We start from the raw sequence: 142,723 nt of genomic DNA, 5'->3' as shown, positions 1-142,723 counted from the left end.
GGGACCAGCGCGATAGGTAAGACTGCGGGGCAGGGGGTTAACATAGGCGATGGGGCGGCCGGGGGGGTTGCTCGACGGGGCGGGGGTGGGTATGGGCGCCCCCCCCCCCAACAGCGGGGGGGCGCCCAAAACGTAGCTACGCCACTGTGTGCAGTTGCTGATTCTTATATATTCATATCTGCAGAAATATACAGTTACCATCTCTACTGGCAGCAATGCCATGTGCAACTGTGCCCGCCATCATACAGTTAGATGTACGGGTCTGCAGTAAGGGGTTTTCGGTACTTTCATGCATGCGGAATAGCAAAACTAAATATCAGTATATGGTCACCTCTGAATCAGGCCCATTGGTAGATCTCCGCTAAATATGTGAACTAAAAGTAGATCCCGGGACACAAAATTCTGGCCACCCCTGCCCCTCAGAGCCAGATTAATGTCTAAATGGGCCTGGAGCTGAAAATGATCAAGGGCCTATTATGCGCAATAATAGGGGTTGTGGCCAGCAAATAATAATGTGGGGGGCGTGACCAGTGTTCTGGTTGGGTGGTCTGCTCATGGGTGTGTCTCTATTTTTGTAAATACTTTAAACTAATTATATATGCCTGGAAAAAGCAGGGGTCTGACATAGGAAAAATGCAGGGAGATATCCAAAGGTGCACCCGCAGGATGCCGATGTCCTAAGATACTTGCGGGGTGAGGCGGCACTCCAGTCAGAATAAAATAGTGTGCCGAGCGTAGCAAGGCACCATGCCCTCTGCTTGGTGAGTGCAGCGAACCCGAAAGGGGGAGCGATCCACAGCCCCCCTTGTCAGGATTGCGGCGGTTGGGAGTCCGGCGTCGGTATTTCGACCGCCAGCATATCATACCGGACCCCATATATCCCTTAGACAAATCATGCAACACAATAATAACCCCTTTATACTGTACACACCCCTTTATACTCTTACACATTATGCCACATGGAATGAGAAAAAAATTCACACTGACTGAGCTAAAATTCACACTATGGTTCACGGATTGAGTCAAAATTCACATTATGCCACACAGATTAAGGCAAAATTCACATTCTGCCACATGGATTGAGCCAAAATACACACTATACCAAACAGATTGAGCAATAATGCACAATATGATTCATAAATGGGCATTGCGCGCCAAAGGTGTGCATTAAAAATTACACCATAATATCCATTACATGTTAAGCCACACACCATAATGTCCATTACGTATTAAGCCAAACACCATAATGCCTATTAAAAATTATGCTACATAAGTGCTGCTTACCTATATGCTCATTGCCAGGGGTTCCATGCTCATTGCCAGAGTTTCCATGCTCATTGCCATATGGGATTACATGCTCATTGCCAAGGGGGAATACATGCTTGTGGTAACTGAGGGACAGCCGCCGCCAGGCAGAAATGACAGCCATTGACAGGCGGACAGAGAGCAGGGGGCTGCCCGGCTGTATTCAGAGCAATGTAGGTCCCAGCTATTTGATATGATACCCCTTTCACACCAGAAAATGCAGGGATTTACCCAGGAATATTGACCCAGGATCATGCAGGGACATTCCCGGATTGGCCCCTTTTACACCAGCCTAGTTCCTGCATTTTCTGGCGTGAGGAAGAGAGAAAACTACCCTCCCCCCTTTAAACAACCAGCTATATCTTCGGAACCAACTGACCCATTTACATGAGGGATTTTAATTATTTTCAAATGAATTTGGTCCTGTGAAACTGGGCCATTTGGTTCCAGAGAAATCTGTCCTCAAACAACATGAACAACCATGAAATTACATTTCAAAAATGAAAAAAAAAAAAAAAAATCGGTTTACACGAAATATCTCTAGAACCAATGAACCCATATGGACCAGCCTGGTATCAGATTGAAGGCCCAATTTGGGTTAGACTGAGATCAACCTTGAGCTTCTGTGATGCCGTTGGAACCAGGTGGGAGTCGGAATTTGTGGGTCTCATGTTATCCTATGGGGAAAACGTTCCAGCTTTGCCTGGCAGTATCTCCGGTTCCCGGGTGGCTAGAGACTCGGGGCTGGTCTCGTTGGAAAGCCCTGACCCTCAGTTACAAAATGGGCCTATTTAGAGAGTGGGCCTGGAGCTGTAGCTCCATCAGGCCCATTGTTAATCCGGCTCTGCTGCAAGGCGTAAGACTTAAGGCCCCTATACATTAGGCCGACTTGTCCTAGGGACAAGTCTGACCCAATTTACCTGCAAGCCGCCCGGCAGCTCCCCGGGAGGCTCACATACAATTTGGCACTTGATGTGCCATTTTTTACATGGGATAAATCGCATGCGATTAATCCCATGTAAAAAAAAACCCGGGGAGCTGCAGGGCGGTGAGTAGTAGTGGGGGCGGGCAGCGGCAGTAGTGGGGGCGGGCAGCGGCGGCGGTGGTGGGGGCAGGCAGCGGCGGCGGTGGTGGGGGCGGGCAGCGGTGGTGGGGGCGGGCGGCGCCACTACGCGTCCCGTCCCCGCTGCTGCTATGTGTAAGTACACTGCCCGGCCAGGTCAGTCAGCAGCACTCGCCGGCGCTCAGGGACCCGCTGCCCGCCCCACTGCTCCCCCGGTGTCTGCATGCATATGCCTGTCAGGTGGCAAGCATATGCATACAGGGAGGTTGGACGTGATCGTATGTACAGACCGTCCGACCTCCCTGATCCGGTCCGATGCGCACGGGACCGCGGATCGGATCAGATATCACACACCTACGATTTTGGGCCGATTTCACCCGATTATCGGCACAAAGTGCCGAAATCGGATGAAATCGGCCCAAAATCGCATAGTGTATGGGGGCCTTTACTTTTACCGAGCGAATGATTTTAAGCTCAATCAGTCCGAGCGCTCTCACAGTGGAGCGAAGCCACCGCCCAGCACATGTAGTCACCACCCCAGTATACGCCCCGATTACCGCCCAGTTGTGCCCTCGCCAATCCATACGCCCACATTACGACTACTCTGCATGAGTTTGTTCGCTAGCGTATTTCTACTCGTAAGGTCGCGAGTGTGCACGGTTGCCCAAACCTACACATGCGCCTTGCGAATGGTACGCATGCGCAGAGGGCTAAGATACACTATGCAAATGAATTGGTGTCCGAGCGAGGCAAGCAGAATGTGGCCCTATGTGTGTAAGAGCGGTCAGCAAAACAAAATCTATTGTGGGAAGCATAGGGCCTGTGAGCCTGGTTCAGAGGTGGATGCTATGTATGTATGTATGTATGTATATATATACATATATGTATGTATGTATGCATGTGTGTATGTATATGTATGTGTGTGTGTGTGTATGTATGCAGGGCCGGCCACTGGAGGGCGGCAGTTCGCCCCTCGCCCCCCGTGCAAAGGGGGTCCATGCCGGCTTCTGACAGGAGCCTGCAGTGGTGTCCTTGCTGCGCGGGTACCTGCGGCGCTAAGTATAAAGCTGGCGGCGGTGGGGGTCCCTTCAGTGAATAAGAAATAACTAGCGATATGCGGCGGCGCGGGAAGCGCTTCTGTTTTGAAAACATTGGCTGCACGGCGCACGCTGATTGGCTGAGATTCACGCTGATTGTGCAGTTCTTGATTCTTATGTATTTATATCTACAGAAATATACAGTTACCATCTCTACTGGCAGCAATGCCGTGTGCAACTGTGCCCGCCATCGTACAGTTAGATTTACGGGTCTGCAGTAAGGTTTTCCGGTACTTTCATGCATGCGGAATAGCAAAACTAAATATCAGTATATGGGCCACCTCCGAATCAGGCCCATTGACAATGGTAGATCTCTGCTAAATATGTGAACTAAAAGTAGATCCCGCATACCTCCCAACATGACCCATTCCAGGAGGGACAAAATGCTCTGCTCCTGGACTTGCTGCCAGTGGTAGTTGTAGAGGTGGGACTGCACCAATGTCACAAATTCAATAAGGGGAGCCACACCTGCCAGTGAGTCCAGACTGTGGTGTTTAAGGTGGCAGTTGGTGGGGCTCCCCTATCTGAATTGTGGACTGTGCTGCAGCCCTGCAACTGCCACTGATATGAATGTCCAGAAAGAGAGCATCTTGTCTCTCCTGGAATGGGTTATGATGGGAGGTCACCCCTGCTAGAATACAATGTAATTACAGTGAAAATTGTGTTCATATAAAACCTCACATTACCAAAGATTTATAGGGAAATCCTGCCATCAAATAATACATTAGATTCTGATGTGAATGTAATATTTAAAGTGAGAAGTTAAATCACATTTCCCTCAGATCAGCCATGCAAAAGATAAAGGAGCTGTGATGTCATAATGGGCCTCAAACCACAAACTGGCCAATCAGGTGGGGTCTGTGAGGTCATAGTGATGTCATAATCAGGGCTATACTGAGGCTGTCTCACTCATTCACCTCACAGAACTCCGGGCAGTGCGCATCTCACCAGCAGGAGGACATACTCACATAAGGTTAGTGACTGGACAGAGATAAGGGCAGTTTAGCACGATGCGGCGGTAGACTCGGAGCGTGACTACTGTAATATATGACTGATCACCTGACCGACAGGACAGTATTGGATAATAACAAATCTCCCACCTAGGGGGGCAGTACTAAGCAGCCACTAGGGCTGTGCCTGGGACACCTAAGGGCGGTGTCTGGATGGCGCTGGATAAACCCTGTATGGAGCGGTTAGGACGTGTCGCAAGGCACAAATGTGTCCTACTATGCTGCATCAAGTCCCCGTACGGATCCCTACTTATTAATGTGCAGAGGTGGGAGAGATGTATACGGTGCTGTACCCATTACTTTGTTATTATCTGATACTGTTGTTATAGCTTTATCATAGTTTGGGCTCCATGTAAGAGTGATACTAAATCCTGGCAGCATATTGTGTTAGTGTCCATGTGATACACAGGATATGCCGCTGGTATTTACCATCACACACAGTATCTTTCCAGCGAGGACCAGTGGTGTCCCCTCCTCCGCTGTATCCTCCGCTGTGTTGCCAGCAGCCTGTTGGCAATGGGTTACTGACTAATGCACATACATGACGGCCGTCTGTGTATGTGTATAGAGATCAGACCCGGTGGGGACATAGGAAACAGAGTTAGAGCTGTCCTATATATATCATTGCAGCCCTAACCCCTTATAGCACCAGAGACGAGTCCTAAAGGGGTTCTGGCTGATTCTTACATGGAGTCCTAATACTAATGGGTAGCTAGCTACCTTGTCTCTTTCCCCCTACCTTGTCTCTCTCACCCCCTACCTTGTCTGTCTCGCCCCTTTTACCTTGTCTGTCTCTCCCCCCTACCTTGTCTCTCCCCCCATTACTTTGGACATGCGCGTGCCCCCCGGTGCCATCGGGTGCGTTCTTCATCATCTGGGAAAAAAGTTAAAATACAGATTTGGGGTGACAGAAGGGATGACGGGTTATATAAGGTTAGTGGGTGGGTGGTTTGGGCAAACTCTGCAAAGTCTCTTAATGCCTAGAGGGACGGGCAGTCCGTCAGCCATGGGTCCCCAGAGGTTTCCCCCACAGGGGGTTTTTCCTCTCCTGAGTGCTGATGGATGACTCTTCATGAGTCATGTGGCTTCCACCATCTTGTTCCTCTTATAGGACAAGTGTGTAAGAGTTCTGGAACAATCCTGTTCCAGTATTCTCTATTTTATAATGCAGAGCAAAAATAATATATACATTTTACTTAAAATAAAAGTTTGAATTTATTTATTAAATATATTTTGTATGAATTTGTCTTTATTTATATTAATAAATGCTCCAAAAGGTCAGGAGGTCGCAGTGAGGGCTGGTGGGTAAATGAGATTAGAGGTGGTAATGGAAAGTAAATGGAGTAGGCTTACACCCTGATCACTGAGGTGACCATACAAATGGGAGGGGCGTATGGAGTAGGCTTACACCCTAATCACTGAGGTGACCATACAAATGGGAGGGGCGTATGGAGTAGGCTTACACCCTGATCACTGAGGTGACCATACAAATGGGAGGGGCGTATGGAGTAGGCTTACACCCTGATCACTGAGGTGACCATACAAATGGGAGGGGCGTATGGAGTAGGTTTACACCCTGATCACTGATGTGACCATACAAATGGGAGGGGCTTATGGAGTAGGCTTACACCCTGATCACTGAGGTGACCATACAAATGGGAGGGGCGTATGGAGTAAGTTTTCACCCCGATCACTGAGCTGACCATACAAATGGGCGGGGCTTATGGAGTAGGTTTATACCCCGAACACTGAGGTAATCATACAAATGGGCGGGGCTTATGGAGTAAGTTTACACCCCGATCACTGAGCTGACTATACAAATGGGCGGGGCTTATGGAGTAATAAATCAATGCCTCCGACTAATATGTGCTCAAGGTTTGGTAGGGAAACATTATATTTGTATGTGTTGTATGTGAATAATGCAAGTCGGTTATATGATATATGGGTTATTAACTCCTGATAAATAATAATAATAATAATATATACAAATAAAAACAAGATTTAACAAAGGAAGAAGAAGAAGAAGAAGAAGAAGAAGAAGAAGAAGAAGAATTATATTTCTACAGTATTTTTCTCCAGTTCGGCACAGGACACGTTACAGATAACATGAACATATTACAGAAGTTTAGGTTTTCAGAGAATTCAGAAACAATGAATAAAATACAAAGGTGTGACAGACATTTTGTGTTATCGATGCCAAGGATTATTCCTCTTACGCACATTGGGATTAGGAGAGATCATTGCATAATTAACAGAACCAGTCACGGCTCTTTCTACACAGGAGAGTCCCAGGCGAGGCGGCCATCTTGGACGCACTACGTAGGTTAAAATGTGCAATTAGCAATACATGACAATAGAACATACAAGGGTAAAATAAAAAGCAACCTATACCCCTTTCCCATCGCACCTACTGTGATTACCAGGTTCATGCCGGTTTCTTGCCGGTTCGACCCGGTAATTGGTGCGATGTGAAAGGGGTTACTGGGTCCTGCAAAGCAACACTGCAATATGAACCAGTAAAAAAGAAGGGTTCTTACTGGTTCGTTGCCGTGTTGCTTTGCGGTGTGAACAGGTTAATAAGGTCGAGTGACTTGTTTCCCGTTCACACCAATGGAGGAGGCAGTGCTTGGAGCAGCGCCAGCACTAAGCGTTGCCTCCTCCACCTCCCCCGATGATGCTCTGCCACGCCCCTGGGTGAGGTCAGCGAACCGGCAATATTGGCAGTTCGCTGAGGGTATGTGAACAGAGTAAAATGCAGGGATTCAGTATTGAATCCCGGCGGTCGGGATCCCGGCGTTCAGAAGGCCGAAATCCTGACAAGGGGGGGACGGGGATCACCCCCCTTTACAGGCTCGCTACGCTCGGCACACTAATTTATTCTCCCTCCAGGGGTGTCGTGGACACCCACGGAGGGAGAATGTGTCGGGATTTCGGCGGTCGGGATTCCGAACGCCGGGATCCCGACTGCCGGGATCTTAACTGCATCCCAAATGCAGGGTTGTCTAGGGACTGAACCATTTCAAAGTCCCAGTGCGACCCTGCATTTTGTGATGTGAAAGGGGTAGGACAGGATTCACACTGCAGAGGTTCCAATTACAGACAATAATTACATAACTGACCGAAAGTAAAAAAAATAAATAAGAAAAACGATATTAATTCCGTGTTACATTTGGAAGATGTTAAACTCTGAATTGCATATAATATAGGCATGATCCCACGTGGATTGCTGACAGCTCAGGAGTGATAACTGTGGGCTGTGGTAATGGTTCCAGTGATACAGACTGTTCAGTAGGTTGTGTATGTTAGCAGCCTAGCGAATATATGTATGTATGTATGTATGTTTGTGTATGTATGTGCAGTCAGGGGCGTAACTATAGCACAGCAGCCTCCACCACCGCGGGGGGGCGCTGTGCATGTGGGGGCGCCGGGGGCTGCGGTGCTATAGTTACCCCCCCCCCCCCAATCCCCCGCAGACTTACGTATCTTGCTGGTCCCGGCGGCTCCGTTCTTCTGATGAGGACCACAACAAAATGGCCGCCCCCATATAGCAAACAGTTCTCTGAAACTGTCTGCTGTACGGGGGCGGCCATTTTGTGGTGGTCCTCAGCAGATGAACGGACGGAGCCGCCGGGACCAGCGCGATAGGTAAGACTGCGGGGCAGGGGGTTAACATAGGCGATGGGGCGGCCGGGGGGGTTGCTCGACGGGGCGGGGGTGGGTATGGGCGCCCCCCCCCCCAACAGCGGGGGGGCGCCCAAAACGTAGCTACGCCACTGTGTGCAGTTGCTGATTCTTATATATTCATATCTGCAGAAATATACAGTTACCATCTCTACTGGCAGCAATGCCATGTGCAACTGTGCCCGCCATCATACAGTTAGATGTACGGGTCTGCAGTAAGGGGTTTTCGGTACTTTCATGCATGCGGAATAGCAAAACTAAATATCAGTATATGGTCACCTCCGAATCAGGCCCATTGGTAGATCTCCGCTAAATATGTGAACTAAAAGTAGATCCCGGGACACAAAATTCTGGCCACCCCTGCCCCTCAGAGCCAGATTAATGTCTAAATGGGCCTGGAGCTGAAAATGATCAAGGGCCTATTATGCGCAATAATAGGGGTTGTGGCCAGCAAATAATAATGTGGGGGGCGTGACCAGTGTTCTGGTTGGGTGGTCTGCTCATGGGTGTGTCTCTATTTTTGTAAATACTTTAAACTAATTATATATGCCTGGAAAAAGCAGGGGTCTGACATAGGAAAAATGCAGGGAGATATCCAAAGGTGCACCCGCAGGATGCCGATGTCCTAAGATACTTGCGGGGTGAGGCGGCACTCCAGTCAGAATAAAATAGTGTGCCGAGCGTAGCAAGGCACCATGCCCTCTGCTTGGTGAGTGCAGCGAACCCGAAAGGGGGAGCGATCCACAGCCCCCCTTGTCAGGATTGCGGCGGTTGGGAGTCCGGCGTCGGTATTTCGACCGCCAGCATATCATACCGGACCCCATATATCCCTTAGACAAATCATGCAACACAATAATAACCCCTTTATACTGTACACACCCCTTTATACTCTTACACATTATGCCACATGGAATGAGAAAAAAATTCACACTGACTGAGCTAAAATTCACACTATGGTTCACGGATTGAGTCAAAATTCACATTATGCCACACAGATTAAGGCAAAATTCACATTCTGCCACATGGATTGAGCCAAAATACACACTATACCAAACAGATTGAGCAATAATGCACAATATGATTCATAAATGGGCATTGCGCGCCAAAGGTGTGCATTAAAAATTACACCATAATATCCATTACATGTTAAGCCACACACCATAATGTCCATTACGTATTAAGCCAAACACCATAATGCCTATTAAAAATTATGCTACATAAGTGCTGCTTACCTATATGCTCATTGCCAGGGGTTCCATGCTCATTGCCAGAGTTTCCATGCTCATTGCCATATGGGATTACATGCTCATTGCCAAGGGGGAATACATGCTTGTGGTAACTGAGGGACAGCCGCCGCCAGGCAGAAATGACAGCCATTGACAGCCGGACAGAGAGCAGGGGGCTGCCCGGCTGTATTCAGAGCAATGTAGGTCCCAGCTATTTGATATGATACCCCTTTCACACCAGAAAATGCAGGGATTTACCCAGGAATATTGACCCAGGATCATGCAGGGACATTCCCGGATTGGCCCCTTTTACACCAGCCTAGTTCCTGCATTTTCTGGCGTGAGGAAGAGAGAAAACTACCCTCCCCCCTTTAAACAACCAGCTATATCTTCGGAACCAACTGACCCATTTACATGAGGGATTTTAATTATTTTCAAATGAATTTGGTCCTGTGAAACTGGGCCATTTGGTTCCAGAGAAATCTGTCCTCAAACAACATGAACAACCATGAAATTACATTTCAAAAATGAAAAAAAAAAAAAAAAATCGGTTTACACGAAATATCTCTAGAACCAATGAACCCATATGGACCAGCCTGGTATCAGATTGAAGGCCCAATTTGGGTTAGACTGAGATCAACCTTGAGCTTCTGTGATGCCGTTGGAACCAGGTGGGAGTCGGAATTTGTGGGTCTCATGTTATCCTATGGGGAAAACGTTCCAGCTTTGCCTGGCAGTATCTCCGGTTCCCGGGTGGCTAGAGACTCGGGGCTGGTCTTGTTGGAATGCCCTGACCCTCAGCTACAAAATGGGCCTATTTAGAGAGTGGGCCTGGAGCTGTAGCTCCATCAGGCCCATTGTTAATCCGGCTCTGACTGCGGTTTTGTATTCTACAAAAGAACTTGGGTCCTTCTGGAAATCAGTCCCATAAATGCACAGTACTCTGCTGCCATCTTCTGGCCAACTATTTTCTGTGATTTTATATTACAGTACTTCACCATGGTTGTAATGGTATTTTCATAAGCCAGGGTAGTGCGGCTGCATAGATATACTGTATATCATTATGAATACAGATTATGTTTCTTAGCTACACGCTACATCTGAGACCACTATGAATTGGGGGCCATTTATAAAAAAAATTAGCTATTTGCGGTAAATGGGAAATTCTGCAGATCAGCTCCAAACTGTCGTGTTTAAAATATGACAGGTGAGAGCTGATTGTCTGGTGCATCATTTATCATACAGTACATAATGAGTTGTAAACAGCTTAAACTAATTCATAAATATGCCTCTACAGTACGTCTCTATGGGACAGGTATGGAGTGTAATGTGTTTTTGAGAGGTATTGATGTAATGCATCAATACCTCGTTAATGCATCAATAACCCCCATACACACACACCAAAAATGAACATGCCTCCGGACATGCCCCTTTATCACTCTCACCTTATATAAATATATATATATTTAAATTATATAAATATGTATGTGTGTGTGTGTGTGTGTGTGTGTGTATATGTTATGTTTAAAACAAAGAGAGTGTGACATCTATGGTCCTGCTAGGAGGGGGAGTCAGCCACAGAAGTGATATCGATGACTTTCAATAAACTGATTCAAACTTGCAGTGTAGTAGAGGTGCCCCCTTGGGAGCAGGAGCCCGGGGGCAGACGACTCCATTGCCTCCCAGAGTTCCCTCTTCATATATGCAGCATGCCCTTTAAATGCCAGCCCGCTCCTGTCCCCTTTTTACTAGCACAATTCTCCATAATAAGTTTTTTGGCATTATAAAAAATGTAAAAATAATCATTCAGTTTTTCCATAATTTTTTCCCAATTCTGTAAATGAGGAGTTCTCTTTTCAGTGACCTGCTTCCACAGATTCCCTAATGCTATTATCAGCTTGGAGACCAGAAAAGTATACAGGAGAGGCTATTTTACTACCCTTGGATTTTTCAATTCCAAACCGCTGGTCCTTCAATATGATACCAGGCTGGTCCATATCGGTCAATCGGTTCCAGAGATATTGCATGTAAACCTATTTTTTTATTTTTTTTAATGTAATTTCATGGCTGTTCATGTTCATGTTCTTCAATATGATACTTGTCTCATGTAAATGGGTCAATTGGTTCCAAAGATATAGCCGGTTAAATGAGATAACTGGTTAAAGGGGGGAGGGGTGGTTTTCTCTCCCTCTCACACCAGAAAATGCACGGACTAGGCTGGTGTAAAAAGGGGCCAACCTGGGAATGCATTTTCTGGTGTGAAAGGGGTATTATTTCAAATAGCCGGGACCTGCAGTGCTCTGAATACAGCCAGGCTCTGCCACTGTCATTGGCTATCACTTCTGCCTGGCGGCGGCTGTCCACCATTTACCGCGAACATGTATTCCCCCTTGGCAATGAGCATGTAATCCCACATGGCAACGAGCATGGAACCTCTGGCAATGAGCATGGAACCCTTGGCAATGAGCATGTAGATAAGCAGCACTTATATAGCATAATTTTTAATAGGCATTATGGTGTTTGGCATAATACATAATGGACATAATGGCGTGTAATTTAACATGTAATGGACATTATGGTGTAAATGTTTAATGCCTGCCTTTGGTGGACAATGTCTCTGTTTATGAAGCGTATTGTGAATTATGGATTAATCTGTGTGGCATTCTGTGAGTTCTGGCTCAATCCGTGTGGCTTTATGTGAATTCTGGCTCATTGCGTGTGGCATTATGTGAATTGTGGCTCAATCCGTGTGTTATTATGTAAATTTTGGCTCAATCCATGTGGCATTATGTGAATTTTGGCTCAATCCATGTGGCATTATGTGAATTTTGGCTCAATCCGAGTGGCATTATGTGAATTTTGGCTCATTCCATTTGGCATCATGTGTAAAGAGCACGCCTTTGGCGCACGCACAACTACATCCTTCACTTTTGTCACCATGTTGGGCCTGCGCACTTTAAATGCCAGGGACTATTTTTAATCCCATTCCCACCATCTCTCTGCCGCTCTCTTAGCATGTACACTGGCACCACTAACACCGCCCCCTCCCCCACCTAAAGCCTCTTTTATCATGGTGCCCCCCTGTCATTTTATCCTGGATCCGCCCCTGCACCTGGTTACACACTAATAAATTAACGGTCAGCCAATATATGGCTGATTGGTCTGATAATTGAATAGTGTGTATGAAGGAGCATTAACCAATAAAGATATTCAAATGCTCCTGCAACAGTCAAATTGGGAGGTCAGGATAGCATTGCCCAGAGCAGTGGCGTAACTTCAAAAATTGCCCCCCCCCCCCCGCCAGAGGTTTCTGGTCCCCCCCCCCCCCCCCCGCCACCCGCCACCCGCCACCCGCCACATATAAATACATACTATATGTATACTTACATATTCAGGAGTCTGGCTGTCAGCGATGCGGGTGGGAGTCCGGCTGTCATCGGCGTGGGTGGGAGCTGGGATGCCTGTCAGCGATGCAGTGGTCCCGGCTCCCGTCCTGGCTTCATTCTGATGATATGAAGAACGGACCATCACAAAATGTCCGCCCCCATACAGCAGACAGTTTCAGAGAACTGTCTGCTATATGGGGGCGGACATTTTATGATGGTCCGTTCTTCATATCAGAAGATTACAAGGTGCTATTACAATAGCACCGCAGCCCCCCGGCGCCCGCACTTAGACTGTGCCTCCCCGCGACCTCGGGGGCTGCGGTGCTATTGTTACGCCACTGGCCCAGAGCCAGCCCTCAGTAATTTGATGTCCTAGGTAAGATATTGGTTGGTGCCCCCAAGTACTGTCACTAGCAACCCTTATACACATAATGCCACACAGTAATGCCCCTTGCACATTATACTGTACATTAGTAATGCCCTTATACACATAATGTCACACAGTAATGCCCCTTGCACATTATACCGCACATTAGTAATGCCCTTAAACACATAATGCTAAACAATATTTGCCCTTAAAGATAATACCACACATTCGTAATGTCCTTATACACATAGGGCCTTATTCTGGTTCACTCAGATGCAACTTCCTTCTCAAATGGACAAAACCATGTGCACTGCAGGTGGGGCAGATGTAATGTGTGCAGAGAGAATTAGATTTGGGTGGGGTTTTTCTTCAAAGTGAGATCTATATTGCAGTGTAGAAATAAAGCAGCCAGTATTTACCCTGCACAGAAACAAGATAACTCCCCCAAATCTAACTCTCTCTGCACATGTTACATCTGCCCTCCCTGCAGTGTACATGGTTTTGTCCATTTGAGAAGGAATTTGCCTATGAGAGTGAACCAGAATAATGCCTATAAAGCTAAACAGTAATCCCCCATTAAATATTATGCCACACATTAGTTATTTCCTTATACCATAGGTTCCCAAACGTGGTCCTCAAGGCACCCCAATGGTCCAGGTATTAAGTATATCCATGCTTGGCCACAGGTGACTTAATTAGGAACTCAGTCAGTCTGATTTAACCATCTGTGCTGAGCCATGGATATATCTAAAACCTGGACCGTTGGGGTGCCTTGAGGACCGCGTTTGGGAACCTATGCCTTATACACATAATGCCACACAGTAATGCAGCTTATACATATGCTACAGATTTTTACAACCCAACCCTCTTTCACCCCATTCTGTACAGCACTGACCCGGCTTGAACTACACATTTTGAAGCCTGGCTGCAGGGAGTCACTCAGGGCAAGTTCATTCTGCTGGACTCACAAAGACGCATAGGAGTTGGAGTTGTTGTGGCCAGTGGTGATGAGAGGGGTGGAGGTGCTTTTTAACCAGGCCTGGGTCTGATGGAGGGGCCCAGGGCCCACAACCACCCTCCCCCATTGCAAAAATCCAAGTGGAGAGAGAGAGGACAGGCTGCTGCTGCAGTACAGCCTCTCTCTCCCTGAGCCCAGCTCACCCTTCTCACCTACTGGCCCATAGCCCCTGCTGTCGGCGCCTCTGGCTGTGGCTGGGTATGCAGCTCGGCATCCTGCCCTCCTGGTGATTGATGACTGACATCATTGGGGGCATTGGCAGCATTATGAAAGTGCCAATACAGTATACAGCCTTTCCCTGGTGTACATCTGGATGCTAAGATACTGCTTAATGCTTGGTGGCATGAAAGCTCTTGGAATGTGCAGAATATCTGTGTGGATTTTGCCTCCTTTGTGAACTATTCCGCGTCAGAGAACGCAATCAGTATCAGCGACATGCCTGCGACACACTCATAAAACGCAATATCCACGTACTTCTGTTCTGCCACCTCTCTGTTACCTCCAAGAGCACCCCATACATTCCTGCCACCCTGCTTCATACGGCATCTCTATTCCAGCACAATTGGGAGGCAGGCGCAGATGAGAACCTGGCTCCCATGCGTCCTACAGTATATCATTGCTGCATCCAACACAAGTCACTAGATGTACTAAGCTTGATGAGTGATAAAATGGAGAGTGATAAACCATTAATCAGCTCCTAACTGCCATGCCACAGGCTGTGTTTGAAAAATGACAGGTAGGAGATGATTGGTTAGTGGTTTATCACTCTCCATTTTATCAGTTTCCAAGGCTGAGTACTGTACATCTTGCAGCTGTGCGAGTAAACTAAATGCCAGCCCGCTGTACAAACGCTGATGTTCCCCGCATGCGGGGCAGAAATCATTCGATGGTCCTCACAAAGCTAAGTCACTCACTGGTGACTCCGATTTGTGGTGCACTTATATGGGAAGAGGGCAGGCAACTGACATCCGGTGACATCAGCCACCGGCCCCCCGCGTACCTGCCGAATTACCATGGGAATGCCCAGTGTTTTCCTGGGAATGCCCATGAAATGCTAAGCCAAGCCCGCATTGCTCCGTGTGAAGGGGCCGCCGCAAATCCATTGACAAACGGAGCGTGCGCATGCACATAAATGCTTATGCACAGTAGCAAAACATTGCTCACCTGTGCGACCACCCGGGGAGCGAACGAACCAGAATTACCTCCTACGTGTATAGTAATAGAAATGACGGTACACATCAGCGTAGCGTACCTGTCAGAATCAGCGTAGTGTTCTCGCGCCCAGCGTAGTTAGCGTACTCAGTCAGACGTAGCATAGCGTCCCTGGCTGCCTTACTTGTGTAGTTTCACGGTGGCAGCGTAAGCTGTGTTGTCAGCGTAGACTGGCGCTGCAAAACTACACAAGTAACTACCGGGCTGCTGGCGGTAACAGCATCTCTGTCCCCGGTGTACCTGTTAAGCCTAGTCAGCGACTCTCTCACACCAGCAGCGCCAGCATGATCCCTTCTCTTTGGCAGAGAGGTGATCATGCTGGCGCCGCGGAGAGGTGCTCCATCTGTTTGACACGCAGGAGCGTCTCATACGCTTCATTATTGATAGGCTCCTGCGTCTGAGTAGCTATTGTTGAGATGTATGATCTGGCAGGTGTGAATGTGTTCCTGAAACACCCCCACTATCCACAGCAGCCCGAAACGTGGCGAGCGCGAGACCCGCGAGGGGACGTGGATGAGCTTACATGTAATCCGCATCCCCTTGGGGGGCTCGCTGCGCTCACCACATTTCGGGCTCAGTGGCTCGCTGCGCTCACCACACTATATAAAATCAACTTCACGCCGACGTGGATAGTGGGGGTATGAAAAGGTCGGGAGGACGCGTATCGCCTGTGCTCGCCACGCTGCGGGCTGCCGTGGATAGTGGGAGTGTTTCAGGAACACATTCACACCTGCCATATCATACATCTCAACAATAGCTACTCAGACGCAGGAGCGTATCATTAATTGAGCATCTGAGATGCTCCTGCGTGTCAAACAGATGGAGCGACTCTCCGCCGGCGCCAGCATGATCCCCTCTGCGACAAAAAGAGGAGATCATGCTGGTGTGAGAGAGGCGCTGACTAGGCTTCCAAGGGATGCCGGGGACAGAGATGCTGTTCCCGGCAAGAGCCCGGTAGTTACTTGTGTAGTTTCACGGCGCCAGCCTATGCTGTTAACGAAGCTTATGCTGCCACCATGAAACTACACAAGTAAGGCAGCCATTGGGCTATGCTGATAACGTAGCTTAGCCTGCCGCAGGCAGCCGTTGGGCTACGCTATTAGTACGCATAGCATAAGCTGGCGCCGTGAAACTACACAAGTACCGAAATGACTAACCAAACCACTGAAATAAGGAATGGCGGAGGAACATTTAGTTGTTCCGCCTATACTTGTGAAAGTTACATACATGAACAGAGAAGAGTCACAGTATGGCTAATGCTATTTTCAGATGGCATTGGAAAGGTTCCCCAGAATGGGAAGAAGGATCTCACCATTGCCCTTTATTACGCATGCATATGGTCACATATGGGCAGAAATACTGCCGGGGCAGAACCCTAATAGCTTTAAGCATCGACAGGGACAGATGTCCATCACAGTAGCAGCCCCTTGGGGGCACTTCATAAATATCCCCGAAAATAAAATCAATATTATTTTTCTGGGACCAAATGTTATTATAGATAAATAGATGCTCTAATCTGCAGACACACATTTTGGGATACCAACCCCCAGATAGATACCACGGCATGTGTGATTATAAATTCCTGTTAATGCTTATTTAATTGCCTAGTTACGGTTACATTTTTATGTGCGGTATGAAATGAATTATATTAGCACATACCACCTCTGCTTGGCACGCTGTTCCCGGAACACAAACTTCCTGAACATTCTTTATTTTCCTCTTGTTGCTCATCTTCTGCAAATACAACGTTCCCCTCAATACAATATACTGTAGGTGTTGGTTCTGGATATTGTGCACTTTCAGGGCCATTAAGGAACAAATATTTGTAGAAACGCTGTCGCTGTGTTGGCACCATGTGCCAGGGATTCATTTTGTCATATTATTCTGGGAGACACTTCTATTTGTTTGTAATCTGTTTAATGTTATTGTGTCATTGTGCATTATTAATCACAATTCTCCAGACAGATATTTACATGGTTCTAGAGTCTTATGTTGGTCCATAGCTAACAGTGGGCCTGATTCAGTTTTGTTAACAAAGCAAAAAAGCATGCAAATGTGCAAACTGGCCAGCTTATAGGGACTGCATTGACTACAGGTGAGGCTGCCATAACAGCAGGGAGTGGCTTCCCCCTTGGGACTGACTGTCTTGCTGTGATTAGCGGGGAGCGCTGCCGATGGGAAGTCACTTCCTGCTACAGATGTAGCGCAGCTTGTTCTTGCAGGGGCTGGCACTTCCATCGCCAGCCCCTGCCAGCCGTCTCCATGGGGCATGCATGCACGAGACGCTTGTGCGCCCCAGGGGCAAATGCAGGATTTTCAGAAGGGGGTTTCCAGAGAGGGTCGGAGCAAAGCACGGAGATGGACACTTAGGTGACCCAGTATATGCCGGGTCAGTTAAAGTATTATAGATAGACCAAATGTATATTAATAATAATAATATATATATATATATATATATATATATATATATATATATATATATATATACATAACCGCAGTGTAGACCCCTGGGCATAGCAATGTATTGGGGCCCCTACCTATCCTCCAGTGGTAGGGGTGGGGGGTGCTATGAGCGGAAACTTTGATGTCCCGCGGGTGGTAGGGGGTAGGGGGTATTATATCGCTCAGCATGTAGGGCCTGGATCAGTAATTTACACTAATTACCCCTTTACTGCACAGATGGTGGGAGATGGGGTGGGAGAAGGGGGCATTGGGCTGAATGAAGGGGCCCTGATACATAACTTCCAGGGTAGTAGAGGATGTTTAATACGCAGAGGAGGGGTGTATAGTGGAGTGGGCTTATTATTCCTATTTTCTGGTGGTAGGACAGCTTGCTTGACTGCAGATATCTCCAGTTCCCGGAAATAGATTTCTTAGATTTTAATGGAGTTAAAAACTAGAGAATCCCACCTACCAAATGGCACTAGGTGATCAGAGTTCAGGAGACAGAGCAATCTACAGTATGTACATAAAACTACATACAGTGCCAGATTAAGCCTTCGGGGGGCCCGGGGCACTTTAGACAGGGGGGCCCCCTTGCACTTGTCATTACTAGCCGCAAACTGCATGGGGGAATATTACACTGTCAAAACACAGAGTAAAGGCAGTATAAACTTGGTCAATGGGTAACTTCAGGGGATATATATATATATATATATATATATATATATATACACACACACACACATACACATACATTATACATACCACATGAAAAGCCTGTGTTTGTCCCTCTGCACCTTACTCTGTAGGAGACCTCACAGTCCCAGTGCTGCCTCTTATTAAAAACCCTCCCATGACTAGGCTGCTGCTGCTGTTATCCATGGGCCTGAGAAGCATGTAATGAGCTCCACCAATCAGAGCTCAGCACAAACGTCTCAGCCTCTGCCCTCTGGTACAAAGTGTCATGGGACTTAATCAACTCACAGTAATGCATTGCACACTTGGCTCCCAATGCTCTGCACCATTAATCATCGTCACATTGGCAGATAGGTGAAGCTGCAGCACTACCCCACTCCCATGCACAAAACCTTTAGCTAAAATAAAAAAAGAAAAATATATATATTTTTTTAAATACATGCCATCCAAAGGGGGCCCCTATCTAGAGGGGGGCCCAGGGGCACTGATCCCTTGTGCCCCCATTATAATCCGTCCCTGACTACATACCAGGGGTGTGGAGATGGAGCAGTAACCAGCTGCTGGAAGGCTGATATCTCTGGTTATGGGAACAGTAGAGACAAGCTACTAGTGGGAGATTCCCAGCTTTTGGAATACAGTATACCCTTAGAAAAACTCTAAAAAATGGCATACACACATAGAGATCTGTGCTAAGCAATTTTGCTAAGCTATTTTGCTAAGCAATTTTGCTGGTGTCAAGATCTCCCATGGAGAGCACATACACACACAGAGATTTGTGCTAAGCAATTTTTCCAAGCAATTTTGCTAAGCCATTTTGCTTAAGCAAAAAAAGGCCGGGTAGTTGTTCAGAATGAGAGATTGCGATCAGTATCTCTCATTCTGTACACACAGAGAGATTTGCAGTCATTTGCTAAGCAATCTGACTAGATTGTGACTGCATGCACTGACTTAGTTAGCAAGAGATATTTAATCTCTCGGAGCATACACACAAAGAGATCTGTGCTTACTTTCTAAGCAATCTAGTCAGATTGCTTAGAAAATAGCACAAATTTTCTCCATGTGTACACCCCTTAAGTCAGACAAAACCTGAAATATCTGACTGGGAAGAGCAATTAACAGGCCTGGATGGGAACCACTGCTTTGAAGTCAGATATCTCCGGTTCCCATGGGCCTATTTTTCCGCAGCTGCTTCTCCGCCCCCACTACCTTGACCCCTGAATCCCCGTGAGGGAGCAGGGATTAGTGATTAGTGATATGGTCATACCTCCCAACTTTAGAAGATCCAGAGGAGGGACACGGCGAAAGTTTGGGGGGCGTGGCCTAGCGGGAAGGGGCGCGCGCATGTCGAGACTCTTGTGCTCCCCGTTCTCGCCAATGGTCGGGTGAGCATGTGAGACGCTCGTGCATTTATGTCCGCCGGATTGCCATCCGCAGATACCAGCAGATGGCGTGCCGGCGGACACATCTGTATGTCCTCCTTAGGTGTAATTATGTGGCGTGGGACATTTCTTGCTTCTATTTGGTCAGATATTTTATGATTTGCAGCCACAAGTTCTGGTTCTGCACATTAGAGTGACCATAATTAATTGTTATTGGTTTGGACTATCAATCCAAGGCACCTTTGCTAGTAACCCAAGGCACCCCATGGTGGCACGTTACACAGTTTGGGAACCACTGATTCGTAGTATAACCAGCAGAAGTGTGTCAGAGTTCTGGCATCCGGGGATTTGGAAATGTGGTAAAAAAAAAACCAGTGAGAAGAATCCACCTGACAGCCCTATAAATGTGTCATAGGGTAGAGACTATAAAGGTTGACCACTAAAGGTCGACACATGAAATAGGTCGACATGGCTAACGTCGACAGGGTTGGAAGGTTGACACAAGCATTAGACATGAGTTTTAAAAAATTTCTGCCCAGAATTTCGACGCAAGTTGACATGGACATCGTACAGTGACCGTACGGATACTGACCGTATCAGTGCACTGTGTCCCCTCGCTGCACACGCCTATATTCTCCCACAATGCCCTAGTGGATGGCAGGGTATGAAATACCGCCTGTCGGCTAAAAAAAAACGTAAAAACCTCATGTCGACCGTCCCATTGTTGACCTAATGCTTGTGTCAACATTCCGACCCTGTCAATGCTGTACAGAAGCAAATCCACCCTGGGAAATGGCAGCCTATACCATCCTGTGCAAAGGTGGCATCTATACCTGTTTTGCCTTTCAGGGGTATAGAGTGGTACCTGACAGCACAGGTGGCAGGAGCAGAGCTGGGAGGACAGGTGGTGTTGCCCTTACAGTCAGGATGCCCCAACTGCCAGCTGCTCCCACCCTCCTTCCTGCTCTCCTGGCACAGCCCTGGCATGCAAATTGCTGCTTTGCATAGGCACCCGGCCAAGGGCGCAGGATGTTGACTGGTATGGGAGAGGTGTGGTGGCTTCTCCAAACTCTCCGAGTGCCAGCATCTGCCCCCCTCCACAGCGAGAGCAGGGCACACAGTGGGCATACACGGCGGGCACACAGCGGATGGTCGCTGACTGCAGCAGGATGGTTAATGTGGAGTACAGCCACCCAGGTAGGCACACTACTTACACCCTGACTGACTGCCCGGCCAGCAGCGAGCACGGTACTAGCAGTCAGCACACACTCCGTCTGGCTGCTGTAATATCAGTATGCTGCGCATGGAAAGTCGCTGGCTAATCGCTCAGTCTAGCCGGCGACAGTCGCACAGGCATCATCACTCATTTCTCCGGACTGGCTACATGACAGCAGACACTGACAGCGCTGTACATTGCCATTGCTGCTGGTATACTGCCAGGTTAGGTATTCCTAAGAAGTTTTATTAGTGCACTAATCAGATGAGGGTATAATAAAAGCACCTCTAATAATGATGATAGGAACGTAATTCGCATTTAGTACATTTACCAGCAAACAAAAAACATGATCCATGTCCTTGTATAGAATGTGCCTAGTGCTAAAGTATTACTCCAACGCCTGTGCCACAATGTATATACTATATGTATATATGCTGTGTGTATTGCTGCATGCTACACCCAGCACAGCACCTGTGAGTGTGCATGGATGTGCATGAGCCTGTGCTACTATGTATATACTATATGTATATATGCTCTGTGTATTGCTGTATGCTACACCCAGCACAGCACCTGTGAGTGTGCATGGATGTGCATGAGCCTGTGTCACTATGTATATACTATATGTATATATGCTCTGTGTATTGCTGCATGCTACATCCAGCACAGCACCTGTGAGTGTGCATGGATGTTTATGAGCCTGTGTTACTATGTATATACTATGTATATATGCTCTGTGTATTGCTGCATGCTACACCCAGCACAGCACCTGTGAGTGTGCATGAATGTGCATGAGCCTGTGCCACTATGTATATACTATATGTATATATGCTCTGTGTATTGCTGTATGGTACACCCAGCACAGCACCTGTGAATGTGCATGGATGTGCATGAGCCTGTGCCACTATGTATATACTATATGTATATATGCTCTGTGTATTGCTGTATGGTACACCCAGCACAGCATCTGTGAGCGTGCATGGGTGTGCATGAGCCTGTGCTACTATGTTTATACTATGTATATATGCTCTGTGTATTGCTGTATGCTACACCCAGCACAGCACCTGTGAGTGTGCATGGATGTTTATGAGCCTGTGTTACTTTGTATATACTGTACTATATGTATATATGTTCTGTGTATTGCTGTATGCTACATCCAGCACAGCACCTGTGAGTGTGTATGAGCCTGTGTTACTATGTATGTACATACTATGTATATATGCTCTGTGTATTGCTGCATGCTACACCCAGCACAGCACCTGTGAGTGTGCATGGATGTGCATGAACCTGTGCTACTATGTATATACTATGTATATATGCTCTGTGTATTGCTGCATGCTACACCCAGCACAGCACCTGTGAGTGTGCATGGATGTGCATGAGCCTGTGCTACTATATATATATACTATATGTATATATGCTCTGTGTACTGCTGCATGCTACACCCAGCACAGCACCTGTGAGTGTGCATGGATGTGCATGAGCCTGTGTTACTATGTATATACTATGTATATATTCTCTGTGTATTGCTGCACGCTACACCCAGCACAGCACCTGTGAGTGTGCATGGATGTGCATGAACCTGTGCTACTATGTATATACTATGTATATATGCTCTGTGTATTGCTGCATGCTACACCCAGCACAGCACCTGTGAGTGTGCATGGATGTGCATGAACCTGTGCTACTATGTATATACTATGTATATATGCTCTGTGTATGGCTGCCCGCTACACCCAGCACAGCACCTGTGAGTGTGCATGGATGTGCATGAGCCTGTGCTACTATGTATATACTATATGTATATATGCTCTGTGTATTGCTGTATGCTACACCCAGCACAGCACCTGTGAGTGTGCATGAATGTGTATGAGCCTGTGTTACTATGTGTATACTATGTATATATGCTCTGTGTACTGCTGCATGCTACACCCAGCACAGCACCCGTGAGTGTGCATAGATGTGCATGAGCCTGTGTTACTATGTATATACTATGTATATATTCTCTGTGTATTGCTGCACGCTACACCCAGCACAGCACCTGTGAGTGTGCATAGATGTGCATGAGCCTGTGTTACTATGTATATACTATGTATATATTCTCTGTGTATTGCTGCATGCTACACCCAGCACAGCACCTGTGAGTGTGCATGAACCTGTGCTACTATGTATATACTATGTATATATGCTCTGTGTATTGCTGCATGCTACACCCAGCACAGCACCTGTGAGTGTGCATGGATGTGCATGAGCCTGTGCTACTATGTATATACTATATGTATATATGCTGTGTATTGCTGCATGCTACATCCAGCACAGCACCTGTGAGTGTGCATGGATGTGTATGAGCCTGTGTTACTATGTATATACTATGTATATATGCTCTGTGTATTGCTGCATGCTACATCCAGCACAGCACCGGTGAGTGTGCATGAATGTGTATGAGCCTGTGTAGCAGCCACTGTAGCCTGATGGGACTATGGGCATATGTAGCAAAGCTGAGAGAGAGATAAAGTACGGGCCAATCAGCTCCTAACTGTTGATTTGTATTTTTTATCTCTTTACTTATTTCTTATTTCTTCCCCAAGCTTTAATAACTAGGGGGGTGATTCATGCTGGCTCGACCAAATGCGAATTCTGTCCTGGCACCGATGGTGCGGCACTGCGCATGGGCGATTATACGCATGTGCAGGGCCGCTATGCCAACGCATTGGGCAACTACCACGGTCGCCGAGGCGTTTGTGCAGAGGGGGGCAGGCAATGGGGGGACAGGGGGCTGGCACATGGGGACATCTATCGTTTCCTGAGCATGCCCACAAAAACAGTGGGTGCGCCCAGAAAACCGCTGGGCATCCCCATGTCAACGCAGGTGTATCAAAGCCTGCTCATGACCAGGGCCAGACGTCACAGGACGTCAGCTCCCGCCCCGTTCTCGGACATTTCCAGGGCTAATAAAAGACAGCCCAGACTGACTGTTATATGAAAATGCCTAAAAACTCATTCGATGGTCGGCAACCATCGAATCATTTTTTGTGTATACACTCGCACGCAAATGGATGTGTTAGTGTACACATCCATTCGTATAGTGGAGCATATATTCACTCATCGTTGGGGGGGGGGGGCCTTCTTTCGCCCTGCGGGTGGCGTTAGCATGCTCCATATATGCCCTCAGGAATCAGCCGAACATAAATGAATGAACTTAGCCAATGAACCTGAATCAGGCCTCATACCTAGCAATGAAACAGTGGTGTGCATGTGTTTTTTTTGGGGGGGGGGTAAGAAGGTTACATCCTATATTTTAAAAGGCTATCCCTGCTCTTTACCACAATAGGCGGAATTCAAGGGCTGTGTACCTACCTGGACGGCCTGAGTGCCTAGGCCCTGGCCCTGCGTTCAGTATTAACAGATGCAGTGGTCAGGTCTTGGTACGGTTATGTGCTGCACTGACAGTGTGTATGGACAATGACCACACAAACAGCTGCTGTCACAAATTCTCCCTTATCCATGAACATCACAATTACACCTCCCAACATGACCCTCTCCAGGAGGGACAGAATGCTCAACTCCTGGACTTCACCTTAAGTTTTTGATTAATATCACCTGTGTTGAAGCACCTTTCTTATGCATTAACCCAGTGGTTCCCAAACTTTTGAATCACAGCACCCTAGAGCAGGCATGTCCAACGTTGGCCCTCCAGATGTTTTGAAACTACACATCCCTGCATGCTTTGCAATAGTTTTAGCATTCTCGAATAGCAAAACTGTGGCAAAGAATGCTGAGATGTGTAGTTTCCCAACATCTGGAGGGCCAACGTTGGACATGCCTGCCCTAGAGCATCAACATTTTTCAAGGCGCCCCTAGGCCAAATGCTTCTTATCGAGAAATTCAGAAAAAAAATATTAAATGAAGTGCATTGTGTTTATATGTCAGAGTTATCTGGTGAGGGACAGGATTTGATCCTGTTTGTCCACATATATTATGATTGGCAGCCACTAGCACTGGTTTTGCCTGGTACATTGACCATACATAATATGAATTGATCTTGGTCCACCAACCCAAGGCACCCCTGCAAGTGTCCCGAGGCACCCCAGGGAGCCTAGGCACACAGTTTGGGAACCACTGCATTAACCTGTTTAAAACAGGTGATGGCAATCATAAATTAAGAGGGAAGCCCAGGAACAGGGCATTGTGTCCCTCCTGCAGAGGGTCATGTTGGGAGGTATGATCACAATGATGTCTGCAGTGCATAGAGTAGTCTCTGGCCATCGGACATCCCACATCATGTGACAGATTTGATGTCCTCTTTCCGTTTTATTGCTAGGATTGGGGAGAGAGCGTTGGCACTTCCACCTGACTACAGTGTTTTTGGTGTGAGGGGTCAATGCCTAATGTGCTCTTACCCACTCTACCAGACATCCAGGAGACCCCACTTTTCTTTCCATGAGCAAAACGAGTCCAGATGGCTTGGTGATGGGGGATTGGCAATGAATCATGTAACCATGGGGCAATCGCGTTTCACCATGCCAGAAATCACAGCTTTGTATAGAGCGGAGGAAAGACTCAATGTCACTGAGGGGCAGATTTAATAAGCTTGGTGAAGTGATAAAGTGTCTGGTTTTTATCACCGGCCAATCAGATCCTAACTGTGAAGTTACAGGCTTGGTTTGAAAAATGACAGGTAGGAGCTGATTGGCCAGTGATAAAAACCAGACACTTTATCACTTCACCGAGCTTAATAAATCCGCCCCACAGTGTGTACTTAAGAAATACATTTATTTATTCACATAAATCTGACACATTAAAAAAATATGTTTAACCCCTTCCTGACAGAGCTAGTTTTGGCGTTCCTGACAGAGCCATTTTTTTCAAATCTGACATGTCTCACTTAAGTGGGGATAACTTTTTTTTGCTTTTACTTATCCCAGTGATTTTGAGATTGTTTTTTCGTGACACATTGTACTTCAAATTAGTGGTAAATTTGGGTCGATACAGTCTGTGTTTTTTTGTGAAAAATACCAAAATGTCGTGAAAAAATGGAAAATTTAGCAATTTGCAAAATGTTAAATTTTCTGCTTGTGAGACAAATAATCATACCACTCAAAATAGTTAATAACTAACATAGACCATATGTCTACTTTATATTTCCATCATTATTTCAACTTCCTTTTAATTTTTTTGGACACTAGGAGGCTTACAATATGAATAGCAAATTCTCAAATTTTCAAGAAAATTTCAAACACTGATTTTTTTAGGGACCAGTTCAGTTCTGATGTGACTTTGAGGGACTTGTATGTGAGACACCCCCATAAATGATGCCATTTCAAAAACTGCACCCCTCACAGTATTCAAAACAGCATTTTGGAAGTTTGTTAACCCTTTAGGTGTTTCACAGGAATTAAAACAAAGTGTAGGTGGAATTTCAAAATTTCATTTTTTTAGCAGAGTTTCAATTTTAATACATTTTTCTAACGAATACAGTACATTTTACTAGAGAAATGTGACTAAAAATTGATTCCCCCAATTCTTTTGTTTTCAAAAATATCCTATATGTGGCCCTAGTGTGCACGTTGACCAAACCACAGGCTTCATAATAGAAGGAGCACCTACTTGATTTTGGAGCCTCCTTTTTATGAGATTTTTTTTTAGGCACCATGTAGGTTTCTAGGCACCATAAGTGCTAAAAGTTAGGAACCTCCCCCACAAGTCACCCCATTTTGCAATCTACACCCCTCAGGGAATTCATCTAGGGGTATAGTGTACATTTCAAACCCCCAGGGGTTTCACCAATTTTGGTACAACTGGGATGTGAAAATGGAAAATTACATTTTTTTACACAAACATGCAGTTCTGGCTCAAAATTTTTCATTTTCACAAGGAATGAAGGAGACAAAGCACCCCAAAATCTGTGCCCCAATTTCTCCCGAGTACGGCAATGCCTCACATGTGACCAAAAAATACCAGTTGGGTGCATGGCAGGACTCAGAAGGGAAGGAGTGTTTTTTGGATTTTGCAGCACAGATTTTGGTGGAATGAATGGTGGGTGCTATGTTGCACCAATACAGTGGAACCCCCCCACAAGTCACCCCATTTTGCAATCTACACCCCTCAGGGAATTCATCTAGGGGTATAGTGTACATTTCAAACCCCCAGGGGTTTCACCAATTTTGGTACAACTGGGATGTGAAAATGGAAAATTACATTTTTTTACACAAACATGCAGTTCTGGCTCAAAATTTTTCATTTTCACAAGGAATGAAGGAGACAAAGCACCCCAAAATCTGTGCCCCAATTTCTCCCGAGTACGGCAATGCCTCACATGTGACCAAAAAATACCAGTTGGGTGCATGGCAGGACTCAGAAGGGAAGGAGTGTTTTTTGGATTTTGCAGCACAGATTTTGGTGGAATGAATGGTGGGTGCTATGTTGCACCAATACAGTGGAACCCCCCCACAAGTCACCCCATTTTGCAAACTACACCCCTCAGGGAATTCATCTAGGGGTATAGTGTACATTTCAAACCCCCAGGGGTTTCACCAATTTTGATACAAGTGGGCAGTGAAAATGAAAAATTACATTTTTTTACACAAACATGCAGTTCTGGCTCAAAATTTTTCATTTTCACAAGGAATGAAAGAGACAAAGCACCCCAAAATCTGTGCCCCAATTTCTCCCGAGTACGGCAATGCCTCACATGTGACCAAAAAATACCAGTTGGGCGCATGGCAGGACTCAGAAGGGAAGGAGTGATTTTTGGATTTTGCAGCACAGATTTTGGTGGAATGAATGGTGGGTGCTATGTTGCATTAGCAAGACTCCCAAAGCACCAATACAGTGGAACCCCCCCACAAGTGACCCCATTTTGCAATCTACACCCCTCAGGGAATTCATCTAGGGGTATAGTGTACATTTCAAACCCCCAGGGGTTTCACCAATTTTGGTACAACTGGGATGTGAAAATGGAAAATTACATTTTTTTACACAAAAATGCAGTTCTGGCTCAAAATTTTTCATTTTCACAAGGAATGAAGGAGACAAAGCACCCCAAAGTCTGTGCCCCAATTTCTCCCGAGTACGGCAATGCCTCACATGTGACCAAAAAATACCAGTTGGGCGCATGGCAGGACTCAGAAGGGAAGGAGTGATTTTTGGATTTTGGAGCACAGATTTTGGTGGAATGAATGGTAGGTGCTATGTTGCATTACCAATACAGTGGAACCCCCCCACAAGTGACCCCATTTTGCAAACTACACCCCTCAGGGAATTCATCTAGGGGTATAGTGTACATTTCAAACCCCCAGGGGTTTCACCAATTTTGATACAACTGGGCTGTGAAAATGTAAAAATTTAATTTTTCATTTTCACAGCTCAGTTGTATCAAAATTGGTGAAACCCCTGGGGGTTTGAAATGTACACTATACCCCTTGATGAATTCCCTAAAGGGTGTAGTTTGCAAAATGGGGTCACTTGTGGGGGGGTTCCACTGTATGGGTGCTTCAGGGGTCTTGCTAATGCGACATAGCACCCACCATTCATTCCACCACCAAAAATCACTCCTTCCCTTCTGAGTCCTGCCATGCACCCAACTGGTATTTTTTGGTCACATATGAGGCATTGCCGTACTCGGGAGAAATTGGGGCACAGATTTTGGGGTGCTTTGTCTCCTTCATTCCTTGTGAAAACGAAAAATTTTGAGCCAGTACTGCATTTTTGTGTAAAAAATTAAATTTTTTTACACAAAAATGCAGATCTGGCTCAAAAGTTTTCATTTTCACAAGGAATGAAGGAGACAAAGCACCCCAAAATCTGTGCCCCAATTTCTCCCGAGTACGGCAATGCCTCATATGTGACCAAAAAATACCAGTTGGGTGCATGGCAGGACTCAGAAGGGAAGGAGTGATATTTGGTGGTGGAATGAATGGTGGGGGAGGGGGGCTGGCGCTGCGACTGGTGGGGGGTGGGAGGGGTGCTGGCGCTTCGGCTACCGGGTGGGAGGGAGGGGGGGCTGCCGGGTGGGAGGGGGGGGGCTGGCGATCGGTGGTGATCGGTGCTGTACTTAACAGCACCGATCACCACCGATCACTGTGTTACCGAGCGACTTAGCCGCCGGTAACACAGAAAACGCTGCAATTGGCTGTTCACATTTGAACAGCCAATCGCAGCGATCGGCGGCGAGGGGGGGATGTCTGCTGTCAGGGACAGCAGACATCTCCAAACTGTCACCGCGTCTATAGACGCGGTGACAGTTCAAAGCCATGACGTATATATACGTCAACGGTCGGGAAGTACCTCCCGACCATGACGTATATATACGTCATATGTCTGGAATATCTATCTGTCTATATATATATATATATATATATATATATATATATATATATATATATATATATACATATATACATATATATATATATATATATGTGTATATATATACATATATATATATATATACATATATATATATATATGTGTATATATATATACACATATATATATATACATACATACATATACATATATATATACATATATATATATATATATATATATATACATATATATATATACATATATATACATATATACATATATATATATATATATATATACATATATATATATATATATACATATACATATATATACACAAATACATATACATATATATACACATATACATATATATATATATGTGTATATATATATATATGATTTCATTTTATTCATTTTGACGTTTTTTACATGCGGGGGGGGGTTTGAGCTGGGGGGGAGCGCTGCTGCTGCTCCTTGATCACAGTGACAGGGAGCGAGCCAGCGAGGTAGGGGGAGCTGCTGCCGGAGTGAGCGCAGCTGCCGGGCGGGTAGGAGGGAGGGCTAGAGCGGCTGCCGGGCGGGTGGGAGGGTGAGCTGCGGATCGGTGGTGATCGGTGCCAGCACCGATCACCGCCGATCCCTGTGTTACCGAGCGGCTTAGCCGCCGGTAACACAGAAATAGCTGTGATTGGCTGTTCACATTTGAACAGCCAATCACAGCGATCGCCGACCGGTGGGGGCATCCCTGCCCCCCCCGGGCGGCGAGGGGGGATGTCTGCTGTCAGGGACAGCAGACATCACCTAACTGTCACTGCGTCTCTAGACGCAGTGACAGTTAGAAGTCATGACGTACATGTACGTCAAATGTCGGGAAGTACTTCCCGACCATGACGTACATGTACGTCAAATGTCGGGAAGGGGTTAAAATGTCTTAGCTTTGAATGAATTGGAATAATATGAGGGAAAAGACACCCCTAATTTCCGCTTTATACCGAATCCCGTTCCTATGACGGACTTCTATTACTGCACTTCTGGCAATTGTGGAGAAGCAAATGAGGACAGTTTATTGATGTACTCACAATTGATGGGTAGAGTCCTACAGTATATCATGTTGTTGTAAATGGATGAACCCTTTGGGGTGGTGTCAGCTGATAGTTGTCCTGTGATGGTAATAGGCTGTTCCACAAGTAGTGATGTCTGCAAGTGAGAGCGAGTGCATGGTTGGAGTCCACATTGTATAAATTGAGGGGAAAACGGGGTGTCTAGGACTGAGGGGTCCCCAACTTTTTGAAAGGTGTCTTTTTAAAGGCTTTATGATATGTTGGTCTATTTACTAAGCTTTGGGTGGAGATAAAGTGGAGACAGATAAAGTAGCAACCAGCCCCTAGCTGTCATTTTTCAAACACAGCCGCTAACATGGTAATTATGAGCCGATTCGCTGGTACTTTATCTCTGTCCAGGTCTTAGTAAATAGACCCCATCATATTCATTTACCAGCAGAGGGGAGCATGTAAGGTACATTTCACCCCATTTAAACTCGTGCAGGGCTGAGGATGAGTAGATCCAAGTCTACAGGCGCTCATACATAAATCGCATGGTTTGCATGCAATCGCATATGTCACCCGACGCTCTGCATGTGCCTGCCGGACGAATGTCGCGTCAATAGATTTTATGTGCTGCACATAATATTTATCGAATTGCATGTGGTTTTTAACCACATACACATGTAATAGCTCACTATGAGATCTGTGGCAGAAGGACTGGCAGCGGGTGGTAAGTGGGCATTGGTGTAGCACAGCAGGCAACAGGAGGGCTGGCGTGTGGCGGTAGTCAGCGGTGGGCAGCAGAATTTGAAAAATAATTTCAAAAGCCTGGGCTCTCTCAGCCAATCAGCAGCCGCCTGAATGTGAGGCCTCTGATTGGCTGAGAGCCCAGTGTTTTGAAATGTTTTTTAAAATTCTGCCGCTCACCACTGCCTACCGCCGCATGCCAGCCCTCCTGCCGCCCGCCAGCCCTCTTCAAGCACCCAATGGCATGCACCAAGAGGCTTGCGACTTCGGGTGCTGGAAAAAAGCACTTACGATTCGATGGGACATGTGTGGCAATGCATCCAATTGCACAAGTGTATGGCTGCCATAACTCAGACTGAAGGGCTTATATTTTGCCTTATATTCTATACATTATGTTATTATCATGATAATTGATGTTAATGCTTGTCAGGTGCTACACTACTCTGCAGTGTTGTAGATTGGGGAAAATACATAAAACCAGGACATACAAGGTAGAAGGATTAAATGCAGACATAAGGGCAGATGTAATCAGCCTTAGATAGTGGTAAAGTGGAGAGATGCTGGTGTATCTAATATAACGGGTGCAAGCTGTGCAGTTCACATGGGCCCCTGAGCCCAGCGGGGCCCACACACCCTGTACCCGCATAAATATACTCCCCTCTCTTACAGTTTGGCACCGAAAATCACTGGGAAAATGTCCGCCACGGCTCGGTGATTTGAGCATACGCAATAGAGGTGTCTCTGGGAAAGGAGTGCAGGCACCATGTTGCTGGAGTCTCCTTCACGGCAATAGAAGAGGGGAACAATTGGTGCTCTGTGTGAAGAGATGATGGGACAGATACACTAAGCCATGAAGAGTGATAAAGTATCCACCAATCAGCTCCTAGCTGCCATGTTACAGGCTGGGCTTGAAAAATACTTTATCTCCACTTTATCACTTTCCAAGTCTTTGCACATCTCCCCCATAAAAACAAAGGTTGATGACCTTCTCAGGAGACTGCTAGATAGAACGTATTGAGGAAGAGATGATTAGTTTGGATTGGCGTTTTGGTAGTAACTTGGGTAAGTATAGGAAGCATTCTCATAATGGTTGGGATGTACTAAGCATCGTATCCATACTTCTATACATTCCATCACTTATCAGGTACATACTGGCATGTACCTAATAAAAAAAAGCTGCTACAGCGAAATGCGTGGGTGACTACCTGTACACACCCACCCACTTGGATATCCACCTGCACCATCTTTTGTGACCGAACCAGCTTCCCACAAACTTTTCCCATCCCAGCCGTATTGCAACCGGACCATTCAAGCCCGCACAAAAAAGGGTCCATTAACAACCAAGTGTTCCCTCGGTAGGAGAGTGCTGTCTCTCCCCAAAGTCCTACGTTTGTCTTACCGAATCGGCTATGCCACCATTGGGATCAACAAGGGAAGCGCATTCAGGAATGGACACACACAGCAGGAGTCCTATTGGACAAATTGAGTGACTGTACCTGTACTTGACTTTTCAATGGTACCACTAATCTTATTATAATTCCAATTTTATTTATTTTATAGAATAAAATGCTGTGTTTATTTTAATGAATCACCTGTTGCATGAATTCATATAGCGCGGTTTAAACCCCTCCTTTATTGTGCGGAGCTAAGGATTTATTTGGCAGCTGTGTTCATTTTAACAATCTGAGAGCAAGTAGGGCCGTCGGAGGATGTCGCTGACGACGCACGGGAACTGGATACGCTGCAAACCCTGGGCTTCTGGTGGGGTGTGGTTTGCAAGATAGACACGAATTAGGTCGACAGTCAATCGAGAGTGATAAGGACGACATATGGAAAGGGTCCACATTCACTAGGCCGACTTTTACAAACAGTTGACACAAGCAAAATGTCAACATGGAAATGGTCAACACAGGAAAAGGTTGACACATAGTTTTCACATGTTTTTGTGTGTCTATGTCGACTTCTGTCGACATGGATCTCCAATTAGTGTAACGCGTGCCCTTTACAGTTCTCACTAGTAGTCGACATGGCTTGTGAATTATGAACAAGTCGATTAAAACCAAAAAATCGTGAAAAACTTACTTCGACCTTTCATGCATCAATCATTGGCACATCGACCTTTTTGCTTGTGTCAACCTTTTGTCGTTTTTTTTCCCCCCATGTGTAAACCTATTGACTATCGCATTGTCGACCCATCAAATGGAACCGATCTGGGTCTGAATAGATCGCCATACAACACTTACCATCCTAACATCACATGACCTCGGCACCCGCCCCCTTTTTGGCAAACAGCGGCAGAAATAAATCACTGACTTATTAGCAAAAGGAAGAGAAATCATGGTCGTCCCCTTCAGCCACATGCGAGGGTATTTGTACTCGGATACAGGCGACGCTGGTGGCGGGGGGGGTCGGGTGTTCGACAGCAGGCAGGGATTACCCACTCGCTAGGCGGTGAATGAACACGAGCGGGTCTGAATAAGCCCTGTATTACAAGATTGCCACTATTGCTATATAATTGCAACACTTCATTGGCACACATTACCTGGGTTTACCCTGGGGCTGTTCCTGGAGTTTGGCAATAGCACTTCTGGGTTGTTTTTCTGTCTGCCTGTCCTCCTATCTATGGGGTTATTCAGAACTGAACGCAAGGCTGATAATTTGCAGAGTCTAGTGATCAGTTGTACACCGACCAGCCAGAGTGATATCCCGCCCCGTGCAAGGTGCGAAAATGTCTCAGCCCTGCAATTAGCTGCAAATCCATTCACATGCGGGTCACCAGTGAATGATTTCCCCAGTGTGTGTGTGACAGTGCCCCTGTTCGGTGTGGTGCAAGATGGCGTACCTTAATCTGGAGCTGGTGACGGCGGCGGCTTCTGGATTCTTTGCGGCTTCTGCTGGAGAACCTGTGGCAGGGAACGGCACAACCCAAGGGACCCACAAAAGACAACGCTACTTCGGTTAGCAGCGACAAATATTTATTAAAGGAAAACAACTGCACTAGTCGCTGTGATATACTCGTACACATATGCAAACATCAATAAGAAAGATAAAAAAACACAAAGACAATGACATCAAACAGAGCAATATTAAAGACAATAATATGACATCACTAGAATACTATACCGCACATATAACACAATACTGCACATATAACACTATACTGCACATACAACACTATACTGAACTATAGTCCCTGGTGCAAGGAAAACAGTCAATAAAGAAACGGTCCCACGCAGGAAGATCCTCACAAGTACAAGGGTAGGCCCTACCTTAGTGTGCACACTACTATATAAAGGCCAGAAAATATTAATGGTCCCCTATAGCGGGGTACAGGCGAGTCCCCGTTACCTAGGGCAACTCCCTGCTAGACATACAACACAGGCTGTAGATATAGGCTTGGCAGTGGTGGCAAATCTGGCATGCAGCCAGAGGGGCGTTGCAGGTGTCTCTGGGCTAGTAATGTCGCAGGGTGATCAGCACCCCAATAACAGTTGTCCCCTATGCAGTGGAGAGCCACTTCAATAGCTGGGTAAAGTGGGCCAATGTGGGGTGCAGGCCAGCCTGGGGGTAGGGGAGCTCCTGTACCTTAACTCTCAGCTGCAGATGCCAGCTCCTGCTGGTCATGACTCTTCAGGGTCTCTCACTCCTCTCTGGGTCTCTCACTCCTCTCTGGGTCTCTCACTCTGCCTGGCACCTATCAGCAGCACCTGATCTCCTCTTCAGTGCAGGACAGGGGAACAGCTTCTCCATTCACTGCACACACGCTGCTGGGCTTTCTCCTCTCTCTGCCTGAGCCTCTCCCTGCTCCAAGCATGTCTTCTCACTCTCTCTGTGCACAATCTCTGCCTTCTCTCCACTGCAGCAAGTTTTCTCTGTCCCGTTCTGCTGGCTGACCCCTGACCTCTCAGCTTCCTGTCTTCACACACTCCAGGGCAGCCAATCAGGGGAATGTCAGGTTCTCTGCACGTGGATGTGAGCTGGGTCTGTTAACCCCTCACATCCCTGCAGTGTCTATGAAGCTGCAGTCTTTCCTAATAGCAGCATTGGCTGCCATTAAGCCTTTTTGAGGGCACAGGGGCACTCAGAGTGGATTGCCACATACCTCCCTGCTGGAAATTTGCCTGTCCGCAGGCAACTTAACCTGGGTCAGTAGGTTCCTGCCAAAAACCTCTCAATGTCCATGACAAGACATTTAACGGTGAGAAAGAAAACAGGTGAGTACACATACATTCACCACAAATACAAATTACTGCCTCCCTATCACCTGATATCTAATGTGGGCTCCCCAGGTCAACCATCCCCCCGCCACAGGACCTCCATCCCTCTGCGGTCCAGCTTCTCCAAGGCTGTCAATGGATGGCGCCCACTCTCACGATGTACGCATCTTTAGGCATGTCTCACCTCTCGATCTTGCCTCTTCGACCTCTGTATCGCCTGCTGGATTCTGAGGGCGAATTCCTCTCCTGAGATGGTCGTATATTCACCACTTGTTACCGGCTTCCCACCGATGAAACAGATCTTGGCTTTGTCTTCTCTCTCTGGTGCTTCTACTTTGGCCTTGGATTCATGCAGTGGCACCACTGGTTCTGCTTCTGGTGGCTCTACTGTCTGCGTCACAGCCATCTGAACCACGGTCTCGGGGCTTCTCTGCTGGTCTACCATTCTTGGCCCTAGGTTAGCCACCCGATAATCGGCATCATCCATTCTAGGCACGTACTCTCTGGTTGGCTCTGCAAGAGGCCTAGTCGCTGCTTGCTGCTTCTGGTGGACTACCTCACTCCACATGACCGGTTTCTCACTTGCCCTCGTGATCTCAGGTTCTGGTGGGCGGGGCATCTGTCCTGGTCGAGGAGGGTTGCTGTTCACTCTTTCTTTTTCTAGCTTGACCTCTCTCAGTTCAGCTGTACTTCCGGTGTATTGGTGGTATGGTAGAGGCTCTTTACGGTGCGGGTAGTGCCACTGTTGTTCTGGGGCATGTCTGTTGCGTAGCACCGGCGTTCCATTCGGCCCCGTCACTTTTGCGGCCTTGGTGCCTTTCTTCCCGCTTGTTAATTCGAATTCGACGGCTTCACCATCGCTCAGGCTCCGAAAGCAATTCTGGGGGTCTTCGTTCTGTATGGCGGTGTAATGGACATAGACGCTACGCCCGTTGTCTGCACGTCTAATGTATCCATATCCGCGTGGCACATCAAACCACAGGACACGACCTGTGATCCTTCTTGGGCCGGTTCGCGGCCTATCAGTCATCTGCGTTACACCGGATGCTCTTGACGTGTTCTGGAACACTGCCGGTGGACTACTTCTCCCATGCCATCTCACAGTCTGTGGGCATACATCGGCTCGGTCACTGTGTAGTCGTTCCGACCTCCACTGGCGATTCTGTTGCCATCTATGCCTTCTGCCACCTTCACGTTGCTGTCTTTCCTTTTCATCCTCCGCCCATTCCTGACGCATCTCACGGATCATCCTGGTCATTTCGGTCATCGCTTCGATGATGGCCCCAATCGAGTTCTGATTGGCTTGGGCTGGTGGAGTGGCGGTTCTTCGCATCTCCAGCGGTTCTATGTACTGCGATCGCCACATCTTGCCGTTCACAGGGGTCTTGTGCAATCCTGTTCGTGACGCCAAGTGTGACAGTGCCCCTGTTCGGTGTGGTGCAAGATGGCGTACCTTAATCTGGAGCTGGTGACGGCGGCGGCTTCTGGATTCTTTGCGGCTTCTGCTGGAGAACCTGTGGCAGGGAACGGCACAACCCAAGGGACCCACAAAAGACAACGCTACTTCGGTTAGCAGCGACAAATATTTATTAAAGGAAAACAACTGCACTAGTCGCTGTGATATACTCGTACACATATGCAAACATCAATAAGAAAGATAAAAAAACACAAAGACAATGACATCAAACAGAGCAATATTAAAGACAATAATATGACATCACTAGAATACTATACCGCACATATAACACAATACTGCACATATAACACTATACTGCACATACAACACTATACTGAACTATAGTCCCTGGTGCAAGGAAAACAGTCAATAAAGAAACGGTCCCACGCAGGAAGATCCTCACAAGTACAAGGGTAGGCCCTACCTTAGTGTGCACACTACTATATAAAGGCCAGAAAATATTAATGGTCCCCTATAGCGGGGTACAGGCGAGTCCCCGTTACCTAGGGCAACTCCCTGCTAGACATACAACACAGGCTGTAGATATAGGCTTGGCAGTGGTGGCAAATCTGGCATGCAGCCAGAGGGGCGTTGCAGGTGTCTCTGGGCTAGTAATGTCGCAGGGTGATCAGCACCCCAATAACAGTTGTCCCCTATGCAGTGGAGAGCCACTTCAATAGCTGGGTAAAGTGGGCCAATGTGGGGTGCAGGCCAGCCTGGGGGTAGGGGAGCTCCTGTACCTTAACTCTCAGCTGCAGATGCCAGCTCCTGCTGGTCATGACTCTTCAGGGTCTCTCACTCCTCTCTGGGTCTCTCACTCCTCTCTGGGTCTCTCACTCTGCCTGGCACCTATCAGCAGCACCTGATCTCCTCTTCAGTGCAGGACAGGGGAACAGCTTCTCCATTCACTGCACACACGCTGCTGGGCTTTCTCCTCTCTCTGCCTGAGCCTCTCCCTGCTCCAAGCATGTCTTCTCACTCTCTCTGTGCACAATCTCTGCCTTCTCTCCACTGCAGCAAGTTTTCTCTGTCCCGTTCTGCTGGCTGACCCCTGACCTCTCAGCTTCCTGTCTTCACACACTCCAGGGCAGCCAATCAGGGGAATGTCAGGTTCTCTGCACGTGGATGTGAGCTGGGTCTGTTAACCCCTCACATCCCTGCAGTGTCTATGAAGCTGCAGTCTTTCCTAATAGCAGCATTGGCTGCCATTAAGCCTTTTTGAGGGCACAGGGGCACTCAGAGTGGATTGCCACATGTGCAGCCTGTGTGTAGCCCAGGAATTATTTGGCAGCTGCGATAAAGACAGGCTGGGCGGAGCCCAAAGCTGATGTCACATGACTTCCCTTGAAACACCTGGGCACACCTGCATTTTTCCCAACACTCCCAGAAAGCAACCGGTTACCACCCCCAAATGCCGGGTTGTGAATGGCCAGCAATCAAAACAGTAACAGAATTTTATCGCATGATGGCCTTGCGTATGCGCACTACAAACCATATGCATACTCAGTTTAATTATTGTCGCGCTGCCTACGAATTTGTAGCCATGTGATCAGGTCTGAATAACCCCCCATCTGTGTGTTTGTCTTTTTCTGACTCTCTGTATAGTGCAGTATATGTCAATGTTTGCGTATACCTGCACGCCTGATCTCTTTCAGAGCGGGTCACTGTTGCGGGTTTTTCTAGAGCTCCAAACATTTTAAAAATGTATTTTTTTTTTTTTTGTTTATTCATTTTCATTATTTTTATTTATTACATTTTATAACAGATTTTGTTTTTTGATTTTTTTCATATGTTTGTAAAAAAAAATCTCAAATTGCAGACATGAAAAGCAAAAGAAAATTAGCGTTTTATATACGTAATGGGGGAAATTTACTAAGATGTGTATTCTACTTCACCTGTGATGTTGCTATGGGCAACCAATCAGAATCTACTTCTTATTTATTTAGCACCCTCTAGAAGATAGTAGACAGGATCGGATTGGTTACCCATTATTTATATAACACTTTTCTCCTAATAGGACTCAAAGTGCTTGCATTAGCCTTTTACAGCACAAAATATAAAACCAACTTAACAAGGGACATTAGGAAATGCTTGGGTGAACAGGAAAGTCTTGAGTCTATTTTTGAATGTTTCCAGAGTGGAAGGTTCTCGCATTGAGCGGGGAAGTGAGTTCCATAGAGTTGGAGCCACAGTGCTGAAAGCTCGACCCCCAGATGAATTCAGGGAAATTCTGGGTACTGTTAGTTGTCCTTCATCAACCGATCGCAGTAATCGAGTGGGACAATAAGGGATCAGAAGCTGCTGCAGGTACCTTGGGCCCTGGTCATGTAGAGCTTTAAAAGTCAGTAAGCCAATCTTGAAAATTATTCGCCATCTTACAGTATAGGCAGCCAGTGAAGGGACTACAGAATGGGTATTATGTGGCTGGAGCGGGGCTGATTGGTTAATAGCCTGGCAGCTGTATTTTGTACCATCTGTGGTGCAATTCTTTTGCTGGGAGACCGAGGTAAAGGTAGAATACACATCTTAGTAAATTTCCCCCAATATGTCTTTGGCCATGCAACTATCCAACCATGTAACAATGGGCCTGATTCAGTATGGATCGCTATTATAGAATTTTTAATTCTATTGATTATTAAATTACTTGGCATGCAAAGCAGTCACATAGCCAGGCTTGCCTACACTCCTGGAATGACCCCCCCCCCCCCCCCGATCGCGTCATCCTCCCCTCAACCATGCCGTTTAAATAGCGCAATCCGAGGGTCTTCAAGGAAGGGGCGGGGCTAAACGGTCAGAATCACATCAATTTAGCCCCGCCCCCTCCATGGAGATCTGCAAATCAGGTTATTTAAAATCCTGGGGTGGGGCTTGATGATGTCACACTCAAGCCCCACCCCCCAAAGTGCTGCTCTGACGTCAGCAATGACCATTTCCAGCCTGTCACAGCTGCAGTCTAGTGGCAGCCTCAGACCCATTCACATATGCTCAGATAGAAGGTTCCCTTTGATGTACAGGGATTTGCGAATGGATCTGCGCATACACAGCAATTACCTCTGAAATAGCAATTTTGGATGGGGCATTTATACTTTCCTTCTAGGCACTGACATTCTGCTTGCAGTCAACAGGTTTTTCACTAAAAAGCAATTTATGCTGAATTAGGCCCAGTATTACAAAAGCAAATCTCTAAAGAAAATGGGGGTTATTCAGACCTGATCGCAAAGCTGTTTTTTTCTCAAATGGACAAAACCATGCTGCACTGCAGGTGGGGCAGATGTAACATGTGCAGAGAGAGTTACATTTGGGGGATTTATTTTGTTTCTGTGCATGGCAAATGCTGTGCAGCTTTATTTTTACACTGCCATTTAGATTTCAGTTTGAACACACCCCATCCAAATCTAACTCTCTCTGCACATTTTACATCAGCCCCACCTGCAGTGCAGCATGGTTTTATCCATTTGAGAGAAAAAAACATCTTTGCAGTCAGGTCTGAATAACCCAGAGTGTCTGTATATTCCCCAGGGGGGCTTGCCCAGGAGAAATGAGCAATTCGGTTCTTTTGAAATCTGTTTCCATGCAAATATTTGGTAGATCCAAACAGTGTACCGATTTGGATCTCCTGAGGAGATCCAAAACAAACAGAGTTCCAATTCGACTCTTCCCGCAATTTGAAACTGAAATCTGAATTATGAATTGCAAAAATTACGTGATGTTTTTTTATCCATTTTTCAGAAAATCCAAAACCCAAGATGCAGATTTTTAATCCGAATTGTGAACCAAAACACTTGAGAGAGAAATTAGAACCAAAACAAAATACTCCGCACACATCTTTGCTGGCCAAGGTGCTTAAGTACCGTTACCTCATCTTGCCCCTGCCATTCAGGGTGATTATACTGGTGTCTTGTTATGTATGTGATCACTGTTGACTCTTTGCATCCTGTTATAGAGTCATCTGACTGCTGTCAGCAGTAAGGTTATGTTATATCACATGAATATTTTCCCACAATAAAACACTCTTGGGCTGACACAATCTACGTAATTGACACTACACAAGAACGAATTACAGGCTCCACACATATGAGTTACACCTCACAGAGCCATATTGTTTTCTGGTGTTTGAGGACAGGTGCAAATTAGGGATGGCCAATGGCCATCAACAATTCAATACCATTGATGGTCTATGTCCGATTTTGATTACTTTTACTATGAATGGGGGTTGACCCACAGGGTTTCCCACCATCAATGACGGTTAAGCAACTACATTTTTCCTCCTTTAAAGAACGGGGAATAGAACTTAGCTCCATCCCCAACACTGATAGCATAAGGCCCCACCCCCGGGCTCTGATTGGCCTGCAGCCATCTGAATAGGAAAGCAGGGGGTGACCATCTGTGAGGTGAAATCATCAATGGTTCCCATGCAGATGGTTGTACACCATCGATGTTGCCCATCAATGCTGACTATGGTAAACATCAACGGTGAACCCCTCAGAAAAGGCCATCCCTAATGCAAATATACACAGATGGTTATAACTTTTCCAGCACTAGTGAGCTGCTTGTGATTGGATGGTTTGGAAGTTACCACAGAAGCTGATATTTGTTTGGGTATTATATGTTGTTTATATATATATATATATATATATATATATATATATATATATATATATTATTGATCTATTCATGTTTTAGCATTATATTCTAAAGCCTAATAGTGGCGTGTATTTCAAAAGCAATTGAAGTAGTTAGAAACATTGGGGGTACATGTATGTGACTATACTCATACCTACCAACTGTCCCGCTATTTGGAGACTGTACCGTTGTCCCTCCAGCAGTGATCACTGAAGAGATGGGCATCACTTCAGTGCAGGGTAGAGGGCTGTGTTTGATAAATGACAACAGCTGATTGGATGGTATGTTATCTCTCTCCACTTCATCACTCCCCAAGGCTTATCATTCAATCATTCAAAGACACAAATTCGTCACGTATAACAAGGCCACTCCTGATGTCCCCTCACTGTCATGTTTCATTTCTGATATAAATGCAGCTACACAAAGCAATGTTCTAGAAGACAAACTGAGACAAACTGAAAATGTCAATCCATGAACCCAGCAGGGCTAATATGTTGGACATTGTACTGACGCTTCATCCATTCTGCAATGAGCAGTATCAGGAGCAGGGCCGCTGCAAGGTTTTTTGGCACCCTAGGCAAAACTTGGGCTTCCTGCTCCTATCATCACCCACATACTAATATCGACTTTGCAGAACGTCAGGTGAAAGTGTGGAGGTGGAATCTTAGAAGTTTAACACCAGACTGTATTAAGTTCAAAAAGGATGTCTCTCTCTGAGGGGTTCATTTACTAAGATGGGACAGGGCCATCTTAACGTATGGGCTTAATGGGCAGCAGCCCATGGGCCCCCCAATTCTGGGGGCCTCCGAGCGGAGGCAGATTGGACTGTGCGCATCTGTCTTCTGATCTTCTTGGGAGGCAGTAGTGAATTTCAGCGCAGCCAGTCTGCATTCTCTTCCACCAATCAGAGTGCAACATTCTCTTCCTGCTTCCCAGCCTACAGCCAGACAGTGAATAGCTGTCAGCATGCTGATTGGTGGATGGCTAGAGCTATCTACCAATCAGAATGCTGACAGTAATTCATTGTAAGGAAGCAAGGGGAATGACGGTGCAGGAATGCAAGAGGGGCAAGCTATAATTAGGACAAAACAAAGCATGCTATAATTAGTTTAAAAAAAATTCCTGTTAAACCCTTCAGTGGTGTTTTTTTTTAGGGAGTGCTCCCCACTGGGAGAGTTCTTTTTGGGGGGGAGCGCTCCCTTAAAACAAAACCACCACCGTCTCTCCTGGGGCCGGGCACTACACTACACTACAACAGCCGCTGCCCGGGTCTGCCCCCCGCAACCCAGCTGTGTGCGGCGTGATGTTACATGGTCGCATCGTACACAGCCAGGGGGAAGGAAGCTGAGCTCAGCCCTAATCTCAGCGCTCAGCAGCGCTGCTCGGCACTAGGTAGCGTAGACCCTGTTACTCCCGAGAATTTTCCGGGGTTTACCACTCTGGGCACTGGAGCACAGCCGTGAAAATTCTCAGGAGTACCAGTGAAGGGGTTAATGGTTGGGCTCATTGCTTTGCCCAGGGCCTACAATACTGTTAAGACGGCCCTGAGATGGGAGTTCTATTGAAGATGGGATGTTGCTATGGGCAACCACTCGGATTCTATTATCTTTTAGAAGGTGCTAAATAGATAAGAAGGTACATGTGAATTATCCGGGCTGCCGATTTTGTCCTTAAGTTTAGTTAACTTAAGGACACCCGACCGACGCGATGCCCGCGATTTACCCCCAAATCGCGAGCATCGCGGCGGTCGCGGCCGTTATAAGGCGACCGTGCGATGCCCGCGATTTCCCATAGACAGTAATGTTAAAATTACTGGACCCGATTTCCCATGTTAAATGTATGACAGTAATGTTAAATGATGTGCAAAATAAAATGACAATGTGAAATGGGCCAATATGGCCATTTCACATTGGATATGTTTTAAAAAAAAATGTTTCATGGCCGCCCACCACCGTTAACGCCACCCCGCTATTGACGCCAACCCGAAGCGTGGCGAGCGCAGGTTGCTGTGCGGTTCCCATTCACACTGATGGAGGAGGCAGTGTCAGCTCCAAGCACTAACTCCACACACACACACCCCTCCTCCTCTCACAATGACGCTCCCTCTGGCCCCAATATTGCTGGGTCATTGAAGGGGCCAGAGAGAGCAGAATGAGCTTTGGAACTGAAAGCAGTAATAGAAGAACCTCAACTGTCAATATTATAAAAATCATATTAGCAAAACATTTTTAATAAACACTTTAATAACCCCGCCCCCACCCATACAGAATTATATTATCCTTCCCTTTATGGGACCTATGGAGAATCCCATTACAGTGTTCTCCACTCCTACCATGTAGCCAAGTGTAAGCTATTATGAATCCTTCTCCACGTACAGAGAGACAATGTTTCAATATAGCAGTACCAGACGGCAAGGAATGGGTCCGCTCATCTTTCTTTCTTTGTAAATTAACTTCTTTGTACACCAAGAGTATGCAGATAACATGTGGATAATCTTTCACTTTTTTACATTGACAAATAAGTGTGAATTCTTTTCCACGCTGTGTTTATATATTGCATTACTTCAAATGCCCCTGTAGAGAATTGCATATCATTTAGTGATGATTTGGGGACTGAGCCCTGGGCAGGAGACCCCCATATAGTTCTGAATCCGTACGTCTGTGACAAGTATCCTTTGAGGTATTACATATTAAGTTCGTTTCATTACGTTGTGTTTTCATTTTTTACTCCAAAGAAGTTTAAATGCCCTGCAACCAGCACATTGTTATCTTATGCAAATTCTCACCGCCAGCTGCAATGTGATTGGCTGCCTCAGGCCTATGCAAACTCTCTGCTTTATCTGTTTGGTTTACCTGTGTTCTAAGGGTTAAAGGAGGGAGGGGGGTCAGTGTCATTTGTATAAAATATTCCATTTCTCCAACTGACTTTTTGTATCACCTGGGAAAGAGGGATAGTTACCTGACTGAAGAAGCAGCTACAGAACTGGAACTGCTCACTAGAGTATATCTGAGAGGTTGTAAAAGATAAACTCAGGTGAGGAGAACAATCTTTATCCCAGGGGAACTGTGTGATAGAGAAGGGGAGCATTATGCAGATAGGTGAGGAGCTGCCTGCTTGGGTGGAATAGGTAGAAAATAGAAAATGACACCTGTAAGGTCTATATAGTATTTTATCTTAATGACAAAACACTTTAATAAAAAGCGATCATATTAATCTTGGACGTCATAGATTCCAAAAGCCAGAAATATTTGATAGAAAATAGCTTGAAATTGTATAAAATTCAAAATCTCTCCAAAAAAATACATTTTCGCCGTTATGCCATATTGGTAGGGACAGATGAGGATTTGATACATTCAGTAGGGCCCATAATTAGAATAAAGTAGAGTGGGCAGAAGAAGTCTCGTCCCAAGAGCTGACAATCCAACGTGTTCCGTCCAGGCAATGTGGGATCATAAGATCAGACAGTGGTCTCTGCTTCATAAGCGAGTGCAGGTGTACAGATATGCTGGTGGCTCTGACACTCCCCAGCTGATGAATATTATAATACCATGTGTGCTCTGGAATTTGAAAGTCGAATTAAATTTATTGTAATACAATGATTTGTTTAGATAAACCATAAACATTATTGAAATCAGTTTTTTTTTTCCTTCTCAGGGATTAACATGAGCCGAGAAGCAGATTCCACCGAGGAACAGCGGAATGGAGTTGGGCACCTGCAGAATGGTAAGAGGCAATTTATTATGTGTGATGGGCGAGGGACCTGTAAACTGGGCATTATACCCAGGTATAGACCTGCTTTCTCTTACTTTTATCACATATACAGTATAGTGGCTGGGTGTTGTGCGCTCGGAGAATAGGCTGGTTTATATACATATACATAGTTCTTGTAAGGCAGCGTATAGATGTTTGCTTAGTATGCTCTGTGCTATTGTTGAAAAATACATGTACATATTTTCTGGCTGTCTAATTACTGTATAACAATCATTATGATTATATTCAAGTATACAATTTAAAGATTATATGGTCGAATGTGTATCATATATATTATATACTGTAGCACAGAAATATAGATTGTGACCACTTCGCCCATCTAGTCTGCCCTTCTTCACATCATATAATATATATTAAAAATTATTTGTATAGTGCCCACATATTCTGCAGCGCAGTATATATGAGAATATTAGAATATGTGAGAATATTACAGAGAATATTAGAACACTCACATCAGTCCCTGCCCCAGAGGAGTTTACAATCTATATTCCCTACCACATGTACAGGCACACACACATTAATTTTAGGGTTAATTTTGTTAGGAACCAAATAACCTACCAGCATACATATTTTTGGATTGTGGGAGGAAACCAGAGTACCCGGAGGAAATCCACACAAGCACAGGGAGAATATACAAACTCCGCACAGTTAGAGCCATGGTGGGAATCGAACCCATGACCTCAGTGCTGTGAGGCAGCAATGCTAACCATTACACATATATATTCTTAGGATCTTTGACCATTGTATACTTAAAGATGTTACAATTCTATATTCATCTCAAAGTCAGGAAAGTCTATGGCGTGCCACGTTATACCAGCATACACTCACGCCCTTGACAGATAAATAGATATATAGATATGAGAGATATGCATGCATATTTTGCCTATCTACGTGTGTGTGTGTGTGTGTGTGTGTGTGTGTGTGTGTGTGTGTATATATATATAGATAGATAGATAGATAGATAGATAGATAGATAGATAGATAGATAGATAGATAGATAGATAGATAGATAGATTGATATCCATTCAATGAAAGAGGCACACAGACTCAGTAGTAATTGCAGAAAATTCAAAAATGTATTGGGCAATACATAATCAAGTGGTGCTTTCAGGGTCAAAACCCTGTCTTCAGGATAGCCGCCCTTACAGACAAATAGTGAACAAACTTTGTCTGTAAGGGCGGCTATCCTGAAGACTGGGTTTTTAACCCCGAAAGCGCTTGATTATGTATTGCCCAATACACTTTAGAATTTTCTGCAATTACTACAGAGTCTGAGTGCCTCTTTCATCGAATGGCTATTTTGGATACTAGAATTCACCAGACCACGCTGTTATTATAATCGGAGTGCCGACAAAAAAGGAATATATATATAGATATATATATATCTATATATATCTGGTTAATTAGTGCGGCACTCGGAGAACTTGTACTTCAGTGAATAAAGATAACCACACAGCTGGTTAACATCAACATTTAATTTCTTGTCGAAATATCGTCAGGATGTACATCCGGACGATATTTCGACAAGAAATTAATGTACATCCTGATGATATTTCGACAATAAATGAAACGTTGATGTTAACCAGCTGTGTGGTTATCTTTATTCACTGAAGTACAAGTGCAGCAGGGTTTTGTCCATTTGAGAAGGAATTTGCCTTTGCGAGTGAATCAGAATAAGGGCCAATGTTAAAAACAGAAGAAGGATGTGGATACGGTAAGCTGTCAGGGTCTGACCTCCTTCATAAAAACAAAATCCTACAAATAAAAAAATACAGTTATACATGCATATCTATTTATCTATATTTCTTTTTATCTATATATATTATACATGCATGTTACACACACACACACACACACAAAGCTTACAATCATGTCCTTATATTATTATGGTATAGAATGATTAAATGATATAAGGCTTGTTCCTATTGAAGATGGCAATCTGTATAATAGCCTTAAGCTGGCCATACACTTGTATGGCTTCTCGCCTCAGAGAAGTCGCCCGTGATCCCCCCCCCCCCCCCCTTGACCCTCCCGGGACCTTCCTGGGAGGCAGGATCACATGCGATATATCATATGCTGTCCTTTTGCATACGCTATATCTCCTGCTGTTTGCGTGACTCGCAGGCTCCAATGCATTGCCCACGGGACCGTGCATCGCACTGGACCTGCTGCGGAATACAGTACATCACCAACAATACATGACAGTGACCAATAATGTATATTGCCCTAGTATATGGGCACCTTTACTATAATCCTTTGTAAAAGTATTGTGGTTTTTATTATATTTCCTTTACTCCTACAATTAATATTCTCATTTACTTATTTCTGTCTAATTGAACATAATTTATTATGAACTAGATTTAGCATGAAAGTTATTAGAAATGTGCTGTATATTTTTTCCTATGTTTGTCGCTGGTCCCATCTATACTTCCCCTCTGTCTTGTTTCCACTTGAGTTATTATTAACTGACGGGCCTGATTCAGTATACTCGCAGCCTAGTGAACAGGTCAGTGCCGCCCGCCACCCCGCCGAACGCATCCCCTCGCATGTGGCCAAAGGGGAGAGAAATCATACAACCATCTAATTATTTTTTCCCCTTCGAAAATAAAAGTCAGTCTAAAATGTAGACTCTAAATTAGCTTTTATTTCCACCGCTGATCGATGAAAAGAGGGCTGGCGCTGACGCCATGTGTTGTCAGCCGCCTACCCGGAGCAGGCAATGCCATGTCTGTTACCAGAGGAATGTCCATAAAACTCTGTCTGTTCCCCTAATGCCGCCCCCTGCCTGTGCAAATGCATCGATGAGTGTGATACTCACCAGAGGCATTTGCACATGGCATATATGGGCATGCACAGACCCCTCCCCCCCAGCGAAAACGGGGCCAAATTCGGACCCATACGAACAGGTCTGAATTGGACCCGACATGTAAAATTATGTACTGTTACTTCAACAGGGACCACTGCTATCCAATGGTTTTATCATTTATAAGTGTCCCTCTTATAAAACTGAGACTTTGATCAATTTAACATCTATTTAACATATATCAGTCTGTCATAGGTTTCTGTTTCTGTCATCCCCTACAAAAGCATTATCTTCCAAAATCACTGCCATGTAGCGCACCGTTCCAAGTTACTATGTTATATAATGGAGTGTGCCTTCATATACAGTAAATGTAGCACAGAAATATAGACATTCAAGTCCAGACTTGGAACATGAAGCATTATTGAAATTGTTCCTATTCACCTCTCAGGCAGGGGATCGTTAGGTCGACAGAAATGAGGCCTAGTCAATAGGCCGACCACTATTGGTTGATATACAATATGTTGATACAATATGTTGACACATGAAAAAGGTCAACAGGCTTTAGAACGACATTGTCAAAAGGTCAACCCACTCTCCAAGGGTTATTAAATGTCCCTAATGTAATAAACCTCCCAATATTCTGCATGTAGGAAGGGGGATGCTCTGTATGCACGGAAGGCATGATATATAAAAGGGTGTATGGGGTGTGAGTTTGTAGTAGCGGGTAGTAGCTACATGGCATGCCCCAGTTTGCATCACAATAGGAGGATGCCCAGTGATTCCCGAGCCGTTGGGTTATCCCCAGTTCACCTCACATTACCAACACAATATCCATGAGCAACATAGAAATTGACAGCAGATAAAAACACTGGCCCAACCAGTCTGTCCCTTTTTATCCTACCAGTATAAGCTCAACCCTTTTTCATTGGAAAGATATTCCAAGCATGTTTAAATTGCTCTACTCTCTAGCCTCTACCACCTCTGATGAGAGACTATACCACTTGTCGATTACCTTCCACTGAAGTAATTTTTCCTTAAAATTCCCCTGAACCTCCCTCACCCAGTGTCAGTTCTTGTCTCCAGTTCTAATATTTCTCTTCCTTTGAAAAATGTTTCCCTCCTGTACTTTTCCCTCCTGTAAAACCACTGGTATCACCGCTACTCTGCTGTGCAAAGCAGTAGGCGAGAGAGAGAAACATGTGAATAAGGGGCATTACTGTGATATGGATGGCATAATATGTGAATTGTGTGTACTACTGGGTGGCATAATGTGACTTGTGGGCACAACTTTTTGGCATATTTTGAATAAGGTTTATTACTGTGTGGCATAATATGAATTGAAGGCAGTACTGTTTGGCATAACATGAATAAGTGGCATTATTGTGTCGTATAATGTGAATAAGGGGTATTACTGTGTGAATAATGGACACTACTGTGTGGCATAATGTGAATTGTATGCACTACTGGTGTTGTTTTAATGATGGTCACTTCTATGTGTCACATTGTAAAAAAAATAGGCTACTATTGTGTAAATGTGAATAAGAGGTATTACTGTGTGAATAATGGACACTACTGTGTAGCATAATGTGAAATGTGTGCTCTACTGGTGTAATGTTAATAATGGGCACTTCTACTGTATGTGTCACAATGTAAAAAAAGGGCTAATACTGTGTGGCATAATGTGAATTGTGGACACTACTTTGTATACTGAGCCCCAGCACCCCCGGGACTCACTAAAAGCAGGACAGTTGGGAAGTTGCAGTGTGTACACCCTAGCCCATTCTTTTCCCCAAAGATCCTACATGTAGAGAATGCTGCCCACCACTGATCAAAGCAGAAGCCCCTAAAACCATGGAGCCCTGGACTACAGATGGCTATAGATCAGTGGTTCCCAACCTGTGGTACGCGTACCCCTGGGGGTACGCGTCCACATGATCGGGGGTACGCAGCGGCCTGGCCTGTAATGGCGGCCGCGGCAGTCAGATAGGTTGCTGGAGGGGAGGAGAGTGCATTGCGCATCTCTCCTACCCCTCAGTGTGCTTCCCTGTGACTGGCCGCCCGTCCGCCAATCAATCAGAGCTTGCGGGCCGGCAGACAATCAGGAGCCGGCCCGCGAACTTTGATTGGTGGGCAGCCCAGTCACAGTGAAGGGAAGGAGAGATACACAGTGTGCTGTACTCTCCTTCCCCGAGAGAAGCAGCGGCGGCAGCTACATGGCAGGGGGACACTGGACTGTCCTCTCCCCAGCAGCAGCGTCAATGGTGAGTGTGCTGCTGCTGGGAAATACTATGGGGGCATTGCTGGCACTGTGGGGGCATATTTATTGTTGGCACTGTGGGGGCATTGCTGGCACTGTGGGGCATACTTGTTGCTGGCACTGTGGGGCATACTTGTTGCTGGCACTGTGGGGCATTGCTGGCACTGTGGGGCATACTTGTTGCTGGCACTGTGGGGCATACTTGTTGCTGGCACTGTGGGGCATTGCTGGCACTGTGGGGCATACTTGTTGCTGGCACTGTGGGCATTGCTGGCACTGTGGGGCATACTTGTTGCTGGCACTGTGGGGCATACTTTTTGCTGGCACTGTGGGGCATACTTGTTGCTGGCACTGTGGGGCATTGCTGGCACTGTGGGGCATACTTGTTGCTGGCACTGTGGGGCATTGCTGGCACTGTGGGGCATACTTGTTGCTGGCACTGTGGGTCATACTTGTTGCTGGCACTGTGGGGCATACTTGTTGCTGGCACTGTGGGGCATTGCTGGCACTGTGGGGCATTGCTGGCACTGTGGGGCATATTTGTTGCTGGCACTGTGGGGCATTACTGGCACTGTGGGGCATACTTGTTGCTGGCACTGTGGGGCATTGCTGGCACTGTGGGGCATACTTGTTACTGGCACTGGGGCATTGCTGGCACTGTGGGGCATACTTGTTGCTGGCACTGTGGGGCATACTTGTTGCTGGCACTGTGGGGCATACTTGTTGCTGGCACTGTTGGGTATACTTGTTGCTGGCACTGTGGGGCATTGCTGGCACTGTGGGGCATACTTGTTGCTGGCACTATGGGGGTATACTTGTTGCTGGCACTGTAGGGGCATTGTTGGCACTGTGGGTGCATACCCAGTACCATGGAGTCATACCTGGCACCATGGTGGCATTCCCGTTTCAGGCACTGTGCGGGCATACCTGGCACCATTGGAGCATATGTGTATCTGGCACTTTTGGGGGCATATGTGTATCTGGCACTATTGGATTCTAATGTGATCTGTTGGAATGTCTGTTGCTTCAGTAATAGTGATTTGACAAGGTTCTGTTATTTTATATGCTGTCCGCAGAATGGGCTGAGCTTATATTGTGGTCAAGTGGTTGCACTTTTTTTTTCTCGTCATTGCCAGTATGACTTGCCCCTGTTAAGCCACACCCCTTTTAGGCCACGCCCCCTAAACATCACGAGGGGGTACTCATAAATGAAAAGCCTAATCAAGGGGTACGGGAGACAAAAAAGGTTGGGAACCACTGCTATAGATAGATGAAATACTGACGTAAAGTCAGCCAGCTTATTGACATCAGTACTTTGTACGTCCATCAAAAGCAATGATTATTGCAAACATCCTTTCAGGCAAACTATTCACAAGTCTCTCGACACCAGTCGGCTCCATTCCACTTATTGAATTGAAGGCAGTACTGTTTGGCATAACATGAATAAGTGGCATTATTGTGTCGTATAATGTGAATAAGGGGTATAACTGTGTGAATAATGGACACTACTGTGTAGCATAATGTGAAATGTGTGCTCTACTGGTGTAATGTTAATAATGGGCACTTCTACTGTATGTGTCACAATGTAAAAAAAGGGATAATACTGTGTGGCATAATGTGAATTGTGGACACTACTTTGTATACTGAGCCCCAACACTCCAGGGACTCACTAAAAGCAGGACAGTTGGGAAGTTGCAGTGTGTACACCCTAGCCCATTCTTTTCCCCAAAGATCCTGCAGATGTTCATACTCTGCTATCTGAGCTTAGCACTGCCCTGTCAACTGCCACTAAGTGAATATCTCATAGCCAAGTGGGGATCAGTTAGTAAAGGAATGAGGGGCAGGGAGATGGTATAGAGGGAGCCATACATCAATGGTGTTCTAATCATGTAGACCATACGTCTGATTCAAAAAAAGACAAGGGTTTGGGATAAATCCACTTTCAGCGCCACAGATGAGGGAAGGTAATATTTAAGGAAATATGCGTCCCTTATAAATAAATACCGTTCCTCTTCTCCGTATATGTCACTCAAGGATTCAACCGAAATGACTAGCAGTATTCAAATATCCTCTAGGATGCCGTCCCGTTCTCAGGGTATTTCATCCAATGTATATGTAAAAGAATGTGCAAAGGAAATGCATATAGTGCAATGACCCTTTTTTATTCAAATGTAAAACATACTGACATATACATAAAAAACACACATGAGTGGGTAGTGGAAGGAAAACTGAGAAAGAAAGGGTGGTCTGTAATTACCAGATCAATTTGAGAACTCCGTTTAGGGAAATTCTCAAATGAAGCATGGATTGAAGGGATGGCGTTCGATCCGGTCCGGATTCTGTCAAACACAATGTACCCTCTTCTGGTAACCGTCACTTCTGTCCTCCTCAGTGCCTCCACAGCCCCGTACACGGATTCAGTCCAACACAATGTCCCCTTTGCTGGTAACTGTCACTTCTGTGCTCCTCAGTGCCTCCACACGGGCTGGCATTGGAAGACATTGCTCTCCTCTATGTACAGAGAAATATTTTACAATATTTACCATAATGGTTATCTCTCCCCGCATAGACGCTATGTCATAGGCCTTACCGAAACCGACACATGCCCACAATGCGGCAGTTCAGGAGCCACATTTAAACATTGTATGTGGGACTGTCCTCTTTTATATCCTGTTTTAGGAAACAGGTGCAGGGATTCTCAATGACTTACCTATTAAACAGCCTCCCCTTAATGGCAGAATGGGCCTTGCTGGGCGTATTCCCTCCCAACACACCGATTTTACCTGGGCCCGCAAATGTGTCCTACATCAGTGGATTCACGCGGACCCTCCAACCATTCAACTGTTCAGGGCGAAACTTTTGCATATCTTTCATATGTAATGGGTAGAGACATCCCTTCAGAAGGAAGAACGTACAGAGAACATTTTCCAAATATGGGAGGGGTTTATTGATTCCTTATCCAGAGATCTTAAAATACAGATTTATAAATGCTTTAGGTCCACACAATGGTATGAAACTAGGAATCTTTAGGGTGATGCTCCAATAGACCTCTCGACACACCAATAACTGCTTCATATTTTTGTGGCCCTCGGGTCGTGCTCGTCCACATTTCTGATATCTGTCTGTACGAAAAAGATGGAATAGAAGTCACAAATTACCCTAATGCAATTTGAATTCATATTGTATTTTTTGTAACAAATACAACTGCATTATGTTGACTGTATTACACCAACGCTCAATCCTTAATAAAAAATATTTTGGGAAAAAAAGAGAGCTAGCACTGGAAGTTATAATTGTATGGCGTAACAGTGAATTGTGGAGTAACACATCAATAAGTGAAGTAATGTTGGCATGGAATATTTTTCATGGTGAGCTCTGCGGTGTAACTAGAAGTCACTGAGCCCCATAGAAATATTTTAAGGTCTAAGAGAGAGAAAAATACAGGTGACATATAAAACTTATTTTATGGAAAGTATATTTTGGCCTAGAACAGGTTCAGGAACCCAGTTCCTGATGATGATGTATTTAATAAGAGGTTCAGGAACTAAGTTCCCGCTGGCTCCTGCTGAAAGATAGCGCTGCTCTTGACAGCACTGTAGACCACAATGTACTGGGTCCTCTTTCTTGCCAGTCTGGCTCTGCCTCTCCACAATCTTCACTACAGTGCATGGTTTGCAGGACATTGATTGGTGGGTAGCTCCAGCCAACCACCAATCAGCATGCTGACAGACGTTCAGTGTCCGGCTGCAGGCTGAGTGACAGGTAGAGAATGCTGTCCACCACTGATCAAAGCAGAAGCCAATAAAACCATGGAGCCCTGGACTATAGATGGCTGTAGATAGATGAAATGCTGACGTAACGTCAGCCAGCTGACCCGTTTATTGTCATCAGTACTTTCTACGTCCATCAAAAGCAATGATTATTGCAAACACCCTTTCGGGCAAACTGTTCACAAGTCTCTCGACAACCGCCATTGTTGTGCCATTCCGAATACAGTGACCATGCTACTCCGGTGGGCATTATGTGCTCACAGGGGCACCTGGTTTAGTGTGTCTATCTATATTTGGCACAGTGTGCCTACAACGCTCTACCTGGAGCAGTGTTACTATGGGGCTCTACCTGTCGCAATGTGTCTAAGGGCTCTAACTGGTACAATGTGTACAAGTGGCACTGTGTGGTGTAATGTGAATAAAGAACACTATGATGTAGTGTAATGTGTATTGACACTATTATGTGGCCAAGCCCCTTCCCCATAAAGCCACACCCCTATTTTATATATAGGAGGACACCCATTCTCTTTTTTCAAACAGGGTACCAAAGGCACTGCCTTCTGGCTAGCCATTTTATTTATCAAATAATCAACTTATCTTCCCGTATCCTCTTGTTACTGTGTGGAACACTACATTGCCTGGCCCCTTATAATATTTACAAAGTTAGCATTATTTTTCTGTTTCAATGCAACCATTGTATTTACTATGACATATACTGTATTTTACTTTCCCTTGCATACTATTACATGTACTCTATTTAATGACAATATTGATTTTAGAAACCACAAGCTTTCTATGTATTTAGGCCACGGGGCGCTAGAGTCACCTGCTTCCTGATGCTTACGTTTCCCTGAAGGACAGCCATAATATTGTTATATCATCCAGTCATTCTTATATCTGCTGATTTGTAGTACGTTAACCTCACACAATAGATGTAATGGCTATAGGTAGCTGTATACTGTATATCACTGCATTCTACACAGGTTCCTTGTTCTGAACATCTGGAAGGTTTTGCTCTGTAAAGGCCCCATACACAAGTGGTGATTTTAGGGCTATGTCTAAGGGATCTGACTAGAAATGAAGCATGGATCGCTTCATGGGTGGTATTCAGTGCCCCCAGGGAGGGGGTTTGTACAGCGAGGAAGGTTTTTCCTCGCTGAAAACAAGCCATCCTCGCCGTCAAACCCCCTCATGGTCCCCTCACCGTATTCAATGTACGGCCCAATCCTCGCTGTGAGAGGATGGCGAGGATCCCCTTAAACGGTGAGGTTCACCACAAATGCAGCGAGTCCACTGTATTTTGTGGCGAGCCAAGCCATTTTATATTTGCACGCAGTCAAAATCTAGTAATTGCCAGTGTTCTCTCACCAGAGAACACTGGCCCGCACAGATCGCTGGTCCCACCCCTGCTTAGCATGGGTACATCACTGTTATTAGAATATATGTACCTATGTGAAGCAGGGGCGGGTTGCTAGTAAAGTATATAAGTGGTATGAAGGGACAGTAATGGCTCAGTAACAGGGGAAAACAGTACAGAGGAAATGGTAGTCCCCCCCCCCCTTGGGTATCAGTGACAGAATATGCCCCCCATCTGGTGCCCGGTGTACTCACCCAAACTTCCCAGCAAGGGGAGTCACTCTCTCTCCCCGCTGACACTGTCGCCGCCGTCCGCCCATCCACGCCACCCAGCACTGTGCTCCTCTGCCCAGGCCTGCTCTCCATCCTGACTACTGCAGCAGTAGTCAGGATGGAGAGCACAGACACCCAAGCGCAACCACCACTGCGCCATGTGACTCAGGCTGGCCAATCAGATTTGTCTCTATTGGCTCTATTCCAGCAGTGGCATAGCTACCCTTCCTGGAGACTGAGCACTGGCAGCAGCCAGAGAGGGAGAGTCTGGTCCACAGCTATTACCAGGTGTGCTGACATTGCCCGGCTGCCCCGTCCCTCGCCGAATCTGCCTGCCACAGTGATTTTCCTTGGACTTGATTCACAGTAATGCACAAAAATTCACCCAGCTGTTTTCAAGATTAGAGCGTTCAGACAGACAAACAGACGCAATTCGGTGGTCTTTCTTTAATACTATGTAAGGATGATCATTGTCCACAGAATTGGAGTAACACCTATTTGGTATACAACATTATGGGCCAGATGTACTAAGCATGAAAAGTGATAAACAACCAGCCGATGAGCACCTACCTGCCATGTCATAGGCTGTGTTTGAAATTTGACAGGTAGGAGCCGATTGGTTGGAGGTTTATCACTCTCCATTTTATCACTTTTCAACTTTTCCTCTCTCTCTCTCTCTCTCTCGCTCTCTCTTTCTCTCTCTCTTTGAACGTGTTGCTCTTACAACAGGTGGATTCTTTTGCTATAACAGAATTACAATTAATACTTGAGGCCTGCATTTAATGAATATGATTGCGTCACCGGTGTAACGCCTATCTATTTGTGGCTATACAACCTGATATATATGCTTGGGTACTATTGTTGTCAGATATTTCTATCACCAGGAAACTCTTAACTAGCCGGCGAAATAATGAACTAACCACACCTTGTGGATAAGGATGATTTATTACCCATGATATTGTCATCCTCTATATTATTATGTATGGTATTATAGTTATTTACACGTGAACAATCCATTGTGTACCCTACACATTTGCATTTTCATTTGCTGTAGCTATTTATATAGAATTAATAAAGTTTATATTTGAATATATTCCACATCAATCTTGTGATGTCTGAAGTATTCCATTATGTGTGGCCCGAAACAAGAGCTTCTTCTTCTTCTTCTTCTTCTTCTTCTTCTTCTCCTTTTTCTTCGTCTTCTTTTTCTTCCTAAAACTGAACAATGGGCCTTATTCAGATCGCTTCCCTCAGACGCGTGCACGGGCCGAAGCAAATGTACCAAACCCCGCCTCTTGAGTGGATCTCCCGCGCCGCCCATTCGCACACCGAATTCTGCCACTCGGCATGCGAACGGATGTTTTATGTGGACATTTGCATGCCTGGGAGAACCTCCCCCATCATTCGATGGTTGCCCGCCATCAAATGATGTGGAAAGTGCTCGCCCATGCACGAGTGGTCTAGACCACTCGTACATATGAGCGAAGAAAAGCAGGGATGTAGGCGGGCAGCTGAAATCCGGTTAAGTCAGCTGTCCGCCCCCCACACGCACGTCACAACCGCATTTCCATACGCACGCCCTGTGTTTTCCTGGGAACGCCCATGAAACGCAGGGAGTGCACATATGGTAATGACCCTGATCAGCCCACAGCGCCCCTCTCCAACCCCTGCTCAGAAGCCAAGAGCGAGCACTCAACGGCCGGACTTCTCACCAAGTTCGCTCGCTCCCTGTGTACAGACATACGCAGAAATGGTTCTGCGCATGCGTATACGCAAACATCGGTACACTGGCTGACTTCGCGTCCAAGCAAAGCGGTCTGAATAAGGCCCAATGTGTAATTCAGGGGAGCACAACTGACAAACCACTCAAAGCATACTTCCATCTACAAACTCCTCCCACTTGAGCTTGAGAGGTAGGAGTGATTGTCATTCTCAACAGCAATAGAGATATCAGGTTGGTAACTACTATTTATTGGTGGAAAAATAATTAATTCTGTTTTTAAATATTAAGTTTGAGGTGGAGAGCTGAAATCCAGGATGAAACAGCAGAAAGGCATTCAGAGACACGGCTCAATACAGATGGGGACAGGTCGGGGGAGGATAGATAGAGCTGATCATCATCCGCATACAGATGATACTGAAATCCAAAAGAGCTGATTAGGTTGCCAAGAGATGAGGTATAGAGATTGAGAAAAGCAGAGGACCTAAGACTGAACCCTGAGGTACTCCAACTGAAAGAGGTAGCGAAGAGGTGGTAGAATCAGAGAAATGAACACTAAAGGAGCGGTTAGATAGCTAGGATGAGAACCAAGAGAGGGCTGTGTCTTTAAGATCTAGGGATTGTAGTGTTTGTATGAGAAGTGTGTGGTCAACAGTGTCAAAAGCAGCAAAGAGATCTAGAAGAATTAGTAGTGAATAGTGGCCTTTAGACTTAGCAGTGACCAGATCACTCACAACTTTAGTCAGTGCTGTCTCTGTGGAGTTTTGGGCATGAAAGCCTGACTGGAACGGGTCCAGTAAGTTGTGCGAGTTAAGAAAGTGTGTGAGTCTTTCAAGTAGGTTGGAAGTGCATGGAAGTTGAGAGATGGGACGGTAGTTTGAGAGAGAGCTTGGGTCAGAATTCTGTTTTTTTCAGAGTAATAGTAGAGAAAGAGAGGTAACAGATTTTAGTTAAGATTGAGATGAGCACAGGAGACAGAGATTTACTTATTTGTGAGGGTATAGGGTCAAGAGGAGAGGTAGTAGAGTGGGAGGAAGAGAAAAGTGCAGATACTTCATCTTCATTCGTGGGATCAAATAAAGTAAATTGAAACATAACAACATAATAATAATACATTTTTTATTTATATAGCGCTCTATCTCCAATAGGACTCAAGGCACTTAACAGATAGAATGAATGTAATACAGTACAGAAACAATAAAGTACAGAAAAGCTTTTCTTAAACAATACTTAAGGGACTGAAGGAAATGCTTGAACAAACAGGAAAGTCTTGAGTCTGTTTTTGAAGCATACTTTAGTGGGGGGTATCTCGAACTGTGTGGGGAAGTGGGTTCCATAGAGTCAGAGCTGCATGGCTAAAAGCTCGACATCCAGATGAATTGCGGGAGATCCTAGGTACTGCTAAAAGTCCTTCATCTACAGATCTCATGACTCGGCTGGAACAGTCTGGAATCAGAAGCTGCTTCAGGTACCTTGGGCTTTGGTCATGTAGGGCTATGAAACTCAGTAAGTTAACCTTGAAGATGATTTGCCATTTTATGGGCAGCCAGTGAAGGGAGTAGAGAATGGGAGTTATGTGGCTAGAATGGTGCTGGTTGGGTAACAGCCTGGCAGCTGTGTTTTGTACCAGTTGTAATCGGTGCAGTTCTTTTACTGGGAGACCAAGGTAGAGGGCATTGCAGTAATCCAATCGAGATGATACACATGAATGTATTACTTTTGGCAGATATTCAGAAGGAATCAAGTGTTTGATTCTGGCTATATTCCTCAGATGAAAGAATGAGGATTTGATTGTGGCTGATATCTGATGTTTATTTGTCAAGTCATCATCCAGTACCACGCCAAGATTCCCCACATGATCAGAGTTTTGTAATTCTGTACCACCAATTGTCAGTCCAGGTGGGTGACTATGCTGCAGTCTTGTCCTTTGATGTTGAGGCCCTATCATAAGGTCCTCTGTTTTATCAGGATTCAGTCGCAGCCACCTATTTAGGGTTGTTATTGGGTCCTCAGTGCCCGGAGCAAAGAACAAATACAGTTGTGTGTCTTCTGCATAGCAGTGGTAGCCTAGGCCATGGCGCCTAATTATTTCAGCCAATGGTAGCATGTACACTGCAAAAAGCATGGGGGAATAATATAGAACCTTGTGGGACACAGTAGTATTACTACTAAATTTGTACCCCTCCTGCGCAATTTTGGCAGCGCCCTCCTCCCCCCCCCAACCCTGCCTTACTCCTCCGCATGACACGACTGCCGCCGGTCTTGTCTGCGGTCCCGGTACTCCTCGAACTCCTACTAATGAAAACTGACCCTCACAAAATGGCTGCCCCTAATAGCAGATCGTTTTTTAGGATGCTAGTGGAGGCCGCCTCCTCCTATACCATCCTCAAAAACTGTCTGCTGTACAGGCGAGGACATTTTGTGATGGTCAGTTTTCATTACCAGCAGGAGCCAGGAGAAAAGGACCGCAGACAATTAAATCGGCGTATCCTGGCCGACGCGGCAGGTCCCGGCAGGCAGCAGCGGAATAACAATAGCCTTGCAGACCCCCGGCACCCACACTTTCTCAGCGCCTCTCCGCCACTGCAGGGTCTACGGGCTATTGTTATGCCACTGGTGGGACACTGCATGGCAGTGGCACTGATGAAGGTGCGTATACTCCAGATGACACTCTCTGTGTGCCAGTGAGAAATGATTTGAACCAGCTTAGTACTGCGCCATCCATGTACATAACCTGAATGAGTGAGTTATTTCACCCTTGTACAAATTCCAATATTCTCCAGCTACAATTTTCTGGAGAATTTATGATTGCTAAACCATCAAGAGGAAACGCCTGTTATTGCAATAAGTTGTTGAATAGGTATCAGCAATGATAATACACTCTGTCCCTGTGTCTGCATTTACATCAATGTATCAGATTAGGAACAATAAGGAGAACACAGACTGTGATGAGTCCAGTGTTGCAATATAAAGATACAATTGTTGCCAATTAAATATTACATCTCTGTTATGGATGACTAATTAAAGAGACACTGAGAAATACAGTAGAAAGCCAATTGCCTTTTATACCTTGTATCCATACACTACGATTTCTGTGAAGTAATAACCTAGACCAGGGGTGGGGAACCTTTTTTGTGCCAAGGGCCGTTTGTATGGGGGGACATATGTAAAAATGTCTCTTACAAACTGTCCTGCTGCAGCCGTCCCACGCTCCGCTGGATAGAACTGACAGTCTCCGGCTGCTGATGATTAAGAGGAATCTCACGAGAACTACAGACCTCTAGCTAGAATTCCCCTGTACTTGACTCCCGGCAAAGCCGCCGGGTGGGCGGGCCACTCAGACCGGCTACGGGGGGCTGCATACGGCCCCCCGGCCTGAGGTTCCCCACCCCTGACCTAGGCTAAAGCTGAGGCACTGAATGATTATTTGTGTTACCACTGAGATTTTGTGTGAAAATCAGACACACAAGCCATTCACTATACCTAACAATTATAAATAATCACTTGGGGGAACTCGGGCGTCCAAACTCCTGAGCGCTCCAGATTTCCGCCCAAGCAGCGCAGCTGAGCCCATAAAATTTCGGGCCATTCCACTGAAGTGGTTAACCCTTTTAAGTGCCAACATCTCTAAGAGAGATGTGCAAAAAATCCACAAAAGATGGCAGCATCGTTCACATTTGTTATTTCAATTCAAATAAAAAAATGTTGTGTTAAAATAGATTTTATTTCCTATATAAAGTAAACATTATATGATGAATTTAAATGTTTGCTTGGCAATTTTCACAAATTTACTTGGCACTCAAAGGGTTCATAACTAGCGACAATGAGATAGACATCATACTCAATTAGGCAGTGACACATAATGGACCTTTTTATTAGTGTTCTCTATGACCCCCACATAATACACACATATTTGTGTGTACTTATCATGTTCTGCAGCTTTTAACCTCTACATTTCACCATTGTGTACAATTGTCCCCTTCGGTCGTTCTCAATTAATTTAAATGAGACAGAAGGTATTTTAATGACATTTATTGGGGTCTGATTGGGGTCTGTGTGTTGCTACATAGGACCAATTGTTATCTCAATGATTGGCAATGTATGAGTGGAAGATGAATGCTGCAATAGAATTCAAGTACTTTCTAAGTGATATGTGACAGACTAGGTAAGTAGTAAATCATGTCAGTGAGGTCTTGTGTGAAGGAGAAGTCAGTGATTGTTCTATTGTGTTCTTCTGTCAGGTCATCTTCTCTGGGTTGGTATTTTCTGAAAATACCTTTTATTGAATTTAATAAAGTGATTCTAAAGCACAAATACACTTTCTTCAAGGATGTTATGTGTTCGAGTACATATTTTACTTGTGTTGGTTGTCACCAGGTTGACATTATTTACAACGTTTGGATAAGAAGTTTAAGTTCAGTAAAAAAAAAATGTTTACTGCTAGTGCCGCTCTTGTTGCAAATGTAAGAAATAAAACACTGCTGTACATACTGTATATATACTATTCCCAAGGTAGGTGGCACACACGTATCATGAAGACAAACTTACGCAATGATCCAAGAATTCAGTTTTTAATTTCCAAACTTTCTTCAGAGACAAAATAAACGGTATAGATAACTTGCAGCACACCTAACAAGATTTTAAAATTGCCAAGGCACATCATCAGACCCCCACAGGGAAAAATACATTGGCCCCCACAGGAAAAAAACAAACCTATTGGCCCCCATATGGAAAAAAAAATCACATTGGTCCCCACAAAAATAAAGTACCCTCAGATGAAAACAAGATTCCAGTAAATAACAATTGAACTGGTGGTGATGGTGGTGGTTGTGAATTGGTGTGGACATTTTTAAATCGCTGGGCTGAAAATTGGTTAGTGCATACACACTGAGCGATTGTCATCGACCCAAATGATTTTCCATGGGGTGGACGACTTTTCATAGCAGGATGCTATGGAAAGCCATCTACCCCGTCGCTTATCTACTGATAATACCAGCAGATGAGTGACGGTGGCCGGCAATGATGCGGGAAGAGCTAAAAGCAGCTGAAACTGCAAAACGAAGCTGCTTTCAGCTGAAAATCACCCAGTGTGTATGGGCCTTTAATGAGGACAAATACTTTCATATTCCAAGTTGTAATGCAGCCCACACACGCACCGATTCCAGCGTGCGTTGTGGGCTTAACTAGCACACACAGCATCGCCTTGTGCATACGATGTGCATGCGATGCGATGCTGTGCTAGAAAAAGCTAGTACAAAAAGTATGTGCAGCACATACTTTTTGTACTGTACGATGAGGTGCCGCGGGAGCGCGCACCCCATCGAACTGCATCAGAGTTTATGTCCAATTCATCGCTTGGAGCGGTCTGTCTCAGATATATGCCCATGTGTTGCTATGGAACGTAAAATTTCATATACTAATATTTCATATACTATTATTTGACCATAATAAAAACTCGGAGGAAGTTTATTTGGACTCTTGTTTATGATTGGTTATAATTGTTATTATACTTATTGCTCTGTATCTGGAGAAAGTGTATTAAATACAAACATGTAATGAGTTCTGTGCTTGTAACCCTAATTAACCTCTTCGGTGGTATGCCCATACATTTCTTGTGCTGAGCTGCACTGCAGGAGCGAGCAGGAAAACCCCACTCAAGGGGTTAATCTATATTCATTTTCTGATGTGAATTATTGCTTGGTTATGTTGACAACTTGCCTGTAGTATTACCCTTTTGTATGCTAGGACAGACTAATACCCCATTCACACCAGAAATGCAGGGACAAACCCGGGAATTCAGTTCCCGGGACAAGCAGGGACATTCTCGGGTTTGGACCCATTCACACCAGAAATGTCCCTGCATTTTCTGGTGTGAGAAGGGGGCGGGAAGGAGGCCGGCAGGAGGTGGGGAGGAGGCGGGCAGTCGGCGGAGGTGGGGAGAATACTCACCCCGGTTGCTGGTCCTCCGCACAGGCCAGGGATCCACACAGGCGGCGGCGCAAATGGCGGGACAGGCGGCGGATGAAGATGACGTCATCATCATCCACCGGCTGTCCCGTCATTTGCGACCGCCGCCTGCATTAATTCCCGTCGGACAGGACACGGAGGACCCGGCAACCCGGGTAAGTATACCCTGTACCCTGTACCTTTCACACCAACCAGGTCCCCGGTTTGAACCCGGGAACAACCCTGGTACCTAGCCGGGTTGAAATTAGCCCGGGATTTTGTCCCGGGAACCTTTCACACCAGCGCTAGTACCGGGTTGTTCCCGGACTCAACCCGGGAATTTAGGCCGGTGTGAATGGGGTATATGTTAACTCTTTATATACTGTTGTGTTCATTTGTCTATTGTTTGCAAGTTTGTACATACTGTATGCTTAACAGTTAATTTATTAACCCTTTGATTTGCTGGTGTGTGATTCCTTAATTCTTTTAACTCTGGAGACTTTCCTTGCTTGAGTATCTTAAGAACACGAAATTGCAAAGGACTACATAGTATAGAATTTTTGGTACTTTATTACAGAATACAAAAATATTACACAAACATAGGGAAGAAAAAAGAATAAGAAGTTATCTTTAAATCTGAATCTCGTTGGCCAGTCCTTCTTAGGCCAGAAGTGTACCCTTTACGCGTTTCATCACATCCTCAGGGGTGTTATTTGAACATCTGTGCATACTACACTATGAAACTACACTATCAGGGTGGTGCTGGGGGTAGAGCAGTGTGTGTGTGTGTGTCTGACTGTGTGTATGTGTATATGTGTTTGTATGGAATCGGTACATCTGTCAGAATGAACTTAGGTCTACAGGCATTAGGTCGACCCCACTAGGTCGACTGGCAGGAAGGTCGACATGACTTAAGGTTGACATGGGCCAAGGTCGACATTAATTAAGGTTGAATTTGCATAAAGATCGACATGAGGAAGGTCGACTGGTCATAAGGTCCACATGGGTTTTTCACTGTTTTTTTATCCGAATGTCGACACCGTCAACATGGACACAGTTGGCAATGAAAATCGGACCCTCACATCCCTCGCTTTGCTCGCAATGCTTCAGGCACGGTGGCTCGCTTCGCTCGCCACAGCTTTAATAACCTCCTCCACGCCCTAGTGGATGGTAGGGCATGAAATACCGCCTGTCGGCACATGTCGGCTCAAAAAACAGTGAAAAACCCCATGTTGACCTTATGACCAGTCGACCTTCCTCATGTCGACCTTCCTCATGTCGACCGTTATGCAAATTCGACCTTAAGTCATATCGACCTTGGCCCATATCGACCTTAAGTCAGGTCGACCTTCCTACTAGTCGACCTAGTGGGGTCGACCTAATGACTGTAGACCTAAGTTCATTCTAATAGATGACCGCATCCCGTTTGTATATGTGTGTGTGTCTGTGTAGGGGAGGGGCATTATACTGGCATATGTATATATATTAATTTATGTATATAGGGGCAAAAGTTTGAATCAAAGCAAAACATTGTATAAACGATTGTCCCTTTAATATTGCTATAGTCTAAGAGTACCGCCACAGCTATGTGGGTATTGGTTCTTTTTCTTTACATCGATTTTATATATAAACCATGAATAAATGATACATTTTAATCAATAAAAAACATATATGAAACAATTTCATATATATATAAAAGGATGACCACACTAAATTGGTTTAAAATAGCTGTTTGCCATGGGCAGCACTGTTAGACACCATCCGTTCCTATGTATACCTGGAACAGTTTATAAGGACTGGCTCAAAGTTTTGTATAGTTACCATCCACCTCTCGGATTGGGGCTCGACGTGTCCTGTTTAGTCATTGACAAACTTAGATTCCCAGAATTAACAAAGGTCCTTCGGAGATGCGGGAGGGTTTCAGAGACCCTTATTTGTAATCCGGTTAGTGAGGGTCATGGAATGGCATGAAGAAAATGGCCGCTTGCTGTACCTTGGAGCGGTGGGGCCAAAGGAAAAGTTCATTCCATCCAGGCTGGTCAGGATAGTGTCCATTTCGATTGTGGGTGCTGCTACTACAGTTTCTCTGACGCGTTTTGCTAGAAAATAGCTTTTTTTAAAGCCTTAGATTCAGATTATTTCTAGTGTTGCTATGCATTCCAGAGCTTGGTTACCTCCGCATTAACCACTGGAGGGCCCCAAAGAAACTGGTGCTGTTTTTGCAAGAACCAGGGGATATCCCACAAATAGTTTTGAATAAATATGCCGCTTAACCAGGCATGTCCAAACTATGTCCCCCCAGATGTTGTGAAACTACACATCCCAGCAAGCCTTGTAATAGTTTTAGCATTCCAATACTGGGGCAAGGCATCATGGGACTTTTAGTTTCACAACAGCTGGAGGGACAAAGTTTGTACATGCCTGCCCTGAGCATTCTTCCTTTCATCATTTGCTAATTATTTAAGTGACACAACACCTGGCTGAGACGGAGTGAGAACAGGTGGTTGCCATGCTTACAGGCATAACAGACAACTCTCCTCTATGATAACACTGTTGAAGTGGACATAATGGCCCTTATTTGAATTTCAAACACTTGTATGTTTAGTCATAAAAGCTTTGAGGCGGGTGTAGGGAAATCAGTCCGTCAGACCAGGCAGCAGTATGGAAATGAGCAGGTTATGCAAATATCTTGAACACAGTTTTCTTAGTAAAGGACAATACGCCCTCAATATACGCACACAGCTTTCATGTTGTATACCGTATATTTATATATACATATATAAATCCTCACATGACACTTTGGGGACGATTAAGAATTACCCCCTTTGTTACACAGGAGTTTGCTCCCACTTTTCCCACATTTGCTCCTATAAGATTAATTTTCATGGAATGATATAAAATAGTTTAAAAAAATGAAAAACGTTTTTTCTTGGGTTACGTGCCACTTTTTTTAAATCCGTAAATGTAAATAATGAGGCATTCTAATATCCTATCAGCAGTGCATTGTGTAGCATCAGATGCTTCAGATACGCGACACAAGGACATTTGCCCGCATGCAGGGCCGGCGCCAAAACTAGGCAACTCTAGGCATTTGCCTAGGGCGCCGGGGGGGTACCTGTCCTGCGGCGCTGTGTATTTAAAGTTAGCGGCGGAGGCAGCGAGGGGTCCCTGCAGTCAATAAGAAATAACGAGCGCTATCCGCCGGGCTATGCGGAAGCGCTTCTGTTGTTGGAAGCCAATCAGCGTGCGCCGTGCGGCCAGTGTTTTCACAACAGAAGCGCTTCCGCATAGCCCGGCGGATAGCGCTCGTTGACTGCAGGGACCCCTCTCTGCCGCCGCCGCCAGCTTTAAATACACAGCGCCGCAGGACAGGTACCCCCCCCTCCCCCGGCACCGGGGCGCCCCCACCCCGACTCGCCTGGGGCGCTCCGGTGCCTTGCACCGGCCCTGCCCGCATGTTGCCATAACATCCAACGATTGTTCCCGCTAAAGATTTCACAGTTCAAAAATACAATAGATACCGTTCCTATCTAATCACATCCCCACGATACAGCCCACACATATCCACTCTCTTCTTTTTCATATTTTCCATCCTCCTGGCCAAACTGCTGGGTCACTGTATCATACAGCACACCAGCGCTGGCGAATCTAGAACTTTGCTAATGGGTGGTTCCAGATTCAGCCAATGCTGTAGTAGTACAAGGACTGCCGTGCACACCAAAAAGGGGGTGTGGTCTCAGAAATGGGAGTGGCTAAGTGGGGATACCACTCCTGCAAGCCACTGCCCATTATACATGTTACAGGGAGGGATAAAACAACCCTGCTTAACTACAGCAATTTACCTGTTGTGATAGCAGCTTTACCCCCGCCGCTAGCCAATCGTCTCCCGCTGGCTCTGCTGCTGCACCGCGACCCAGCTTATTCCAGTTATTCCAGTCAGCTGCACAGCAGCAGCACAGGCGGGACGGGCAGCCGGCGGATGACTCACTGGAGGAGGAGAAGGACAGTCTTCCGGAGGCAGTATTCTGTAGTAACAGCTGGACAAGCTGTGTGGCCGCGGCGTCCTGTGCAATTGCGCAGCTCGTCCCCCTGTAAAAATGTCCCTGTCCGGATGGCACAGTGGGTGCAGGTGGCTCAGCCCTCAAAAACATGAGCATAGCCGCTGCTGCCATTGAGTGCCCCAATGTTAGCAGCCGTACTGGAGCTCTGCATTACCTGACACCATTGGACCCAGAAGACACCACTTACTGCCAGAGCTCAGTGGACCCACTGTCATGTTGACATTTGGACAAGCCGCAGAGATGACCTTAAATAGAAAATCTGTCTATAGTAGAGGAACCAATGGGATTGGTTACACCAAACCTCCTAATGAAGATGTAAATAACATTTTCCGTAATTCCAGTTGCAGTAAGCACGGACTATTCAATATGCTAACAATAAAGAAGTAACCTGAGTGAATTGCTGAAGACCGATTTAAATCAAATAAGTTCACATGGGGCCGAATGGGAGAGAAATGATTTGACTTGTCACCGACCATGTGACGTCAGCCGCCCACCCCAAACAGACATCAGCCCGCCTGCGTTCCCAGGGGAACCCCCAGCATGTTCATGGGGACACCCAGAAAATGTTGACCATTCCCTGCTCCGGCCCGGTGTCCACCCTTGCCCGCCCCCTCTGGATTGAACTGCTTGGCTAGCGTGAAACTCACCGAAGCCGTTCACTCCCTGGGTTTGCACATATGCGCATAAACTTGTATCTGTATACGTTGGTAAAGCTCTGCTTCTTCCCATGGTCCTCATGGCGGTATTACAGAGTTATAAACTTACTCAAATATTCCAAACATGAATATGCTAATATACAGTATTTACAAATTAGACCCCATTTACAAAATAATTAAGTGTCCCTCGTGTAGAACATTGGGTCTATGGGCCTGAGTCAGGCATGCAGGCTCTGCTGCGAATTTGGAAGACTACACATACGCACAGTACGCTATGTGCATCCGTATGAAGACAGTCAGTGAAGGCTAGCCTTCGTTGGCTGCTTGCAGGGTGACTGACACACTGTGGAATGTTGGGGGCAGTAACGCAGCATTTTAAAGTCTTAATTGCCCTATATGTATGTATACATATGTATGATTGTATTTTATGGGATTCTCAATCTCCGATTATCTCCCTGTCTATCTTAAGGGCCCCATACATCAGCAATTAATTGTGACAATTTTCAGATATGGAGAAGATTGCCACAATTTATTTTAGATGTGTGGGCTCCCCCTTTTGGCAATCCCAATCAAAATCTCCAATCGATTGCTTAATCAGGTTTTTAAACATGTTTAATAATCTGGTATTATCTGCGGATCTTTTTTATATGTGTGGGCATTCCCAATTCGTCTTCTTCATCTATTTACATTATGAACAGCTGAAATGACAATCGATTGGGGCAATTTCCAGATATGAAGATGCAATCTTTAGATGGAAAAATCTGCCGATCACTGAAATAAATCTGTAATGTGTGGGCAGATAGATTGTAAAATCCATTTATCTGGCCAAAAAATCCCTGTATCTGGAAATCCATAAATTGTGATTGCTGATGTATGGGGCCCATTACTCTCTGTCTGACCTTACTGTCTGCGATAATGCTCATGTCATACAGAGTCCTCTGTTACACCTCACAGATATTGCGGTAGATTTGCCCTTTGGGCAATATGCACAACAAAGTTGTTTGCCAGTATGATTCTATTGCCATCATGTGCCCAATGTTGTCACACTACAGATCAGTTAAGCGTTTCTTCTTTGACTGTGGCCCCATTGGTGGCCTAGGGGTGGTACATGTTGTAGCTTTGTGGCATCTTCAACAATGTGACTCTGGCGGGAAATAAACACGCAAACATTGATATTGTTGATTTCAGTGTGTTCATAAAACATAAGAGATACATGTGCAATAATAATAATCATTGCCATTTTATACAAAGAGCACAAAATAAGACAATATAAGTTGTTCAGAAATATATGTCACATTAATAAGACAATTGGTGAAATGTAATAGGATGAGAGATTCAGAAAGTGAGCGATTTGGAAAGAAATCTCCATTTTTTTTTTAAAGCGGCAATCATTTACACTGCAAAACCAGTTTGATTTTGAAGTGCAAATGATTGCTGCTTTTAAAAAAACCCGTGTCTTTTGGGTGCCAAAATCTCTGTGACATTTGTTATATAAATTCAAATAAAATGTTGTGCCAAAAAATTTTATCTTTCCTATAGAAGGTAAACCTTCCAGCTGATTTTTTTGTCAAAAAAATTGTTTTTGACAAATTCACTTGGCAGTCAAAGGGTTAAGCAGCAACATGTTCCTTACTGTCCTGTACAGGAACTGGTTCCCCAGCCATATTCTTCTCATGGAGAGAGAGACAAGAACATAGTTTTGCATTATAAAACCATGCATCTTAGTAGAATCTAATGTAGGGTACACACCAGGACGACCCGCTCACGATGCACATCGTGAGCGGGTCGTCAGTGGCTCGTCCGACCCGCTCACGGTGACGCGGGGGGCACGACCCGCTCACGATGTGCACCGTGAGCGGGTCCGATCCGATGGCGACCCGCACCCGGCTGTATGGTCGTCATTGAGATCCTACCTGCAGCAGGTAGGATCTCAATAACGACCGACCGACCCGCGGGACCGCGCATCGGATCGGTATCGGTCCACACCAGGACAGAAAAGGGCCCAATCAGCACACAATCTACATCCAATTGGTCGGAATTGGATCTAGATTGAGGGGATCGGGCCCTAGTCGTCCTGGTGTGTACCCAGCATAAGGGAAGGGCCTTCAAAGCCCTGATAAAAAAACTTGCTTATTGGCTTTGTTAGGCCCAGGACCACTGGAACCGCCCTTCTGTGGAGAAGGGCATTCCATTGCTTCCATTTAATGTTTTGTAGAAAAGTAAAAAGAACTTTTCCTACTGTTCATCATTGACCCCAACATTTTCCACTTTGTGTAGTCTTAACAAATGTGAATCATCTCCCTTACTGTACTCCATCATCTGAAAGCAAGTTTTGGAGTGTCCCAAAACACTGTGAACTTCTGTGCAGTTATCAGGTTCCCTAGAACAGGGAAGAAGGAGAGAATTGAAAGCAGAGACGTGTGGAGAAGAGATCAGAAAATAGCACCTAGCTGATAATACTTTAGTGAGTAGTAATCACATTGAATTCTACCATATTATATTCATGCCTGGAATGGAGAATCTGAAGTACATACAGGCTATGGTACTTGTGTAGTTTCACGGCGCCAGCATGGCGCTGTGCTACTTCCGGGTTGTACGCTCGGCAAACTAACTTAACTCCACGTTGGCATGGAGTTGATTTTAGATAGCGTGGCGAGCGTAGCGAGCCCCGCAAGGGGACTCAGACACCGTGAAACTACACAAGTACCCAGGCTATTGCTACAAAGTCCACTAAATGAAACGGGGAACACCAGTAAACTGGTGACTCTCAGCTATGGCAATCCATATAACATAAGTACTCGTCTCCCAAATGCACTCCAAATCCCACATCTAGATTAAACAGTGTGTAAATATGAACCAAAGGCGGAAGGAATTAAGCAAACCCAAATTTATCATCTCTACGCTGATGGGAGTTATATTGTACACCCCCCAATACAGTGGCGTAACTATATATTTTGCGCCCCCCCGCCAAATTTTTTCTGCGCCATTTTCTAAGTGTCACTTTTCATTATCAGCAGGAGTCGGCGACGGGAGCGAGTGACGGGCAGTGACCGCAGATGCGGCCGGGCAGCAACGCAGCGGGTATCTATAGCACCGCAGCCCCCCAGGCGCCCATAGTTACTCTGCGCCTCCCCGCCATGGCGGGGGCTGCGGTAGCTTAGTTACGCCAGTGCCCCAATATTAGTTCAGGAGGTTCCCCTTTCAATTGAGTGAGTGCAAAACTGCTTTAATAAACAGTGGGTTACTTTACCAGCCATTTGAATGAATTGCATGAGTAAGGATATTGTGTACATTGCCTTTTCCATACCTTGTGATAGAGAAGGTAAAATAGAAAATTGTCCCTACAGGCTCCACTTATCCTTATCTCCTCCCAGTAATTCTTTAGTTTAGGACAGGACCAGGATTTATGTAACATGGAATATCACAATTTGCAACATATAGCATAGTAGAGGAAATAGGGAAATCACTGAAATATAGAACACTTGACATACCAGCAGGATAGTTGCAACATTCAGTGTTGCTGTTATCTTCTCACTAATGTCTCCAGGATCAAATCCTTTCTCCTCTCTAGACTGCACTACTTGCTTGGCCTCCCTGCACCTCTCCACACTTCAATCTGTCCTCAATGCTGCCGCCTGGCTCATCTTCCTCTCCAAACTAACTATGTCTGCCTCTCCATTTCTACAAGCCCCACACTTGCCCCCCGTCCCATTCACGGCCCAATTCAAACTTCTCATGCTCACTTAGAAAGCCCTTAACATACCCACTCATATTTACCACTCATATCTGTAAGCTCATCTCCCATCACGTTTACCTGACCACTTTTCTCCACAAATGAATGCCACCTCTCCTCTCACCAGATTACTTCCTCATACTCCCACCTCCAAGACTTTGCCTGTGCTGTTCCTTACCACTGGAATTCTCTCCCTCTCTCTATCTATGAGACTTTCCACCTCCCTCACCTCACGAACAGGACCCTCTTCCCTTCATGTGCTTTTCCTTACCTTACTTACAGTATACCATCAGTTCCTCTCCACTGCCATAAACAGCAACAATCCTTTGGGTATGGCCAACCCACTGCTAATTTGTGTATTATGACCGCTGATGCTTGATTTGTTCATACTGTTTATGTACTCTATTGTTGGGCACTGCGCACTCATTGTGGCACCATATAAATAACATGTGTCTGGAGTCAGATGTGTAGAGAACCAAATCACACATCTTTAGTTTCAGGTACATTTTGTACTTCAGTTATGGTTAGACTGGCCCACAGAGGCACAGGGGCAACCACTGCCTGAGGCCCATCCAGGTTCCAGACTGCACATTATACTGCACATGACACAATGTGTATTTTCTGCAGTGCACTGCTGTTATTAATCTTGTACATTACCATGCATGTACTAGCAGTATATATATATATATATATATATATATATATATATATATATATATGTACAAACAGCTTTGGTGCCCGGCACAGCCTCCTAATATGTTGCTTGGCTGGGTGCCCTTAGCAGGGGAATGTATAGACGGCAGAACGCCACGGCACTCCAGACGGTAGAATAGTACAAAAGAATCTTCTTTATTGAAGCACAGCAATAAAAAGCAGCTGCTTTTTATTGCTGTGCTTCAATAAAGAAGATTCTTTTGTACTATTCTACCGTCTGGAGTGCCGTGGCGTTCTGCCGTCTATATATATATGTATATATATATATATATATATATATATATACACATATATATATATATATATATATATATATATATATATCAGTGATTCCAGGCCATACTTTATCTAATGGTTAGCCAAGCCTCTCTGGTAAGAATGGGCCCCTAAGACTGCTTTCCCCCTTGTGGCTCCTTCATGTCCCATTCTGACACTGACTACAGCAAGTATGCAGCCTACATTTACTATAGAGTAGGAGGAAGAGGAGCAGTCAGGTGGTTGATACCCCTTACCCATAAAGGTGCGTACACATGTACAGATTTATCTGTCCAATGTATCTGGTGGGAACAAAAACCTGGAAATGTATGGGAGCATATGACAATCTCCACCCATTTCCACCCAAATGCAGGAAAACAGAAAAAAATATATGCTTTGATAAATTTGTTATATCAGAATGATTTAAACAATTTGTCTGAGTGATCACTGTCTGTTTTCAAGGGATTGGTTGCAAAGTGAATGACAGGAAAACAGCATTTTGGGGGTGGTAACAGGGAGTGGTCGGGTAAATGCCGATGGATCATGGCCGATGTCACTGTGCATAAATTAGCATTTGCTATTTGACTTGCTACAGGAGAGCAGTCTGTATCCTTAGAGAGCAACTGAACATCTACAGAGGCACTCATAATCTGCGATATGATCCAATTTGTGAGGATACTACTCTAGTACCAGCAGTTGTATGCCGTCGGACAGAAATTATGCGTGTGGGCGTCCCTATGCTCAGGTTAACTTCTGTCCATGTTATCATTTAATCGCGTACAGCCAGGGCAGCCGAGAGGAATGCCGGGCCCCGGTAAAATTTTGGAGGCGTGGCCTAAGTGTGGGGGTGTGGGCATCTCCCGCACTTAGGCCCCGCCCTAAAAAAAACTCTAAAAACTGTAATCTCAGCAGCAGCAGCAGCAGCACACACCTACAACATGTGCTGTGCTGACAGCAGGCTCAGCATGACCTCTCATGCTGTCAGTGAGACACTCATGCTGAGCCTGCTGTCAGCACAGCGCATGCTGTAGAAGTGTGTGCTGCTGTTGCTACCCGGGAGGGACGGAGGGGGAAGGGAGGGGTCGGACCAGGGCCCCTGCGGGGCCCCTCCAGCAAGCCTGGGCCCGGGTAATTAGTACCCGCTCCCCCCCCCTCTCGGCTGCCCTGCGTACAGCTAAAGATAGCAATGGTGATAGCAAGAATAACTGCATCTGAATTAGACCCACTGATAGGACTGACAGAGACACAAACAGGACTGAGTGTTTTTACACACAAACAGTGCTGGGAGAGGTAGTAAGCATATAGGGCCTGACCCATATAGTAATTGCGGGTTACTCTGCCTCCTTAGATCACTCCAGACACTTTCCCATTTGAACACAGGAAGCAGAAGTGCGTTCCACCACTGTCTGCATGCGTTCCACTGTGGTATGCTACAGAGTTTAACAGGTAAGGCACAGTTAGGAAGGTATACTGTAGGTGATTGTATTTCAACTGATTTTGGCAGGTACCTTGACTCTTTATATAGTGCATGTAAGTGTGCCTTTGAGGAAGGTGGTTTGTCCACCAAAACAGCTGTCGGGTGACGAGGTCACCTGGCAGTATACAGCACCCATGGAAATACTGATAAGTATCGTTTTGTCCATTTGATGACATGCTGCTGCTGTAAAAATGTTTAATTTTTTTATATACATTTTCATAGTTATGGTGGTGTGCTGGTCTCCTTTTTGGCTATCTTTGCTGGCTGTAAAGTATGGTGTGTGTGTGTGTGTGTGTGTGTGTGTGTGTGTGTGTGTGTGTGTGTGTGTGTGTGTGTGTGTGTGTGTGTGTGTGTGTGTGACTGTGTGTATGTGTGTGTATATGTGTTTGTATATGTGTGTGTTACTAAGATGAGAGTTCTATTAAAGATGGGATGTTGCCCATAGCAACCTATTAAGAGTCTCCTGCATAAAACCCGACCATCTCTCATCCGAACCTTCTGTTTATACTCACTTCTACCCCTTCTGTGTCACCCCTGTATGTCTAACCCTCCCCTTTGGAATGTAAGCTCTCACGAGCAGGGCCCTCTCTCCTCATGTACCTTTCTTAGCATATATAAACCTCTGCCACCCTGATAATTGCTTCAGTGTCCTGTCCCCTGATGCAACTATCCATATTAACCATGTACTTGTCCTAAACTGTCTTGTACTGTAATTTGTTATGCGTTTTTGCTCATAACTATTCTCTGTAAAGCACTGCAAAATTTGTGTGTGCTATATAAGAACCTGTTAATAATAATAATAATAATAATAGAAGGTGCTAAATGACATATAGGGTGACATGTAATAGGATGAGAGATTCAGAAAGTGTGAGATTTGGTAAGAAATCTTCTGTTTTTTTGAAGTGGCAATCATTTACACTGCAAAACCAGTTTGATTCTGCAGTGTAAATGATTGCCGCTTTAAAAAAACTGGAGATTTTTTACCAAATCTCTCACTTTCTGAATCTCTCATCCTATTAAATTTCACCCGTAGTTTCTGATTGGTTTCCCATAGCAACATCCCATCTTCAGTAGATCTCCCATCTTATTAAACTTACCCCACAGTGTCTATTTTAACTGCAGAGATGTATTAGCCTTTAAACAGCTGGGACTTTATTAGTTTTTAGCAATGATCTGCTCTATCCCACAGAACAAGAGAATACATGATTTAGTCCTGACAAAATTATGGATGGAAATATGCAAATCACTCCGTCTTTGTCCTGGGGCCAGTGATGACAAATATGCAAATTGAACCTCCCTATTACCAGGATAGATACAGACGGAGAAGCAGAGTTATAAATCCAACTTGCAGGCAGCTGTCAAAGTAAATAATCTGTATTGCAGGATTTACAGCGTACCCAGGCTCCGTGTTCAGGGAGTTCTCCTTAGTAAATAATATATGGGATAAAGTACCCCAACTGCAAATGTTAAAGATATTAGAAGTAACAACCAAGGTCTTCATGGTATTATAAAAGCATGAAGCCTCAAGCAAATGTCACCCCAATGTCGTGGTTAAATGTTGCCTATTTCTGCTTATTAAATAAAAATGGCTCCTGCACAGATCCTAGGAATCTACCCAGGGCTAAGAGATTAGGTAAGAGCTTGAAGAGTCCGGACACCAGTGGCGTAACTATAGCTCTGCAGCCCCCGTGGTGGCGGGGAGGCGCAGAGAAAGTTTGGGCGCCGGGGGTCTGCGGGGCTATAGTTACCCGCTGCTGTCTCTGCCGGTACCTGCCTACCGTGCACGGTCCCGTCACGGTCCCGTCTCTCCCTCTCACTGAAAATGGACACTTAGAAAATGGCTGCCCCCATACTGCAGTTTTTCTGTCAGCAGTATGGGGGCAGCCATTTTCTAAGAGACTTTTCATTATAGCAGCAGGAGCCACTAGCCAGCGATGGGAGAGACGGGACCGTGACGGCACCAGGCATGGCAGGCAGGTACCGGCAGAGACAGCAGCGGGGCGCAAAATAGTTAGTTGGTAGTTACGCCACTGCCGGACACCAAGCCACTGGTCCTGACCGGTTCCATGCAGCAACTCTGCTGTTCTGAGGATTATATATTACAACTTCTCTGTATGGTCTGTACCCATCCCCGGCCCATACTAGGAGACTGTAATCTCTCCCAACCCCTCAACCATCTAGTTCATTGATTTTCAACCTTTTTACCTTGCAGCACACTAAATAAGATTTTAAAATGGCCAATGCACAGCATAAGATCCCCACAGGGCAAAACACATTGGCCCCCACAGGAAAAAAAAAACCTATTGGCCCCCATATAAAAAAAAAAACAATTACACTGGTCCCAACAGGTAACAAAAATAAAATACATTGGCCCCATACATGAAAAGAAGAGACCAGTATATAACAGTGGAACTGGTGGTGGCTGTAAACTGGTTTGAGCATCTCTAGATCTGGGGGCACACTTGAGACCAGCTCAAGGCAAGGCACACTAGTGTGGGCACAGTGGTTGAAAAACACTGGTCTATATCAGTGGTTCCCAACCCTGGTCCTCAAGTACCCCCAACAGTGCACGTTTTCCAGGTCACCCAGCAGGTGCACTCATTATTCAGGCACATTTGAAAACATCCAAAAGTGGAGCTAATTATAGCTAATTATTTCTTTGTGGAGACCTGCAAAACGTGCACTGTTGGGGGTAATTGAGGACCAGGGTTGGGAACCACTGGTCTAGATCAACAATGATGTGGTTGACCACTCTTGGTTAAACGCATGCAGTTAGCAGTATCCCACAGCAGGGGGCAACAAGGAGACGGGCCTGAGACGTTGGGAGGACTACCCATAACTCTGGAATCTCCGGAACATTCTGGGAGAAGAGACACGTATGCCTAAAACTCATTAATAAGAATCTAATTTTGTTTGCTAATAACTTTGTTTTGTTTATTCTTTGGAGTGTTTATATTAGAAATTATATTGATTGAACACGGCATGGTTGATAAATGCTTTCTGTGAGCTTAGCAATGTGTGCAGAACTGTAATGAATCCGTGGTGTGTGTTATGAATCTGTAATGTGTATCAAGAGTGAGGTGTATACAGCAATGTGATGTTTCATTTGTATAATGTGGTGCTCCATACAAACAGCAGATTAGTTAGGTGTGTGTGTATGTTAACTGTTCCATGGCTGTAAAGTTGGGTACACACTAGAGTTGTGGTTCCCAACCCTGGTCCTCAAGGTCTCCACAAAGAATCAAAAGTGAAGTAATTGGCTCCACCTGTGGATCTTTTAAAACGTGTCTGAATAATGAGTGCACCTGTGCACCTGCCAGGTGACCTGGAACATGTGCACTGTTGGGCTTAATTGAGGACAAGGGTTGGAACCATTGAACTAGAGCAACAGGAGGTTATTCCCAATATTGGAATTAGTACACACTGCAGCAATGTTAATTGTGAGATGGGTGTAGGGGCGGTGCGGTGTGGTGCCTGCTGCCGTGCAGGTGTCGTCGGACCACTTACCTGGCGCCGCACACCCTCTCACCTTCAGGCCGTGCCAAATCACGGTCCTGGAATTCTCCGGCACCCGGACACGAACACCTAGGAGGAAAGAGAGTAGGTGAGAGCTGTTCCTCCTGGATGAAGTCCGATGCGCCCTCCGTCCCGCGACGTCTCTACAGAGGCACCCTCTGGGCTCCGGGAAACATCATCATCGGCACACTGCCTCAGAGCCCGGAGTGTCACCTATTGGCACTTGTGCACCTAGGTGAGGCCTTGACCTTGCACGGGGTACAAGGTCTGCGTACGCCCTGGATGGAGGAAGTAAGGGAGATAGGCAGGAACACACACACAGACGGACAAACAAGATGACACACACCGTCCTCACTCTTGTACTGCGTCCGCACTCTTGAGCTCCAACCCTCGGTTCTCCTCACAGGTCCCTGTAAGGAGACAAACACCAGACCCGTGCAGAGCCTAACGAACCTAAATGTGGCACGACTATATAACTACCACACAAAGCCCTAGAACTGACTAAGTGTGTGTGGTTCAACACAACTACGAAAATCTAAACAACTTTGCTCTTCATGGACAACAACGTACAATACAGTACAAGACCTTACCAACCAACTGCTCCTTTAACCTCTGCCTGTATTCAGATGTACTCCCTTCCTGACTAGAGCTGGCCAGCGTATGCTCACTCTAAAACGGTACCAGTTAGCTACCTGGGGAACCACGAGGGGCCTGCCGCGGAGCACGTCTACCTGTTAACCCCAACCACCCACCGGAAACCTCAATATGGGGCCTAGGGCCCTTTTACTAACCACTTACACCAGTGCCTTCACTACACTCACTCCTAACTGGCGGCTGAGGCCTAGTGCCTGTCTGTGTCCACAGGCCTAGTGTCTGACTAGGGCACAGGCCTAGAGGCCTGATTCAATTAGCCCCCAAGTTATGGGGGCCTCGGGCCTTACGCCGGCTATTGTGCCACAGGCCTAGTGCCCGGTTAATTGGGGGAGAAAGAAAGCCCTGGGGCCAGGAGGGCCCAGCTAAATACCAGGGGCCAGGAGGGCCCAACAATCAATTGGCCACGGGCCGAGAGGGCCCGACTACAATGCCCACAGGCCGGAGGGGCCTGAAAGTACCCACGGGCCTAGAGCCCGATACCCGGTGGTCTAGGGTAGGGGTAGGTGGCCTGGGGGCCGCCTACCTGAAGTTGGGAGAGGCCACAGGGGGGAGCTTCGTCAGCTCTTCTGCATTCCACCCCTGCTGGCCTCTCCGTCTGCCACTGGCCTGTCATGGCCAGCGGCGGCACCTCTTCTTCTCTGCAGCCAGATGATGTCGGAGATCTTCTTGCTTGATCCCGGCGTCCTCCTGCGTCTGCCGACGGGGTCCTTCTCTGCTGCGCCGCCATCTTCCTTGTCCAGCGCCGTCTTCTGTCTTCAGCCGGGGCGCTCCTGCGCTCCGCCGGCGTAGGGACTTCCTCCTTCTTCGCCTCCCGGCGGCGTCTGACGTCAGACGCCGGGGGCGGGCTTGGGGACGGCGCGGCGAGCGCTGATTGGCTCCCGAACGGCAGGAGATTTAAACTGCTGCGAGCGGCGCTTTGGATTGGCGGCCGCAGCGGCGCCAGATCCAAAGCCCCGCTCTGTCCACCGCCGCTTCGCTGCCCGCACTGTCAGCGCTGGGATCCGTGCGTTGATCCCAGCGCTGTTCCTCTCCGCCGCTGCCTGCACTATTGGCACAGGGATCAGACAGCTGATCCCTGCTCCGGGGGAGGTGGTGTCCCGTGGGGGACCCAGCCTTACCTCTCCCCGTCCCTGCTGCGGCTGCTCCGGTGCTGGGAGCAGGGGAGCTGTCCCAGCACCGGGGCACTTCATTACATTTCCCCACCACCTTTTCCTTTGTAGTCCCTACAAAGTCCTCACTCACCGATATCCCGGAGTCAGGGCATTCCGATGTCCTCTCAGGGAAGTACTCTTCGGGAGCCCAACCCAGACCAACTGTGACCCCACTTTCTTCCACTGGCTCCGGACTAATCTCCGTCCCTCCTGACACTACTCTCCGGATCCTCTGGGGAAGTGGCTGCTTGTTATGGCCATTCACCATAGGCCACCAGGGAGAATCCTCTTCAATGGGTGCAGCGTCCACCCATGCTTCTTCCTCCACCTGGTCTGGGTCGTCATCGCGGGCTCCATGGGGTGGAGCTGACCACCAACCTACGGCGAATTCCTCCGGGGTATCTCTTTCCTCCCGGGCAATCGTCACTATCGGACAAGCTTCTTCATGGGGCACTTCCAACGGCTCCATATCTCTGGGAACGGTCCCTCCCATGGCATCACCATCCTCTCCTTCCCCTTCCTCCATCCAAGTCCGTTCTTCCAGCAGGGGTCTTGCTCCAGGATCTTCTCTTCCTCTTCTCCGAGGGCGATCGACTGCGAACACTGCTCCACATCCTGCAAATCCGGTTCTTCAGGCATTGCTAACACTTCAGAGTGGACTCTTCTCCACAGACTCTGGCGCCAGGTGCCGACTTTCTTCCTCAGCTTACTCCCTCTTTTCCGCTGGCACTTTGAGATACCCTGGGCATTCCTGTTCTAACCGTCCAGGTTAAGGACTCTGCCAACCTCGGGAACTTCTGGGCTTCCTTGCCACTGGGTCTTCACGCTCTTCCTCACCGCGTGGTTTCTTCACCTCCTGGTCATTCGCATCCGCCTTCAACGGGAACAAATCTTTTCCAGGGGTCTTCTTCTCTGGGCACAACATCGCCATGGTATCTTCACAGGTGCACTCATGGGCCAAACGTCCCTGCTTCCAACATTCCCAACATGAGGGCTTCCACGTGGTTTCCGCTGAGGTTACCACGGCCACCTTCTTCACACCAGCGCCTCTCTTCTTCGGGGCTGGCACAGACCAAATGGGCACCTGCGAACTCACTTCAAGCAGGCTCTTCCGCTCTATTTCTCTGGCTTCTTTCTGCCGTTTCTGGACTCCGCCATCAGGGGTCATCCACTCTTCATCCATCAGGCCCGAGTCCCCATGTTTCCGTCGTTGCTCCGCCTGTGGCCTCACCATCGTCTTGGTCTTCGGCTGCCTTTTCATCCAAGGACAGTCTGGGAGCAGATGTCTCAGATCTCGACATTCCTCACACCGGCAAATTCAGTCCCCCTTGGCATCGAGCATGAAGCCCCTGGGAATTGAGCATGATGCCCCTGGCATTGAACATCTAGGTAAGTGGCACTTATGTGTCAAATGTGGGCATTATGGTGTGTTATATAGTATGCAATGTGCATTGCGGAGTGTTATATAGTATGTCATGGGCATTGCAGAGTGTTATATAGTATGTCATGGGCATTGCAGAGTGTTATATAGTATGTCATGGGCATTGCAGAGTGTTATATAGTATGTCATGGGCATTGCTGAGTGTTATATAGTATGTCATGGGCATTGCGAAGTGTTATATAGTATGTCATGGGCATTGCGGAGTGTTATATAGTATGTCATGGGCATTGCGGAGTGTTATATAGTATGTCATGGGCATTGCGGAGTGTTATATAGTATGTCATGGGTATTGCGAAGTGTTATATAGTATGCCAGCTCGCTCAGCCGCCTCCGCCGTTGCCCTGCCCGCTCCCCCGCGAGAGACGTGCTGCTGCTGCGGCTATGTAAAATTCACAACATGTCTCCCGCACGCCAATGGGCGCTTGCGGTCCAGAAGCCAATCAACTGGTGGCTGCTGGACCGCGAGCGCCTATTGGCTAGCGGTCCAGCGGGAGATATGAATTTTACATAGCAGCCCTGCAGTTTCTCCCGGACACAGCGGGGAGCGGGGAGCCAGGAGGAGGGGAGGGAGGGGTGGACGCGACGCAGCGCAGCACAGCAGGGGGAGGGGTGAGGTAAGGTGCACCCTCCCACCCTGCTGCATCCACCCTGTATCACCCACGCACCCACCCACCCTGCTGCAAATGCTCCCACCCACCCTGCTGCACAAACCCACCCACCCTGCTGCAAGCAGCCACCCACCCACCCTGCTGCACAAACCCAAATGCTGCACAAACCCACCCACCCTGCTGCAACCACCCACCCAGCTGCACAACCCCACCCTGCTGCACAAACTCACCCACCCTGCTGCAAGCAGCCACCCACCCACCCTGCTGCACAAACCCAACCACCCACCCACCCTGATGCACAAACCCAAATGCTGCACAAACCCACCCACCCACCCTGCTGCACAAACAAACCCACCCTGCTGCAAGCACACACCCACCTACCCTGCTGCACCCACCCACCAACCGTCCCACCCTGCTGCACCCACCCACCCTGCGGCACCAACCCGCCCACCCTGCTGCACCCACGCACCCTGTTGCACCCACCCACAGAAAACTGTCTGCAGTATGGGGGCAGCCATTTTATAATAGTCAGTTTTCATTGCAGCAGGAGCCGGCCGGGACCGTGACGTCAGGCAGGTCCCGGCAGAGAGCCGGGCGAGACGAAGACCACAGGTAACTATACCTCCGCAGCCCCCCGGCGGCGCCCCCAATTTCTCTGCGCCCCCCCGCCACCGCGGGGGCTGCGGAGGTATAGTTACGCCACTGCCTCCCACCTTGCTGCACAGCGGCCGGGAGCGGGCCGCTGCACAGTTCTGCACCCCTGGACAACGAGCAAATTCAGTCCCCCTTGGCATCGAGCATGAAGCCCCTTGGCATTGAGCATGAAGCCCCTGGCATTGAGCATCTAGGTAAGTGGCACTTATGTGTCAAATGTGTAATGGGCATTATGGTGTGTTATATAGTATGTCATGGGCATTGCGGAGTGTAATATAGTATGTCATGGACATTGCGGAGTGTTATATAGTATGTCATGGGCATTGCGGAGTGTTATATAGTATGTCATGGGCATTGCGGAGTGTAATATAGTATGTCATGGGCATTGCGGAGTGTTATATAGTATGTCATGGGCATTGCGGAGTGTTATATAGTATGTCATGGGCATTGCGGTGTGTTATATAGTATGTCATGGGCATTGCGGAGTGTTATATAGTATGTCATGGGCATTGCGGAGTGTTATATAGTATGTCATGGGCATTGCGGAGTGTTATATAGTATGTCATTGGCATCATGTGTGGGCTTATGTGTAATTGGAATTACAAAGTTCACTAAAATGTGCAATGGGCATTACGGTGTGTGGTATAATGTTGGTCCGTGCCAACTTTTCACTGCGCAGGAGCCTCACCTATGACATATTGGGGGGGGGGGGGGCGCAAAAAATGCCCTTGCTCCGGGCCCCGTGGCACCTAACTACACCACTGCATTTTATTCCCAAAAATGTTTTTGAGGGGTCTGTATTTGGCTCGTTCACTTATCCCAAGTGCTCTTATTATGTCATAGATCTATTAGTGGATTGTGTGCTTGTTTATCTCAGGGTTGCCGACTTTAATATTCTCCTCTCTGGGAGAAGCCCGGAGAGGAGAGTCTCATCAGCTGTTTGGGGGGGGGGGGGGGGGGGGGCTTGAGCGCGACGTCACTAAGCCCCGCCCCCATTGTGGCAAACTGTTGAATTCACGGATCTCCGTGGAGGGGGCGGGGCTAAAATGATGCGATTTTGCCATTTTAGCTCCGCCCTCTCCTCTGAGACCCGCGGATTGCGGCATTTAAATGCCGCAATCGTGGGCGCATCGGGGGTCCCCCCTGAATCCGGGAGGGTTGTCCACCCTTCCGGGGTGCCGGGAGGGGGACCCGATTTTCGGGAGACTCCCGGTAATTCCGGGAGGGTCGGCAACCCTGGTTTATCTAGAACTGCACATGGTTGCTGCAGATAGCAGGCCACAAAATGCAAGGCTATGAAACTGTTTTGCAGGATTATGGATTATTCTCTCTGCTGGGCTCTGATGGAGACAAAGGGGGTAAATTTACTAATGCCTAAAAATGAAAATACAATGCTCGCAAGTCACTTACTGCCTGTGCACACTGCGGCCCAGATGTACAGTATGCAAAACCTCGATTGATATGCGTACAGTTTACCCCTGCACCTGAATGACTTCCCAGTAGGTGTCTAATGGCCAGATGTACTAAGCTTGAACAGTGATAAAATGGAGAGTGATAAACCACCAGCCAATCATCTCCTAACTGCCATATCACAGACTGTGTTTAACAATACTTCATTTACAAGGGCAAGATATGAAAGGGAGCTGGCAAGATGGAGATTGCACAGATATAGAAATTGAATGGGATCATGGATAGACAGCAACTACGTCTACAAGCATTAGGTCGACACCACTAGGTCGACATGCATGCAGGTCGACATGCATGAAGATCAACAAGCAGGAATGTCGACATGACTGAAGGAGGACACGGGTTAAGTCGACAGGTTCATTAGGATGACACAAGCATTATCTAAATGGTCAAAAGGTTGACATGAAGTTTTCACATTTTTTTGTTCCGAATGTCGACACAGTTGACATGGACACTGAAACGTAGCACCGCGTCACCTCGGCTCTGTGCAATGCTGCGCTCGGCACACTATTTTAGTCTCCCGCCATGCCCTAGTGGATGGTAGGGCATGAAATACCGCCTGTCGGCACATGCGTTTCCAAAAAAAACATGACCTTCCCCATGTCGACCTAATGCTTGCAGTGGCGGATTCAGGGGGGGGGGCACCCGGGCACGTGCCTCCTCTGTCATTTCATTTTGTAGCTGAGGACCAGGGCTTTCCAACGAGCCCAGCCCCGTGTCTCTAGCCCCCCGGGAACCAGAGATATCGCCTGGCAAATCTGTAAAGTTTTTTCCCCATAGGATAATATGGGACCCGTCAATTCCGACCCCCACCAGGTTCCGACGGCTGCCAGTTCCCCCCTGGCATCACAGAAGCTTGGGGTGGATCTCATTCAATTCCAAATCGCTGGGTCTTTAATATGATACCAGGCTGGTCCATATCGGTCAATCGGTTCCAGAGATATTACATGTAAACTATTTTTTTTATTTTTGAAATGTAATTTCATGGCTGTTCATGTTCTTTGAGGGCAGATTACTCTGGAACCAAACGTTCCAGTTTCACTGGACCAAAATCATTCAAAGCCCACTCAAAAGTTCTTCAATATGATACTTGTCTCATGTAAATGAGTCAGTTGGTTCCGAAGATATAGCCGGTTAAATATGATATCTGGTTAAAGGGGGGAGGGGTGGTTTTCTCTCCCCCTCACACCAGAAAATGCAGGGACTAGGCTGGTGTAAAAGGGGCCAACCTGGGAATGCATTTTCTGGTGTGAAAGGGGTATTATTTCAAATAACCGGGACCTGCAGTGCTCTGAATACAGCCAGGCTCTGCCACTGTCATTGGCTATCACTTCTGCCTGGCGGCTGTCCCCCATTTACCGCGAGCATGTATTCCCCTTGGCAATGAGCATGTAATCCCACATCGCAATGAGCATGGAACCTCTGGCAATGAGCATCGAACCCTTGGCAATGAGCATGTAGATAAGCAGCACTTATGTAGCATAATTTTTAATAGGCATTATGGTGTTTGACATAATACATAATGGACATAATGGCGTGTAACTTAACGTGTAATGGACATTATGGTGTAAATGTTTAATGTGCGCCTTTGGTGGAAAATGTTCCTGTTTATGAAACGTATTGTGAATTTTGGCTTAATCTGTGTGGCATTATTTGAATTCTGGCTCAATCCGTGTGGCATTATGTGAATTTTGGCTCAATCCGTGTGGCATTATGTGAATTTTGGATCAATACTGTACGTGTGGCATTATGTGAATTTTGTCTCAATCCCTGTGGCATTATGTGAATTTTGGCTCAATCCGTGTGGCATTATGTGAATTTTGACACAATCCATATGGCATTATGTGAATTTTGGCTCAATCCGTGTGGCTTGATGTGAATTTTGACACAATCTGTGAGGCATTATGTAAATTTTGGCTCATTCCATTTGGCATCATGTGTAAGGGACAAGTATAATGGGGTCTAGTGTTTTGTTGCATAATGTGTAGAAGTTGTATATGGTGTTGTATACTACACTCAAGGACATGCCCCCTGTTGAGTGGCCACACACCATTTTCCGGAGCGCGCCTTCGGCGCGCGCACAACTACATCCTTCACTTTTGTCGCCATGGTGGGCCTGCGTACTTTAAATGCCAGGGCCTATTTTTAATCCCATTCCCACCCTCTCTCTGCCGCTCTCTTAGCATGTACACTGGCACCACTAACACTGCCCCTCCCCCACCTAAACCCTCTTTTATCATGGTGCCTCCCCTGTCATTTTATTCTGGATCCGCCCCTGAATGCTTGTGCCGACCTAATGACCCTGTCGGTCTAACCCCTGCTACTGTACCTTTCCGCCATGTCGACCTGTATGCATGTCGACCTACAGTAGTGGTGTGTGACATCAGCTCCGGCCTTGATTAGACTGTTTTCATTGCAGACGTCGAGTAAGTGCAGGGCTATGCGGTACTTGGGATGAGTGGTGAGTTGACCAGTGGAAAAATCATTAGATGGTGAACGTCTTACCGGTGGTTCTGGACATTTTCACTCGGTTGCAAAATCTTTGCTAGCCATACACATCTTTCACGGCATGTACGTTAATTTGCAAGGGTGGGATTTCACTATAGCGGGCGGTGTCTACTTAATTGCTGGACGCTGCCAAAATATATATATATATAATCAATGTACTACAATACTGCAGGACTATGTCATGATTTGAAATGATAGCTTCTTTTCTGCAGTAACTTTTATTCATCTTGCGTCTTTATTTTGATTTTAGGTGTTGACAGAGACTCCCTGGATTACAGCAGACAGGTAAATTAACACCTAAGCCCATTGGTAAACATGGGACAATTTTAAATGAATCTATTTTATTTACTGGGACATGACAGCAGTATATATTTGTAGTCCTAATACATACTGTGGGCACAGTAATGAATCAAAGTGCTCTTCCGTACAAATTCTAAATGAATGCAATTACTTGCATGTAGGGGTCATTTTACTAAGATGGGAGTTCTATTTAAGATGCCCATAGCAACCAATCCACCTGTCGGGTGACCTGGAAACCGTAAGATCCGAGTTTGATTACCCCCTGATCTATAATAAATAATTCCCAGAGCTGAAGTTGATCTCCAAATACCTATAGAGGAATCATTGAATAATAAGATGCTTGCGACTTATACGGCACAGTCATACAGTACATTCTACAGATCACGTACAACAGACTCAATAATTGAATTCTATTTTTAGCAAATAGACTCTTTTCTTCTGTGTGGAAGCACAACTTATCATACTGTAATTAGAATCATACTGTGCAGTGCAAGCAGGGACGTACAGACAGGGGAGGCAGCGCTTCCCCTGTAATTTTGTTTAAAATAATACAAAGAATATAACTATGACACATATTCTGTGTCATAAGTAACTATTTTCTTTACAGTATATTACTTTAGATATTTGTGACATATCAAATAGTTTGGGAGGCACCATTAAGTGTTCCTCCCACTAACAAGTACCCGGTACACACCAGGACGATGGTGCTCGTGAGCGGGTCGTCACAGGAACTACAACCCGCTCACGAGCTGACGGCGCCGCCGACACGCTGCGAAAATGCTGCTGATGTGATCGCGATCCGATCACGACCCCCACTTACTGCAATGGTCGGTTCTGAGATCCTACCTGCAGCAGGTAGGAACTCAGAAAAGACCGACCGACCCGCAGGGCCGTGCATCGGATCGGGATCGCATCAAAAGGACACTGAAATGGCCCAAAACACGGCCGATTTACATACAATCGGTCGAGATTGTATCTAAATTGACTTGTTTTGGGCCATATCGTCCTGGTGTGTACCCCACTTAAAGGGATGAAGCAGGAGGGCTAACCCCATTAAGAATCATGTCAAAAGCGGCACTTTTAGAAGTTCTTCATTGACAGTGGCTGCTGTGATTGGACAGCAGATCCAGTCACACCAGCCCCTGTCTGTCAATTAAACTTCTGGAAGTACCACTCCCCTGTCCCCGTGTCCTGGCTTCCTGTCACCTGTGCCATGGCTCTTCCCTCTCCCTGGTGTGCCTGGTGAGTATTATTATGGCGGCCTGAGGGCAGGGGTTTCTGGGGGTGGGGGAGTGGCGGCTGTGACAGTGCCTCCCTGTACACAGCCAACCCCTGACCCTCAAACATAATATTTTGAAAGTTTACAAATAAGGTATTAGACTTTTTTTGTTACAACCTGTGTAATTGGTTATCTTCGATTAGTTATTCCATTTCATATTCCATACACAGAATTTGAACAATGTAGCTCCCTTTCTAGTATAGAAGTGTGCCCCTTTCTGGTAATGAACTCTCTTTCCCTGTCCTTGGTGTCCTTGGTTATTTAAATAGCACTAGGTTATTTAAATAGCACTAATATATATGTATCAGAAAACATGTTTGATTACGTTTAATAACATCAACAAAATAATGCAACTAATTTTCTCTGGGCTTAAAGTGGTCCTGGAAAGGTGATGGAACTTATTTTCCCTGCCACTGCCCCCCACCCCATTATGCAATTATGCAGTCAGCCCCCATGCTTTACCTCCCATACTTTATATAGGGACAGTAGTCAAACAATAGTGGCATCCGATTTAAATTACTGCACACAGTATCAAAATCTTATTCACATTGTAGTGCCTTGACTCATATTACACCACATAGTAGAGCCCCTTTCTCACATTACAGTAATGCCCCTTATTCACATTACGTCACTAAGTAGTGCCCATTATTCATGTTACGCTACACACTAGTACTCCTTGTGCATGTATGCACCACAGTAGAGTTGCTTATACACAATGTCCACAGTAGTAGTATCCCTTAAACATAAGGCAAACAGAATTAGATCCTTGTGATGGATTGATATCACATTCTCTGTGACAGAAAAGGAAGCTGCTGGGACAGTCTTTTCGGTACTTGTGGAGTATCACGGCTCCCACGACCTGCATCGTATGCAGATCGCATCGCATCGGATGGCATCCGATCGCATACGATTTTTGAGCAAAAATGCTCACAAATCGGTAAAAATCGTATCGCATCGTATGCCATCGTATGCCACTACATATGGCATACGATGCCATACGATGGGAGCCGTGATACTCCACAAGTACCGTCTTTTCTTTTAAATATTGCTGTGCAGGGCTGTGGTGGAGGGGGAACTAGTTCCCCCTACCATTAGAGGTGGTGGAACTCAGTTCCACTTCCACCCCATTTCCCCCCACTTTAAATCCTGCCTATTCTGTCAGGGTTCCGTGTGCTCTGTCACCTCTCGCCGTGTGTGCTCCCTTTAGTAGAGAGAACGCCCTGTTTACATGTTTTGGATTGGGATTCATGTAGATCGATCCCTGCCTTTGAATTTATATTAAAGTTTTCCGATGAAGTCATGGCAAGCATGAACATGTCAGGTGCACGTTCACATGTTATTGTCATATACAAAAGACTGGCATAAGAGCATACTGTAACAACAGCCTTGCAGTACGTATATATTGGATGTAAGGTTGCCACCAGTTTGCATGGTACTTGTGAATGTTTTGTAACCATTGTATTATTAGGATTTTATACTTGGGGGGGGTGGTTATTTAATGATCAGACAGGCCGAAATCGGGCCCATTAGTAAGGTATGGGGTCTGCGCGGTATGTGCAGACCGCGGCAGCAAAAGGCTTTGGCGAGTTACACATTTGCCGGCCGGTCGTCGTAGGGAGGGAGGGCCGGGGCAGATGGGGGCAGAAATGGGGCTGGAGCAGGGAAACATCCAGCGTTTTATGGGTGTTCCCCTGGGGCTATGGGCGTGCCAATGCCTGCCGGGTAGCGGCACCCACCCCCCCTCTTCGACGGACACGGACGGAAATAAAAGTAATTTCACTCTGACTTTAATTTCCGAAGGGGGGAGAGAAATCACTCGGTGGTCGGCGACCATGAAATGTTTTCTCTCCCCTTCAGCCGCATGTGAGGGGATTTTTTCATGTAAATCCCCTTGCATTTTACAGAGGGGATTCAGCGGCGGCCGGGGGGTAATGGACGTTTGGGCGGGGGGGTGGGGGGTGGGGGCATTTCAGGGCTTGCTAAGCAGCAAACAGCCACTCTTATGTGATGCCAGATGCCACCTGTGGAATAATTTCAGTTTGACAGGCCAGCTCATGGAACCAGATGGAGTGGTAAGGGGAGAGTGGAGTTGGGTGTATGAGGGTCTTCCTCGCTGACTGTGACTATCTATATTCATATGTGCGGGGCGGCGTTTACCTGATCGCTGGTCTCCATAGATTCGCAGCTCAGTCTGAATCAGGCCCTAAGCTTACTAAAATGAGAGTTCTGTTTCAGATGGGACATTTCTATTGGGCAACCAATCAGATACTATCTATTATCTTCTAGAAGGTGCTAAATAAATAAGTTGATTCTGATTGGTTGCCCATAGCAACATCCCATCCCAAATAGAACTCCCATATTAGCAAATTTCCCTCCTTAATATTAGTTTTTAATGAAATGCATTATTTATACTGAAGACATAATGTTTGTATTAACACAACATCATTTCAGTCGTGTGTAACTTCAGTATGTGCTTCTCTTGGCCCCAGTTCTTTCCTGAAACGTCTTCTACAAGGAAATGTAGTGGGTGAGGAGCGGTCCCTGGAGGGAATTCAGATCACCAAGCTGGGTCACGTCCTGTTTCCTTGGGGAAATGGGAGGGGACAGCTATTACAGTAAATGATCTATTTAGCTATAAGCATATTCAGAAATCAGTCTTCAGTGCCAAGAGAAGTGATATAACACAGTGGGCCAGACGCACTAAGCTTCAAAAAGTGATAAAATGGAGAGTGATACCCACACACCGCGTTACGCCGCGGGGGATATCACCATTTGAATACTTTTGCCATCGATGGCGGAGAACCAGATGGTGTCCCTACATCGATGACACAGCATAAACAATGTTTCTTTTTTCTTTTCTTTTTTGCAAGGTAACAGGACATGGAGCATAGCTCCGCCCCTTGACATCTGTGAAGCCCCACCCCCACATTCTGATTGGCCTATGGGCAATTCAGTCAAAGAGATTGGATGGCCATCGATAGCTAAAAGCGTTTACCTGCTCGCTGGGCTCCAAATACTTGCAGCCCAGCGAGCAGGTCTGAATCAGGATGTATATTTAAATTGTTTCTCTGCAGGGTAAATACTGGCTGCTTCTGCATGTAGCCCACAAACGATATTTTTATTCTTACGCTGAAATTTAGATTTCAGTTTAAACACACCCCACCCCAAATCTCTCTGCAAATGTTACAGTAAAAGGTTACAGTAAATCTACCCAGTGGCGAAACGTGTGTGTGGTGCCCCAATCTCTCTGCAAATGTTACAGTAAATCTACCTGATTCAGGTTCAAACGGTTGGAATGGACCCATCAGAGGCACATCGCGGGTGCTTTTAAGCACTCACGATCCGGAGGTGTTTGCCAGCAGTAAAGCACCGCTAGCACACACCTATGTGAAGGGGGCGGGCAGCGTGGTGTCCGGGCTGTGGGTGCAGTGTTGCGCGGGCTGTGGGTATAGCACTGCAGCATTGCGCAGGGCGGCCAGTCCCCAGTGTCTAGGAAGCACTGAGCGGACACTGTGGACAGTGGCAGCAGAACATTAAAAAAAAGTTCACGTTCTGCCGCCGCTGTCCACAGTGGCCCTTACTCAGATCTGATCGCAGGACAAATTTGTTCTTAAAATGGGCAAAACCATGTGCACAGCAGGTGGGGCAGATGTAACATGTGCAGAGAGAGTTAGATTTGTGTGAGTTAGTTTGTTTCTGTGCAGGGTAAATACTGGTTGCATTATTTTTACACTGCAATTTAGATTTCAGTTTCAACACACCCCACCCAAATTGAACTCTCTCTGCACATGTTACATCTGCCCCACCTGCAGTGCACATGGTTTTGCCCATTTTGAGAACAAGTTTGTACTGCGATCAGATCTGAATAAGGACCAGTGTCCGCTCAGCACTTCACGGACACTGCGGACTGCCTTCCCCGCGCGGCGCTGCAGTGCTGCACCCACAGCCTAATGTATGGGGACCTTTACAGTTGTGCAAATGTATCTTACTGAGGGTGTGGATCATGAGGTAGACAATCAATAGGCCAACCTTATATGATCGACATGCAAATGGTCGACAGGGTCAAAAGGTCGACGTGGAAATGGTCAACACACACAAAAAAAAAAGGGAATAATTCAGACCTGATTGCATGGCTGCTAATTCACAGACCATGCAGTTACCAACAGACAACGCACGTGTACATCCCATAGTACGGATGGCGAAGCCACCCTGCAATAAAATCCTGCTATTATTTCTATCGCTAGCGGGTGATTGACGGGAAGCATTTTTTTAAAATAAACCTTGTGTTACCCATATGTGTGTTGACCTATTGCCCATGTCAGCATTTTGTAACGGTCAACATAATGCATGTGGTATGGTCGGCCTATGGTACTGTTACTATACTGAGCAACAGAATATTACAGCATTACAGTGTAACAGAGGAAATCAAAGAGACCGGTGTCCGGAGCAGACAATGGGCCCGATTCAGACCTGATCGCACGATTGTGCAGCAGCCAGCACTGCTCCAGTGAAATCCCACCTTGTGAATGAATGTGCTCGCTGTGGGAATGGATGTGTACAGGTGCACATCCGCTCGTACCCGTGCGAATATGTCCATTGTAACAGGCTCACCATCTAATGCTTTCTATATGGAGCACAAGTCATCGCAGGCGCCGTGTAGCCTGAGACTTACTCGGCGCTGCAATGAAAAACAAACACATCCGGGCTGGAGCTGACATCACAACCCCCGTTCCTCCCATAAGCCGGATTGCCGCGCCTGCATTTTCCCCACTCCCTGTCAATCACTTTGTAAGCGGCCAGCAGACAGAACTAGTTGCATGAGTTTATCGCATGACAGCCTTGCGCATTCGTACTGTGAACCGTACACATGCGCAGTGTATGGATAATTGCCCTCTGTGTGAATTTGCAGCCATCCGATCAGGTCTGAATCGTTCCTGATGTGTACAATTCCATGTATCCATACATTTATAGTGCATAATTTGCAGCGCTGTGCAAGAAGGGAGACTGTAAATATTGTCCAATCACAATTAGAAATGTAAAACAAAGGGTAGCGCGGGAGCTTACAATCAACGGGTTTACCACAGATTGGCTTTTGCTGCTTCTAATCCATATTTCCTTATGTTATAGATTAAAACTGAAGATTTCAGTGAGACACTGCAGTCTGGAATACCTCATCGGCCATGTCATCTGCCCCAAGGGTCTATAATGAGTGGAGGGCAAATGCCTGGGGTAAGATATTCCTTTATATATAGGCATGATAATGGGCCAAATGCACTAAGCTTTAAAAGGGACAAAATGGAGAGTAATAAACAGCCAGCCAATCAGCTCCTGCCTGACATTTTTCAAACACAGTCTGTGACATGGCAGGTAAGAGAGGATTGGCTGGTTGTTTATTTATCTCCATTTTAACACTTTTGAAGCTTAGTGCATCTGGCCCAATGTGAGCACCAGTAGGTATAGAGAGCCAATGTCGGTTGCCTAGGGCAACAATGGTTAGGAGACCATAAACAATGAATGTGTTACATAGTACCTATACCTTTCAATTTTCGGATGTAACACACTATACATCGTCTTTTGCCCGCATACCAGCATCTGCAGGGACAGCTCTACTGATGACATCTTAGCCTTGTAATGTGAAGACTACCGGATCTATGACCCAAGTTCACAGATCGACGAAAATGGCCGCAGATGTTGACATGGCATATTGAGGCTTGAAGAAATTCAGAATGTCCACAAACTATATTACATTCCCAGGCCCTTTGGGTGCTAATCTAAACATCCATGTGGCAATGATGACAAGGGTTGCAGGGTATGCAGTGGCATCAGTATGGTGTGTGGGGCATGCGAGCCACACCCGGGTGTCACCCATCAAGGGGTGATATGAAGCTGCAGGCTCCTCCTCAGTGATAGGAGTCTGGTTTGCCACTGTAACGTTGTTACATGCCCAGAAAACTCCTTGGGCGAAATGTAATAGGGTGCGTTTTTTTTTTTTTTTTGCGATTTTTCCCGCAAAATATGCCGTTTTCGGGCATTTCCCGAAAATCGCATATTTTATAGGGTGCGATTTGCGGGAAAAATCGCATTTTTTAAAGGTGCGATTTTTAGTTAGACTAAAAATCGCATCCAGATGTTTTCCCATTAAAAAGGATAGAAGTCGCATATTTAATGGGTTGCGATTTTTAGTAAAGCTTACTAAAAATCGCAAAAAAAATAGACCAGGTTCTGCCTGGCGCTTTTATCAGAAACATGCACAGATCATTGAGATCTGTGCATGGTTCTGTTGTAAAAAAATAGTTAAAACAAAAAAAAAGAAAAAAAACGGCGTGCGGTCCCCCCCCTAAGCATAACCAGCCCCGGGCTCAAAAAGCCGGTGCTGGTATCATAAAATCAAAGGAACAATCAAGTTGGGGTTCCCTGGATTTTATAAAACCAGCACCAGGCTCAAGGTCCGGCGCTGGTTCCCAAAATACGGGGGACAAAATGACTAGGGGTCCCCCGTATTTTAAGAACCAGCACCGGACACAACCAGCCAGCAGGGTAATGCCACAGCCGGGGGGAGACTTTTTATACAAGTCCCCCCGGCCAAAGCATTAACCCCCTGGCTGGTCAGCATGGGCAGGGGTCCTGGGGAAGTGGGGACCCCCCCAATGAAGGGGTCCCCCCCCTCCAGGACTTACCAGCCCATGCTGATAGTCCGGGGCTGTCCCCGATGCCCCTGGGCGGTGGGCATCGGGCTGATATTTGGTGTAAAAGAATAGATAAACTATTGTTTTTTACTGTGGCACTACAAGTGCCAGCAAGCCTCCCCAGCAAGCTGGGACTTGGAGAACCACAAGTCCCAGCCTGCTGGGCATTAAAGGGCCCGCTGGCACTTGTAGTTCCACAGTTAAAAAAATAGTGCACAAAACACACTGACACACATTTTAAATAAAACTTTAATACACACATTACACACATACTAATACTTACCTATCTTCTTCCCGTAGGTAGCCCTGGTCCTGATGTCCTCCGGTCCTGTGTCGGCGTTCCTCTTCATGTCGACGTCCTTCTTGAAGTCGACGTCCCTGTCGGCGATGGCGTCCGGTGTCCGGGTCCGACGAAATCCATGGAGGAAGCTGTGGAAGGAAACCATACTCACCTGTCCCAGCGCGACGTAGTCCAGGTAAGGGTCTTGGAAAAAAAAAAAACCGACACCCGAATCCAAGCGGACACGACGGAGACGCAACGGTGTTTACATCGTGCGGCTCCGCCTCCCGAATGCCGCTATTGGCCGCCTTGCGGCCTAGCGGCCAATCAGGAGCCGCTAGGCCGCAAGGCGGCCAATAGCGGCATTCGGGAGGCGGAGCCGCACGATGTAAACAAACACCGTTGCGTCTCCGTCGTGTCCGCTTGGATTCGGGTGTCGGTTTTTTTTTTTTCCAAGACCCTTACCTGGACTACGTCGCGCTGGGACAGGTGAGTATGGTTTCCTTCCACAGCTTCCTCCATGGATTTCGTCGGACCCGGACACCGGACGCCATCGCCGACAGGGACGTCGACTTCAAGAAGGACGTCGACATGAAGAGGAACGCCGACACAGGACCGGAGGACATCAGGACCAGGGCTACCTACGGGAAGAAGATAGGTAAGTATTAGTATGTGTGTAATGTGTGTATTAAAGTTTTATTTAAAATGTGTGTCAGTGTGTTTTGTGCACTATTTTTTTAACTGTGGAACTACAAGTGCCAGCGGGCCCTTTAATGCCCAGCAGGCTGGGACTTGTGGTTCTCCAAGTCCCAGCTTGCTGGGGAGGCTTGCTGGCACTTGTAGTGCCACAGTAAAAAACAATAGTTTATCTATTCTTTTACACCAAATATCAGCCCGATGCCCACCGCCCAGGGGCATCGGGGACAGCCCCGGACTATCAGCATGGGCTGGTAAGTCCTGGAGGGGGGGGACCCCTTCATTGGGGGGGTCCCCACTTCCCCAGGACCCCTGCCCATGCTGACCAGCCAGGGGGTTAATGCTTTGGCCGGGGGGACTTGTATAAAAAGTCTCCCCCCGGCTGTGGCATTACCCTGCTGGCTGGTTGTGTCCGGTGCTGGTTCTTAAAATACGGGGGACCCCTAGTCATTTTGTCCCCCGTATTTTGGGAACCAGCGCCGGACCTTGAGCCTGGTGCTGGTTTTATAAAATCCAGGGAACCCCAACTTGATTGTTCCTTTGATTTTATGATACCAGCACCGGCTTTTTGAGCCCGGGGCTGGTTATGCTTAGGGGGGGGACCGCACGCCGTTTTTTTTCTTTTTTTTTTGACAACCAAAATCGCATATATGAAAATGCGCACATTTTCAGGACTGAAAATGCGCACATTTTCATGACTAAAAATCGACCTAAATCGCATTTTTTGCCGCTAATTCGCATCTCATTACATATGCGAATTAGCGTCTAAAAATGCGATTTTTAAAGGTGCGATTTCTGGCGAGTTTGGAACTCGTCCAAAAATCGCACCCTATTACATTTCGCCCCTTGTGTCCACCCCTAAACGCCGGCTTCCTGTCAATCAAACTGCGACTGCTATGTGTATATTGTCTATGCAGTTACCACTGACACAGTGATGTCATCTCCTGGTGCAAACCAGATGGATGTGGTACAGTTGGTCAACCTTAAAATGGTTGACATGCACAAGTTTGCCACTGGAAGAAGGTTGACACACACAAAAGGTTTGCATTGAAAAGGTCGACACATGAAGAGGCTGACATGAGTTTTTCACAATTTTTGCTATCATGGGCGACACCTGAGCATGTGGATCCCCAATAAGTGTACCCCATCCGCCAACATGGGTTGCTAAGCTCACCATGCTTCGAGTCAGGTGCCTCGCTCCGCTTCAACTGAGTATAGGACATTTGACTGTTCCCAATAGGAGGCAAATTGGTTCGTTAAGCATGTGTAGACCATAGCATTGTCAACTTATTGATTGTGTCAACCTTTTAACCATGTCGGCCATATGTATAGTGATCATACTTTGTTGACCTATTGAATGTCATCCTAGACATTGCATGTCCAGATACCAAACCAAAGGCATATTTATATACAGTATACAAAAGCTCCATGAGGTGAAGTACTGCCAGTGACCACTAGAGGCCACTTAACAGACCAAATTACAGAAAGTGAAAGTCATTTTTGCAGGGACACTGATGTGTTTCAAACTTGCTGGATATAAAGAGAGGGAGCTGTCAAAACAGAGATTGGAGGTCAGAGTAGATAGGGACTGGGGATGGAGTGGAGAGTTTTGGGGATAAAAACGGTCACAGCTCAATGTGGGGAACGGCGGGCCGGGGTACTCGCCAAAGGGGAACGCCCAGCGTTTCATGGGCATTCCCATAAAAATGCTGTACGTTCCCATGATAATCGTCGGGTGACGTGGCCGCCGGGGTCGGGCGGCTGACATCACCGGATGTCAGCTGCCCGCCCATTTCAACCCGAAAGTGCACACATATATACTGTAAGTGACCTGAGAGTATATATATATATATATATATATATATATATATATATATATGCATGCACGCACCACATCTTTTGATGGTCGGCGACCAGTGAGAAATGTGGGAGGTTCCCCCTGGCCTGCGAATAGATGTTTATATAAAACATCCATTCGCATGCCGGGCGAACGTACCTGGAGTGCGAATGGTGGGCCGGTGTACCAACCTTCGCTGCCCTGGTTCTGGTTGACTCGTAAGGGTGCGAATTCGCATCTGAGCGAATCAACCAAAATAATCCCCAATATGTACATTTCTCCTCTCTTTAGAAGCTTTCATACATTTGTACCTTGGAAGTTGGAACTATCATTAATATCACAATGCAGAGGCCTTCTGCTGCTATTGGAGGTAGAACACAGATCATATAAAAAAGTAGTAGAAGATGACATTGCGGGAGTACAATGGATGCAGTCAGAGCATGTACTAATGGCTTGTATTGTGTTGTTGGTGCTACATATTAGGCTTCTGAAATAACCCAACAACTTAGAAAACAGAATGATGCTGATGGTGTTCTGGTATTTGTATTATTCTACAGGATATGACCTCTCTCCACTCTCTCCAGCAACTAGTCCTGGTTCCCAGTCACTTGCAGTCTGCCTCCCAGTTCCTGCTCTCACAGTCACAACCGGTCCAGCAAGGTAATAAACATTACTGGCTCCTCTTACTGTATTGTACTGATTATTATCCATTCTTTCGTTCAATAACTGTATTTGTGCTCTATACATGTTACATCTGCCCCACCTGCAGTGCACATGGTTTTGCCCATTTTGAGAATAAATGTGTACTGCGATAAGATCTGAATAAGGGCCCCAGTACGCCCCTGGATCCACTGGCCTACATCATAGTAACAAATGCTGATTATTTGATAATAGAGCATTATCCCAGAACACATGTAGGCCCTCATTGTAGTTAATTTGCTCCCCTGTGTGTTCGCACAGGGGAGCGATGTATAGCGACTGCGCATGTGCATAAACATTTAGGCACATGTGTAGCCGCATTGTGTGAGCAGGTGCAGCAAATTGCCCCCCTGTATGCAAGGCTGCAAATGGATGTTTAGGCAGTACGGATGGTGTAATGGTTAGCATTACTGCCTCACAGCGCTGAGGTCATGGGTTCGATGCCCACCATGGCTCTAACTGTGCGGAGTTTGTATATTCTCCCCGTACTTGCGTGGGTTTCCTCTGGGTACTCGTTAACTCCCACAATCCAAAAATATACTGTTAGGATTATTAGCTCCCAACAAATGAACCCTAGAATGTCTGTGTGTGCGTGTACATGTGGTAGGGAATATAGATTGGGGGACTGATGTGAATGTTCAAATATTCTGCGCTGCGGAATATGTGTGCGCTATAAGAAACTGTTAATAAATAAAATTATGCTAAACATCCATTCACCTGAAAGCAGGGAAATCGGCATGAGGGGGGAGGAGGCAGCTGCGAATTTTACACCTTTGCAGGTCATCCAGAATGAGAGCCCTTGTTCAGAGTAATTGGTGATTGGCAGAAATTAGCAAAGTGCATGTTTTATTATATGGTTGCAATGTACACAATCTCATTAAATATTTATTTAAACTATGCAAACAGTTCCTTGACAGACAAGAATGTGTTTGTTTGTGCATCAAGGAAGTGCAATGTGGTTTAGAAGAACAATGACAGATCCCACTTACAGTTTATAACACAAACTAAACAAAATGTTTAACAGTAATTTAAGAAAATCTAAAATGTCACTGTATTGTCAGAGGACTAAAATTCCAGTGGTTATCATTTGATTGATATCGAAGTAAAGAAAAAGGCTTACGCAATTTAATATTTGCATTCTAGTGACAGGACAATTATCATAATTTAAGAGCTACTCAAAGAGTGTCGGTTGCCTAAAAAAAAAAAAAACAGAGCTCAAATATTGGCCCTTATTCAGATCGGATCGTAGTACAAATTTGTTCTCAAAATGGGCAAAATCATGCTGCATTGCAGGTGGGGCAGATGTAACATGTATAGAGAGAGTTAGATTTGTGTGAGTTATTTTGTTTCTGTGCAGGATAAATACTGGCAGTATTATTTTTAAACTGCAATTTAGATTTCGGTTTCAACACACCCAAATGTAACTCTCTCTGCACATGTTACATCTGCCCCACCTGCAGTGCACATGGCTTTGCCCACTTTGAGAACAAATTTGTACTGCAATCAGATTTGACTAAGGGCCATTGGGCCTTATTCTAGTTCACTCTTTTTGACAAAATCCTTCTTAGATGGACAAAACCATGTGCACTGCAGGTGGGGCAGATGTAACTTGTGCAGAGAGAATTCGATTTGGGTGGGTTTTTACTTCAAAGTGAGATCTATATTGTGTAAAAATAAAGCAGACAGTATTTACCCTGCACAGAAACAAAATAACTCACACAAATCGAATTCTCTCTGCACAAGTTACATCTGCCCCCCTGCAGTGCACATGGTTTTGTCCATCTAAGAAGGATTTTGTCAGAAAGAGTGAACTAGAACAGTTCCTTCTGAAAAAATCCTGAGGATGATATACTATATTAAGTAGACACTAGGGGGAGCTCTGTGTTAAAAAATTCCAGAAGCGCCTAAAAAAAAGTACATCCTCCAGTAAACAGGATACAAATGTATTGATGTAATTTGAAAAAAGGATACGGTACTTGTTTCCTAGCACGGCCACAAATCTTATGGATCGTGTACCTTTAGTTAAGGTACACGATCCATAAGATGGACCCGATTTCCTTTGAAATCAGGTCCATTTGGCCGGCTAGGACAAAATATCGGGGGCATCGCGTCGGTCGGGACCGTTAACAATGGTCCCGACGCGACCGACGCGATGCCCGCGATTTCCCCATAGGCTTCAATGTTAAAAAATAGGTACTTGTTTCCTAGAACGGCCACAATCGTGAGTGATCGTGGCTCTTAATTAAGGGACACGATCCTCACGATGTGGCCGATTTTTTACAATTTTTTCACTTTGATTGACAGAAATCGGGTCAATCGGTCGGTCGCGACCAATTAAAATCGGCCGCGATGCGACCGACCGATTGACCCGATTTTTCCATAGACTTCAATGTTAAAAAATCTTTTAACATTGAAATCGGTCGGTCTTGTGCCATTATAATGGCACAAGATGAGATGGACTTGATTAAGTCCATCTCACATAGGGAAAAATGATAAAAAAGGTGAAATGGGCCAATATGACCCATTTCACATTTTTTATGTGCCCGCCATGACCCCACGATAGACGTGAACCCGAAGCGTGGCGAGCGCAGCGAGCCCGCGAGGGGCGGCGGTGCGCGTCCTCCGACCTTTTCATTCCCCTACTATCCACTAGGGCGTGGAGTGAGAATAGAATAGTGTGGCGAGCGCAGCGAGCCACCGAGCCCGAAGCGTGGCGAGCGCAGCGAGCCCCGCGAGGGGACGCGTATACCTGTGAAGTTAGACGCGTCCCCTCGCGGGGCTCGCTGCGCTCGCCACGCTTCGGGCTCGGTGGCTCGCTGCGCTCGCCACACTATTATATTCTCACTCCACGCCCTAGTGGATAGTAGGGGAATGAAAAGGTCGGAGGACGCGCACCGCCGCCCCTCGCGGGCTCGCTGCGCTCGCCACGCTTCGGGTTCACGTCTATCGTGGGGTCTAGCACACTTATTAACATTTGGGGGGGCAATTGAAACAAATCTGGTGAAAAAAATAAAAAAATCGGGTGAAAAATCGGTCGATCGGATCGGTCGCATCGTATGCGACCAAATCGCATGCGATGCGATCGATCCGATTTTTTATCTTACGACCACAACGATCTAAATCGTTGTGGCCGTTCTAGGAAACAAGTACCAAAAAATATTTTAACATTGAAATCGTGCCAATATGACCCATTTCACATTTTAGATGTGCCCGCCATGACCCCACGATAGACGTGAACCCGAAGCGTGGCGAGCGCAGCGAGCCCGCGAGGGGCGGCGGTGCGCGTCCTCCGACCTTTTCATTCCCCTACTATCCACTAGGGCGTGGAGTGAGAATAGAATAGTGTGGCGAGCGCAGCGAGCCACCGAGCCCGAAGCGTGGCGAGCGCAGCGAGCCCCGCGAGGGGACGCGTATACCTGTGAAGTTAGACGCGTCCCCTCGCGGGGCTCGCTGCGCTCGCCACGCTTCGGGCTCGGTGGCTCGCTGCGCTCGCCACACTATTATATTCTCACTCCACGCCCTAGTGGATAGTAGGGGAATGAAAAGGTCGGAGGACGCGCACCGCCGCCCCTCGCGGGCTCGCTGCGCTCGCCACGCTTCGGGTTCACGTCTATCGTGGGGTCTAGCACACTTATTAACATTTGGGGGGGCAATTGAAACAAATCTGGTGAAAAAAATAAAAAAATCGGGTGAAAAATCGGTCGATCGGATCGGTCGCATCGTATGCGACCAAATCGCATGCGATGCGATCGATCCGATTTTTTATCTTACGACCACAACGATCTAAATCGTTGTGGCCGTTCTAGGAAACAAGTACCAAAAAATATTTTAACATTGAAATCGTGCCAATATGACCCATTTCACATTTTAGATGTCCCCGTCGTCACCCCACGATAGACGCCAACCCGAAGCGTGGCGAGCGCAGCGAGCCCGCGAGGGTCGGCGGTGCGCGTCCTCCGACCTTTTCATTCCCCTACTATCCACGTCGGCGTGGAGTTGAGAATAGAATAGTGTGGCGAGCGCAGCGAGCCACCGAGCCCGAAGCGTGGCGAGCGCAGCGAGCCCCGCGAGGGGACGCGGATACCTTCACAGTTATACGCGTCCCCTCGCGGGCTTCACAGGTGTCCGTGGCGACGCGGACACCTGTGAAGTCCGCGAAGGGACGCGTTTACCTGTGAAGGTATCCGCGTCCCCTCGCGGGGCTCGCTGCGCTCGCCACGCTTCGGGCTCGCCACACTATTCTATTCTCAACTCCACGCCGACGTGGATAGTAGGGGAATGAAAAGGTCGGAGGACGCGCACCGCCGCCCCTCGCGGGCTCGCTGCGCTCGCCACGCTTCGAGTTGGCGTCTATCGTGGGGTGGGGTGTACGCCGTGACATTTGGGGGGGTTGGGAATATTTTACATTGAATCCAATGTAAAATCGGGTCCCAGGGACCCGATTTACATTTAATTAAAAAAAAAAAACGGGTCCAAAATCGGTCGGTCGCGACGATCGCATCGCATGCGACCAAATCGCATGCGATGCGATCGACCCGATTTTTCCGACACGACCACCCCGATGTAAATCGGGGTGGCCGTGCTAGGAAACAAGTACCAAGGATACAAACTCAGACAGAAAAATTACAAAGTGATCAATAAAACGACCATAAGTATAATATAACGATTAAAAGCTTACCACTATAAAAATGTATAATCAATTGTAATGTGTTAGCCTAAATAAGTAAATCATTAATCAATAAATAAACAAGCATTAATTGATTTACTAAGCAAACGCAGATCCATAAAGAAGAGAAGGGATATTAATGTGTGATATTTATCAGACAGAGCAGTTGCTTATAAAATAAAATTCTGTTTTCTTAATATCACTCTATCTAGTAGGAAGTAAAAATGTTCTGTAGTTAAGGCAAGTGATCCAGGAATTTGCCAGGTCTAGCAAACCAGCAGATTCCCGGGGTCTCATCTCCGTGACCCTGGTTGGGAGCAGGGTCAGGGACCCAGGACATAGTTATATAACATTGGTAGTTATACATAGGTTATAATGTTTTAGAAGAGACCATCAAAACCTTATAAGATCCAAAATTCTTACCTCAACATAAAAGAGGTTGATGGTGTAGCCAGAATACAGGAGGGGTGGGAGGATGCAGGGAATCCTGTACCCCTGCCCATCTCTGTCAGCTGGCCGGGCCAACTGGAGCACACTGACATTACTAGCTCTCCTTCTTGTGCAGCAGCAGATCCAGGCAGCAAGAATGTGAGCAGCCGGACAGTAGACACAACGGTATCGGGTTCATGAGTTACCGAGAGAGCTTCCCAAGCAGTGGAGAGATAGAAGGATAGAAGGGATGGCGATCCATGTGTTTTTTCGACCATGCCATTCTTTTGGCTAGTCAAAAAAACAACACTTTAATTGCATAGGTCTTATCTAAATTTGACCAAAAACAGCAAAAAGTGACTTTTTTTGACTAGTCGAAAAGGCGGCACTCAATTGAATACCCCAAGTCTTTGTTCCACTACAAGAAAATGTTCTAAAATAGTTGTCTCTCAGTTAGGCGGAGCTGTAAACAGCACCCAGGCATTATTACACTATTTCAGTGGTTCCCAAACTTTTTAAATCACAGTGTCTATCAGAATCCGAATTTTCTTTTGCAGCACTCCTAGACCAAAAGTTTCTTAGGTACTTGTTTCCTAGCATGGCGCCCATCGCATCGCATACCATAAGGCATACCATGGTATGCGATGCGATGCAATGTTAGCCGATGTTATACAGTTTTAAATTGTATACCATCGAATTGTATGCCATTGTATGGCATATACAATGGTATACGATTTTAAATTGTATAAGCACCCTAATGGGTGTTTTCAATGATAAATGTGCCCCCTATAAGATAAATAATTGTATAAGCACCGTAATAGGTGCTTACAATGTTAAAAGCACCCCCACGCCACCTGTACTATCAACACCAACCCGAAGCGTGGCGAGCGCAGCGAGGCCGCGAGACCTTTTCATACCCCCACTATCCACGTCGGCGTGGAGTTGATTTTATATAGTGCGGTGAGCGCAGCGAGCCACCGAGCCCGAAGCGTAATAAAGCGGAATACGCTGCGCTCGCCACGCTTCGGGCTCGGTGGCGAGCGCACTATATAAAGTCAACTCCACGCCGACATGGATAGTGGGGGTAAGAAAAGGTCGAAGGATGCATACCGCCGTTGATAGTGGCGGTGGCGTGGGGGTGCATTTAACATTGTAAGCACCTATTAAGGTGCTAATACAATTAAAAATCATATATACAATTTAAAATCGCATCGCATTGCATTGTATGACACTGTATGCCATATACAATGGTATACAATTTTAAATTGAATACAATGCCATACGACTGAATATCGTGGGCGCCGTGCTAGGAAACAAGTACCGTTTCTTATTAAGAAATTTAGAAATAAATATAAAATTACGTATACTGCGTTTATCAAAAGTTTGAGGTCACCCAGAAAATTTTGTGTTTTACATAAAAACTTACTTTTTTTTATCAAATGAGTTGCAAAATTAATAGAACATATAGACAAGACATTGGCAAGGTTAGAATTGATGATTTTTTTGAAATAATAATTTTGTCCTTCAAACTTTGCTTTCGTCATAGAATTATCCGTTTGCAGCAATTACAGCATTGCAGACCTTTGGAATTCTAGCTGTTAATTTGTTGAGGTAATCTGAAGAAATTTCACCCAACCCTTCCTGAAGCTCCTCCCACAAGATGGATTGGCCTAATGGACACTTGTTACGTACCATTCGGTCAAGCTGCTCCCACAACAGCTCAATGGGGTTGAGATCTGGTGACTGCTCTGGCCACTCCATTACAGACAGAGGGACTGATTCTGGTTGACACCAGCCCACCCACCGCTCGCGCATGCTGCCGCCCCCCTTCGCAGGCATGTTTTGCATCCATTCGCAGCCTATGGTCACTGACCATTGCATGATATGAAATGCACACGCAAATTTAAGACACTCTCAGGTGTCTTAGGCTTGTGTATGTCCTGGAGGGGAACATGGCGGGCAGCTGACATCCGGGCGAATTTGGGAGCGTATGGACCAGAATAAGGTTCAGAATACCAGCTGCCTGCTTCTTACCTAAATAGTTCTTGCATGATTTGGAGGTGTGCTTTGGGTCATTGTCCTGTTGGAGGAGGAAACTGGCTCCAATCAAGGGCTGTCCACATGGAATGGCATTGCAACATAGAGTGATAGCCTTCCTTATTCAATGTCCCTTTTACATTGTACAAATCTCCCACATTAGCAGCCTCAGACCATCACATTAAATCCACCATGCTTGACAGATGGCATCAGGCACTCTTCCAGCATGTTTTCACTTTGATTCACCTGTCCATAACACTTTTTCCAATCTTCCTATGTCCAATGACAATTTTTTTCCCCAATATTATTCTTATCCTTTTATTGGCCAGTCTCAGGTAGAAGGCCTAGAAGGCCAGTATCCCGGATTTGCCTCTTCACTGTAGACATTGACACTGGCATTTTGCGGGCACCAATTAATGAAGCTGTGAGTTGAGGACCTGTGAGGATCTATTTCTCAAACTAGAGTCTCTACTTGTCTTCTCGCTCAGCTGTGCACTGGGGCCTCCCACTTCTCTTTCTACTCTGGTTAAGCCTGTTTGTGCTGTTCTCTAAAGGGAGTAGTACACACCGTTGTAGGAAATGTTCAGTCTCTTAGCAATTTCTCGCATAGAATATCCTTTACAGTATGTCGGGTTTTACATGAAAGGTCTCTTTTTCTAGCCATTTTGAGAGTATAATCGAAACCACAAATGTGATGCTCCAGATACTGAACTATCTCAAAGGAAGGTCAGTTTTATAGCTTCTCTAATGAGCAAACCCATTTACAGCTGTGCTAACATAATTGCACAAGGTTTGTTAATGGTTTTCTAGTCATCCATTAGTCTTCTAACGCGATTAGCAAACACAATGTACTATTAGAACCCTGGAGTGATGGTTACTGGAAATGGGCTTCTATGAACCTATGTAGATATTTCTTTAAAAACCAGATGTTTGCAGCAAGTATAGTCATTTACCACATTATCAATGTATAGAGTGTATTTCTGATTAGTTTAATGTTATCTTCATTGAAAAAAAAAAAGGCCTTTCTTTCAAAAATAAAGAAATTTCTAAGTGACCCCAAACTTTTGAACTGTATTGTATGTCATTCTTAGTTATGTGGTGAGGGAAAAGATTTGCTTCTGTTTGTCCGCATACTTTAGCCACTTGCTTTGTTTACATTATTGACCAAAAATAATTTGAATTGGTCCTGGACCACTAAGCCAAGGCACCCAGGGTTCCACGGCACACAGTTTGAGAACCACTGTACTATTAGTTTAAATGGAATATACACCATTGGTTTAAATTTAATATACACAATATATATAATATATATATATAAATCCTCTTTACCTGGATTTCTCTCTTAATTTATGATTGGATTTACTTAAAGAGCTCAACACAGGTGACGCCAACCATATGTTAAGAGTGAATTCAAGATAGGGAGCATTGTGTCCCTTATGAAATTGGTTATGTTGAGAGGTACAGTATGTACAATCTAATATACATCCTTGTAACACCAGGGGCCCCCTGTTTTAAGTGTGTGTATCCCCTGGTCTTAATCTGATGGAAACTATTTCCCAACACTGTTTATACTAAAGCTGATGTCTTTAATATCTGTGGACCAATATTAAATCTAGGGGTCATACCACTTTCAAACATAAAATTCCGGCTTCAACATGTCTAGGCCCATGGACACAGTGCACAGGTTGTAGATAGAGGTACCCCTTTCATACATGGGTGACAAACCAGATTATTCTTGGGTAGTCCCTGTTTACACTAGATCCAGGGTTTCCAGTGACCCGGGTATTCCAGCATTCAGTGGGTGCTCGGAGATGAGATCATCTACTGTCCTTGTCCAATCAATTTCTTCCAGGTGTTACCAGGGACATCATGACCTGGGTCGCACCTTTTAAACCTAAGCCAATGTGTCTACAAGGGTTGCAAGTCCTGAAAAAAACCTTGCTAGAGAGCAGGGTTGTGGCCCAGAACTCTCAACATGGGTAAACCCTTTCAGGCATAAACTCAACCCAGTGGCAAAACAAAAAACTGCCCCCACCCCCCCCCCCCCCCATGAAAGTTTGATGCCCCCCCCCCCCCAAATCATAATCGTAGGTTAGGCACATATGATTTGGGCACTTTTTAACCAATTTCTTGGGCCCAAAAAGGGCCTAAATCGTATAAGTGCGTGGCCAGCTTAAGTTTACATTTTAAGGAAAGTGGTGGCAGAATAGGATATGTAAGTGTGAGTGTGGGTTATTTAAGGGGGATTTTATTCATTATGAACAAGCCAGTTGGCCTGATGTTGATGAAACTTTGCACACTCACATGTCATTGTAGACAAGTGGTTCTCAACCTTGGTCCTCAGGACCCCTATATAATGCACGTTTTCCATGTCTCCACAAAGAATCACAAGTGAAATAATTAGCTCCACCTGTGGATCTTTTAAAATGTGTCAGTGAGTAATGAGTGCACCTGTGCACATGCTGGGTGACCTAGAAAACGTGAATTGTGTGGGGGTCTTGAGGACTGAGGTTGAGAACCACTGTTGTAAACTCAGGTAAAACGGGGAGACACCACCACTCTTCATGGTCATGACAGTTTATTCACGTCATTGGGCTTGGAATAGGACTGGACCAATCTGTGGTCAGGACACTTCTGCTCTGTTAGATAAATGTTCTAATGAGCAAATGAAAACACATCACATAGATAATCTCTTCTAGTAACTTTCCCCGTAGCCTAATCATCTGATCGGGGGAGTTAGTGAGTCAGTTTGCCTACACAAGCATTTAATGTACAACCAGTTTCCATGCACATAATAAAATAAATCTTTTCCAGGATTTTTAGTTTGATGAGGATTATTGCTGTCAGCGTTACTGTCCGAACATGCCTAGTCATGTGACTTTCTATTCTTCATCTCAGCATTGTCATTCTTAGGCTTATACTAGCCTCCAGGGATTGCACATCCTTGAGTAACGTAAGCCATGCGGAATGTACTGGGTAATACGATAAAATGATTTCCCTTCTCTCTTCTAGGTCTTCTGCAACCAAATCTCCTAGCTCTGCCTCACCAGCAGGGCGGTTCGCAGTCAGGAATGGGGCTGGCTTCCCAGGTGAGCCTTCTTCCTATCCCACATTTCCCTGCTATACGTGTGCCGGTAGAAAACAATTATATATCTCATCATGGGCTCCAGTTCTAGCTAATGCCTTACAATAGTTTTACAAGATGATTAAGCAATCTCCCCCTTTCTTGCACAGGCAGTGGGACGTCCCGGCCTCCCAGGTTCCTCCATAGAAAGTCATCTGGATATAGCGCAACACATACATGGCTCCAAACACCTAGCTGCGGCACCGGATGAACCCAGTGATTTAGAAGAACTGGAAAAGTTTGCCAAAACATTTAAACAGAGAAGGATAAAGCTTGGATTTACCCAGGTGAGATAACGTTTCTGCATCCGCTGTCTGGTGTCCTAGACATGTTGGGGGGTATTCAATTGTGTTGCGTTGGCCGTAGATACCATCTAAAATGACAGGAGCAAGCCATTGTTTGTGCCGTTGGGCGGGAGTGCTCTGGACCACCATTATTTCTGCTCGAGGCTCATGTGTGCTCAAATACAGGGCATACAGTAGTTTGCGCAGGTTTAGCCTATTTATGCGTCTAACGCCAGTGCATTTGGGTGCAACATAAAATATAAGTAGTGGGCGTCCAGTAACTAGTGCCCACTGACACAATTGAAAGTGTGGCCACCTAACCTTAGATGGGAGATCGTGCACAAAAAAACTAAAACAATATAACACTGTATTTTATGCATAAGTCTCCCGAATGCCGCACCATAATACATAGTGGATAATCTTATTAATTAACCATTTCGGTGGACTGTTGCTATTCTTTTTTTTTTAAATTGTAACATATTGCTGCAACACAGCCAAATTATTATAGCCGCTACCTGTAACCACTAGGTATGGCTAGAGATGAACAGGGGATTGAACGCCTTCAATTAAGTCACTTTAAGAGAGGAAAAGGCCCGTGTGCAGCCTAGAAATGGGCATCGACCGTCAATGATTCATAATTATCGATGGCTTATGACCAATGTAGAATAGTTTTGCCATTGATGGGGGAGAACCAGATGGCTTCCCTCCATCGATATCAAAACATAACCAAATAGGGTTTGTTTCTTAGCCAAGGGGCCAGGACATGGAGCATAGCCCCACCCAGGGGCAAACGCAGGATTTTCAGAAGGGGGTTTCCAGAGAGGGGCGGAGCAAAGCACAGAGATGGGTATATGCCGGGTCAGTTAAAGTATTATAGATAGACCAAATGTATATAAAGTATATATATATATATATATATATACACAAATATACATAACAGCAGTGTAGACCCCTGGGCATAGCAATGTATTGGGGCCCCTACCGATCCTCCAGCGGTAGGGGTGGGGGAAGCTTTGATGTCCCGCGGGTGGTAGGGGGTATTATATCAATCGCTCAGCATGTAGGGCCTGGATCAGTAATTTTCACTAATTACCCCTTTACTGCACATATTGTGAGAGATGGGGTGGGAGAAGGGGGCATTGGGCTGAATGAAGGGGTCCTGATACATAACTTCCAGGGTGGTAGAGGATGTTTAATACACAGAGGAGGGGAGTGTAGTGGAGTGGGCTTATTATTCATAATTTTCTGGTGGGAGGACAGCTTGCTTGACTGCAGATATCTCCAGTTCCCGGAAATAGATTTCTTAGCTTTTAATGGAATTAAAAACGAGAGAATCCCACCTACCAAATGCTACTGGGGATCAGAGTTCAGGAGGCAGAGCAATCTGCCAACGAGTTTATAAAACTACATACCAGGTGTGTGGAGCTGGAGCAGCAGCAGCTGCTGGAAGGCTGATATCTCTGGTTCTGGGAACAGTAGAGCCAAGCTACTAGTGTCCCTCAAAGGGGGAGAGTCCCAGCTTATGGAATATACCCTCAGAAAAACTCTACATTAGACAGAACCTGAAATATCTGACTGTGAATAGCAATGAACAGGCTTGGATGGGGACCACTGCTTTGAAGTCAGATATCTCCGGTTCCCAAGGGCCGATTTTTAAAATTCTTGTACCCATGGAAAGAGGGGACCCTCAGCTTTCAAACTAGGACCCTTAGATTCCTGGAGGGGTTTCTGGGTACTCAGAAACCCCCCCTGCGTGCGCTACTGCCACCCCCAGGTTCTGATTGGCAAATGGGCCAGTCAGTCAAATAAAACGGATGGCCATCCATAGTTAAAACCATTGATGGTCATACATCACATAGTATGCTACCATCGATGGTCATTTGCACTATTGCCATCGATGGTAACCATCAATGGCAATAGCGACAATGGCCATCCTAGCCTTCTATGGTCACGTACCCTCCTCTCTGCCAGGAGCAGCATCCTGCTGCCCAGCGCAATAGAATCTGAGCGTTCCTACTCTATTGTGCATACGCAGACCTGGAAAAATGGTGTGGCGGACATTTTTCCGGTAATCCCTTCACCATGGGACTCTGGAGGGTAAGTATTGGGTGCAATGTGTGCGGTGTGGACCCCCGTGGGACTCATTGCACCCATTATAAATACGCCACTGATTAAGTCAATTGGTGTATTATTAACATTTGTCTGAAGTTTGAGTAACTAGCTAGCTTTAGGGATCTATTGTAAAGTTTGTCCTTGAAGGGACCAATCACATGGTTACCGAAAAGTTATTTTTTAACGCAACCCCCCCCCCCCCCCAAAAAAAATAATAATTGAAAATAATTGAAAAACAAGTTGTTTTCAGCGAAAGAACTCGCTAATTGTTAATACCACGGACATATCGCCATTATTATGTCCATAGCAAAGGAGCAGCAATTAGGGAGAAGGTCACAGAGGTCCTGAGCATGAGATGGGGTAGTGTCTAATTGGAGCTCTTAATGTCCAGAAGGTTATTATGCCAATGTAGCTGCATGTTCTTAATGGTAGAAGTAGACATTCCATCCTCAGGGGATATAAAATAGTTGGCTAGGCTATCCTACTCTCATAAAAAAAAAAAAAAACTTTTGAAAATATTTTTTTTTCTCCAGGTAAATTATCCTAAAATAACCTCAGTGATACGTCACTGATAGCCCTCCAGGGAAATCAGTTGTGCAAATGTAATGTAACAGCGGGCAGGGTTCTGATGTGGAACTAGTCCTCCGCCGAATAACATAGACAAACAGAAGCAATGCATATTACGAGCCATAAATGCTGGAACAATTGTATTACAACGTTCTAAGCTTAGATGCAACATCACGATGTCAAGTTGGGGAAGGGATGAAACTTACTTTGCACCGTGAGCAGTCTTGAGTGAGTAATTGGACTCTAGGGGTACATATGTGCAGCTCTTTATTATCATAGTCGGATGATGATTCCGTTCAGCACCAAAACACTGATGTATATTGTGAATTGCTTTTGCATTGAGCACTGGAAGTGAAGCTTTGTTGTGTCATCCCTCTGCACTGTCACACACCAGATTTTATGCAGTTTTATTCCCAGCTTACAAATGGTGAACGTGTGAGACAGTTTTATTAAGCATTGGTTATAAATCCTGGTCCTTTCATTTACATTACAGCTGGAAAACATTTTTTTATTCCGTAAATTGGAATATTTTTATATTTGAATGAGGTAACTTGCATTTATGTTGTATTAGCGCATCAAACACATGAAATACACACAAATATATTTTATTTGTGCACGGAACAAGGTTTTAAAACATGAAACAAAATTTGTGTATGATCTCAAGCACTGAATTTGAATGCTAAGCAATCATTTTCTTGCACATATTTAGTTCCAATTACATATAATTTCCATAGTAGTGTCAGTTACAGAAAATAGCAGATTCAGAGGAGGGGGAGCGCAGGGGCACGTGCCCCTGTCATTTCTGAAATAGCTATTTTTGTAGCTGAGGACCGGGGCTTTCCAATGAGCCCAGCCCCACATCGCTATCCCCCCAGGAACCGGAGATACTGCCGGGCAAACCAAAAACGTTTTCCCCATAGGATAAAATGGGACCCGCTAATTCCGACCCCCTGCTGGTTCTGATGGCTGCCAGTCCATCTGCCCCCCCTCTGGCATCACAGAAGTTCGTGGTTGATCTCATTGTAACCTAAATCGCTGGGCCTTCAATCTGATGCAGGCTGGTCTAAAGGGATCAAATGGTTCTTGAGATATTGCGGGTAAACCAATATTTTTTATTTATTTCTGAAATGTAATTTCATGGCTGTTCATGTTCTTTGGTTCCAGAGAAATCTGCCCTCAAAAGGGCCAGTTTCATGGGACCAAAATCATTCGGACTACTCAAAAGTTCTTCAGTATGATACTGATCTTAGGTAAATGGATCAGTTGCTTTCGAAGATATAGCCAGGTAAACTATATAGGGGCAGATGTATTATAGCTGCGCTTATCGCGCCGCTATAATACTGCCTGCTTCACCTCATTAGAGAGGCGAAGCAGGAAGGGACATCGACAAGATGTATTAACATCTTGTCTGCCGAAGCGGGGGAGCGCTAACTTCCCCCTCCGGCGATGTCCCCTCCAGGAGATAGCGCAGCAGTTTACACTGATGCACTGTCTCCTGTCCCCCGGCCGGTTCAACTGGGCATATGCGGGATCTCGCTGCTCACACAAGAGTCCCCAGCGCAGCCTAGAGCTAACAGCAGGGACAGCGCTGTCCCTGCTGTTTAGATAGGGCTTCGCCAGCCTGCTGCTGGCGAAGCCAAAACCGGCATCGGGCGGAATGGTCAGCGATGCTGACCGTTCATACATTCGGCCGGCTATCATTTGGATAGCAGTGCCAATATGGACAGGGGGGCATAGCCGCATCCCGGCTCCTTCATCCATCGGGGAGAAGCGGTATCAGTGCTCATAACGTGCACTGATACCCCTTCTCCCTAATAATGCCCAGTCATACATCTGCCCCATAGCCAGTTAAGGGGAAGGGGGAAGGGGGCGGTGTTCTCTCCACCTCACACCAGAAAACGCGGGACTAGGCTGGTGTAAAAGGGGCCAACCGGGAATGTCCCTGTATGATCCTGGGACTATATTCCCGGGTAAGTCCCGGCATTTTCTAGTGTGAAAGGGGTAATATTTCAAATAGCCGGGACCTGCAGTGCTCTGAATACAGCCCTGCTCTCTGCCTGGCTGTCACTTTTGCCCAGCGGCGGCTGTCCCCCAGTTACCGCGAGCATGTATTCCCACTTGGCAATGAGCATGTAATCCCACATGGCAATGATCATGGAACCCCTGGCAATGAGCATGGAACCCCCGGCAATGAGCATGTAGGTAAGCAGCACTTATGTAGCATCATTTTTAATAGGCATTATGGTGTTTGGCATAATACAGAATGGATATTATGGTGTGGGGGTTAATATGTAATGGGCATTATGGTGAAAATAGTGCCTTTGCCGCACAGTGTCCCTGTTTATGAAGCATATTGTGAATTTTGGCTCAATCGGTGTGGCATTATTTCAATTTTGGCTCAGTCCATGTAGCATTTTGTGAATTTTGGCACAATCCGTGTGGCATTATGTGAATTTTGGCACAATCCATTTGGCATTATGTGAATTTTGGCTCAATCCATGTGACATTATGTAAATTTTGGCTCATACCGTTTGGCATCATGTGTAAGGGGCAAGTATAATGGGGTCTAGTATTTTGTTGCATAAAGCTTAGAAATGGTATATGGTGTGGTTCACTATACCTCCTTTTGCGGAGCGTGCCTTTGGCGTGCGTACAACTACATCCTTCACTATTGACTGTGTACTTTAAAATGCCGGGGCCATTTTTAATCCCATCCTATCTCTGCTCTCTTAGCATGTACACTGGCACCACCAGTGGTGCAAGTAGGAAAAAGGTCTTAGTGGTACTGTGCCGCGCGCCGAAGACACGCGGCAGAAAATGGGCGTGGTCAGGGGTTGTGGCCAGGGGCGTGGTCATATGACACTAGGGGGAGTGACTGGAATATTGCACGCCGAAGGCACACGTCCAAAATGTACACAGGAATGCCTGTTACGCGTCACACACCCAATACATATGACCCATGCCATAATGCCCCCACAGTGCCACACATATGCCCCCAGGGCCAGATATGCCCCCACAGTGCCACACATATGCCCCCAGTGCCTGATATGCCCCCAGTGCCAGATATGCCCCCACAGTGCCACACATATGCCCCCAGTGCCAGATATATGCCCCCAGTGCCTGATATGCCCCACAGTGCCACACATATGCCCCCAGTGCCAGATATATGCCCCCAGTGCCTGATATGCCCCACAGTGCCACACATATGCCCCCAGTGCCACACATATGTCCCCACAATGCCACACATATGCCCCTAGTGCCAGATATACCCCCATAGTGCCACACATATGCCCCCAGTGCCAGATATGCCCCCACAGTACCACACATATGCCCTCAGTCAGTGCCAGATATAATATGCTCCAACAGTGGCACACATATGCCCCCACAGTGCCACACATAAATGCCCGCACAGCAGCACAACTCACCAGTGCTGGCTGTGTCTGGTCCAGTCAGGGCCCCTACAGTCCCCCGCCAATGCTGCCTGGTTCTGTTCTGCTTCCCTGGGGAGGGGGAGGGAGGGCATCTCCCGTCTCTTCTGCCCTGGCTTCACTGACTCTATCTCGCGGGCTGGCTCCTGATTGGCTGCCAGCCCGCGAGCTTTGATTGGCTGTCAGGCGACAGCCTAGTCTGATTGACACAGGGAGGGGAAGGAGAGACGCACGATGCGTTCCCCTCCGCTCTAAAGGTAATCAGCTGTGGCGGGGCGGCAGAGGCCACGCCCCCCCGCCACTCACATATGCGCGCATGCGCATGAATAACTTTGTGGGGGTATTTGTTATGGTGGTACGGGGTACCGGCAGTATATCTTTTACCGGTACGCCGTACCACCCCGTACCGCCATACTTGCAGCACTGGGCACCACTAGCACCCCCCCTCCCAAACCCTGTCCTGCCATAGAGCCCACCCCCCCCTGTCATTTTGTCCTGGATCCACCCTTGGTTACAGAGGCCCCCAGTAGTGCCAGTTACATATCATGTCCCCAGTAGTGCCAGTTATAGATTCGGTATGAAATTCCAACGGTCAAAATCCCGACAGTCAAAATACCGACATCTAAAATCCCGACATGGTCAAAATCCCGACAAGGTCACAATACAGACATTTAAAATGCCGACATATAGAATGTAGACAGGTGAAAAAGTCAACATGACTTTCGATCGACAGGTCGCGAGGTCGACATGGGTTTTTTCATTGTTTTTTTTTTACCCGAATGTCGACACAGTCGATATGGACACAGTTGGAAGTCAACTGCAGCCCCTCGCATCGCTCACTTCGCTCGTGATGCTTCGGGCACGGTGCCTCGCTGCGCTCGGCACACTATTTTATTCTCCCACCACGACCTAGTGGATGGTAGGGCATGAAATATCGCCTGTCGGCACATGTCGGCTCAAAAAACAGTGAAAAACCTGTGTCGACCTCGCGACCTATCGACCGTAAGTCATGTTGACTTTTTCACCTGTCTACATTCTATATGTCGGTATTTTGACCTTGTCGGGATCTTAAATGTTGGTATTTTGACCTTGTCGGGATTTTAAATGTCTGTATTTTGACCATGTCGGTATTTTGACATTCGGTATTTTAACTGAATCCCCCAGTTACATATATTTTCCCCCAGGAGTGCCAGTTACAGATGTACCCAGTAGGGTTTTAGTAAAAAAAAGTACATTTTGGAGACTATGGTTTTTGGAATAATTTGGATAATGGATATTTGGATAAGGGTATAAGGGATACTCAACCTTTATTTAATTCTTGACTACTACTGTTATTCTGATTATTATTCTGATTATAAATAATATGATGATTATTACTATAAAATGTTGGACCTTTTTCAGGTCCCTTCCCTCCCCGCGCATTTCTGCGCATGTGCATGTTCGCTGGGTGAACGGAGGACGGGGTGGGCGTGGGGCAGCGGGGCAGACCATTAGCATATGGGAACTCCCATCCCTTCATGGCCATTCCCATGAGAACGCCGGGCGTTCTCATGCTAATAGGCCGATGATGCAGGTGCGGGGAGGTGGGAAGCTGACATCAGCGGTAGTCAGCTGCCCACCCTCTTCCCTCCGCATGTGCATGCAGATCTAAGGTTGCTCTGATGAATGATGTGGGTGTTCCCCCGCAGGCTGCGAATGGATGTTTATGTAAAACATCCATTCACAGCCCGTGCAAACGTACGTGCCTTGCGAATGGTGGGCCGGTGTACCACCATTCTCATGGCGGGATCTGGTTGACTTGGAAGAATTGCGAGCAAATCAACCAGAATACCTCCGTTGTCTGTTTGCTGGTGATTCACGTATGTCTCTGTATGAATTCAATAATGAATAGTGAATTTTATAATATACAGTATGTCAACTTTTTTCTTGTGTCAAGCTTTTTTCATGACGACCTGTTGCTTGTGTCAACTTTTTCTCAGTGTCAACCTTTTGAATGTTGAGCTTTTGAGAGTTTCGACCTCTTGCATGTGGACCTAGACCATGGGTGTCCAAACTTTTTGCGATGGGGCCAGATTTGGTGAGGGGAAAATGTGTGGGGGCCGACCATTCAGCCTGACATTCTTTAACCCATTAATCACATCAGAATGGTCCCACACTCTGCCCCCATTCACTCTATGTCCCCCAGCCTACCCCTTCACTATATATTCCCCAGCCTGCTCCCCCTTCTCTGTATTTCCCCCAGCCTGCCCCCATTCACTGCATGTACCCCACTCTGTCCCCCAGCCTGCCCCCCATCTCTGAATGTCCATCACTGCCTCCATTCACTGTATGTCCCCAAACCTGCCCCTCCTTCACTGTATGTCCCCCAATCTGCCCCCATTCACTGTTTGTCCCCCAGCCTGCTCCTCCTTCACTGTATGCCCCCACTCTGCCCCCATTGACTGTATGTCTCCCTGCCTGCCCCCTCCCTTTTCTGTATGTTATCCAGATTCTTGTGTGAGCCAGAAGATGGAGAGGCAAAGCAGGCACTGCAAAGATAGGAGACAGATGCTTGGGTTCCTGCTGCCGCCCTCCTCCGCTCTACATGTTATGGGAGCAAGCTTCCCCCTTGCTGCCCCCCTCCCCGCACATTGCTGTCACTGTGATTGCGGAGGAGGGTGATATACGATTGTAGCAGCAGGGGTTGGACGCATACTCACCCGAAAGACGCCAAACACATCTAACTCTGGTGGCCAGCACCTCCTCACTGCTGCACTAAAGGTGGGGACCCGCGCTCGCCGGGTCCACACCTTTAGTTTCCTGTGCTGTGCGTCCCACATCTGATGCTCTGCCAGCTTCAGGCTGGAGGCTGCGGGCCACTTGAAGTGACAGCACAGGCCGCAATTGGCCCCCGGCCTGGACTTTGGACATGCCTGACCTAGACACTTTAGACCTATCAGCCGGATTGCATTCACAGAGCACTTAGCAGGAGGCCACCCGACCATGAATTGGTTGAGGTGAATGACCTGGGTACAGTGGGGCAAGGCCTAATGTATAATAAATCTTGATTTATGAACACGTAAAAAATGTCATGGGCAAAATATTGATGCTTGCGTGTGTCTTGTTCTGTTCCCATCAGGGGGATGTCGGCCTGGCTATGGGGAAACTGTACGGGAACGATTTCAGCCAAACAACCATATCACGATTCGAAGCTCTTAACCTGAGCTTCAAAAACATGTGCAAGCTCAAACCTCTGCTGGAGAAATGGCTTAGCGATGCAGGTAGGAGGTCACGCTGTACAGATACATATATACGGTAGGAGATCATGTTGTATAGATACATATACAGTAGGAGATCATGTTGTACAGATACATATACAGTAGGAGATCATGTTGTACAGATACATACGGTAGGAGGTCATGCTGTACAGATACATATATGGTAGGAGGTCACGCTGTACAGATACATATATGGTAGGAGGTCACGCTGTACAGATACATATATGGTAGGAGGTCACACTGTACAGATACATATATGGTAGGAGGTCACGCTGTACAGATACATATACGGTAGGAGGTCATGCTGTACAGATACATATATGGTAGGAGATCACACTGTACAGATACATATACGGTAGGAGGTCATGCTGTACAGATACATATATGGTAGGAGGTCACGCTGTACAGATACATATATGGTAGGAGATCACACTGTATAGATACATATATGGTAGGAGGTCATGTTGTACAGATACATATATGGTAGGAGGTCACGCTGTACAGATACATATATGGTAGGAGATCACACTGTACAGATACATATACGGTAGGAGGTCATGCTGTACAGATACATATATGGTAGGAGGTCACGCTGTACAGATACATATACGGTAGGAGGTCACGATGTACAGATACATATATGGTAGGAGGTCACGCTGTACAGATACATATATACGGTAGGAGGTCATGTTGTACAGATACATATACAGTAGGAGATCACACTGTACAGATACATATACGGTAGGAGGTCATGCTGTACAGATACATATATGGTAGGAGGTCACGCTGTACAGATACATATACGGTAGGAGGTCACGCTGTACAGATACATATAAGGTAGGAGGTCACATTGAAAAGGTACATATAGGGTAGGAGGTCATGCTGTACAGATACATATATACTGTAGGAGGTCACGCTGTACAGATACATATATGGTAGGAGGTCATGCTGTACAGATACATATACAGTAGGAGTTCACGCTGTACATATACAGTAGGAGGTCACGCTGTACAGATACATATATGGTAGGAGTTCACGCTGTACAGATACATATATGGTAGGAGGTCACGCTGTACAGATACATATACGGTAGGAAGTCACGCTGTACAGATACATATACGGTAGGAGGTCACGCTGTACAGATACATATACGGTAGGAGGTCACGCTGTACAGATACATATACGGTAGGAAGTCACGCTGTACAGATACATATATACGGTAGTAAGTCACGCTGTACAGATACATATACGGTAGGAAGTCACGCTGTACAGATACATATACGGTAGGAAGTCACGCTGTACAGATACATATACGGTAGCAAAATCTTTTTCCTATAGTTGCCTATATGACAACATCAATTCGTGTTTAACATAGATATCATGGGATGCTGTCAATGTACAGTCAAAATGCCGACATTCATGATGCCAACATGGTCAAAACGGCGATAGGTCAAAATGCAGATATTTAAAATGTTAACAGGTCAAAAATTTGACATGAGTTTTTCATGATTTCTTCTTTGAAACCGACTTGTTCTTTCTTCCCAATACAAGTGGGCGCAGAGTTAGATCATAATAGTGTGCTGAGCGCAGCATATACACCATACACTTATACGGGGTCCATGTCAACCTATGTCAACATAGACACCCGGAAAAAAAACACATGTTGACTTTTTTGATCCGTCTTCATTCAAATGTCGGCATTTTGGTCTATGACTGCAGTTTGACCATCTTGGCATAATAAATGTTGGCATTTTGAACATGTCGGTGTCGTCACCATTGGCCAATGGTGGTTTTTGGCCGTCTGTATTTGAACTGTCAGAAAATCATGCCGAACCCGATATCACAATAAATATTACAGTTCTACGGGACGTATTTAGCAGGTTCCTACATTTACGGTCTCTTTCGTGTTGTTGCCTTATCTCTTGTGGGAGGGGGTGGGGGGTGGCGTGGAACTGTAATATATAACACAGGTTAGGGGTACATTTACTAAAGCTTCTAAACATGAAGAGTTGCCCATAGCAACCATTTAAATTCTGTCTAACACTTTCTAGTGCGCAATAGAAAATGATAGACATTATCTGATTGGTTGCTATAGGCAACATCACCTCTGTATATTATGAAGCTTAAGTCAAGTCACCCCTTAGTTACATACAGGCATATGTTTTAGGATATGTCATTTGATTAACACACCTGGTTCTTATACTTTTTTTAGAAACGTCCCCATCAGATTCTGCCTTAACACCCAACACTACATATCCACAATTAAGCGAGTTGTTTGGGCGTAAGAGGAAGAAAAGGACAAGTATAGAAACTAACATACGTCTGACTTTGGAGAAGCGCTTCCAAGACGTAAGAGTAATGTTTTGCTTTGTCCCAGTGCTATTACTGTGCATGTCGTTACTTGTTCCTGAGCCTGTATGTACAATACATGGTGTATTATCTCTCACAGAACCCCAAGCCCAGCTCCGAGGAGATCAGCATGATAGCAGAGCAGCTGGCAATGGAAAAAGAAGTGGTGCGAGTTTGGTTTTGTAACCGGCGACAGAAAGAGAAACGGATTAACTGCCCAATTAACTTGCCGCTGAAGTCGCCAATCTACAACTCAAGAATGGTGAGAGCCTTCCTCTAATCAAACACGTGTAGAGCGTCGTTACGGCCTGGTGTCCATGCTGATGACAACCAACCTTTGCAGTGCGTACGTAACAAATAAAGCCCTTTATAAGTCCCTCCTGGTCATGGTCCGTTTGTAAGTCCTATTGAAGTACATTTATTTATATATGCAAAGTCTATCTAATTTATTCATGTCGCACGCAATCAATAAGCGAATGTCCAGAATTATAACCAATGAATATTATTTATGAATGTAAACTGATGAAACTGTATCATGGATTACAAAATATAACAATACAGGTATTTATACATGATAACGTTTATATATTCCAGCATCCTTAATTAAAGCTAACCTCAGTGTTAAATAATGTGTATGTGTATTACAGTGCTGGGAGGGGGCGTGGCTTATGAAGAAGCAGCCATTTTGTGATACCAAGTCTTTGTGTCCGCCATTTTAGAATACCGCCGCATGGCATTCAAACATCTTATGGTAACTGTCGGCCATCTTAGCTTCCACTACATGGCACACAAAGGAAACCTTAACAAAAGACTAATAACTTCCGCCTGGCAATCACATGTACTGACTGTATGTTCATAATTCCTTTCCACAACATTTATTCCAAATTTAACCTCTAGCTTGCATCATGCAATACTCACAACTATCATATAACTTGCACTTTCACCAAACACACTTTACCTGCAGCATACACAATTGAATATCATTTAAGCTACAATGTACTTCTCTGTACAGAACACCTAACAGGCCCATACAATCTATGGCCTTGCTATATCATACTCACATCCCCAGCTATTACACACACACCATCCGAGCATCACGCTATCAACATTTGTTAACATATAAATTGGATTTATCCGATAGTTTATCTAGATATTCTATCTGGATATTACACAAAGCGTTCACACTGCTTCAATAGAAACCACTCAGGGCTAATCCATTCCTGGGGCGCAGACACACACACTTCCATTGCAAAGAATCCAGACAATAGGGACTACCCTCACAGCACATGTTCACACATTCTGCCCACACAGTCTCAGCATTCCACCATGCCCAAACCAGTACAATCACTACAGCTTATCCTTACACAAACCAATCTATACAATCTACAGGCACAAACAGCTTGCAATCAAAACTAGGACACACAAGGGCCAGTCCACACATAAATGTTAACCGATTAACTACACAAAAGCCACACTGCAGGCCTGAGCCTGAGCACATGTCTACAATTGATTCTAGGCCTACACTTTGTCCACATGTAAACGTACACAGCTATCTCTACCAATTTAAACATATCCTTGCTCACAAATCATAACAGCTACACATACCCATATGTATATCTACCGACTGCTGCTGCTATATAGCTATTGTGAACCACAATACAATCCATGAATCATTCTTAACTACAGACAGAAGCTTTCTTTGTCCAAACCATCGGTAAACATACGCTGGGCCTATGCACATGTGTTTATCTCTATGGACAACTAAAAATGGAAGTTAACTATTATTAAACTCTCTTGCATAATCCATATCCGTAACCGGGGTCCTAGTACACAATTCAGTTAGATGATACATAGTTACCCATCACATCCAAATCCATATGTTATGGAAGGAGCCTCCCGGTGAAGCCAGACCCATGCTCTCTGTGTCCTGATCGACCAGCAAGTGAGTGTTTGTTCCTATCTTGCTTTTTCAAGAGAGCTCTCGGGGGAGGGGAGAATCTATTCATTCAACTCCTTTCATTAGCTTATAGACACGCCCCCTGATACTGTATTTCCTGGCTGACTTACTGGTGTAAGGGAATGCTAATGACTTCATTTCTAATGCTGGTTTAAGAATATGCTACTACTAACAATATCCACTGTAATATTTCTCTGCAATGTGATATGGAATTCTAATAACTGTCATCTGACAGTTATTATAATTTCGCACATTTTGAGTCCAAACATGACATTATGTTATATCTAAAAATATGTAAATTAATATTCGATCTTTTCCTTACTTATGAGATATGAATGATATTTATCTCAGACTATATTAATTTAGTGGGCATGATTATAATTATGATTTATGGAAATTATATGTTGGGAGAAATTAGGTATTGACAGTCGCCCATTTGACAGATTATAATAACTGTCACATTAATAATGCATAATTTCCGCATTAATTTTCATAATTCATAAAATTTCAATATTTTTCATAAAAAATATTTTTCATTGATAAAAAAAAGATTTTTAAAGGGTGGAACTTATGTGTATGTGTAGAAAGAAGGGGATGTATCATTTTTGCGCAATGGCTTAATCCGAGATTAATAATAAATGGGGGAGGGCATTTACTTAACGCCGGCATGTCCAGACTATGACCTCACAATAGTTGTAGGGCCACAGCCCAGACACACACGACTGAATGATACATTTGGGGAGTGTATGTGTAGTCTATGTGGGTGTAGTGTTCCTGCATAGGTGTTGTGTAACCTACCGCAGGGTGTACAGGGTTGTACAACCTTAATATGTCCTACAAAGGATGCTGGGGAAACATTGATGAACAACATAACAAAAACAATTTAACAGAGTATTATAAAGATTTCCTGAAAGAGTGGAGAACAGTCATTTCTCCTTGGGCAGTAGGGGATTAAAAAAACCTGAATAGGGTCCCAGGGTAAAAAACCTTCTACGCCCTTTTGGGTCATTCCTAGTGTCTCTTGACATTAAAACTAAGGGCCAAAGGAAAAAAAAGTCTCTAGTGGGTCTTCTGCTCATCACGACGTGGGGTCGTCTAGGGGTCATCATTCTCTTGGTCGGCTTGTGTAGTTCGTCGGCTCTTGGGGCTTTCTAGCTGGGTTCCTGTCTAGTCATCTGTCGGTATCCAAGTCGTCATCTCGAGGACCATCATCTGTCTACTGCTGGGCTCGTCTCTCCCTCTCCATTGCATCTGTAGGAAAAAGAAGTATCAATATTTTTGCATTTCTACCTATTTTCCCTACCATCCTTGGCTTCTTGTATTCCATCCGATCCACTTGTAGACTTCCGATAGTTCTGTCGTCGACTTGTTTCCCTGCAGAGACATAAACAGAAAGAACTTCCCAAGCGTTAGAAATATCCCGCCTCCCACATCTGTGAAGCTTCTACACTCTAGAGTGCTATAGTTTAACCCTCGCCTTACTGTCTTTTGACACTAGGTGGCGCTCTAATTTACTTAAGGGTATTTCTACCCTGTACTACCAAACCTCTTTCAATTTAACCTCTATATCACTCCATATATTTACAAATACAATTTTCTGAGCCAGATAATCTGTGTTCTTCTTCGGAAAAATGTGACTAGAGGAAATCTGAGATATTCAGAATATTCAATCTCTCATTTTCCTCTTCTCTGTCTAATCACTAGGGACTATCAGTTACTTGACATCTGGACCTAACACTATCAATATCTTGAGATTTTTAAATCTCATTTAAAAAAAACACCAATATATATATATATCTCGTTGTCTAGGGGATGAAACTTTTTCAATGTTAGGTCCATACGCTCTCCATGCAATTAGGAGCAACAGGGGTTTCCAAATCCAATGCGTCACATTTGACCGGGTCCAATCACAGCTCTTTCCGGCTTACTAAACAACACAAAGAAAAACAAATCGTTAGACACCTTACATGACATATGTCTGATTCTGAGAACCATTCAAAACAAACAATGACAATCAAACAACCAAAAGAGAGTACGTATAAACTAACCATTAACTTCCATTTCTCCTTACCTGACCTGGACTGACAATTACCTCACATACAAGTTACCTCACCTTACTAAGAACCTGGACTGACAATTACCTCACATACAAGTCACCACTAGGTGGCTATTAACCTTTAACCACTTCCCTATATCTATGTGTTTACATACATATGTGTCATGGGAACTATATGTCATGTAATGAACAAGCATGTTTCAAAATCAAATTTCCTTATACGTCATTACCCTGGTACCGAGGGCGGATCGTATGCAGTACTCCTTTGAGTAGAACATGTTATCTTGTTCTCTACCTTTCCTCGTGTTCTATACCTGTATGTCTTACCATAGTCTAAACCTTCATGTGTTTGCTGTAATATTGTGTTCTACGTTTAAATCTTTAATCTATTTGCTAAAAGATGAGAAAGAAAGTCTAGGCGTCTTTCTAGTTACCATTCTTCATTTGTGCGACATCTCTGCTTCTCTATACCTACAGCAGTTATTAACCTGGGGATGTAATTAATTTCAAATACAATTTTGGCATTCTCAATTTATCTTGTTACCTTAATACTTATTACCTGAGTCAATGTGAAACCAGTATACCTACTTCTCCAGCTGTCAATTTGGCGTCAACTGTACCTTCTCTTACCACTTGGGAAAAACAAACAGCATCCTCTCTGGCTGTTTGACTCCGCCTTACATTTGACTTCTCTCGTCTCGGAGATGACAGCTGTCTTGAATATTGCGTCAACACTTACTAATCCTTAACAAGGAGTTGACACAGGGTATAGGTTAGTCAGTTTCACAATTACATCAGACACTTTAGAATAACTGGTCCCATTATATATATGAATGGGGGGAGTATTGCTATTCCGCATTAACAGTCTAATTGCACATTTAACATCACTTTTCCTATTGCCTCTTCCTATACCACAGTTTTAAACAAACACTATGCCTCTTCTCACCTCGCGTTGATGAGAGCGGACATAATTTTCAATTCTTATTGTGTAATTCATCCGGTTCAAAGCTATCAACACTGGGAAATTCTAAACTTGCTGCCTGTGTATTCCTTTTTCATTTGGCAAACAACTGCTCGTTCACCGTGCTCACAGCACTTAATAAAAGCAGCCATTCCTTTTGGCTGGCTTGCTTCCTCCCTAACATGCACGTTATCACAGCGTGACCCGTTATTACCCATAATTACAGGAATAAACGTTCACAGCTTAATAGATAATCGGTGGGTTATTAATTATCTGAGAGCTCCCCAAACACTCACTTCTCCACACAGCGACACTTCGACGCAATCAAGCGAAGAGCCCACAATGCGAGGTAATGTTACTCAATCACCAAGCTCTCAACTAGCAGCGAACTTCTAGCCAACTTGCTTGATGCGGCACAATTTTTCCAGGGTATAGCAAACTTGTTTTCCTATACCCCCAAAAATCGGATTACTAAAGTAGCTAATCGGAAACAAGTGCGTTCCGATATATCTTCTTGTACCCTCCTAGCGGAATAAATTCCACTGAAGGGGCAGTTCCTATGGGCACGTCGTCACGTGAACCCGGTCCTAACTGGACTGTCCTACACTGGACTACACTGCGCTGAGTCGTGCCGTCACACACCCGTTCGCCTCAGTTATGTTTCACACTGGGCGCTATACATCTTACGGTCTTATGCTTAAACTTGAAATATTTCTGTACAGAAAATTTTCCTAGGCTGTAGCTCTTCTACTGGATGTCACACGAGTGTTCCCTTGACTATCAATGGGAATTTAATCAATGCTACTTGAATTTCTTGAATTTTGAACAATAATAAAAGAATCCTGTTTGTAACTCAACAGGAGTCTTACTCAATATGTATGAATTTATAATTATCACTCAATTAAGTATCACTACCCATCCTTGGGCATTTACCTGTACAGCGTACCTAGGCAATCACATGTGCCCGCACATGTGTCCGTCACGCAAACAGTGTCTCACCGAGCGGCAGACGTTGACACCCATGTGTCCGAGTCCCGCCTTCTTTTGTATACTTTGCAAACCTATTTGCACTTGTATTTAACTTAATTCTTCAAGAAATCCCAATAGCACACTCTTTCTATAACATTTGTGGTTAGCACGGATATGGCACTATGAATTTAACACCTCTTACAATACTGTAGATATCTCATATTCACATGGGAAAACAAATGCAATTTTACTCTTAACAGGTACAAACTCCACACAGTACAATACCTCTTACAGTTTTTCCTGCACCTATACGTTTGGGGTAAAGATCACAATAGTTACAAAAAGATATATTCTGTCTATTGAGCCTATTCAATACTACAGTTGCTGCTGAGAGAAAAAAAAACAAATAAATCAATCCTATTCAAATGCCCCCTTTCTAAAAGAAGTTCTTTGTCTAAGTTTCCAGGTTCAATCTATTGTCTCAACACCTTAATTTACATCTAAATACCCTCTAGCTGGCCCTTTTTTAAAAGTTAAGAATCTTTTTCTTTGCTGTATTATATGCTTAGGAGAAAATCTGTCTTTTAGCCTGAAATAAAAAAAAGAAAAATGTTATATATCATAACTTGGTAATAATTACTTTCAGTTTCAGGTTTAATACTTTAGAGTAACATTCAAATTTCATACTGCTTGGAATTTGTTGATTTTTAACTATACTTGATTTTTTTTCTCAACTGGTATTTTATCTCTCTCTGCTTTTATCTTTCTAAAGTTTAAATACTTATGACTCAATCCTATCAATTATGGGAATGAAAGTTTACCATTAAACACTCTTAACACTGTCCTATTATTCTCATTACCATATGTTGAAAGATATACTAAAAATAAAATAAATTTATTTAGTAGAAAATAGCATTTTTACCCAGAGTTCTTTGCAACATACAATTATACATATGGCTTTCTCAGGTTGAGATGGTTTGCAGTAAAACACCTGCAATTTATGGCTATACATTATTCCCTTATAATCCGCTTCTGCTGCAATTATAAAAGATGTGCATTTATTTAAAATTTGCACTGCTTATAAAACAATTCAAATTTAAAAAAAAACAATTCAACCTGAAACAGCCCTTGCCAATCATATCTGACTATTATTTAAAAGATAAACATCAAAAGGAGATAACATTGCGTGTGAGAAAACAAATTATTATAACAAATATATACTTATAGAATTGCATCTTGATATTTAAATATAAATAAATGTTTTTTCCTTTTGTCCCAAAGTTCAAATTAGAGCTTTGTAATACTACAGATCCAACACAGGCCCCTAACCGGCAGTAATATGGAAACACACACAAAATGCACCAGAAAAAAAATAAAAAAAAACTTTTTCTTCCTTTCTGGTAGATGATCCCACACCTGCCGATATTCGCAACCCTGCGCATATCTGCACATTGTCAAATGCTTAATCCCCGGACTGAGGCCCCATCTATTGAAGTACATTTATTTATATATGCAAAGTCTATCTAATTTATTCATGTCGCACGCAATCAATAAGCGAATGTCCAGAATTATAACCAATGAATATTATTTATGAATGTAAACTGATGAAACTGTATCATGGATTACAAAATATAACAATACAGGTATTTATACATGATAACGTTTATATATTCCAGCATCCTTAATTAAAGCTAACCTCAGTGTTAAATAATGTGTATGTGTATTACAGTGCTGGGAGGGGGCGTGGCTTATGAAGAAGCAGCCATTTTGTGATACCAAGTCTTTGTGTCCGCCATTTTAGAATACCGCCGCATGGCATTCAAACATCTTATGGTAACTGTCGGCCATCTTAGCTTCCACTACATGGCACACAAAGGAAACCTTAACAAAAGACTAATAACTTCCGCCTGGCAATCACATGTACTGACTGTATGTTCATAATTCCTTTCCACAACATTTATTCCAAATTTAACCTCTAGCTTGCATCATGCAATACTCACAACTATCATATAACTTGCACTTTCACCAAACACACTTTACCTGCAGCATACACAATTGAATATCATTTAAGCTACAATGTACTTCTCTGTACAGAACACCTAACAGGCCCATACAATCTATGGCCTTGCTATATCATACTCACATCCCCAGCTATTACACACACACCATCCGAGCATCACGCTATCAACATTTGTTAACATATAAATTGGATTTATCCGATAGTTTATCTAGATATTCTATCTGGATATTACACAAAGCGTTCACACTGCTTCAATAGAAACCACTCAGGGCTAATCCATTCCTGGGGCGCAGACACACACACTTCCATTGCAAAGAATCCAGACAATAGGGACTACCCTCACAGCACATGTTCACACATTCTGCCCACACAGTCTCAGCATTCCACCATGCCCAAACCAGTACAATCACTACAGCTTATCCTTACACAAACCAATCTATACAATCTACAGGCACAAACAGCTTGCAATCAAAACTAGGACACACAAGGGCCAGTCCACACATAAATGTTAACCGATTAACTACACAAAAGCCACACTGCAGGCCTGAGCCTGAGCACATGTCTACAATTGATTCTAGGCCTACACTTTGTCCACATGTAAACGTACACAGCTATCTCTACCAATTTAAACATATCCTTGCTCACAAATCATAACAGCTACACATACCCATATGTATATCTACCGACTGCTGCTGCTATATAGCTATTGTGAACCACAATACAATCCATGAATCATTCTTAACTACAGACAGAAGCTTTCTTTGTCCAAACCATCGGTAAACATACGCTGGGCCTATGCACATGTGTTTATCTCTATGGACAACTAAAAATGGAAGTTAACTATTATTAAACTCTCTTGCATAATCCATATCCGTAACCGGGGTCCTAGTACACAATTCAGTTAGATGATACATAGTTACCCATCACATCCAAATCCATATGTTATGGAAGGAGCCTCCCGGTGAAGCCAGACCCATGCTCTCTGTGTCCTGATCGACCAGCAAGTGAGTGTTTGTTCCTATCTTGCTTTTTCAAGAGAGCTCTCGGGGGAGGGGAGAATCTATTCATTCAACTCCTTTCATTAGCTTATAGACACGCCCCCTGATACTGTATTTCCTGGCTGACTTACTGGTGTAAGGGAATGCTAATGACTTCATTTCTAATGCTGGTTTAAGAATATGCTACTACTAACAATATCCACTGTAATATTTCTCTGCAATGTGATATGGAATTCTAATAACTGTCATCTGACAGTTATTATAATTTCGCACATTTTGAGTCCAAACATGACATTATGTTATATCTAAAAATATGTAAATTAATATTCGATCTTTTCCTTACTTATGAGATATGAATGATATTTATCTCAGACTATATTAATTTAGTGGGCATGATTATAATTATGATTTATGGAAATTATATGTTGGGAGAAATTAGGTATTGACAGTCCCAACAGGCCATTCTGGCAATTGCGGTTCTGGATCTGCATATACAAATAATTTAGACATTTCAGAGCTTGCTGGATTCTTTAGTCCACCACTAAAACAAATATCAATTCCAAAATAATTAACCAGAACTAGCACACTGGGGGAAATTGGGAAGACCCCGGATGCTTTCTTATAGAAAGCTGAGGGTTGCACTCTTTGGGAGAAATTTACTAAGATGGGAGTTCTAATCACATGGGATGTTACTATGGCAACCAATCAGAATCTACTTCTTATTGACTTAGCACCTTCTAGAAGATAATAGATAGTATCTGATTGGTTGTCCATAATCTCATCTGAAATAGAACTCCCATCTTATTTAATTTCGTGGGTATTCAAGCCCAGGCAAAACAAGCTATGGATCATGGATAATAGTACCATTATTGTCTATTTTATAACTGCCGTCTCAGTGGGATGTTAGGATTGGACGTCTGATTGCAGAGAGATTGGGAATAACAGGAGAGAACGTGAGATCATTGGGGCCTTGTTATGTCTGTTTAATGAATTTGATGCGAAGGGCACTTCAAAAAATATTAATATATGCTCTGTTTTATGAATCGTTTTCAATAAGTCTATATATTGCTAAAGAATTGTACTCTATTAATTAACTTTCTGAACACAACTGCGCCTCTTGACTTGCAAGTTTATGCTGCAGGTGCTGTATACATATATTTACTAAGAGCTGGGAAAGGACAGGTCCTTTTCATACTGCACTTGTGCAAGACATACATTCAGTAGGATTTTTTATTGATATAATGGGCCTAATTCTAGCCTGATCGCCAGACAAATTTGTGCTCAAAATAGGCAAAACCATGCTGCACTGCAGGTGGGATGGGTGGGGTGTGTTCAAGCTGAAATCTCAAATGCAGTGTAAAAATTTGCACCCTTTTAAGTGGAACATGCTAGTAACATTTATTACTTGCTGTTCTGTACAAGGTGCCAACATCCGGATCTTTGGGGTCTTTGGCTATTACTCCGGTGCACAGTACAATGACCAGCACAGGTAAGAAGAAACATTAATCTATTGTCTTATTTCATGTGATTCATGTGAACCAGGGTTTTCTAGAAGACCTTCATCTAGTATGAAATAGTCACTCATAACATTTTGATCCATTAGATTTGCAGCCTTAAGCTGGCCATACACCTAAACATTTATTGCCCGATCTGGCTGGTTGGAAGAAAAATCTGGTAATTTATGGGAGCAAATGACAGTTGACCATTTGATACAAAGGGTGAGATTTAATAGGATGAGAGATTCAGAAAGTGAGAGATTTGGGGAGAAATCTCCAGTTTTTTTAAAGTGGCAATCATTTACACTGCAAAATCACACTGGTTTTGCAGTGTAAATGATTGCCGCTTTAAAAAAAACTGGATATTTCTCCCCACATCTCTCACTTTCTGAATCTCTCATCCTATTAAATCTCACCCAAAGTGCTGGAAAACTGACAACAGCAGTCATTCGGACATTACCAGATTTTTGTTCCAACCAGACAGATCGGACAATAAATCTTTAGGTGTATGGCCAGCATTAGTGAAGTTGGCTTTTTGCTTCTTCTACAGTGACACTAGCCCTTGAGTCTCACTCACCACTGGCACCCCCATGCTTGTCTGAGTCACCCGTGCCTAATCTCGAAGCACACTGTTATTTTTCACATTAAGGGGGAAATGTATAAAATCTTCCAGTGTGTGGAGAAGTGAAATTCCCCATAGCAACAAATCAGCTCTTTGCTAACATTTTATACAATATACTTTAGTAAATGCTATCTAGAACCTGATTGGGGGATATGGGCAGCTTCTCTGTGGGTCCAATTCTCCACTAATAAGAAGATATAATACATTTCCTCCTTAGGGGTATATGTACTAAGGGGCGCATTTATCAACATATTGCGATGCCGGCGCAGTGGCATCGCCAGACATCGCATTGCGGTGTTGAAGTACACCGCCTGAATGTATAATTAAAAGGGCGCAGGACATGGCTCCGAAAGGAGCCCGTTGCTGCGAAGCCCTGACCCGGAAGCCGGGGGGTCTGCGCATGCACGGTTATGCGCTGACCCCCGCCGACCCCTGTGACCGCACTGCCCCGCTCGGCAGTGCGATCCTGTAGCCATAGGCTACAATGGGCTATCGCCATCCCAGAATGGCGATAGCCCAGGGATGCGAAGCTGGGCTGCCCGAAGTTAATACATTGGGCAGCTTCGCATCCCCCATAGAAACCTATGGGGGATGCGGCCAGCAGCGGTGCAGGGGGGAGCGTAGAAAGGATCGGAGATTCCTGCTGCGGTCCCCCTTTGACACATTTAGGAGATACTTAATATTTGTGGCTAAACCCCGAAAACTGGTGTTTTCGGGGATTTAGCCGCAAATATGGTTTGATAAATGGGCCCCTTAACCTTGGAGACAGAGAGAGAGAGAGAATGAAAGAACTAGCCAATCAGCCTCCAACTGTCATATTACAGACCATGTTTGAAAACTGGCAGTTGAGAGCTGGCATTTTATCTACATCCACTTTATCTCTCCATCTGCCGTGGTGGCCCACCTCCTGCTCTAGAGATCAGGTTTTGCACAGCCGCCACCATTGTGACCCTCCATCCCCAGCAGCCTGCAGTCTTTGCAGGGTCTCCCCCCCCCCCCATCTCTCCTCTGATGGCTCCTGTCTCCGGCAGCCAGTGCTGTTAAGGGGCTGTGGTGTGGAGCAGAGTTGAATGGGGTGATTAGAGGAGTGGGAGGCCTGTCTTGGGTGCCCTGGGCCACCCGAGGGCTTACTCCCACCCTGCGCCCTGCTCTACAGTGCATTCCTGTTATTAGCCTTGTTACATTATCATGTATGCACTGGCAGTATTTACTATAAACATTTATCAAGGGGCCCAGACCGTGCACTTTATTGGTTAGCCAAGCCTTTGTGGCAGCTGGCCACAACCACTTTAGCTATTGGCCACACCCCTAAACATGGGCCTCCTACCACTGCATTTCCCCGCTGGGCTCTTCGTGCCCTAGTCTGACACTGCATACATCGTACTTAATAGCTGGACTTTGAGCTGAGTTTGCATACTGTACATGTGGTTTGCAGCATTTACCCTAAGGTAAAGGACATGTGCATAGTGCATAGAGGAAATAACCACCAGCAGTTACTGCACTGTAGTGACCCAATATTATGTTTTGTTAATAATGAGCGCTCCCAATCTCTAATTCCACTTTCCAACCATTGCAGAATAAAGGTGTGACAAGTTATGAAATGCGGCACACAAAATTACTCATTATTATGTTGTTCTGCTATTAATATCTATTCATTATGTGTTGCATATATTTATATATTAATCGGAACCAATTAAGGACTTATCAGAAGCTGGTAATTCCTGTTCCATAATTGCTGTGGTGGGTGCTACAGAGTTCAGAAGTATATACACAAGTGTATAGAAAGCCTTTATCAAAGCTACTTGCATTCAACGTATTATGATTCATTCATAGAAAGGAAATCCTACTACGCAACACCTAACCAGATTGCCAGATGTCTGCTCATCACCAAGAGCAAAGCCGTTCCCTCCCGCTCCCCTTCCCCCTGCAGTAGAATGATTCCACCTGTTGAGCATGGTACTCATTTGTTACATTCTATTATTTTAGGGGACTTGGACATGCCCCCTTTTTAGGCCACACCCCCCATACATTACCTGGAGCCTGGCGAAGAGCTCTACACCCTTGTGTTCAGTAACAGCCTACAGTAGCAACGGTGTATGATGGCATGGCGGGAATAAATGTGGATAGAATGTGCGCACTAATTACTTCTTACTGTATGTTACAGTGACCTCCTCTTGTTCTCCTGGGAATTCCAGTGGACCATCATCTCCAAGCTCGGGTCTCCACTCCAGCAGTCCTGGAATCTCCCTTAACAGTTCCAAGCCCAATGTCAACACCTCCAGCTACAGTTCGTCTGGGTGAGGTTAAGCTTCTTCTTTGGCACATAAGAGCCAACCAAGCACATTCTTGAAGATGTAGTTAGGCACAGCTGAAAGATGCTTTTTCGGAACTCCCCTGAGTACAGTAAGGGAGCATTTGTGTAATTGTGAACTGAGGCTAACCCACACAGAGACATATATGCACCATATCACCTGGTTTAGTACAAATACACACTGACCATTATGGTCACCAATGCTATCTAACTCAAACTGGGGTAAATGTAAAATAGATCAGCAAGTTCCTGGAAAGTCTGCCTAATGATTGAAAGGCGCAATCATTAAAAAGGCTAAACCCAGTTTGGTTTTGCTTTTTAAAATTGCCTCTTTAAAACATTGCATGGAACCCACCAGTGCATGTCATAGGCCAGTGGTTCCCAAACTGTGTTCCGTGGCACCCAGGGGTGCCTCAGGACACTTGCAAGGGTGCCTTAGGTTGTGGTCCAGAACCAATTACATTTATTTATGGTCAATTTAATATGCAAAACCACTATTTTCCAATATGGGGACTCACAGAAACAATTCATGTCACTTACCTCATATCTGACCCTAAGGATGACATATAAACACAATTTACTTAATTTAATATTTAATTAACCTCAGGCCTAGGGGTGCCGTAAAACAAATACTGAAACTCCATTCAAATAAGTTTGGGAACCACTGTTATAGGCTATTACACCTACTCCACAGTCACAATAAAATTATGTCAGAGAAATATTAGAAAGGGCTCTGTATTGGGTGGAAGGAAAACATCTTTACCAATAAAATTTGTTCTTGTTATTTCTTTTCCGGAATTATGTTTGGATTTCTGGGCGCAGACCATGGTATCGATGGAATCATCCAACCTACCTCCACTGAGGAGACTCTTCCAGCTCAGATATGAAGATGATGGTTTTATTTAACCAGGAACTTTAAGAGAAACTCCTAACATAACGCCGCTTCCACCAGTGGTTCTCCATACTCCATGGACTGGAAGCTACAGACTTTGGCTGCAGAGGAATCAGTTTGACAATAGTTAAGCATGTGAACACTGAAGTCCTACGGTTGGTGACCATCCTTCAAAAGGAGTATGCATCTCAAGATCCTATGTACATCTCAAGACCCCCATTATTTTATTTGTCTTTCATCCTTTGTGTTTTGTGACAAGTTAGTACCAAAAACTGCTAAATGTTTTTGTTCTTTGGGGTTTAAAAAAGTGCATTTTGTTTTCTCGCCTGAACATAACAGCTACCGGTCCCCCTATCCATCCTCCTATATGTATGTAGGGGCAGTTTTTCCGACTAAATTATTGAAATTGTAAATAGTCTCAGTTTTTTTTTAAATGACCGTGTGGTTTTATCTTTGCTTCGTGAGTCAGGACAAGACGTCTGAATTTTTCTAAATGATGCGTTCAAACTATATATAAATATCCTTTATAAATGCTGCATTTGATTGTGTCGATGCATCCTACAACACTATTTGCTACTTCCAGTGTGTATGTAGTGATGTCATATTACAGAGCCGAGGTCGCCTTAATAAAGAAAATACCTAATATGTCCATGGGTTAACACTTAGGGGATGTTAGGACGCCACACGTTTATGGTGGTTTCAGTGATGCTATTGTGGATTAAGCTATACTCCATTTGTTGGTTGGCAATTTTTGTATACTTAATTTTGTCCTTACTGTATTTGTTTTATTACGTATATTTATCTGATGACTTGAACACTACAATTTTAATAGTCAACAACCAAATTTTATAGCACCCGGTTTAGAATAACCAAACTCATAAATAGTTTAGTCTGGTAAATATCCCAGTAGTTGGGGTGAGGTACAGAAAGAGGGCCGAATTCAATCATCTGCGAAAAGTCAAACTTACCATGAGTATGGATTTGCGGTAATTTTACTTCAAATTTCAATTATGCACCTCTGAATAGTTGATGAAATTGGGAAAAATCCATATTTTAGGTTAAAAATATTGGCTTTGGTTCACAATCCCTGGGAGACCCCCTTAAATGACTAATTAGGCACTTAGAAGTTTTTAAATCTTTTTAATTGGGCAATAGTGACCAGTCATTTTTGGGTTAAAAAAAAGTGCAAAATGATAGAAACTGGGGTATAAGATATGGGACAGGTATATTGAGGGTCTTTATATCTGGAAAAGGTATTCTTATGCTTGTAAGTGGGAGTAACCTTTTTTTGGGGGGAGGGGTATATATCCATACAGTATACTCATTTTTAGGTACCCCCAATTTAATTGCAGCACCCAATTTATGTACCCAAAATACTTTTATGTTGTTATCCGATGTTACGTTACCTTTTTGGGGGAAGGAACAGGCAGATTTACCTATTGTACCCTGCTGGCAACATTTTTTGCGGTAGTCCTGTTTTTGCAAATTTGTAATTAAAAAAGACGAATTGCCAGCAGGCACATACCTGCAAAAAGTTAGTTTATGCTACAAAAAATCTGCAATAAAAACGGTAAAAATGGTCGGTAGATTATAGCCAATTTTCTGCTAATTGAATTCGGCCTGTAAACTGCAGAAAATCATAGAATGTTGCTCCCTACATGTACTAGGAGGAGCACTGCTAACTAATTGTAAATTTTAGGAAATGCTAAGAGCAACGTTGGGAGAGACTTTACTTTTAGTTGCAGCAATTTAAGCATTTTACTCCAGAATAGTTCAAAATTTTTATATGGTGGCTCTAGAGCACCACTAGTTGCCAAAAATGTTGGTTAATTCACAATTTTTAGATCGTTAATGATTATTAAAACTCTTTTTATAAGCTATGAGAAACTGAAACAGTGATAAACCTTCACATATCACAACACAGTCCAAGATGAGACCACAAACAGAACCAAGCTTAGGTATATAGACAGTTTGCTAATGTAAGAAGGACCAATATTTATTTGGGGCATATTCAATTAGCTGCAAGTCTGCCAGAAACCACTCAATTACTGCCACTCAGCCATGCGTGGACCCCCTGGTACTTCTACAGTGCATTGTTACTCATAGGTTCCGTGCACTCAACCCAGCATTTATGGGCTACCATACAGGGAAATAGATTACTAATTGAATAGCTCTTAAATCTGCCTCTTTATATGATGCTGCTTTTGCTGTGTATACTGCCATACTCACATAGAAAGAGCCCTAGCACCTGGTCCAGATGCTCAGTGTTTGTCCATTACATGTACAGTTACTATAAATGGTTTCTTTATATTTCTACAATTCATTGTTAAAGACTGTTTCTTGTTATTATGAAGATCCAAATGCCTATAAATGTTCTTTACTGTGTGCTGTTTGTATCTGCCATCATTGTAAGACACAAATGCATTAACTAAGTGCAGATTAAAAATAAATCCATTCTGGCTGGTGTTGTATTTTTGCACTAGAGGGGCAGCTCCATGTCAGAGGTAGAACTTTGGGAGTCAATGGAGTCATCTGCCACCGGGCTCCTGCTCTCAAGGGGGCAACTCTCCTCCCCTGAAAGTTTAATCAGTTAATTGAAAACCGTTGATATCACTTCTATGGCTGAGTTCTATGGCTGAGTTCTGAGATATATACGTGTTCTCGCCCTCCTTTGCAACTAGGACAAACTTATTCTCTCTGCACAAGTTACATCTGCCCCACCTGCAGTGCACATGGTTTTGTCCATCTAAGAAGGGTTTTGTCAGAAAGAGTGCAGTAGAATAACCCCCTAAGTCACCATTTATTACACATGCCCAGGGCTGTAAATAGGGGTTGACGAGCTGTTCCACAAAAACAAGGGCTCTTCACAGGACTTGTAGGTGATAAACATCCCTCTTCTGTGTCAACAGACTCATATTTGCTCTATATTGTGTATAGATATTGTTTATATGTTTATATATACTTTGGCCCTTATTCAGATCTGATCGCACTACAGATTTGTTTTCAAAATGGGCAAACCATGCAGGGTCGCCACTAGTAATTGTGGGGCCCGGGACTGACCTTTCGGATCGCATCGCACACACATTGCATGCATGCGATGCGATGCTATCTAGCCCATAACGTATGCGATTCTCGCAGCATGTATGGGCACCTTTAGTGCCTGCAACATTTTGCAGACACAGCAATGAGATGGTGTATGCATACATGTACATGCACCCGAGATCCTCCATAGGATCGTATGTTGCATACGCTCCCACAATCGGGCTGCAGCTTGTTGCAATGGCAATGTGAAAGGCCGCAAAATTTATGGTTTGCAGGAGGGCGCCGGACACCCTAGCACCAGCCCTGTGTGTAGTCCTTACTTTTGTGACTTTGGTTAAGTTTATCTTTCAAATGTTTTTTCTTTATTTACAATCTTTACTGAGTCCACACTTTGTAGCCATGTGGCTGTGAGCTATTTTATCTATTAAAGTTGTCAGAACTTGTTACACATATCTGTTTGGAAAATAAACAATTTATTATGTAGAATATTTTGGGTATGTTTCCAAAATCCCCCACAAATCTGAATCAATTCATAGCCTCTGATTTTGGGGGTTATAGAACAGTTGTTCTTTCATGTTGCTTTGGGGCATATGTATGAAAGCTTAGAGAGAGATAAAGTGCAGAGTAAAGTAGTGTACACACAGTGAAATAAAGGGTACTTGTGTAGTTTCACAGCGCCAGCTTCCGGATTCTACGCTCGGCAAACTATCTAAAATAAACTAACTTAACTCCATGCCAACATGGATAGTTCATACCCCCACTATCCATGTTGGCATGGAGTTGATTTTAGATAGCATGGCGAGCGTAGTGAGCCACCGAGCCCGCAGCGTGGCGCCGTGAAACTACACAAGTACCAAATAAATTTAGTATAAAAATTGATTCGATCGGGATCGAATCGGGATCAAATCTTACGTCGATTTAGACTATATAGTACATTCAATTTAGACTATATAGTACAGATCTGTACTATATAGTCTCGCCTGCACATTCTACTTTACTATGCGATTTCGATGCTGCGAGGCCGTGCTTTGGGATAGAATGCGGCTGAAAACCATCCGATTTTGCTTTTATAAGTACCAGTACGCCAAATATTATTGTACCAACCAATCAGCTTGTAACTGTACCTTTACAGGCTGTGTTTGAAAAATGACATTCAGGAGCTGATGGGCTGGTACATTATCTCTCTCCAAGCTTTGATATGCCCCTTTGTATGATTTTTTTTTTTTATGATTTTAATTTGGATATCAAATGTAGGCATTACAAACAAATATAATGATACAGTAAAGGAAACGATGGGTGAAATTTAATGGCATGAGAGAATCAGAAATGCCCCTTTCAGACCGCACATATTAACTGGTATATTGCCGTTTTTTTACCTTTTCAAAAAGGTAATACAGATGAATCTGGCCTTGTTGTTGCTGGCGATCCGCCAGCAGCATGCTGCTGGCGGATCGCCAGCAACACGGCGCCTCTATCTGACTGAGACGCGCGTGCGTCCCCCGCGCACGCTCGTCTTAGTATCCGGGCGGCGAGGCGGACGCAATACTGTCCGCCTCCCGCTCGAGGGGGCTGGGGGGGACCCAAGGCACTGCGGGGGGGGGGGTGTGCGATCGCCCGGTGTGGGCACCGGGCGACTGAGGGCAGCACCGTCCCCTTCCGGCATACAGATGGCGGCGGGGCAGGGGATGGCGATGGCGACGCCATCGCCATCACCTGCAAAGATCAATCCCGCTACATCTGTATGTGCGGTCTGAAAGGTCCAGAGTGAATTTACCGTTTTAAAATAACTGGTCCTACCCGTTTCAGACCTGTTTTTTTTGCGGTCTGAATGGGTCTGAAATGGTACCCAGGCAGCAGTGAGCACTATTGGTCCCCATCGCCGTGCATATTTAATGAGCTGACAGCTCATTAAATATGTGCATATGTAATGAGTAGAGACAGGATTATATGCAACATAAGAAGCTTGACATATGCATGCAAATATGCATGAAAAATACTTAAAATATGCATAAAAAGTGTTAAAATATGCTACATTAAATAATAAAAAAAAAGGAATTTTTAACTTATTTATTTAAAAATCAGCATACAATTAGTTGCAAATAAACCCCAAAAATAGTCTAGTGCTGTACACAGGATTTTTTTCCTTCCTGGCTGCTACAGCAGACTCCAGCGTCCAAAGCTCTTCTTGCATCAACTACACGGACCCTCATCTCCAGCACCGATGGATCAAATGGCAGCATAGCGTGTGAGGGTGGCGCAGTGGAAGGCTTCCTCCCTGCACCGCATAGTCACTGTGACACTGCATTTCCTCCGTGCCGTGTGATGTCACAACCCTTCCGTCCGCCTCATCTGCTGCAGAAGTCTGTCTCTTGGTGTAAAGTCCCAGGCCAGGGGCAGGCAAAGGTTTAGGAGCTTCGTAATGGCATCAGCCCCGACTGACTTTTATCAACATGGATTGGCAGCCTAGAGCAGTGTCAGACATAGCGTACATCCAAGGTCCCCCACACTGCACACATATTGCCCCAGCCTGCACACTCTACCACTACCTGGCCAGCAGCAGCAGGGCAAAGCAGTGCTGTAACTCGCGGGTGGGAAGAGGGTGGGGCCTAAAATATGCACCATCACTAGATTTTAGTTAAAATATGCAATAAACAGTGAGAATGGGCAAAATATGCAAATGCATATGCAAATGCATATAATCCTGTCTCTAGTAATGAGCGTCCGGCTCATTATATATGCACAGCGCTGGCTCCGAGTGGACCGGCTAATGCTACCCTGCCCCTGCTTTAGGTACCAGGGGATGAGGGGGTATGAGCCGGAGAGGAGGGGAGGGAGGTGGCGGAGGGGAGGGAGGGAGGGAGGGAGGGAGGAGGTGCAGGCCGTGTCACAGGGATTCCTAGGATCTGGGACTGTGACATAGGGATCCCAGGGATCTGGAAACGTTATCAGTGTCACCCAGGCAATCGTGACGCCTCCCGCCAATGCGGTCCCCACGCTGACTGGGTGAGCATCAATTAGTGTCCAAATCCGACATCCGGATTTGGCTACTGCATTGAATAATGGATGCCAGATCCATTCCATCAAAAGAATTTCGGAATGGATCCGGCATCAATTGAATATATACCATAGTGTATAACTGGTGTAAAGTTTTAGAGCGATTTTAATAATCTTGCACAAAATATTGTAATCTGTTTTTCCGAAAAAAAAAATATCACTTTTACTTATTCCAAAGTTAAATGTCGCTTTGGACATTTATTTATATTCTCGATGTAGGAAAAAATGACAGTAAGAAAAGGTTTGGAGGATATGTATAAATTATATATTTCATTTCTATTTCATTGAACAATGTACACATACATTTGGGACGAAAGTATATCAAAGTAAAAACAGGGAAAAGCAGACATGTACTCCTCTTCTCCAGTCTCGCTACATGTGTCTAGAACACCCTGTTCTCTTCCTCAGGCAAGTCAGTTACGAAATGTATGACCCTGACATAAAAGATCAAGATAAAAATGTGTATTTATTGGCTGGTCTACTTCTGTATTAACACTCTATAGATAGTATGAACTCATTTTGAGAATACGGCCATACTGTATAAGGAAAATCCCAAAGAGGATAAGGTCAATGCTATAAAAGTTACTTATTAATAATAATAATAATAATAATAATAATAGTCGCCAATGTGTGTTTCATGGTCAAAATAGGAAACTCTTCTTTGTAAAAATCTGGAACATGGAACTTGGCAAGGTGTCTTACCAACTCAGCTTAAGATAATGTTCTGAAGGAGCAAGCTCTTAAAATGTATTTGTCCAACCTGTCTGGTGGGAACAAAAGTCTAGTAATGTATAGAAGCATATGGCAATCAACCATTTGCTCTCAAACACTGTAAATCAGATACTAGTTGTTGACACAATTTTGTTAAATCCATTTAATTTAACAGATTTGTCCAATCTCTAGGTGTGTACCTAGCTTTAGGGGCCTATCAAACCTGAAATCTAGTGAAAACAGCAGCAGACTTCCCTATGAGCTGGCTGCAGGACTGCAGGAACCCCCCCTCAGTAAAGTCCACCACCCTGCTCATCCTTAGTGAAGCCAAATGCAGTCTGCCCTGACTTCATTATGGCTGGCAGTGACTTCCTATTCAAAGTCCTTCCTGTCAGTCACCTGCATGACAGGCAGTCCCATTGGGAGGTGTTTCCTCCCTCTGGAACTGTAGGAAGAAACTTCCTGCCTTACCATTCAGCCCTATGCAGCTTCTATAGGCTGCAGCCGATGCAGCCAACAGAAGCCAGTATTTTACACAGTACTGTTGCCAATGTGCATACGACGGGCCTAGGGTCTGTAAACTTTTTTTTTTATAGGTGCTGGTTGTCAACAAAGTACAATTTTGATCATTTGTATTCATTAAACCTCTGCCATATGAAAAATTATCGCTTTCTCTGATGTTTACTTAGTTAATAGCGAATACTGCCATTGTCATAAATCAGAATGCGGAAGGCAAAATTACCCTAATTTATTAAGCTACCGTACTTAAAGTTTAGCTATTCAGAGCTTGGCTAGGGAAACAAATGGCATCATTAGATAGCATTAGCTACCATTTCTGATGAATAAAGCTACAGCAATGGTAAGCTGTACCATTTGTGAATGTGTGTCATTTGCTGTCCATCACAAAGGGAAGTCTATCCCTGCGGCACAATCAAGCAAACGCTGATAAATTGGAGGTAAACAATGCAAAATGATTTGTTATTTAATGATAACTTAAAGACGGGCCAATTAGAATGCTTCATTTGAAAACTGGATAGAGAAATCACCCTCTAGGCTCGACAATCTCCGTCAGTGTCTACTATGCACTCTCTATGTAGGACGGCAATCTACACTTCCTAACGTGGAAACAGTGGGGCAGATGTATTAAGCCTGGAGAAGAGATAAACTGGAGATAAAGTGGAGATAACTTGGAAGAGTTAATGCACCAGCCAATCAGCTGTGTTTGAGATATGACAGTTGGGATCTGATTGGCAGGTGCGTTATCTCCTTCCAATTTATCTCCAGTTTATCTCTTCACCAGGCTTAATACATCTGCCCCA

The 142,723-nt window shown here is 45.3% G+C and overlaps 1 protein-coding gene and 1 long non-coding RNA gene across 2 annotated transcripts; both read left to right on the top strand.

The window, feature by feature from the left end:
- The first annotated feature begins 3,699 nt into the window (after positions 1 to 3,699).
- On the top strand, positions 3,700 to 5,706 carry LOC146042812 (uncharacterized). Its single transcript, XR_014464023.1, has 2 exons — positions 3,700 to 4,316; positions 4,390 to 5,706. It is a non-coding gene; the product is annotated as an uncharacterized LOC146042812 (long non-coding RNA).
- A 32,592-nt stretch (positions 5,707 to 38,298) lies between these two features.
- On the top strand, positions 38,299 to 136,993 carry POU2F3 (POU class 2 homeobox 3). The gene is made up of 13 exons (XM_083161883.1): positions 38,299 to 38,424; positions 45,149 to 45,217; positions 86,536 to 86,570; positions 92,992 to 93,093; positions 97,921 to 98,023; positions 108,207 to 108,283; positions 108,429 to 108,605; positions 117,828 to 117,969; positions 120,179 to 120,315; positions 120,416 to 120,577; positions 130,699 to 130,765; positions 133,559 to 133,691; positions 134,528 to 136,993. Exons 2-13 carry the CDS (start codon positions 45,157 to 45,159, stop codon positions 134,565 to 134,567), a joined length of 1,236 nt encoding a protein of 411 aa, XP_083018009.1. The 5' UTR covers positions 38,299 to 38,424; positions 45,149 to 45,156; the 3' UTR covers positions 134,568 to 136,993.
- Positions 136,994 to 142,723: the final 5,730 nt, after the last annotated feature.

Source organism: Crinia signifera, chromosome 19, assembly GCF_055691185.1.
Source record: "Crinia signifera chromosome 19, ASM5569118v1, whole genome shotgun sequence".
Taxonomy (NCBI): Eukaryota; Metazoa; Chordata; class Amphibia; order Anura; family Myobatrachidae; genus Crinia; species Crinia signifera.
This window is presented reverse-complemented; position numbering and strand designations above follow the sequence as displayed.

Excerpts from the sequence above, each read along its gene's own strand:
- POU2F3 (XM_083161883.1), top strand. The coding sequence starts at position 45,157 with ATGAGCCGAGAAGCAGATTCCACCGAGGAACAGCGGAATGGAGTTGGG. Across the intron at positions 45,218-86,535 it reads AGTTGGGCACCTGCAGAATG|GTGTTGACAGAGACTCCCTG; the intron begins GTAAGAGGCAAT and ends TTTTGATTTTAG. Across the intron at positions 98,024-108,206 it reads GTCACAACCGGTCCAGCAAG|GTCTTCTGCAACCAAATCTC; the intron begins GTAATAAACATT and ends TCTCTCTTCTAG.